The sequence below is a fragment of the Podarcis muralis genome, chromosome 9 (genome assembly GCF_964188315.1).
Source record: "Podarcis muralis chromosome 9, rPodMur119.hap1.1, whole genome shotgun sequence".
NCBI lineage: Eukaryota > Metazoa > Chordata > Lepidosauria > Squamata > Lacertidae > Podarcis > Podarcis muralis.
The window spans coordinates 25,911,433-26,033,328 of record NC_135663.1 but is presented as its reverse complement, the minus strand read 5'-3'; the positions used below and the strand labels follow the sequence as shown (position 1 = coordinate 26,033,328).

Below are 121,896 nucleotides of genomic sequence, written 5' to 3'. Positions count from 1 at the left end.
GTTAAATGGGAGCTAAGCCTGTGTTTTCTAGGCGAGCGCCGAAAGCTTATTGGGAAGATTTTGACTCTGTGGCAGGCAGCTCAGGGCAGCTGCACTCAACCACACAATTGGGCAATTGAACAAGAGAAAGGAATTGTGTCCCCTAATCTTATTTTCATAGGTATGAACAATATTGGAGAGAACTAGATGCTCTCTTTTGACCGATCAAAACACCCACCCACCTAAGTAGCAGTTTTGCTTGCAAAATGTAAGAGCCAAAACAAATTTTATTTCTACACTCAAACTAGTAGGGGGGATACACACACACACACACACACACACACACACACACACACATATATATATATATAAAATTCACAAGCAATAAATGAGTGGTAGCACCTCTAAATTCCCCTTGATTTGAAGAAAATGTCTGAATGAAAATGTCCCAAAACCTCATCGTGAATCAAGGATTAATCTGACTTGGCTTTTCCCATGAGCAGATTTAAGCCCTAGTATTTGTTTTTCCTGCCCGGTTGAATATTTTATTTTAAAATGCCCAAGGTGCAATTCAACGCTGGGCTATTACAAATGTTATGTCTGCGCAAGCCAGATGGAATGGAAACCCCTCTCCTCCCCCAGCATGCTGTTCTGTGGGTTCTCCTGACCCCCCACCCAGTCATTGGGGGGCACAGAAGGGAGGAGGTAGGAAGCATCGTTGTACAAGCGGAGGTTCTTGTGCAGGCCCTCTGCTGATGGGGCACGATAGGTGAATCCTGTCTGTCGTGCGCAACTTGGACTTGTGAACTGTTCAAATTTTTGAAATGGCCTCATTAGCTTGGACTACAATCTATGTAAGTAAAAGGAAGCTACAAATATGAGGACTTCAAAATCTGGTACTTTGTTCCAGTTCGGTCTGGCCAATTTAATCAGCTCACAACCAGAGTTCATAATAATGACCCTTCCTGACATTAAAAACAAACACTGTTGCCCTTGCTTCTTGAATTTAGATTCCTTTTAGGATGCACCAAAAATATAATACTCAGCTCATACTCTGGGATAATGGTAATACACACTGTTATGAACGTCTGAAACCTTCAACGCTTAAGACAACCCTGCAAGTGAGGACATTATTATGTTCATATTACAAATGTGAATGTTGAGACTGAGAGATAAAGGGTTTCAGACACCCCTCCTCATGTGTTCAAATAACATGTCCCAGGGCTCTATGGTCTAGCCCCGTCCCTGGCATGCTCAGTAGATACACCCCAGCTCTACTCATTTGTCACCCATGAGAAAGGGCCCTGCATGTGTATCACACCAAGCTGTGGTCTCCTATTCCACTCAGGACCCCCTCTTGTGTGGAGGAACCGTACATGCATGCGTCAGCATGTGGACAGAGCCCCATTCTCCCACACTGCATGTGTGGACAGTGATGTGGCAAGAGCAGGAATTACCTATGCGGTTGCGTGATCCCTTTATGTTTTACCTGATGACACTTATTGCTATTTATGATTGCCGTTATATTCCACCTTTCCTTGAAGGAGCTCAAGGTGTGCATGGTTCTCCCCAGCCCTGGCTCAGGAAGGGGGTACTGAGCACTGGTTACTCAGGTTGCCAGCTTAACTCTCATGCCTGGCCTGCACCCTAGCAGGACCTTTGCTGGCTATGACCTGGAGGGGCTCAGCAGTAGGGCTGGGATGTTGGTGGAGCATCAGATAGCATGCAAGCTCCCCAATGATCACTGATCCTCACTCTATGCCTAACCAGTCTGTAACCTATGAAGTTGTGGCCTGTTTTTACCCATATCTGGTATATATTTTTCCCATAGGTACCACTCCCCAAAGCAAAGCTCCTTTGCTTGTGGTGCACAACTCACACAAGCTCTTGAAATAGGAAGCCTGTAAGCAGCCATGGAGTTCAACGTCTCCGAGCTTTCGCCCATTACAAGCAGCTACAAGCTATAAGAACTTGATCCAGAAAAGATTCCTCAAGCAGTGGATGGGCTTCCCAAGCATGACAGTTGATTTTAGGACACAACCCACAAGGGTGTTCTCTGCCAAAGCCTCATTGATAATTTGTTTTTTTAAATAGTGTTGTTGAATATTATTAAAATCCAAATTCATAACAAAAGAGAATGGTAATACAATTATAGTCCTCTGGGAGGGGATCAACCCATCCAAAATGCAGTCTACTGTCATCAATTTGTGCTACGGGGGGATTTTTAGTTAATCTTTCTGAATTATTTTAATTATGGAGAAGTTCTCGCTTGGATCGTTTCTGTCTTGGCCTCTTGAGAATTGCTCCATATTTTCTGTGCTGGGGACTTGGAAAGAGAAGGAAATCACAGCAACTCACTGAAAATGGTTCTTATTGGCATGGACAATTGATAGTCTTAAAGCTTCTTGGGATCAGAGTGTTCCCCTTACCCCTTTTCCCTTTCTCTCCTGCCTTTATTAAAAAAGAAAAAAAAAAGGAGAGGAGAGCATGGGCCATCACTGATGGAATATTTACCTTCATGAGTATTTTAAAAAGTTAATTACTGCTCGGAGCAAGTTGGTCTGGCTGTCCTGAGCTGTCTTTTATTAGTAGACTCCTTCATTAATTCCCTTCGCTGGATTTGCTGTTAATAGCTGCCTGGTCTCAGGCAGCACAAAGCAGCATCTGTGCCATTGAGCAGAAAAGCGGGAGTCAAGCAAAGGGATTGGGGGTGGGGAGACGCCGTTTACAAATCAACCCTGATTAACATGATGGCCTACTCTAGGGGGGGAACTGCATCCTGCGCCCATCACCAGCTTCGAAAACATCAGTTTGGACTATGCCTCTGCTGAGATCAACTGGTGCCATTGAGCCAAGGAAGGAGAACAAAAAGACCTTACTACCCAACCCCTTGCATGTCAGCGGAGGACGTACAGCGTAACTGAATGGAAATGTCACCAGACTTATTGGATGGGGAAATGATTAAAATGGGCAGTAATGGCCCAAGATGTCTGTTGAAGAAAAATGAAAGGTAATAATACTGATCCTAAAAACATTGCTTGGGAGTCAAAAAGAGCCCTGCCCTACTGAACGGGTCTATCGAGGATCTATCAAGTCTTGACATCCTGTTTTCAACAGGAGACACACCAGATGTCTCCAGGAAGCCCAGAGCTCGGTTGCATTGACTTTTAAGGAACTTATATCCACATAATGACTGTATCCAGGGAGCCATCTGCACATTTGGGTCCCATCGTTGGCTCTGGAAGGCAAAGACCTGCGGGTACAAACTATTCTGTAGCCGATGATGAAAATTAATGCTTACACTTATTTTAATCCTTCATAAGACAATGGCCAGTTGTTCTAGGATCGGAGTAGTAGGAACCAATGTTTTTGAGGGGAGAAAGGCTAGTATTTCTTTGAAGACCAACACTGTCAGCTGTGGCCAGGACCAGAGTCATCATTCCTTAGGCACAGTCACTGAAGTTTTTTGGACTTGTGGGGATTTCTGTAAATAATGTAAATTTGGGCCACAGAGATGAAAGAACTTGTGAGAAGCTCCTAAGCCTATAACTGTCACTTCCTGCTTCTCTCAATGCAGCTGTAGGAGGACGTGTTAGATGCATGTTACACTTGGTAAGTCTTGTGGGCCAAAACTGATCACAGGAACAGAAAACAGGGAGCAGAAGAATGTCCTTGAAGTGGGAAAGGTGATAGTTTTTGTTTTTAGAGAATTCTATTCCTCTCCCCTGAGTATTTCCTGACAAAGTGGTCCCATACACCTGAAATGTACTAGAATCACAATCTGAGAACCACTGCTTCTCATGACACATGGATGATTGATCCCTCAATTTATTCAAACTGGTTTCTGAGGTGGTTATAATTTTTAGGTATTCAAATTACCAGTCAACAATAAATATAAATTATTGCCCAAACCCCATAACAAACCAACAGATAATAGCAGGTAAAGAGAACAAGATAAATAATTCTAAACAGGCTCCCAAACAACACTTGTTAATTTGCTGCCAAAAAGAAAAGAAAAAACATGAATGTGAGCAATTGGGAAATACAGTATACTGTCTACAGAGAAGTAAAATGTCTGGAACCAAGGTAGGGGAACCTGTGGCCCTCCAGATGTTGTTAGACTTTCAGTCTTATCAGACTCAGATGGCATGCTCTGTGGTCAAGGACGATGGGAGTTGTAGTCCAGCAACATCTGAAGGGCTGCAGGTTTGCTACCCCTGGTCTCGAGATAATCCAGGCATTTAAACCACACAACTCCCCTCAAAGAATCCTGAGAGATGTCGTTATCCCCTCACAGTATCCTTAACAAGTTACAGTTATCAGGGTTCTCTGGGGGAAGTCATGTGCTATAAAAGTCATGTGTTGGAGGTACTTGAAAGTTAAGCATTTTCAAGCACTACTGATTTCAGTAGGAGAGTTTAGCAATCTTCATTCTCATTGAAAGAAATGTAATTTCACCCCTTAGTGTTTTAAAAACTCAAAGCTGAACAATTCAAAGAAGCTGGACTATCTATGAGCTTCTGACATGACAACAATCCTATGCGCAAGGCGATGTTATTGTAAAATAGAGAAACTAGACAGAGCGCCATACAGTTATACCCCACAATTCCCTATTCTCTTACTGCTACATGTTGCTGATGCAACATTGCACCGGTGCAGGGAAGAGTTAGGGTCTTTCTCAGGGAAGATGACAGAGAGTCTCGGCAGAGCGTTGCTCATTCGCCTCCCGCCTTGCAGATGGACGAGGAGATGATTTCATCATCATAGCTGATTACACCCAGGCAATGTTTAATCCAAAGGGGAATGCAGGTCACCCTGCCACCTCCTCTCTGCCTGTTCTTCAAAATGAATAATTAACACAGTTTCCCTTTTAATTGTTATCCTGGATTCATGCATGCTGAGAAGCAGCAGCGCTGCAAATATTAGTGCACTTACTATTCAGGTGAAGAATGAAGTGCTGTGTAATTCAGAGGATAAGTGAGATTGACATGGCCTTGATATGTTGGTTCTGAGATGAATACTAGAATCCTGCTAGATCAGGATTGGGCTCTCTCCCTCTGTCTCTTCTGCCCGCCCCCAGTCAAGATGCTGACCTGGTAAAAAGAGGTAATTTCAGCAAACTGGTTTTATGGTGTGCAAATTTGAGCATCTCAACATGATTCAGGTGATGTTTAATGAAAGTTTCGTACTGTTTTGTTACTGCTTTGTAGTTAGGTTTTTGTTCAAATACCCTGTGCTGTGTACGTGACATTATAAACATTGGGCAGCTGAGATTAAATGCCTCCTTAGCACTCTCAGTGAAGTCAGTAGCAGAAATGATCACCTTCAGCTGGGATTTCCCAACTCTGCACTTGCAAAAGTGTATTAGAAATGGAGATTTATTTTAAATATAACATTGGGATTCTAATGTGTCATTTCATAGACCTTGCGTTCCAAATCTAAGCCTTGCCATCCATTGGGGATCATTAATTTTAATCAAAGGAACTAAAAATTAGCTAGGGATTTATTCCAAGTGTTGCACACCCCCCTGAATAAAACCACTGCTAATTCTTTTAGCTTCAGTTGTGAAATCTGTTGCTACACATTGGCCTAGTGCTCTCAGAAATGGATGCGATAGGAATCGTTTGTCCTCCAAATTATGGCACTTCATACTTTAGGCTGAGTCTATTGGGAGGTGATGTTCCTCACTCTCCCCAAACATTCAGACAAGTAGAAAACTATTATGGCACCCAGACTACAAGACTTGAACCTACCTCTCTGACATCTAGTGCAGGAATTCTAATTGCTTGTATAGTGGGACATTTAGTTGCATGGTACCCCATCTGAATTGGTACAGTCAAGAGCCAAGTTTACCACTGGTACAGTCAAGACCCAAGTTTGGCTTTGTAATATTTGCATCTTTTATATTACTTCAGGTTACTGCAGCTATATCTTCTGAAAAAATAACCCCGGAGGGTGGTATTCAAGTAAGTTTTACCCAGAGTAGACCCACTGGAATCAATGGACATGCCTAAAACAGGTGCATTATTTTAAATAGGTCTACTCTAAGTCACATTTAATTGGCTACCACCCATAGTATATTTATTTAGAGGCCCTGTAGTGTTATAGGATCATGCCGGGCAGTCATCACACAGTTCAAAGTCTCCACTAAAAACCTCAAGTGGTAGATGATAAAGGAGTGGGTGGCACTGTGGTCTAAACCACTGGGCCTCTTGGGCTTACCATTCGGAAGGTCGGTGGTTCAAATCCCCACGATGGGGTGAGCTCCTGTTGCTCTGTCCCAGTTCTTGCTAACCTAGCAGTTTGAAAGCACGCCAGTGCAAGCAGATAAATAGGTACCCCTGCGGCAGGAAGGTAAACACCGTTTCTGTGTGCTCTGGTTTCTGTCCTGATGTTCCGTTGCACCAGAAGCGGTTTAGTCATGCTGGCTACATGACCCGGAAAGCTGACAAACACCAGCTCCCTTGGCTTGAAAAGCAAGATGAGCGCCACAACCCCATAGTCGCCTTTGACTGGACTTAACCGTCCAGGAGTCCTTTACCTTTACTTACACGTGCATGTATTTGTTCAAATACCTGGGAGTCCTGCTTGGACCAGGCCCCAACAACATGTCTAAGAATGTTTAAAGTTGTTGTAGAACACACCTACATAATACAAAGCAGTATAAACTCTAGGCAACACACACTAAAACATCAGCTTTTCATCTGTGTCTTGAGACAATTCTGAAAAAAAAGAGCATCACAAGGAGTTTCTTAAACATCCACTGAAGAAAATCAGTTAAGGATGAGTCTGATCAGAGGAGGTTCCTTCTCTTTTCCCTACACAGAGAGCAAAATAGAATGATTTTAGCTTTACAGCTTTGGTTTAGGAAACTTTAGCAGTTTCTTCCTCAGGACAGAGCATCAGCAACTGTGACTACTTGGTTAACACTAGTGTTTCTCAGTGCAGACAGGGAATGGTCTTTCTTGGCTGTGGAACAAGATAATTGACATAATCTTCCCAGGAACATGTGAGCTGTCATGTATCATTTTAATCTGTAAAACCCCGGAGCCGAGTGTACCGTCACATGCTGATTTCACTATTCTATGCGAAAGTGACTCTGGGTTCATTGATGGATTGTTTGCTCTCTTTCTAAAACAGTCAAGATGCTGAATGCCCTCGGGTGATAGACAGTGTGCAATAGGAACGAAAGCAAAGCTGATGGCCCAGTTCAAGTTCACCTGACAAAGCTGGAGCAGTCTGCAAGTGAGACTCTAGAAAAGGATTATTCACACTAGCATTATATTTTGTGAATGCATTTTTCTCCCTTCGCAGCTGCAAAGCTTCCCGACCCTGAAGGTTTTACACACCATAATAAAGAGATTTAGTTTCTCTCTCTCTTTCTCTCCCCAGTTTTCTACTCTTTACACCTAATTTCTTCTCTGGCTCTGGACTGTGACGGGGCATTTGTATATCCAAACAACGCAGCACACAAACATCACCTAGAAAACAATAGCAGCACAAAGCAGCACCACAGAAAATCTCAGCTCCCTGTAAGTTTCAGAAACAAAAGCCAATGGTTTTTGTTCAGCCTAACTTTGTAGTGGGGATCTGTGCATCGATAAAATATCATACGCATTCAACATTACTCAAAATGCCACAAATAATCATATGCCTTTTCAAAACGCACTCTACAATATTATTATTTTTAAATGTCATTGTTTCTTAAACATCTGCTGAAGGAAATCAGTTAAGGGTGAGTCTGATCAGAGAAGGTTCCTTCTCTTTCCCCACCCTTACACAGATATATTGCGGGCCCATGCGCTAAAACTTGTCCCTGGAGCCTACCCCCCCAGGAATGAGACATGACAACAATGTATGGTTTAAAATTAGGCCACAACTTTATTGAATTTCAGGTGTAGGAACCTTGGCTTAGGCCTTGGACGGTATCCCTCTCATACCTGACAGGGGTTGAGGATACGCAGGGCAGTCAGGCGTTGTGGGAGGGACTGTAAAGCATGCCCTCCCACTTCGCCAAAGCCGGGAGTTTGACCTTATGATGCCGCTCCAGGGCCAATCAACCCTTTAAAGGGCCCTGCTAACACCGCCACATAGATTGTCTAGCTCCTGATGGCCCAGCTCCATCACCTTCCATGAGCTTGCGCTAAATGTCTGTAGCGTAGTGACCTCAATTGCACAGTTTAGAACCCTGTTCATGCATAAAAAGCCTCTAATGCGTATCAAGCATCACCAATGGTTTGATCGCAATCTTTAAGACTGATTCATATCATATTGAAATGAGTTGGTCATTAGGCATGGTGGGTTTCTCCATATGGCAAAGCAGTACTTGTGGGGCTGCAACATCTTACGATAGATCTTGCTTTATCGTAATGTATTGTGTCGTGCCAGCCTCAAAAGGTGTAACAGCCGAGTGGCAAAATGGGAGTCTAAACTGAACGAACGAATGACGATAGATGGAGTTGAGCGCATAGTGATGCAATCACACAACCATTTATCTCCACAAATTCAGCCTGCAAACTGCCAACTCACATTTTGGCAGGCATCCAGGGTCATGTGAAATGGCCTTTAGACCTGCTCCAAAGAAATCCAAATGACAGGGGTGGCATAAAACAGATGTCTGGTCTATAGCAGGGATCCCACCATTGTTTTACTTTGGGAAAGCTGCACTGATAGATACTTTTAAAGAGGAGCGGGGGGAAGTCTAATGGCACAATCCGCAGGGAGGTTCTCCTGCACTGGTCCTAGTGAAATGAATGGGTGCTATGCATGAGCACAGCATTGCTTTTGTGTCGTTCCAAATTCATAGCACTGGGTTTTGTGAGGGAGAATGCCCCCTAATGCTGAGCTTTGGGGAGAGGAAGAGCAATCTCTTATATTATAATATTCCTCAGTGAATGCTTGGGAAGTGCAATGGCTGTAATTCTGCTTTTTGCTTCTTTCCATTTCTCCAGGTGGTAGCTGACAAAAAGTCCAAGGAGGTCACATCCATGAATTACAAGCTTTGATCTAAAAACACAAAAGATTGCTTCATAAGTAGCAAAAAAGAAAAACGCGACAGCTGCTTTTACCCAGGGCAAGCGCTGTTGATGCCTGTGGACAGCACACATACCACAAAACATTCAAAGAGGACGAGTGTCAAACCAGCAGCGGTTTATATCCTATAGCTGTGAGCAAGAGAGCAACCCCCCTCCACCCATTTGCAAGAGCAGCGAACGAAATGGAAGTGGTCATTGTAGCAGAACAGCTACTGCATCCATCCCCGCATTGGAGAATAGATCTGTGAGAGTGGGCAGATTTAAAATGCTGTCTGGGAAATTGGAACAAGAAGAGGTGATGAAGGAATTGGCTGAAAAGAGCAGTTTTTGACAATATATTTGTTCCGATAGCTGGAGACTTTTCTGCTCTCTACTCCAAAAGGTGTTTTATTTTTTAAAAAAAGCTAAACCACCATACAGTTCAGTACAAATGATTTATATTTTCCCCTAGCTCTGTTTCAGTCACTTTTCTAGAGAATCTTAATTTCAGCCTGTTTTACATATTTTTAAAAAATAAAATAAAATACAAAGCACATAAGAAGCAGCCAACTCGACTGCTATATCATAGCTAGAACACCCAATGCTACAAATTCTCTAGATGTGTGGTCAAAAGTGACTTGAAATCTCTTTTCTCAAAGTCTCCACTGAAGGTCTAGTCAATGAAAGGCGCCTGCAGATTTCATTGCATTCTGTGTGCTGATTGTTGAAGAAATAGCAAATCCCTTTCTTCCCAAAGTTTGTCAGGCATGATGCCTCTTTCCGAGAGAGAGAATGGATCTGGGGGTCAGTCAGGTAGATGAGGCCTTTCCCATTACCAGTCACCCAACCTGTCAAAAAGAAAAAAAAATACAGTTACAATACTGTTGTTGAACTCACCAGGGCACAAGCCTGGGCAATGTGTATGGAGGTCCTGGGCTGCCCAGATAACAAGACCCATCTCTCAGCGCCTCTGGTGTGGTCCAAAGGAAAGCAGAGCCATATATTGGGCAACAGCTTGGCTGCAGAAGTTGCTGGAAGAAGGCATTCAAGGCGCCATCCCACCGCCTTAGGGACTCCTCGGGGTTTACTCCTTAGCCTTTCCTTCTCCCGAAGATACCCCACAAGGCAGCAGAGGTTTAGGATCAGAGTTTCCTTCTCCTAGATGGGCTACCTTCCCATGTTGAAGAGCCCCACCTGCCCCTCGCTTCCCTCTACACCATGTGCAGAAGCTGCCTTCTTGACCATTGGACCCCCCTATTGGTCTCATCCACTCAATCTGCCAGAGCCTGTCTTCGCATGCAGGGGACATTCCTAACTCACTGAGGGTCTGAAACCCATAGGCAACCCTTGTCGGAATCAAGCCTTGTCAGAGGAATTGGCCACTCTCCAGGCACCCAGCTTGAGTTCCTTGTTGACCTCCCCGTCTGCGACTCCCGGCAAGATCAGGCGAGGGCTCTATCGGCGATCCTCCTCCACGTGAGAAGAACACACCACTCTTTCCCTCTCCTCCCTGCTATCCCCAGGGAGGGGAAAGAGACAGACAGAAATGTATTTACATGCCTTTATTTCTGTCTTTTGCAGCAGTACAGAGAAACATGTCTGCACTCTCTTAACACCAACAGCAGAGAGAGAGAGAGCTCCACCCCTGTACTTCCAGTACAGGTCAGATGACACTGTGAGCTAACATCCGGTGCTCAGTACAGTGAATAGACTGTCCCTTCGCTCCCACGGTACAGTCCCAAACATCAACATCCTGTTTGGCATTCCTGCCAGCTGCAGCTCGCTGCATTGCTCCTTTTTCGTAACAACCCTCACCTGGTTTGGCTGTCCAGTCAAAGCCGTTTCTCAGGGTGTGGCTACAAGGAGTGCCAACTTGGCCCCGCAACCATGGGTGCCTGAGGCCATGGATGCCATGCAGCATGCATGGCCCTGGCACCAAAATTTGTGGGTGCCCGGCCCCTTCATAGGAAATTTTGTGGGTGCTCTGGCACCCAGGGCTCCAGGGAATTGGCATCTATGGTGGCCGCCGTTGCATGCTGACAGCTTTTAGGAGCCACAGGTGAGTGCAGGGTGGGGACCAAATGTGGACAAACTACCCCAGAAGGAGCACGACATGTCCCCCACCAGAGGTACTACCTCTTCCCTAGCACCCTAAGTTATCATACTGATTCTAAAAATACACCGTATATGCATTCCATTTCATTTTCTGCAAATCTGCTGACTACAGAAATTACTTGTTTCAGCACCATAGGTTTGTACATGTGCATGCAAAATCTTGGTCTCTGTTTTGCTTTTGGTGGGGGGAATCTAGTGGTTTAAAAAAAATATAAAGTACCTGTTTATGCCTGCATAATGTATCTGAACAATTTCTATACCACTTTTACATTTCCAAAGAAATCTCTAAGTGGTTTACAACTTTAAAGCATTAAAAAAATCACAAAATATCAAAAGAAAATGTTATGAATGAAAAGCAAATGGAAAAAGATCCACATTTAAAGCAGCACCTATATCTATAGTCCCTAGACAGAATGAGATGGCTATGTCTATGATACCTGAGAAAACTGATTAGGCTTTAAGCCAATACAGTGAGCTGCTGAAGTAATTTGCTCTTTTTTCCCCCAAGTGACATTTAACATTTTCTTTCTTTTAAAAACTTCAGCTCTGAATATTCATATCCAAATAATTTTTTTATAAGACTTATTTTTGAAAGGGGGGTGGTAGGAGCAGCTCAAGACAATCCAATAAAATACTGTATTCCATCATTTGACATCTGGCAGTACAAACCTTGTAAATCAACCACCACATCTCTGCCTTGGGAAAACTCATAGCAGAAATGGCCATAAGCGAGTCCATATTCTGTGGCTTTGTATTCCAGCTTTACCACTTTGGTGTTGTTGGATAACTTCACAAACTCTCCTAGAATATAAGGCTCCACACTCACACATCCTTGTATAGACTTGCCTTCTAGTACCTGGGGAACAAAAAGGGGATTGTGATGTGAGCAGCATTTCAGCCCACTGCTTTTGCCTGCTCCTTTCAGTAGCTGAATCCTTTGCAACCTTCTGCTTTCTCCTTACCAAGAGGACCGCCGATGGGATGTAGAAGATTTGTGTTGGGATTTTTTGCTCATACAGCCTCTTGTTGAATTCTGTCACGTAGTACTGGGCAGTCATTTGTCTTTCCACATCGCTGAAATGGTGAAGAAGCTCCTTTTCATCTTTGTACTCTTTGCCAACGTATCTATGAAAAATGTAACACACACTGACAAGAGTCGTAGCGGCAGCAGCAACATTATACTGTATCCTGCCTTCCCTCCAAGGAGCACAAGGTTGTGTGCATCAACCTCCCATTCTCCATTTTATTCTCACAACCATCCTGTCAAGCAGGTGAGGCTGAGAGACAGTGACTGGTGCCAGTGGGGATCTGAACCTTGGTCTCACAGGTCCTAGCGGTAGGACACGCGTACAGTCATACCTCATGTTATGTTTGCTTCATGTTACGTTCTTTCAGGTTACATCCCGCAGTGACCCGGAAGTACCGGAAAGGGTTACTTCTGGGTTTCACCGCTCGTGCATGCGCACAAGCGGCAAATCACGCCACGCACCTGCACAGATACGACGCTTCAGGTTGTGCTCTTTTCATGTTGCGAACGGGCCTCCAGAACGGATCCTGTTCACAACCAGAGGTACCACTGTATTTAAATGTCTTCCACTGAACATAATGAGATAAGGTGACCACTCCTAACAATGGTTATTCCATAGTCAGTTCCACTAAGTTTGATGCAGTTTACTATCCGTAGTTAGGACTGCAACTGAAAAAAGTGGTAAGAGCAGTTTGATAGCAGAATGGACTCCCCCAGAAGATGAGGGACTCTCCTTCCTTGGAGGTTTTAAAGCGGAGATTGGATGGCCATCTGTCATGGATGCTTTAAATTCCTGCATTGCAGGGGGTGGACTAGAGGCCCCCAGGGTCCCTTCCAACTCTACAGTTATGGGCTGTGGAAAGCTTTGCCTGTTACTATCAAGCAAACACCATTCATACTTTGTTTCAAAGGCCTGCTTAAGTTTCTTATATGGTGGACGCTCGGGATGCGAACGTGATCCGTGCGGGATGCAAGTTTGCAACCCGCAGCATTCACAACCTGCATCTGTGCACGCACAGATTGTGATTTGGTGCTTCTGCGCATGCGCAAAGTGCGGTTTAGCACTTCTGCGCATGTGCGACTGCCAAAACCCGGAAGTAACCCGTTCCGGTACTTTCAGGTTTCGGCAGTCCATAACCTGAAAAAACGCAACCTGAAGTAGCTGTAACCTGAGGTATGACTGTATTAACACAAGCTTTTTCTGATGCATAGCTCAATCCATCCGTTATTTCCTATCCCTGTGCAGAATCTGGCTAGGTATTCTCATGCTGTTTTGTAGATGCATTATGTTCACTGCCTAGACTCCTTATTTATCATGTGGTATCTAAGCCTACAAACTAAGCACATAACTGCCTGGACTGATCAAACTGTCACGCTGGTTTGAGCGATACCTTCCCAGAGTTTCTTCTTGGTGCAGAAAGTGTATCCAAAAAGCATTCCTTTGTCTGCCTTTCTTTGCTACGCTCAGGTAGTCCCCAATATATACAGCAGTTTCCTGTGCAGTCCACAGCCCAGATTTCTTGGAGAATTTCAAAAGGAGGGCGGCTGGAAAAGAAGACAAATGAACTGACAACTTCTTCAGCAAAGGGTTGTTCCGTACCAGTAGCCAGGAATGAAACAGCAGAGTTAAAACTGTTCTCTTGCTAGGATCAATGTCCTTTTCCCAGACTGAGTCACAGAGAAATGACATTTCGCTCACACCCATAGGAAGTTGCATTCATGGCTGCAGTGTTTACTATTACAGTCAGCTTCATCTATAAACAGAAGGTGGGGAAGGCAAGGCAGGTTGAATTGCTTTTGGAAGGGCTGCAAAGTGGGAAGGCATTCCTCACAAATATGTCACCCAGTAACAGAACCAACCGTTAGAACAAAAAGGGAATGTGAAATTACAAAAGCATTCAAATGATCCAGAACGATCAAGGAAATGGAGTGACTCCTCTGTGAGGAAATATTACAGTTTTGGACTTTTTAGTTTAGAGAAAAGACTTTTAAAGGCGACATGATTAGAAGTTTATAAAGTTATACTTGGCACAGACAAAGTGGATAGAGAGCAGCCTTTCTCCCTCCTAATACTAGAACTTGTGGACGCCTACCAAAGCTGAATGTTGGAAGATTCAGGAGAGATAAAAGAAAGTCACACAGTGCATGGCCACCAAACCGGATGGCTTAAAAAGAGGACTGGGAAAATTCACGGAGGAGAAGGCTCTGAATGGCTGCTAGCCATGATGGCTGTGTTCCATCTCCACAGTTGGGGGCAGTAATGGCTTTGAAGACCAGTTGCTGGAGAATGCATTTGTGCTTGAATCCTACTTATGAATTTCCCCACAGTCATCTGGTTGGCCACTGTGAGAACAGGATGCTGGACTAGATGGGCTATTGGCCTGACCCACCAGACTCTCCTTATGTTCTTAATCGGTATAAAATAAAAAGACTTTCCCCCACATATAGCATAGCAGATAGAACAGAATAACAGAATCACAGAGTTGGAAAAGGGACCCAAGGGTCATCTAGTCCAACCCCCTGCAATGCAGGAATCTCATTGCTTTGAGAATTTGGAGGCCAGCATTCAAATCCCATCTCATTCATTAGCTCACTGACAATCACTTCACCCCATATACAGGTACACAATACCGGGATCTGTCCTTGGCATAAAGCTTGCCAAAGGCTGATCAGAAACAAATAATTTTTTTCTTGGTCTTGGGTACTTCGCACAGGCAGTATCAGTCAGGCTAACCCAGGGGTGGATAACTGCAGCCCTCGAGATACTCAAACTCCCTGACCATTTCCATGCTGGTGGGAGCTGGAGTCCATCGGCATCTTAGCATATTGACATAGCAAGGCTAAATGCGACTTTCACCCGGGTATGTGCAAATGATTTGAATCCTGTCTTTCTGTTGTGACACGTGAAGTGGGGGACACCTGCACAGATTACCCCTGGGGGAGGCAAGTGTGCTCTTGTGCAGCTCACGCATGAATCAATACACCTGAGTGCTTGGGGCTTGTAAACTACAGTGGTACCTTGGGTTAAGTACTTAATTTGTTCCGGAGGTCTGTTCTTAACCTGAAACTGTTCTTCACCTGAAGCACCACTTTAGCTAATGGGGCCTCCTGCTGCTGCCGCACCACCGGAGCACGATTTCTGTTCTCATCCTGAAGCAAAGTTCTTAACCCGAGGTACTATTTCTGGGTTAGCGGAGTCTGTAACCTGAAGCGTATGTAACCCGAGGTACCACTGTAGAACGAAAATCTTTCCCTCCCTGAAAGCAGCACAAAGTGCTTGGGATTAAATAATTATAAGGGTGCGTTTCGGAAAACTCTACTTACTACTTACAGTGCGCTTTACCGAAGAGGTTTGGCTTGAAGAGCCCTGTATTCTTCATTCTTTCCATTAGCCAGGCATGGTCTACACCAGACAAAAGCCTGCCATAGTCATCGTCACTGAGAACGCGAGCCTGTAGGGTTTCTTCTTTGGCCCTCTCCAAAAAGACAAAAGAGCTGCTGCTAGAGTTCAAAAATGAAGGACTCCCCGATTCAGAAAAACTGCTAGAAAAGTGGGCTGCTTTGTACCATGATTTCAGAGGGGAGCTTGAACTGTGACTACTGCTCAACATGTTCCTTAGCTTTTCACCGTCATCTTCTTCCGTTGTAGCACAGTCACTGGACTGGTTGACTAATGGCTGGTTCTTTGCCCCCAAAGGAGAATTTGTGGCCCCAGAGCTATGATGTGGTTGATCTCTTGCTATGCAGACGTCACTAAGATGACCTGCTGACTTTTTTCCACATTCACTAGCAAATTCACAGTCTTCTGTTGTCTCTGCTTGCGGGTCAATTTCAGATACTCCAGTGGAGCTTTCTGGAGGCACTGCAGAGTTCGATTTATTAATCCAATTTTGAACAAAGCGGTCACGTTCCGGTTTGGGCATGCTACTATTGATGGAGGCAGGTGTCCTCCTGGCATCAGGCAGGTGTGAATTCATCTGTGCATCTTCAGTAGTGTCCACAGTTTCTCCTTCTGGGTCAACAAATGGCCAACCATGTCTAGATATTGATTCTATTATATTTTCTGTGCTTCCTTTCCCAATGCTGCACAGATTATGGTTAGAAATGGCACTGGAGTCCTTGCTCCTGGAATCCATTAATGAAGATGGAATAATGGGATCTTGTTCAGAAGTGGGACTCAAAAGATCATTACTATTTTGGGGGTTAGTGCTACTGGTTTCTTGGAGTGGCTGCTTCAAAGCATTCTCTGCTTCCTCTACGTGCTCCTCTCTGAGATTTGGGTATGATTCTGTTACTCTGTGAATCCTGACTATATTATTCTGATTGGGATGTGTTAAAGAGCCACAACAGTCATTCTGAGGCTCTTGAAGAGAGAGCTGATTAGTTCTGGAAAACAGTACACATGGATCTGGCTTTTGGCAGTTCTTTTCAGCATCTTCGGTCAAAGCTGCAGAACATTCTTGCTCCTTACCTCCAGTAGCCTTTTGTTTCTGTACCTTATCTTGGGGCAGTTCATTTTCATTGCAGTCAATCTCCTCCCAACTAGTAAAGGAACTCGATTTGGAGAATTTGCTCCAAGATCTCAATGAACTGGAACTTTCACTCCTGTTATGAGAATTACTTGAAATACCACCAGTGTGTCTTTCTGAAGGAATGCACTCTACCTCTTCATCAAGGGCAGTGGCATGGAATAATTTCTGTCGCATCTGCTCCTTAAAACCCTCACGATTTTTCCTTCCTTTTTGTGAAAGCGAGATCTTTGCAGAGTCTTTCTCATGATGTGATCTTTCTTCAGTGGTACACATGGTGTCCATATTTTTGGTTTCCGTTTTCAAAGCTGTTATACAGGCTCCTGTTTGGCTTCCTGATTTCATCTTGTAGCTGTGGCAAACACTTCCATAAACTTCACAGACTGCTGCATGATGCTGGGAATACATTTCAAGGACTTTCTTGAAGCTCAATTCACCGTTCACAATTGACTTTTCAACACCAGTTTTGTAGCTATCTGGAATGTAGGACTTGGCATCTGAGTTACAGAAATCCTGCACATTTAAGTGCTCTTTAACTAACATGACAAGGCACATGATATCCTTGGCAAGCTGCTCTTTGTCCTGCTCTTCAGTATGCGGTAAATGGCTATAAGCATACAGCTTCTGTAAGGCTTCCTGGCACAACTTATTCACTTGACTAAGTCTCTCGCTCTCACCGTAGAGCCTCTGGTGCACTTTTGTAAGGCAGAAAGCTGCCTTGATAAAACTGTAGAGCTCCTGTTTGCTGGTGACTGGTTCTTTGTCCTTCTTACTAAGGAGACCAATTTCAAAGGACTCCTTTGCTTCGGACAAATAAAACTTCTGCTTTGCGGAAGGGCATTCGCTTGAATGGCTGTAAGACAGCAAGCACATTCCACGGATATTCTGTAAAAATAAGTACAGCTGAAATGAACAGGATCTTACAGGTTCGTGCATCAAATTTGAAACTCAGATCCTATAAAGAATCCTCAAATTTGAATTCACACCACTACAAAGGTTTTGAGAATATAGCTTTTGCCAAATGATTTTCAAGTACTTGTTTTTTCTGTGTTTGATCAATTATGCTTGAGTTAAACTTGTTACACACCGAAGGAACACTGAACAGGTTTGTTCTGAGATATCTAGCAAAAAAATCCATGCTAGAATTGTGCATTTGCTAATGGGATTTTCAGTATAAAACTCTGCAAAGCCTATTAATCTGAGGGACTGATTTGTCTATGGTGTTCAGTGGGATTGAGGTGGGTTGGGGAGCAGGAAGAAGCTATATTCTCAAAACCTTTGGAACTTAATCCACAGATAAGTGGGGCATGAAGTACACTTCTTCTGCCAAATGCTTTCCTGAAGATACCCCCCTCCTTCCCAAAGAACCAAAAGATAGATTGTATAACTAGCAGCCTTTACCTTCCAGTTCCACTTTCTTAATTATCCAATACGTTTTAAGTCAAATCAATGGGACATTAAAGGGGTATGAATGATAGGCAACAGTAAATGGTTTGTAGTAAGCAACTGCTCCAAATGAACAGGTTTAACAGCATAAAAAAAGCCAGATGGCATTTCACTTGCACCACAACTTTTCATCTGCATTGCATCTGAATTTGGAATGCACATCCTGATTTTACATGCACACAGCAACATATTGCAGTAGTAGACGGCAGTGAATAATCTTCAGCACAGGGAAGAAATAAGTATATTGGGTATCACACTTACGACTGCTGTGAGCACAAACAGTGGTGTGAACTGGCTGAAGGCCGCTGCTAACTTGCACGCTTCAGCAGCTGAAAGTAAACGGTGGTCAAACTCTTTCAGAAGATTCTGTTGAAACAGCAGGAAGGAAATGTAAGTTTAGGCAGACTGCTGTCCGTTCATCTCTGTGTAGATAGGTGAGTCTATGTAAGGTAAAAAGGTAAAGGACCCCTGGATGGTTCACTCTAGTCAAAGGCAACTATGGGGTTACGGTGCTTATCTTGATTTCAGGCTGAGGGAGCTGGTGTTTGTCCACAGACAGCTTTCCGGGTCATGTGGCCAGCATGACTAAACTGCTTCTGGCACAACGGAACACCGTGATGGAAACCAGAGCACATGGAAACGCCATTTACATTCCTGCCTACTTGCACTGGCATGCTTTTGAACTGCTAGATTGGAAGAAGCTGGGACAGAGTAACAGGAGCTCACCTTGTCATGGGGATTCAAACCGTTGATTGGCAAGCCCAAGAGGCTCAGTGGTTTAGAACGCAGTGTAGACAGATGCCAAGGTTTAGCAACATCTAATTATGGCCTTATGTTTCAGGGCTGGAGTACATGACACATTCTGTGCTTCCTCTCTCCATAATTTTATGAGAGAACAAACAACAAATGGCTCAGCACTTGGCAATTACTTTTGCCAGGGAGAGGCAATGAGGAGTAACTGTAGCTTAGTGCAGAAGGGCAAAACTTCAATCTCCAGTTTTAAAAAAGAGGATCACATAGGAGATGGGAAAGACTCTCCCTGAGATCCTAGACAGCTGATGCCAATCAGAGTATACAGTACTGGTATGGATGGACAAATAATATTTTCCAGAGTAATCTTTTTCTGTTGTGGAAAAGTGAGCTTCAGGTATCACACAGAATCTCCCTAGTCAGGGATGCTGAACAAAGCACACACAATTTTCAGCAAGCTAAACAATCTCAAATACAGGAGTAGTTACCAGGTGAAACTGATAGTTGTCTTTAAACCGGTTGTAATCGTTTTCACTCATCGATACAAAGATGTCAGCCAAGATACCCAACGATGTAGCAATTCCCTGCAGGAGACACACACAAAGACAAATTGGCGTTTCACTGTTTCCATTGCAGATTACTTCTCTAAAACACAAGAATCCATTCCATAAAGGACTAGAAGCTAAAACACACAGGGTGTTTCCAAATGGGATTAGGACTCCTCATGCATGCAGCACCAACACATCCCTATCCTTTTAATCCAGATTCGCTCTTTCCATAGAAAATCTGGTAAATTCAAAACAACAACAACAGACTTGTTGCCAACAACCCACTTGCAATAACGAATCCCTGTCTGGAAGCACCCAAAATCTCAGGCTGTTTTTACATCATTCAGTGTCTTAATGGAAAAAAGGACAGTCTACTTTTCCACTGCTTGTGAAAGACTTGGGTCTGTTTGAAACAGCAAGGACCGCTCTTCTTCACCAGCAGATCCCTCTGTGAAGGACTACCCTTTCTGTTGTTCCTCAGTTCCTGCTAAAAGGTTTGGAGGAAGCTGCTTCTCTAGATTGTCTAGAGGAGCAGAACAAATACTGTCAATAGCAGAAAATACTCATTTTAAAAAAGAAAATAGTACATACATTACCTTTTTATCTGGCTGGGGAAGTGTGAAATAACCTAAAATTGAGGCCCAAATCAGCTCTGCTGCTTCATACCACATCCCTGAAACATACACATTATTGTTGCAGGTTTTTTTTTTTAAAAAAAGAAGTAATATTTTATAAACTTATTTAATGCACTTGTGCTTAGTAGGGGTGGGGGAGAGGTTTGCCAAACATGAACTGAACCATAGCTATCATTCAAAAGTTACACTTGTCCAAATTTTGGTTTGCAGTTTTCCAACCCCAATATGTGTACATTTGGGGAAAGTGTACATAAGCATTTACTGGTGAAAATAATAAACAAAGTACATTAGAAAAAATGGTTTGCAAAATTGTGTATGATACAAATTTTCAAAAGGGCTTTTTTAATAATAATAATAATAAAAACCAAACAACTGCAGAAATGTGAATTTAAGATTGGAAAAATTGGAAACTGAAATTGACAAAAGCATCCATTCCTTACAACTTAATGGAAATAGGATACAGTGGTGCCTCGCAAGACGAAATTAATTCGTTCCGCGAGTTTTGTCGTCTTGCGATTTTTTTCGTCTTGCGAAGCACGGTGTCAGGAAAGCTTTGGAAAAGCTTCAAAAATCACTGAAGTCTTCAAAAACCTCAAAAAAGGCTACCACACTGTGTGCTATGAGTTACTCCTCGAAGTCAAGTCACAACTGTATTAACGGTGTTAAGAAAAAGGAAACAAACTTGCAAGACATTTCCGTCTTGCGAAGCAAGCCCATAGGGAAAATCGTCTTGCGAAGCAGCTCAAAAAACAAAAAACCCTTTCGTCTTGCGAGTTTTCCGTCTTGCGAGGCATTCGTCTTGCGAGGTACCACTGTACTGGACTAGGTGGGCCAGTAGCTTAATCCAGCAGGCTGTTATGAGCCTGATCATCACATAATTTCACCACCCCATGCCCTTATTTTTTATCCTCTGCAACCCAACATCTTGCAAAGGAGGAGGAGGAGGAGAAATTTTTAAGTCTTAATTTGGGAAGCAAAATAAATATGCAAAGTAAGCAATTTGAAGCAATTATAGGCATAGAATTTGGGTCACATTAGGTTTTTCTTTTTTGCCAATACATTTTGCTAGGCATACAGCTGGTTTTTTTGTTTTTTTTTAAGGAAATGAGGAATATTTCGCAGCTAGAAAGAACACAATTATGAGAAATGACTCCTGCACTATATTCAGAGAACTGAACGGGAACTGAAAAATATCAGCTGAAACCATAGAATGTGAGATTGCTGCATGAATCCTACCCAGCTTTTGCAGAATCTGTCCTCTAATCTGTACACAGACAGACTGAACAAGGATCCTGTCACTTTCTTTTGAGTACTTCCACACACCTGAGAAACAGAATAAATAGAGCAGTTGAACACACTACAGTGTTTGGGGACATGAAGATGCAGAAAGGTGAGGTAAATATATATCCAAGACCTTTACAAATTAAGAAAAACAAAGAAAGAAGCTGTCTGGGTCAGGAACACATTCGTCTGGCCGTGGCTCTGCTAGCAAGGTGGCAATTTTGGAGGGGGGGGGACATTTATAAATAATAACTCAAAGTGTAGAAGCCACAAATTATAGATACCTGTTGCTCCATTGTCATTAATAAGACTGCTAAGGATATATTCGGCCTTTAACAGTTTACCTAGAAAGAAGAGGAAAAACAAAAATATTGAGGCAAATATTTCAATCTTGGAGTTGTGATAGGATAGGGTCAATCTGGTCTTTTAGCAATTTTTTTTTATTTTAAAAAAGTCATTTCTCTTCCTCAGTTTATCCCTTTAGTTTAGAACAAAGGTAGGACCAGCCTCACAGGACAAATCTGACAGGTGGGTGGGGGCTATCCATTTGCCAGGCACTTGACATCATAATGAGACAAGGATGCTGCTAAAACGAAGGCCTCTTCCTCTGTTTTAGCAGGGGATTCCATCCAATTGTGACCCAGTCATAGACCCTGACCCACTGCTTGAAGATGAATTATATAAGGGCCTTTCACATGTTACATTCAGCAAGTGCACAATCTCTGTAAACAACAGTTGATGCACACTATCTACACTCTTATCATTATTCACGTCACGTTCGACAAGCGTAGTGTCTGTGTTTCTGTGTGCACAATAGCTGAGCTGTATGAATCAACATGTGTAAACCCTTTCACAAAAACACTTGTACATGTGTAGTGGTAGCTTGTACCTGCGTTTAGTGTAAAGTGAACAGGCCTACAGATGCTCAAAGCTACCCCAAGATGAGAGCTCACCGAGGTAGTTTAGATATTTATATCTACCTAGACTCACCCACATTTGGGTGGCTTATACCTCACTTTGGCTCATTTGAAGCTTTGTGGTCCCTGATTCACCTTGGACTTTAGGAATAAACAACACACCAATCTCCTGTTTACTTCTTTAAGACATGTATTTGCAAGACTTGGCATCAGACTCAGCCTTTCTCCCAGATGTTTTTGGACTACAACCGCCAACATCTCTCATCATTGGCCGTGCTGGCTAAGGTTGAGTGGGGTTGTAGTAAAGAAAACGTATGGGAACCCAATGCTGGGGGAAGTGGCATCAGATAGCAGAGCTCAGAAATAAGGACAATTATATTTGACGCACATACTATTCCTAAGATATAGTGATTGAAATCAGATGATCATTTCATTTTATGTAAGCTATTTCCTTCTAAAACTGTATTCATCATCAGCTTAGCTTTGGCTTTTCCTTCCTAAAAAAACTAGGAATATGTATTTTAAAATGGGCCAATGCCATTCATGATCTTTCTGTACAACCAAAAGAGGAACGAAGAAAAAACAACAACCCTCAATTTTACATGAGTAGGTTAACTGCATTATTTGCACCAAGCGGCCATAGTGCATGTATATGTGTACACACACACACACACACACACACACACAGAGAGAGAGAGAGAGAGAGAGAGAGAGAGAGAGAAAATACCAGATCTTTAATCATCTTTTTGAAGGCCTTTGCTCAGAAGTACAGCAATTCACAGACCCCCGTTTGAAACAGCAGGGCAGATTTGTTAGGAGACAAAAGCTCCAATTAGTATTTTCCACACCCTTTCACAATTTTCTCTGCTGCTTCTTTCTCTCAGAGACCCCTTTATGCCAGACACTTTGTGCAGGCCAGAAGAGGTGGGAGGGAGATGGAGCGGGGGTGGGGTAGATGGAGAGTAGATGGCAGGCAGGAGCAGGGTGTCAGTTTAAAATGATGGCTCAGGATCATAGGAATGTCATCTCCAGAATGGGACAAAGTATCCTCTTGAAAGTCAAGCAGCTCCTAATTGGGACTCGGCCGAGAAACGGAGATGGTGGTTGGAGGGGGGGGGTAGCGCAATGAGTGTTTCATTACCTGAATTTACAGAGACGCGAGCTTGGCGAATCACCAGCTGAGGGGCAATTGGTGTTGTAGGTTGGAGCTCGTGCAGCCTTTTGGCAATCCGAAGGAGCTGGCTGGAGCCATCAACCCAATATAAGAACCGGTCAATCAGGAACACAATAGCAGCTGCTGTCACATAGTCCCTGCTGGTAATGGAGGCTTTCAGACAAACCTGAAAAGAACACCAAACGCATGTGATGGTGAGGAGCAACCAGCTCTCAAATTGGAACCGTTTCTAGGGGACTACCCATAAAGTATGTAATTCATCAGGGAGAGGGATGGGGTAGAAATGTTTGCTGACTTGCTTAGCTGAGAAATGTGTATACCCACTTTCAGCTACGGAAAACTGCAGGGCAAAGGAGGGATTGGGGGTGGGATATTGCTTTAAATGTAGAAAACTGTCAGAGGTATGGAAGGGAAGTTCAAAAAAGCTTTAAAAAGTGTGGCATACTTTACAATGCTCTACCCTGTGATAAACCCAACAACATTTTATTGTACTCTCTCTCTCTCTCTCTTTCTCCTCCTGCCTGCCACAGCCCAGTTGGCATTCATCAAACGATGGCACTGAAAGACCGAGTCATGGAACCCACACAAAGGTCGGATTCAGGCTAACACTATACTTAATTACCAGTGAAATCACTGTGTGTGTGTGTGCAATGCTCCCAGTCTTAGATAGGATATTCTGATTATCAACAAATTTTACTTTAATTTTAACCACCGCCATCGATTCATTTTCATCCCAACCTTCTTCCAAGGATTTCAGAGTGTTTCATCTCATTTTAACCTCACAACCAACAGCTTAGACCCATCAAGCTCACCCAAGGATTAGACCCTGGGCTTTCCTGATTTGTGTCCAACATGCTACCCACTATATGGCACTGTATCTTGCAACCTTATTTAAAAAAGGAAGAGGAAGGTAAGACACTCCTAAAAAGTAGACCTGTGATCTGTTTTCAAGAAATGACCTACATATAGCATTAAAATTAGCTTAAATGGGAATTGGGGGGGGGGTGTGCTACTAAAAGCCATTGCCTTCTGATTCTCAAGGGAAATGAAGACTTTTGTGGTGTCAATCAAGTTCTAAACATCAACAAGTTGCATTAATATAGCAGTAAAGGCTACCAGATCAAACGCTCCTTTGTACATCATAAAGGAGCAACTAGGTCAGCAGTCCAACGTTTTCTCTTTGCAGGCGACCTTTAATGATTTTTTAAAAAATAGCATTAACTCCCTTGGTATCCCCCTCAGAGGCTGATCCTTCGCCCTGGCATGGAGAATCAGCCGCACTTATGAAGGAACGTGCTGTTAGGAGAGAAGAAAGGCCAGCAGGCTAACTCTGCGGCAGTATACAGAGTCTTCATGGGTGCTCAAGGATCCCTGCAGGCATTGTGACATCTGCCCAAATGCCCAACTTGCACCTTGGGAGAATGGCGCGTGAGCGAAAGTGCATCCCAGCCTTCCTCTCCTCAGCTGGGGAAAGATGAGAAGAAAACTCCTGCCTGCTGGAGCCTCAAGTTTGATTTGGTAACACCTTCCTTGGGATCAAATAGGAAAGGTTAATCTGATGAAGGGAAATTTTACTTGGACTAAAATATACCAGTACTGTGGCTGCAGTATGAGAATATTACCTTGACATGGAGTTCAGTGGCCCCTCTGATAGACACATGAAGCCAGACCCCCTATCCAAATATTTATTTTCTGTGCATACTCCTTGTGTCCAGTACAAAACACTGCTGGAGAAGGCATTTGTTTCTTAGTGACTTAGTGGCTCATTGAGTGACTCAAATTCTCTAGTGCTTTTGCTGCTTAATTGGTAAAAAGAGAGTGATGCAGCTATAATTTAAGCCTGCCAGGAAGCCAGTGTAGCAGTAAGGAATGTACTCCATCGCAAGGAATAATGCTTGCACAACTGAAGTTCCCTTTCTCCTCCCCTGTGCTCTGCCAAACTTTTCTGGGGGGTTTCCCTATGAAAAGCTCCCTCAGTGAAGATAGGGTCTTCCATGCATGGGTAGGTACCCCTGCCCGTACGGGCTAGTCTTGCCAGACTCTGGGGTTGTGCGCCCATCTCACTCAAGAGGCTGGGGGCCGGCGCTGTCCGGAGACACTTCCGGGTCACGTGGCCAGCGTGACATCGCTGCTCTGGCTAGCCAGAGCCGCACACGGAACACCATTTACCTTCCCGCTAGAAAGCTGTCCCTATTTATCTACTTGCACCCGGGGGTGCTTTCGAACTGCTAGGTTGGCAGGCGCTGGGACCGAGCAACGGGAGCACACCCTGCCGCGGGGATTCGAACCGCCGACCTTTCGATCGGCAAGCCCTAGGCGCTGAGGCTTTTACCCACAGCGCCACCCGCGTCCCGTATCTTCCATGCATAGGGACTAGTAAATTAAAACACTACTACTATTACTACTAAATAAATAGAATCTTCACCTCACAAGACAGAAAACTCACATTTACCCCCGTTTGCTTCCATGTATAAAGCCAAATTTACATGTGTCCATGCAGCAACCATAAATACACAATATCCCTGTATTCTGTTTCATTTGCAATTATGCATCCATGTGGATAGTGTCATAATACAGTTTAGTCACTAGGTAGCGCTGGACTTAGTTGTTATCTGTATGGAATCAGTATCTTCTTGTGCCTGTTCTTGCTTGGGAGAGACAACTTCCTCACCTGTTTACAGTAGCAACTGGTGTTCCCCTGGCTTCTTGACACTGTCAAGTGTCACTGTCAGTTACTGAGAGGGAGATGGTGAAGGACAAGGCTCAGCACAGTATGACAATATGGGTGCAATGATGGAGCCAATTTGACATTATCTTCGCTGCCTTTCTGCTCCCCATCTTGGTAACTGGCAGTGACATGCAGCATTGGGAAGACAGGTAAGCAATGCTGATGACTACTGCAAACAAGACAGGTGAACAGTGCTGTGCTGCCCTATCAGATGCTCCTGCCCATTTGTCTTCTAACTATCCATGGCAGCATTCATTCTTGCCATGTAAAGTGTGAATCAGTCTTCAGACCAGCAATGATCTGGCATAACCGGGCAGAGCAAGGAGCTGTCCATTGGGAACTTTCAACCAACAGTGCTGAAGGCTAGGCAGCACTTCTAAAGACGTTGCAGGATTAAATACTGAATTCTTGTATTAAAAAACTGGGAGAATCTAAAGTATTCAATTCCCAATTCCTGGCTTTGAGACCCAAGCAACACCTATTTTGGCCAGTAATGTCTACCACTAACCTATCATTTTTACAAATGGGTTGTGCATTTGTAAAAACAACGTAACATGAAATACATAATGTGAAATCAGCTTCATCTGGTCTTGATTTTTGACAGTGTGTATTTTGTTTTGTAATAAATGGAAGAACTTTCAAATCTTACTCTGCCTTAAATTGCATAACCAGGGGAAACTCCTCTCAGCACCAAAGATGATAAAAACAAACAAGCTAATACAAAAGAGAAAGAATTGGGAAGCAATACTCATTGTCAATTTGTAATTTACACCTTAAACTACAGTTAGAACTGGATATGGAACAACTGATTGATTCAAAATTGGGAAAGGAGTACGACAAGTCTGTATTTTGTCTACCTGCTTATTTAACTTATATGCAGAATTCATCACGCGAAAGGCTGGACTGGATGAATCCCAAGCCGGAATTAAGATTGCCGGAAGAAACATCAACAACCTCGGATATGCAGATGACACAACCTTGATGGCAGAAAGTGAGGAGGAATTAAAGAACCTTTTATTGAGGGTGAAAGAGGAGAGCGCAAAATATGGTCTGAAGCTCAACATCAATAAAACGAAGATCATGGCCACTGGTCCCATCACCTCCTGGCAAATAGAAGGGGAAGAAATGGAGGCAGTAAGAGATTTTACTTTCTTGGGCTCCATGATCACTGCAGATGGTGACAGCAGTCACGAAATTAAAAGACACCTGCTTCTTGGGAGAAAAGCAATGACAAACCTAGACAGCATCTTAAAAAGTAGAGACATCACCTTGCCAACAAAGGTCCATATAGTAAAAGCTATGGTTTTCCCAGTAGTGATGCATGGAAGTGAGAGCTGGACCATAAAGAAGGCTGATCGCCAAAGAATTGATGCTTTTGAATTATGGTGCTGGAGGAGACTCTTGAGAGTCCCATGGACTGCAAGAAGATCAAACGTATCCATTCTTAAGGAAATCAGCCCTTAGTGCTCACTGGAAGGACAGATCGTGAAGCTGAGGCTCCAATACTTTGGTCACCTCATGAGAAGAGAAGACTCCCTGGAAAAGACCCTGATGTTGGGAAAGATGGAGGGCACAAGGAGAAGGGGACAACAGAGGATGAGATGGTTGGATGGTGTTCTTGAAGCTACCAGCATGAGTTTGATCAAACTGCGGGAGGCAGTGGAGGACAGAAGTGCCTGGCGTGCTCTGGTCCATGGGGTCACAAAGAGTCGGACACGACTAAACGACTAAACAACAACTACAAATTTACACCTGGTACTATGAGCATCAAAAGGGTACTTTGCCTTCAGGCCCATCAATACAAGGGCCTCCAATGGCAACTTTCTATAAAGTCCCTGGGGAAACCAGCATTACACACTGGGAGATGTTGTTCAAAGAATTAGGAGGTAGCTCCAGCCATGTGATGAACTAATCAGATGTAAAAATCAACTTCTGGCAACTAATTGCTTGATCTTTACTTTGGGTAAGCAGGTAGGAGATCGCATACAAGCCATACAGGTATCTGAATCATTGCTTAATATGCCGGGTTCCTGTGTATGAGCATGGTTTTGGCTAAGGACTATAGTACTATTTGGAAGTTACAGGAAGAGTCAGGTAAAACTTGATAATGGTATAAGCTGCCTTTTATATTGTCAGATAAATAGAATATGTTGCCCACTAGTGTGCTGACACTGACTTGGTTCGCCCAGCATGAAGTTTTGCTACCGGAAAACCTTTAAACTGAAGATTTCAGGGACTGAATGTAGCACCCTCTCCATCCAAATCACGTGGCAGAGCAGCAGCTCCCATTCCCTCCCGCCCCCCCAGAAGAGAGACTCTCATGAATGACTCAATAAATGTGTGAAAACATTTGTGGTGACAATCAGCTCCAAGATTAGGGATAGGTCGGTGATGCTAGCCTGTCAGAGAAAAAGATTTACACCCTATGGCTTGTTTCAAATCATAGACTATGCATCTTGAAGAAACTGAAATAGCCATAGTGTGAACAACTTGAACAGGAATGCCTGATATTTGTTTACCTCACAAGACCAGTTGTGAACAAGTATTCACGGGCTGACTTACGCTTCAAAAACTGGTGCAAATATATTTATTTATTTGCAAGGAGGCATGCTTTTGCAAAGAATGACACTTGAAAGGGATTCCCATTTCTTTGTGTGCATGTGCCTCTTGACAATGGAGGGATCCCTGTCTTTAAGCACCTGAAAACGAACACTGCCAGCGACACATTTTCCTCAATGCTCCGGAGTCTACCGTATATTTAAGCACTGAGCCATTGCCTAATGCATTTTTTTCTTTCTGCTTCTTCTCCTCCTTCCCTTAAGAGATTGGAACACAAAAGCATGAGAGAGGGTGACCTACCAAACAAAAGAGCCTTTGAGTTCCTCGGAAAAGTAGACTTGGAGGAGGATGGAAGGAATCCAAGTGGCCCTATTATTTCCACTTGCACTAATTAGACATTTTTCTGTCAGCTATTGAGCACCGCTGAGAGGCCAAACTCACTGAATTCATTTCTAAAGTGTTTACAGAAGTTTGCATCTGTTTGTGTCTCTTCAGGAGGAAAATAAGCACTTCAATAGCATTGTGAAAAATCTAAACCAAGTATCCTATTCTGGAGGGCCGGGCAGCTGCATAATTTAACTCTCTGCTCAATGCCGAAACCTCTTGCGTCCCTCTCCAAAACCAAATGGACACAAAATGAGGAAAAGTCAAGACAGGGTGAGAATATCAGCTGCTTTTTCTTTCCCCGAAGATGGCGTGCTGTGTTAACACACCAATACATTTTGCTCGGTGTCAATTGTTTGAAGTGATAACCCTGTTCTTGTCCCCTCTGAGAAATCATACCTGACTTTTTCCTTGGCTCCCAAGTCACACAACAGTTCCTAGTCCACAAAAATGCTGCCATGTTAATGGAAAATGTAGACCAAAACCTCCTTCCCATAAAAGCATAAAATGAAAGTAGGTCAAGTTCTGTGACAGCAATTCCAGGGTAAAAAGATAGACTTCACACATAAAGCCTAGAAGAGGCAACAGACATTCCCTTCCTAATATACACATATGATGGATACAGAGCAGGAGCAGACAGTATGGTAGGATGTCATGTACACCTTACCTCTGGTTTGTTGCTGCTTACTAGAAGGGAAGTGAGGAAAGAGGAAAGACAGTGGTGTGGTTGGTGTGGTGCAAACACACTGTCAGGAGCACTGGAGAGGCTTGGCCAGTGTGTTTGCACTGCATCCACCTTGCCCCTCCCAGTAAGCAGCAGTGAAGCAACCAACTGGAGGTCAGATGTGTAGTGGCGTCCCATCATGCCATCCACTACTGGTACAGATAGCAATTTTTCAGAAGTCTGAAGCAGAATGGGAGAGCTGTTACTGCCTATGGGTCCAGACATTTATGTCTTCTGTCTTATTATAGTCTCTGGTCAATCAGTTTTGCAGGTCTAAGACCCTGCAAAACGTGTCTGAAGTGTTGTTAAGATGCCAACATTTCTGAGAGGGCTTGTATATCAGAAGCATGCTGCCAGAATCGCCTCCCTTCAGCAGAACAATGAAAAGCTTTCCTCTCTTCTTTTTCTGGCAATGTCCTGTAGAAGCATGATGGGACTGAAAGTGTGTTATCCTGGTTCGTCAGAAGTATACTTTCTCTGTCTTCATATGTGAGTCAAACAAGACAGAATGGCTGCCATGCCTGAGGTGGACATGCAAAGCTATACTGAGGAAAGAGCACTTATTTAATTACCTCCAAGTGGCAGATGAGACACAGTGGAAGTTTCTGCGTAATTTGTATTTTGAATTTCCACGAATGGCTCACATAATTCATAATGCGCTGACTGATTCACTTCCAGATTTCTCCCATCACAGGTTAACATCTGCAATATCCCTTGCCTCTCTGGATAACAGACATCACCTTGGCCACAGGTCCATCCCACCTATTACAGTTGTTTTCCTTTAGATTTGATATAATGTTTATCCAACCATATACCACAGAAGCTCACAATTCTTTTGCTAATTTATGTTTCTGAGGGACAGGAAAAAGTCTATTTCTGACCTTGCCCAACCTCAGTTTCTTTGCAGTCCCACTGAAATGTCACCCTGTCTTTCTGCACCTTACATAAAAGCTTTTGATCAGATGTGCACTGTTGCATCTGCAGCTCCTGAACATAATTTTATTTTTTAAAACAGCAACAACCCATCAAGCCTACAACCCCAGGAGGAAGACACTTCATGGACAAAACAAAACAAAATTATGGCGACACAGAGATATAACCAAAATATAAAAGAAAGAAAAGGGTTCTAATTTGGAAATTGTGATTAAGGGATTTCTGTATCCATGCCAAGACAGAGAAATAAAAGTGCACTTTGCCTGAACATCTGTTTCTACAATGTCAACCTAGGAAGTGTAATTGAGTTTAGGGGCACAAAAGGAACTTCATGGCTGGGAAGCTGAGTCAGGTGGAGATGGAATTAGATTTGCAGAAGATTTCTATACACCAATTATAGGGGTTCAGGGTGGAAATGCAAAACAGCCTTTACTGAAGGGCCTTTGCAAAAATGCCCTGAGTGGACGGGTGTGCTGTTTTCATGGTTTCTCGCATTAGTGGCCTGGTTCCTCCCAGCAAAACACCTTAATGTTTGGGTCTCAGCCTTAGGTTCAATGCCAGGATACCTTGTTTTTGCCGGCAACTGCAGCTGCTCCCAGGAAGGGAGAAAACACTCTCTCCCAGAGCCATCTGGCACTGAGGTACGGGACAAAATGTGAATATACGAAATTGCTTGTGCAGAATAAATTAGGAAGATAGAAGCAGATGAGGGTGGAGGAATTTTCAATGAGCAAGAATTAAATCATCAATAATTGAGCCTAGAGGTTTTTTGGTTTGCTAAGACTAGGAAGGAATGGCATTGCTAACTCATCCAGGTACAGGGCACTTGGGATGTATTAAATGGATGCAGCAAATGGGGTAGAAACCTCTGCAATATTTCTGAGTCCACCTACATAGGAAAAGAGAGAATGTAATGCAAGTAATACAGGCCGCCACTGAGCATGTAGTCTAGAGATAAGTGTGCCTTGCTTGCTTCATAGTTTGTGAAAACTAGGAGAATAATGAGAAGCACTGCATTATAGAATTGGCAGGGTATGCCATTATTATGTTTTTATCCTGCTCTTCCTCCAGAGTTCAGGGTGGTGCGTGTGCATCCTCTTTTATCATCACAGCAACTTTATAGGGTAGGCTAGGCTGAAAGGGACGCGGGTGGCGCTGTGGGTAAAAGCCTCAGCGCCTAGGGCTTGCTGATCGAAAGGTCGGCGGTTCGAATCTCCGCGGCGGGGTGCGCTCCCGCTGCTCGGTCCCTGCACCTGCCAACCTAGCAGTTCGAAAGCACCCCTGGGTGCAAGTAGATAAATAGGGACCGCTTACTGGCGGGAAGGTAAACGGCGTTTCCGTGTGTAGCTCTGGCTCGCCAGAGCAGCGATGTCACGCTGGCCACGTGACCCGGAAGTGTCTCCGGACAGCGCTGGCCCCCGGCCTCTTGAGTGAGATGGGCGCACAACCCTAGAGTCTGTCAAGACTGGCCCGTACAGGCAGGGGTACCTTTACCTTTAGGCTGAAAAAATGAGTAATTGGCCATGGTCATCTATTAAGTTTTCACTGTGCACAAATTTGAACCAAGGACTCACTGATCATAGTCCGACACTCCAGCCACTACATTTCTCCTGGGGCATTTTCCAGCTAAGTCATAGAAGTGAATTTTTATTCAGTGCTCTTATCTGCTGCCATTTCAGGTATAGGCAACTCGAGGCTGCTTGAGCTAACCATCACTTTAAAAGCATTTAAACCAATTAAAATAAATAATTCAGAATTGTTAGCATTACCTGTTAACAACCAGCAAAGCTATGCTAACACAACTCTCTGAAAACAGCCATATTAAAAAAGGTGGTTAGAAAAAGTGGGTTTTTAAAAACCCACAACACAAAAGCAGCAGACACCTCCCTGGGAAATTTGTTGCCAGAAAGATGGGTGACTGTATCTTCCGTTTGCAAACAGGGAGAGGAAAGGGTCCAGTTTAGGGCCCTTAAGGTTACATTTAAAGATACAGTACAGCGCTTCTGGGAAATGATATATAACGAATTGAAAAAAATGTTGAAATATACATTTGTTAAGAAACCAGAGGCATTTTTGTTAGGAATGGTAGGAAATGAAATAAACAGAAAAGATTATAAGCTTTTTCTATACGCAGTAACAGCGGCAAGAATACTGCTAGCCCAAAAATGGAAACAAGAAGAATTACCGTCGATGGAAGAATGGAGGATGAAGTTAATGGAATACGCAGAACTTGATAAACTAACAGGAAGGATCCGAGGCCTACGAGACCACAGATTCACTGAAGACTGGAGTAAATTTGTAGACTATTTGAAAAGTATTTGCGATGAACAATTAACGTTTGTAGGTTTGCAAGAGGCTCTGTGAAAATAATATCAGAAATATTCTAAAAAAGGGAATAAGAGGGAGGAGGTTTTTAATAAAAGGCAATATTAGATTAAGAAATGTGGAAGGACTAAAACGGAGGATTTGCAGAAGAGTTGAGGGAACTCCAAAAAATGTATTTGTGAAAAATTGTATTATGTGTTTTTATATTTTTGTATTGTAAAAGGAATAAAAAATAATTCAAAAAAGGAAAATAAAAATACAGTACAGCTATCGCTATTATCACAGAATCATAGAATTGTAGAGTTGGAAGGGACCCCAAGAGTCATCTAGTTAAATCTAGTCCAATGCCGGTGCAGGAATCTCAACTGAGACATCCATGACATATCACAGGGCTAGGAAACAAATTAAAATCATGCTCATTGAATATGACTTGAGCAAATAGACAGTTATGGGGGGGGGGGGGAAATCTCAGGTTTTACTATCAAAGATGCCCTGGGGGTCACAAAGATACACCACAGTAGATCACTTTGCAGGATATGATCTGCTCAAGCAAAAGAGTGCTACTACATACAGTAACTTACAAGGTTGCTTCTTGGGTTGAGACACCTAGTGATATTAAATTCTCGAGAATATTCTCAGTTAATGAGAATATTAGAGAATTTTCATTTAAAATAGGAGAATATTCATTTTAATGCATTGAAAATGATATAATTAGTTAATATACATGTTTATTCATGGGTAAACTTGTTCAGATGGCAACCAAAAACTGTACAGATACTTTTATTCAATGGGGCAATGCAGTGAATTCACATTCTTTGATACAAGTAAATTCAGTAATAGGCTATCTTGTGCTTCTAATAGCTCTAACGGTAATATATTTCAGTATGTCAATCTCTGGTAAATGGCATGTTGTACCATTGAATGGCACTGCCAAAACCAGTTATTGGCACTAAATAAAAATATAGAAACATTAACTGGTCAACTGTTTAAATCAAGGCCACCTCACATGCTGTTACACATAATTGTATAGGCCTGGTACTTTAAGTGTATAAAGCATTGAAGCTACTTTCTGTAAAAAAAGTAATCACACTATATGGCCAATAGTATAGAATTGCTATGAATAAGGTCACACCAAAATAGAAAAAAAAAGGCTATTACATATTGTTGAAATACATACAAATTCAAATGTTCATCAAATTAAATGAATAGCATATATGTGTGTGTGTGTGTGTGTGTGTGTGTGTGTGTGTGTGTTTTCTGTAGCTCACATTTCAGAACTGCCAATGGTGAATGACACAATGCCCAGTAATGTAACTGGATAAAAAAAAATTATTCATTACTGACACTGGCAATATCACAGCTTAACTTACTATTTACTAGATTTTTTAAATGTGGGTTGTAAAACTGGTTCTTACATTATAATTTACAGTTTGTGGAGAATATTCTCTGGATAATTTTCTAGCAGAGAATATTCTCACCTCACATCACTAGAGACACCACACACACTCTTGCGAAACAGATAGTCGACACCGACAGTGTCAACAGCCAGAGTCCTCCACAGAGGTGTGTGTATGTGTGTGTGGAAATAGGTGATGAGGGGAAGGGGAAAAGCCTAGCAGCAGAGCTCTGCATGCAGAAGGTTCCAAGTTCAATCCCTGGCACTTCCAGGTAGGGCTGCAAAGATCAACTCTCTGAAGAACTGCTGCCAATCAGTGTAGACTATACAGAGGTAGATGGACCAATAGGCAGACTTGGCATAAGGCAGAATCCTGTGCTCCAATGAGCACCAAGGACAGTGCCAACCATTTGTTCAAAAACCAGATGCTCACATGGGCTGGAGTCAGAATGTTTTTTTACAGTCTGTAGATGTATGAGAAGGTCAGGCACCTAGGGAAAACCATAATAGACACTCGTACGGGCAAGAGCACATTTATTAAAAGCAGCTGTTCATTTCAAATCAACATATAATTATTTATCACCTCTGCTGCTTTCCCGCTTGCCCATTCTGTCTCCCAGTTTTCTTATGCTTACTTTGAGCACAGCTCGTGCTGGGAAATAGCTGGAAACGTCCTGTTTGGAATCCCAGTGGAAGCTGAAGTGTTTTCGACCCTCATTTTCCTTGGCTCAGCCAGGAAGGAAAAAGAGACCTGGGTTTTTGTTTTTAAACGTCCACTGTTTGTTGGAAGAAGAGCTGAGATGATTTGCAATTGGAAGGGTAACTGCTTATTCCCTGATTTTAAAAAATGGGGACAGAACAAGGACCAGATGCCTTTTGGAAACCCACAAGTGAAAAAAGCAGCAATCTTCTATTGTTGTTCCTCAGCAACTGGTATTCAGAGGCATGTTGCTTCTGATACTGGGGGTAATATTTAGTCATCATGCCTAGTAGTCACTGGTAGCCTTATCTTCCATGTGCTTGTTGGAAGGGAGTTATTGGTTTGTTTTAGTTCTTGCACTTGTTTTTATTATGTATTTTGTGTTCATATTTTGTATTTTTACGTTCAGGACTGCCCTGTGATCTTCAGGTGAAGGGCAGCATACAAATCAAAACAATCAAAACAATCAAATCAATCAATCAATCAATCAATCAATCGTCAAATCCTCTTTTTAAAGCCACCCAAGCTGGCATCAATCCCTACCTCCCGCCTTAGCAAATCCAATCCTATGCAGATGTAGTTTTCCCACCTCACATGAAAAGTTTCAATTTGTTTTTAGTCTATTGTTATTTTAACTTTTTGAAAGTTTTATTACTGCTAATTTTTCTTATTGTTTTTTTTTAAAAAAATGCAAACCATTTGGAGAGATTTTCTTTTAAAAAAATTATCAAGTGGTGTATAATTTTTATGAAACAACAGTTTTGGTTTAGCAAGACTTTGGCAAATCACCTCTGTGTGATATCTGCTGCCCTAGAATGCGTTTTTTTACAACACACACACAAAATCTGTTGCTGCTTTCAGTTTTGTCACAGTTCTTAATTGTTTGCACTATTTTTAATTTAGACCTAAGAAGTGAAACAGCAGGACAAAAGCAAAAAATAAGAATAAAAACTCAAAAAACCCACCTAAAATTGATATCCCCAAAAATGTAACACCTGAAAGAACCCTAAGGTAGTCCTTTGAATAGACAGGTGACAAATCACCAGAATTGCTTTCTTATAGTCCCACAGAAATAATTCATGAAGATCCATGAATAACATTAACAGTCAAGATCTTTCTTCTATCAAACTCCTATTCTGGAATTCCACAATGAAGATCACTATCAAGAGGGAAAACATTTTAGGATGCACGTTTTACACTGATGTGTTAATTACTGAGGGTGGTTGTCAACTAAGCTGCTCAGAGAAATCCCACTGAAATGAATGACTTTGCCTAAGTTGGGCCAATTAAATTCAATGGGTCTACTCTGAGTAAAACAGTTGACTACCACCCTGAGTTTCTCATTAAATTTAGCAGATATGGGATTTCCTCCATGCCCCTCTCCACCCACCCCCCATTGCCCCCATGTCTTTTATGAGCATTCCTCTCTTCTGGTTGTTTTGTACAATAGGATTCTGCAGCCCATGCAAAGCTGAACTGTTTAAAAGGATGATGTAAGCAGCAATGGTTGTTTTGCATACTCAACAGAGCAATGGTCTGCAAACAAAGCATCGCTACTAACAATGCAAGGCTAAGTCAAACTTTCAGACCGGAGACCCAAGTGCTCTCATAGAGACACTTTGAGATCAGTGGAGCTACTCGAGAAGCAAGATACTGCACACTGTGAATATGGCCCCCAAAATCTGACCTTCCAGAATAATAAACACTTCATTCAAGGATCCCAAATCACTTTACAAACACTGGTTCATTCCAGTGGAGAGCTTATTCTAAACTCGCCACTTTAGAATAAACTCAGATGAAACGTGTCAAAGTTTTCGCCAAACAGTATCAACAAAGGCTGATTTCTCTTTCGGAGGGATTTAAATTAATTCCCTCCTGCAAATCATATCAAAAGAGGAAGCTCAGAACTTTATTCTTTGCAATCAAACTGTAAATTTAATACTTCCCCCCCTCCCCAGCCTCGCTCAACATCTTAATCAAACTTCAAAAGAAACTTTTTCTGTGTCTTGAATTTTTTAAATTTCGTTTTGAATAAATAAATGGGAAAGAGAGCAATGGAAAGGGGGTGGGGGAAAGAACCTTTCTTGACTAATACTAATAATATGGGTCAAAGTGTCAGTCATTCTACAATTAAATTGGGGAGTAAAATAGTATCCCTTTTCTCCCACAGTACAATAGTGCTAGAATATAAATTACCAGTGAAAATGAAATAATAGTTCAAAGCACATGGGGAAGCGAGCTCAGCGTTTAGAAAGTATTTTTTACGGCACGATGAAACATTGAAGACGACGGTAACCCATGTACTTTGGGGTGTGTTGGTGAATAGTCTCCAAAGAGCATCAGGCAGGATTGTAGGGCCCTATAGTCTGTGACCCCATGATATGCTTTGTTTCGCCGGGGCAGCTGCAGTTATCAACAGATGTTTCGGCAATAAATAATTGGTATCATCTCAGAGAAGGCCCATCTACCTGGGGTGAGGGGATAATGTGGGCAAACACGGTTCCACTATTACAGTCACATTAATCTCCCATCTATCCAGGTTTCTCAGGGAGTTGGCTGCAGGTGTTTATCCTGGGAGAGAGCAGACAAATGCTCTTGAGTCCGAGGGCTTTGTGAGCATTGTAAAAGGGGGTCAGCCACCGCCATAAATTTCCATCTGAGGCCACACACCAAAAAGGGAAAGGGAAAGGAGGGGACGGGGAGGAAGAAAACACAGCAAAACAAACTCGGAATCACAATAAAACTCCACTTAGCACTAGGGATTTGTAAAGCAAGGGCAACAACAAAACCCTCCCACTTTTACCAAGGGGCATGTAAGGTGCTCCACGCAACTTAAACCATTCACTTACAGAAGGAGAGGGAAACAGTGATTTAAGGAGGCAACTCCCTATCCTATCTTGCACCCAGATACAAATAGCACCTGGTTGCAACCAACAGGTCCCTCCCTCACTTAACCCTCTGCAGCAATTGTGCTGCAGCAAATTTCCAGCGGTTGTTGGAGCTCTGGCCTACGCAGGTTTAGGAATAGCTTGCTGGATCAGGCCAATAGCTCATCTAGTCCAGCATCCTGTTCTCACAGAGGCCAACCAGATGCCTGTGGGAAACCCATAAACAGGATTCGAGCCCTCTCTCCTCTTGTGCTTTCCTGCAACTGGTATTTATGCTGGTGGCTGTCACTGCCTCCTATAATAAATAATAATAAATAAATTTTTAATTATTCCCCACCCTTCCTGGTTCAGAAAACCGGGCTCAGAGAGGCTAACAACAAATTTAAAACACTTAATTGATGCAACAAAAAACAGCATAAAATACAGTATAAACCGTGAACAACAATAATTTCAGAATTCAAAATCAATTTGGGGGGAAATCCATCCAATAAACATTAGATGATCACCAGGGCTAGCTGGTTAAATTAGTCCTCTTTGGGCCAGCAAGGAGACCAGGGGAGAATTAGCTGTGGGATCCCAGAGCGGGTAATCTTCATAAAAAGGGGAGGGGGAGGGAAGGAAGGAACGGGAATAAAAGATCAGGCTAAGTTCAAATTGAAAGCCAGGCGGAGTGAGTTCCATAGTTTAGCTATGTGTTGTGTTAACAAGAGGAAAGTTTTTTTCTCTCATTGTACCAGAACTCAGGGCAATACAAAGAAGCTTAATGTTGGAAGATTCAGGAAAGACAGAATAAACTATGGATTTTATTCCCACTAGAGGCAATGATGGCCCCCAACTTGGATGGCTTTAATAGAGGATTCATGGCGGGTAAGGCTATCACTGGCTGTTAACCCTGATGCATATATACTCCCTACATGGCTGAAGGTGGTAATGCTGCTGAATGCGTTGCTGGAAACCACAGGAGGGGAAGGTGTTCTTATGCTCAAGTCCTGCATCTGGTTGGCCGCTGTGAGAAGAGGATGCTGGAACAAATGGACCACTGGCCTGATCCAAGAGACTTTCCTTATGCTCCAATGTACGTAAGAAATGTGTGTGCAGTCAGGAATGGGGGGCGGGGAGAGGACAGAATAAATAGGGAGAAGTTACTCTCTGTTCCTCAAAACACTGGAATCATAGGGTAGTCCAATACAATTGATTCAGGATAAACAAAATTAAATACAACTTTAGGTAAAAGTAAAGGGACCCCTGACCATTAGGTCCAGTCATGGCCGACTCTGGGGTTGCGGTACTCATCTCACTTTATTGGCCGAGGGAGCCAGCGTACAGCTTCCGGGTCATGTGGCCAGCATGACTAAGCCGCTTCTGGTGAACCAGAGCAGTGCATGGAAACGCTGTTTACCTTACCTATTTATCTACTTGCACTTTGATGTGCTTTCGAACTGCTAGGTTGGCAGGAGCAGGGACCGAACAATGGGAGCTCACCCCATCACGGGGATTCAAACTGCCGACCTTCTGATCGGCAAGTCCTAGGCTCTGTGGTTTAACCCACAGCACCACCTGTATGCCTAAAATACTACTTTACTCAGCCCATAATTTACAGTGAAAATCACTGCCTCAAGATGTTGCCAAAAACCCAACCAAAACCCAACACAGACGGCTCTAAAAGTGGTATAGTCAAATTCTTGGAGGATATATCTATCCACTTGCTATTTGCTAAGATAACTAAAATTGGACCCACCGCCTTCAAGGCTTACACCTCAGATGACATATGTAACAACAAGTGAAACTTGTCTGCATCATGCCTGACAAGTGACCTTCAAAGGGGCATTTAGCTGCAACTCTTGCAGATAGAGTGCTGGACTTGGACCTTTTAGACCATTGGTAAGCTTTTATATCTGTAATTGCACACATCTGTATTTGTTCCAAAGAACACATGAAGCTCCTGAATGAGTGGGATTCTTCGGTCACTGGGGGGAAGCCTCCTTGTGCAGGATCTCCATGTCTACATCAGAGAATACACTGCCTTCTGGTCCATATGTAAACAAAATCAAGGCATTAACCCCAACACAACTGATAAGAGTAAGAATGCGGCCACTGAATTAAATGGAATCAGGATGACAACTGTCACCTAGCAGAAACAGCAGTGAAGGATGGGGGTCACCTATATAAAAGGAAGGCTACCATCTGTTAGGCCACTGTACATCTAAGTGCTGTGAATGCAGGTTTCAAAGGCAGGTGTCATATACTTCATACCAGTAACTCATGCAGCCTTGCATTGATCACGTCTTTCAGGTTTGTTTTGTCTTCCAGGTCTACGGCTTGTTTGTATTGCCACTTTTCTGGCACGAAGGGCCACTTCATTTCCTTTGCCTCTTCGATGAGGGTCCTCAGATCATCAGGGAGCAAAGCTGAAAAGGTCAAAGTGCAGGTAAGTGATTCAGCCGCGAAGGTTAGGAGGTGGTACCTGACCTGCTGAAAGCATTCCCTCCACCGTTTTTGCCTCTCAGCGGCTGCAAGCTGTCACTTCTCCCAGCCACAGAGTAATAATGAGAGGTTGCCTGTCACCAGGTGACCTCCTGTGCTCTGCCCTGCAGGTAAACTAGAGCTGTCTGTCATTAAGAGAAGGGATTTTATCAAGGAAGTGAAAGACTGTTGTTGCTTTGTAGGTGTGAGTGGAGAAAAGGAGGCAGAAAGGAGCAGAGGAAATGGATTCCTCCACAGTGCGAAAATGAGAGTTTGGAGCCCTTAATGTGCAACTTGATAGCTAACTCAGTCTTCTGAGTCCAGAGGCAATATACCTTTAAATACCAGATGCTGGAGACATATAACAGGGGAAAGCCATTGCTGTCACGTCTGACTTGCTGGAAACAGAATACTGAATGGAATTTTAGTCCAACCCAGAATGAAGGGTCTTTGAATAAAGCCTTTGGCTTAGGTCTGAGAAGTGTAGTTTCTTAATATTCCCGATCAATGAGTTAGGAGAAGTTTAAGAAACAGCATTCTTCCTCAGAATTTGTCTTTTACAGAAACTTAGGAAAAGGATACAAGGAGAAGGGGACGACAGAGGACGAGATGGCTGGACAGTGTTCTCAAAGCTACGAACATGAGTTTGACCAAACTGCGGGAGGCAGTGGAAGACAGGAGTGCCTGGCGTGCTCTGGTCCATGGGGTCACGAAGAGTTGGACACGATTAAATGACTAAGCAACAACAAGGAAAAGGATGGTGAATGAGATTTAGCAGATGGAAGGATTGGTGCAAAGTCAGCCAGTCTGGAAATCCCTGAGACATGAAGAGCTAAGGCCAAACCAAGCTGGATGAGTTCATTTCTAAATCCCTGCCCCCATTTCCACTATTCATCTCCATCCTGGATAGAAAGAAGTAGCATCTAGGGAAGCAGTAGTAATACTAATAAATGAAATGACATTGTTATTGTTTGTGTTTGTTACTATGGTGTGTATTTTTGTATTTTTATTGTAAACCGCTCTGTGATCTTCAGGTGAAGGGCAGTATAGACATTTAATAAATAATAATAATGATAACAAGCTTCAGGCTTTGAGTTCAGGTAATTAGTTCAAATCTGCCATAAATGATGCCACACTTCTTATAAGCAACATGTGATCATTGCAGGATTATTATTATTTTTTAAAAAAAACACCTGTTAGGGAAGAAGACATCTGCAATTGGAGCATTTAACTAACCTGCAGGGATATAATCCAATGGAACAATCATACACACATTATTCATATTATTGCCTCTCGGACTCAAAGCGGATAGCTAATACAAAAACCAAAATCTAAGGGAAGTAGGTCCTAGGGAATCTCTGAGCCTTGGTTCCTTTGCTGCTTGAAGTAGTTTACCTGAAGGGCCATGTCTAATGTAGTGATTAAAAGGGCACTGATGTACCTTATCTGTAACTAAGCCGATTATTTATCATACTCTCCAGCATTTAATAAGGGAAACCGAAGAAGAAAGAACTACCTGATTAGAAGTTCAATAGCCCATTCTAAAGAGTGATAATAAAGCTGAAAGGAATTTGTGACAAGGAAACAAAAGTGCCTTTTGTGGGATGAAGTGAAAGGAAACCTTACAAGAAAAAAATACACCAGCCCTTTACACATAGCCTATATTCCCAAATGCCAAAGAGCTACAGACAACTATCATCACAGCCAAAGGAAGCAGAAAACTGTACACAAACAGAACAGGCCCTGCATGAGGTGGATTTAAATTTCCCCAAATGTCACCATGATTGATTCACTCGGGCAAAGTAGCTGATACTATTGAAACAGAAGAACTAGGTGGAGAGTCACATGATTCGTCTGTCAAAAAGGAAACTCCTGTGTGTGTGTGTGTGTGTGTGTGTGTGTGTTAACAAACAAGCAAACAAAATTCAGATTTATCTATTTAAAAAATAGTCTGCTTAACAGAGGGCCACTTCTCGCAGCAGTTTATTCTGCACTCGGTGCTGCTTGTGTTAGTCTGTTTTGCACAATGTCCCCACTATGCTGTCCTTATCAAAATGCAATCCCATATTCCCCCCCTCTATTTAGTTCAGATGGACTGTTTCGAGGAAAATAATATAAATTTAAAAAAAAACCCCAAAGCTTCTGCAGAAATTATAGATCCAGATTAAATGAAGGCCGTAGGCAAATGGGTTGCCATTTTGATGAGGACTAGGTTATTTGAATGCTGCAAAATGTGTTTGCTAGAGCAGCACCGAGTCCACACTAAGTATCTGTGTGGAAGCACCCAAGACCCTACTATGGCAGTAAAGGGATGGAAGGAGGAAGTATGGTCAAAAGGATTGCAACAGTGACAACTTAATCGTTAGGTAATGTACAAAGTCAGAATTTATGGAAGTGCAAGCTTAGGCTCAGAACTGGCAAAGCTTTTTGCAAAAGTACTGCAACTATTTAGTATTTCTAAGCAGACTTCCTAGAGAGCAAGCCCCATTGAACAAAATGGGTGTTATTTCAGAATAAAGTACATTTCCCAGTACGCTTCCGAGCACAATTCAAAGTGTTGGTGCTGACCTTTAAAGCCCTAAACGGCCTCGGCCCTGTATACCTGAAGGAGTGTCTCCACCCCCACCGTTCTACCCGGACACTGAGGTCCAGCACTGAGGGCCTTCTGGCGGTTCCCTCACTGCGAGAAGCCAAGTTACAGGGAACCAGGCAGAGGGCCTTCTCGGTAGTGGCGCCCTCCCACCAGATGTCAAAGAGAACAACAACTACCAGACTTTTAGAAGACATCTGAAGGCAGCCCTGTTTAGGGAAGCTTTTAATGTTTGATGTATTACAGTATTTTAATATTTTTTGGGAAGCCGCCCAGAGTGGCTGGGGAAGCCCAGCCAGATGGGCGGGGTATAAATAATAAATTATTATTATTATTATTATTATTATTATTATTATTATTATTATGGCACATCTTGTGGTAGCTTTATCTGGAGTATTTTGGAAGAGCTAGCCATGGTAATCTGCTGCAGGAAAAACCCCATAAAGAGGCTTCTGGACACAATAACAAGTCTTGTGGCACCTTAAGGAGCATCTCCATCCCCACCGTTCAGCCTGGACACTGAAGCCCAGCACTGAGGGCCTTCTGAGGTTCCTTCGCTGAGAAAGGTGAGGTTACAGGGAACCGGGCAGGGGGCCTTCTCAGTAGTGGCACCCTCCCTGTGGAACGCCCTCCCATCAGATGTCAAAGAGATGAACAACTATATAACCTTTAGAAGACATCTGAAGGCAGCCTTGTATAAGGAAGTTCTTAATGTTTGATGTCTTACTGTGCTTAATGTTTTCAATTTGTTGGAAGCCACCCAGTGTGGCTGGGGCAACCTAGTCAAATGGGAATAATAATAATAATAATAATAATAATAATAATAGACTAACAAATGGATCATGGAACGACTATGCACAGGCAAGAGTTTGCTTCATCAGATGACCTAACAGATCGTCTTCCTATTTCAACAAATGGTTTCTTCAATAAATTGTTTCTTTTTCATATCATATTCAATAAAACAAAAACTCTTTCAATGTTTCCCTGGTATTTACGTACCGCTCTTCAAAGTATCCGTTGCCTGCAAATGTTCCTCTAACACCCAGAACCATTTTTATTTTCAAAACACTTTTGTAGATGATGAACTTTTATACAGAGAGAAAAATATCTGGGAATTCAAATGTTGGGAGTTGCATTAGGGGAAACGGTCAAATGCTTTAATGAAGGGGATATACTCTCAGTGAAAGGACAGCAAACAGCCGCCATTCAGAAGTTGCATTATTTCCCCTCCCCCTTTTTTATAATTGAAATTTATGTGCATCGCCAAACTTTGGAAGCATTGTTTTTCTTAAACGAAAACCGCTCCTTATAGCCTCATGTTTACTGAAGCTTTAAATGAGAACTGACAGCAATTCACTGGTACAAAGTGGGCTTCCTTCCCTGCCTGCCTCCTAGCTCACATCCCATTCATGTCCTAGAAATCCAGTAATCTTTTGACACTTATCTGCTAGGAGATTTGGGGGGGGGGGGGAAATAGGGCAGGCCGGAGATGGGGTGGAAGTTTAGGGCAGTCGGCTGTTTTGCACCCAGTACTTGTCACTGGGATCTCACCTCTGTACTGCTGATGCCTGCTTTCGTCTCTCTTAGACTGGTCCTGCACCTCTGGTGAGATCTGATCCAGCATCTGTTTGCATTCCTGCAACAGAGCGGCCATCGTTCTTTGATTATCCATGCTGCTCGCTTGAAAATTGGGTGGGGTGTGCACGTCTTTGGGTGTATGGCGATCAATTACCGAGGAGAAGACACAAATTCTAAATGAAAAGGATCCTTTCTAGGCCGGGATACCTGATGAACAAAAGAAGGGGAAGGATGATTAACTAAAGCATCATCAATTATCGGCAAGGCTCAAGCAGGGAGGGATAATAGGGGAAGTACATGACAGTCTCCGAGGACTTTATTAGGGAAGGGTGTGAAATTACTCTGGGGTCCGTGTACCACAGCATGGAGAGAGGAGGTTGCTTTTCAATACCCCTGTAAAAAGCCCCAAACAGTGAAGTGGCCAGCCACATGCGCACACATAGAATTCATTTGCACACATGTTGGTTCCATGCAGTCAAGTGTTTTATGCTGGAACCCTCATGTTTTCAAGACCTTTTAACCTTGCTCTACAGCGAATCACCGTGATTTCTAGAAATGCTAGCTGAGTTACATCACATACTCTTTCTGGAGACGGTAGGAAGCACTTTGGGAACAAGTGCTTGGATAATTGTACGCACAACATGGTGGATGGGGAGAGGCAATCCCCTGCTAACTTCCCAGTCAACAAAAAGACACCATTCAGTTTCCCCTCCTATGCTGCTGTATCGGGGCAAGACAAAAGAATTATGAAAAACAGAAAGCAGGGGAAACAGCAACCCAATGTCTAGTTCTCCCCCCAATTCTCTGGAAAGTTCTGGTGAACCTCAGGCTGCATTCACATGGCACTTTTCATGACTTTCCCCTGTTAATTTCCACATGATGCTTGAGCTTTCACAGGATGTAAAAGCCTCACTTGGAACTTTAGTAGACTAGAGTGCAAGTTTAGTGCTCAATTCCATGTTAGTTGCTTCCAGAAAGAAAATGGCTGTTTTCAAATACAGTGGTACCTCGGGTTACATACGCTTCAGGTTACATACGCTTCAGGTTACAGACTCCGCTAACCCAGAAATAGTACCTCGGGTTAAGAACTTTGCTTCAGGATGAGAACAGAAATTGTGTGGCGGCGGCATGGCAGCAGCAGGAGGCCCCAGTAGCTAAAGTGGTGCTTCAGGTTAAGAACAGTTTCAGGTTAAGAACAGACCTCTGGAACAAATTAAGTACTTAACTCGAGGCACCACTGTAAGGTGGTTTCTGTGGGTGCCTGGTGATGTAATTGGATGGTTCCCTTGTCAGAGATTCAGTACCCACCACTCACTGTGTTAAAAGGTTTGCGTGACTCAGGCCTGTCATATGTAAACTGTGCCAGCTAACATGAAAGATGCAAACTGAACTGTAGCCACTTGCCGATCAATGTGAAAGATGTATGCTATCCTGCAAAAGAATCCGAGTTTGAACAATGAAGGATCCATAAGGAAAAAAGACTCCAAAGTTGTAATGAAGGAGACATGGCGTGCATTCAGATATGGGGGGAGGACGACGACAACTCTTCCTAATTCTATTGTTAGTGCTTCTGTTTTGTAATGTTCCTTTCACATTGTGGTACCAGTTGTGTCATGGAACTGTGTGTGTGTGTGTGTGTGTTTTACCAATGTACCGGCAAGTCACGCTGAATTTCACACCGGTGGATGTGGTGTGACAAAACAACAAATATAACTGGACGATGCCACTACTGCCCCAAGCCTTTCGCACCTGATGCATCACCCATGAAAATGGCAGGAAGCAACTATACTCTGGTATACTGCCCCAAATTTTGTCACTTTACTGCCACAATTTTCTGGTTTAATGGGGTTGCAAATGGATTGTTTCTGGAAGAAATCAGCACAGAAATGAGCGCTAAACTTCTGCTAGATTTCTGGAAGTGGATTTGATGCCAAAATATAATGCAGAAATTAACATTGGAATATTGGAAACAGAATAAACTGCTGTGTGAATGCAGCCTCAGGCTGTAACATTGTAGAGCTTCTGCATTCTGTTTTAGAGAAGTGCTTCCGGCATCAGTTAATCGTTGCAAACCAGTGAGAATCCCTATTTACATAGGTGATCTTCACAATTTTATCAAACAACAAGGAGTGGCACCTTGAAGGATAACAAGTTTATCGTGTCATAAGCTTTTGTGAACAAGGGCCCACTTCATCAGATGCAGGAAGTGTTTTCCTCTGGTACGTTTCATGCACCTGACGAAGTGGATTCTGACCTGCAAAAGACAGTGTTAGCCTATAAGTTGCCCATGAGACTCTTTGTTGTTCTTGCTGCAAAAAAAAATCACGCAGCATTACTCATCTGGCAACTCTTAACGTTACTTTCTTTAAAAACTGGGTGCAATATTGGAGCCATATTCACAGTATAAAATTCTGAAAAACCAATTAAAACCCCTAAGCCCCTTTCGCTCTCAAGGCAAAAATAAATAAATAAATCTCATCCTCATTTTGATCTTTAGGCTATGCTACAATTCCAGAGAGACCAATGAGGAGGAAGAAACAAAGACCCAAGGAGCTCCACGTGGAGACTGCATTTATGGATTAATCCCAACAGGGAACAAATAAAGATCGTCCCAGGAGTGTCCGGTGGGGACTTAGCGCAGTCAATTGAGAAAAGCAAATCATTATTTAGGGCCAGGGCTGTTTTGACTTTCAAATAAACATTTTTAATTATTTTAAGTGCTACACTGAAACTTCCCATTTCTCTGGGTGTAAAATTATGGTGGCCCATTAATGGAGGCGCTGGTGATTATACAAATCTTTTAGTTGTGTAAGGAACCTTTTGCAAAGCTGAGAGGGGAGGGAGTGATGTTTAAATTACATCTGGAAGCACAAGGCTCATTACTAACATTAAAGGTTTTCTTATTTCCCTTTTTGGGGGTTGTGTGCGTATTCCCTTCTTCTCTAAAGTCTCCAAACAAGTAAAAGATTGGGGTCAGTGGAGAAGAATCACTTTCACAAACACCACTATATGTAAGTAATTCAAACTGATGGGATAGCTCAGTCAGTAGAGCATGAGACTCTTAATCTCAGGGCCGTGGGTTTGAGCCCCACATTGGGCAAAATATTCCTGCATTGGACTAGATGGCCATTGGGATCTCTTCCAACTCTATGATACAATGAGGCATACAGAATTTCCCCATTCTAATCTGTCCATACTCTGGCCCTGGCTTCAATCAGGAGTAACTTCAAGAGTGATACAAGCTTGGATTCAAGAACTCTGCTTGCGGAACAAAGCTTTACTGACCCACCTGTGTAAGCACTTCAGTCCCCACCGCCTGTCATTCAGGAAGAGTTGGCGGAAACTTCTGGAATGACAGAGAATGTGGCTTTGCAGAAGCTGCCCCCACCTAACTTTTGCTGGTTTCCTCGTCTCACTTGCAGCTCCTTGTGGCAAATTCTAGGTCATTCTGGAGAGTTCCCTGACTTTCATGAGAAATTCCCTTCCGCTGGTGGCACGGAATGCTCTAGCTCTGGTGAGATTTTGGTGCCAGGTTAAAACAGATCTTGTTCTCCTAGGCATTCGGTGATACAAATCTAGGCAAGGCTGTGCTGAACCGTAGCTATTATCTGGGATAGTTTCCTCACCAGTGGCTAATTTTACTGATTTAATCCTTGTTTTCCTTTCAACATGGTTTGTATGCAGCCTTTTTGCTCTCCGCTGCAGGTCATCTAAAAAGCAAATTTAGGCTGCAATGCTATATGCCTGCTTACGTTGCTAAGCTCAGCCGGACTTACTTCTGAGTAGAAAAGTATAGGACTGCAATATTAGAGCCACATTTTAAAATGAAATACCAAATGTACAGCCAAGTACAAATTCTCCCCCTGCCCCTTCAGCACTTTGAAGTATGTGCTTGTCAAAGCCACTTTGAACCCATGTCATTACGCTACACTGCACTTTGCATCTAGCCATTCTAAAGGGCCAGATTTTGCTCCCTTTGGAATTCAATAGCATGAGTCCCATGGCCCTGTAGAGGGAGAGCAGGGCTGAGCACCAAACGCCTGGCCTTTGAAAAGGTCAGATTTAAATTTTAACTTTCAAGTTAATGAGGTTTCTCTCCTTATCAAAACGAGCAGCGCTGCATTTCTTTTTTCTGTACTTTCCTACAACTGTAGTTTGAAGTTAAATGTAAAGAATATGGTATCATAAATGATATTGCATAATATTACAGCAATATATGATTTGAAATGTTGGAACACACCACACAACACATACAGTTTGTGGGGAAGCTGCAAGTTTTTAAAACAGATTTATTGTGATGTGTACTGCGGGTTGTAGATGAGCCAGGGAGGTCTAGATGATATTAACTGGATTATCAGCATTCACTTTTCTACACATTTATACCTGATGAGCTTATCTCTTTGTTTGTTTGTTACTTGGTTGCAGGATTTCCTTAAATAAAACACAAGCTCTTTGAACACACTGGTGTAAATACCACCCCAAGCAGAAAACTAAATATTTTCTTTTCTTTCACAAATAGGCCAGCACTTCTCCCTACTGACATATGTTGAAACCACAGCAAGAAATTGGTAGGATATTTCATTTGTAATGTGCTGAATGAGAGATGAAGCATGGCTATTTGCTTGAGGCTCTGCTGCTATCTTACTCGTTTGCTGGTTTCAAGTTTAAACGCTTTTTCTTTTTGTAAAGCCTCGTATACCGAACGGCACCGGCTGTATTAAAATAAGGAAAACCCTGACTCAGGGACAGCCTTTCCTAAGGCAAGCTCTCTTGTTAATATGCACCCACATGAAAGGGTTTCTTTTCTCCTATAGAACTACAGTGTGCGTGTGTGTAAATTGCAAGGGGCTCATTGGCATAAATCTCGGCTGCGACCTCTGAGGTAAACGGGATTTACATTACTTTCTGACAAGAATTAAATGAAGGCCTTGTGGATGTATGAACAGCCTTCTAGACTGCAACAGATGGGCATGAATGTGCTCCCTAGGCAAACTATCAGTGACATCTGTGTCCTCCAAATTCTGGTGGTCTCAGCCAATTAACAGGCAAAATGGGAAAAACGGGGAGGGGGCGAGGAGGGCTGGTTCCTGCACAGTCTACCCTACCCCCTCTTCCCTCAGCAGAAGTGCTTGTGTTTAGAAATGAGATCAAGAGTAGCCTGGAGCAGAGAGGAGATTGTATTTTTTCTTTTTAAAGAAACTATAGAGATTAAGCTTTATGAGATGGACTTGGGTTATATTAGATATTAGGGAAGCACTGTATACCTGATAGACCTTTATAAAGCAGGCTACCCCTTTTTCTGTTGCTGTCATTTATGCACCTCCCCCCAAAAAACTCGTTATCACTGAGGTTAATTAGAATCACAGGATTTTAGAGTTGAAAGGGACCCCAGTGGTCATCTAGCCCAACCCCTGCAAGGCAGGAATCACAGCTAAAGAATCTCTGGCAGATGGATAGCCAACCTGTTTAAAACTTGCCAATGAGAGAGAGTCCACCACCTTCTGAGGTAGTCCATTCCACTTCCAAACACTGCCATTATTATTATTATTATTATTATTATTATTATTATCCCACCCTTTTCCCTTACAGGGACTCAGTTCTTATTGTCACCAAGTTCTTCCTAATGTTTAGCCGAAATCTCCTTTTTTGTGATTTGAATCCATTTGTTTGGGTCCTACCCTCTGTAGCAGCAGAAAACAAGCTGGCTCCATCTTCTATGTGACACACACACACACACAGACACAAATACTGTGTCTAAAGCTGTTCCTACTATTCTCTATGACAGGGGTGGAAAACCCTCAGGCCTGAGGGATTAAGTGGATTATGCAGTTAATTATATGATGGTCTGTTTGGGACTATGCACAATAACATTGTTTTTAAAGCATGCACACACAAAAGACAGCTGAGTACCATTTTATCCATATCAGCAGACCGCTGGTGTGGGACACTGATTGGTATAAGGCCACCTATAGAGTAAGTTGTTGTTGTTGTTTATTAAATTTGCATACTGCCCTGCATCCGTATATCTCAGGGCTGTTCCCTACATAAAAGTTCAAGATAAAAACACACAAAATACATAATAAAAAGAAAAACCCTCTCCCCACACATTTAATAGGGTATCAGATGTAATCAGCCAAAGGCCTGGTTGAAGAGGAACGTTTTTGCCTGGTACCTAAAGGTGTATAATGAAGGCGAGTTCATGGCAGAGGAGAGACTCAAAGCCCTTCTAGATTAAAAACTCACAGCACAATCCCATGCATTTTAAACTTGGATTTAAGTACGGCTGTATTCGGTGGGGCTTACTCCCAGAAAAATGTTCATAGGATTGTAGCTCCAGTCTCCTAGCAACTAGGTTGCGAAAAACATAATGTTCAAAGCAGCCTATAACCATTGGGTCATAATGCTTCCCTCTACAGGACCGCATCAGACCCATTGGTCCATGCAGCATTGTCAGTTCTGACCAGCAGTGGCTTTCTATGGTTTCAGATGGAAGTCTTTCCCATCTTACCTGGAAATGCCAGGAACAGAACCTGGGACCTTTTTGCATTAAAAACATGTGCTCTGCCACTGAGCTACATCTTTTCCTTGAAACAATATTTCCTTACAATATGATTTGCTCACATTTGCTATTCATTTGGGATACTAGTACACTAAAATGCAAAACTTAATTATAGTTTGTTTCTTAAGAACGTAAGAAGAGCTTGCTAGTGGATCTGAGTAGCACCAGTTTTCAGCAACTGGTATTCAGAGGCATGTTTCCTCTGACTTCTTTATAGCTGGGAGTTTGAATATGTTACAGGACATTCAGTTTACTCCAGCTGGAATAAGGACTGGTCTTTTATCTTTTCCCTTCCTGTGAGTTAGCTGTTATAACAGAAAGCAAATTAAGGCTGAGAGCTACCGGTAATTCATACCCCACTTTGACTAAATACAGCACTCTGTCCACCGGGCTATACAGTATTAGTCATCAAAGTTTTATCTCAGTGAGTTTGGCCTCACTGAGGGGCAGTATTTCAATATGGGTAGGAAAATGAGAGTACCCCTAAACATTTTTTTAGAAAAAGCACCATGTGTGAGGATTCATGCGAGAAGCCCTATTCGTATCAGACTGACTATTTAAAGTGAGGAACTTTGTGAGCGTTATGTGGTTTACAGCTCAGAAGTTGAGATGCAGCTAGTTTTGCAAAACAACTGAAAACACGCTACCGGTACAGTGTGCAGTGAAACATTTGCTATTCATGCTTGAGGCCAGAACACTAAAATGCAAAAGTGTTTCTTTCCCCCTGAGAGGTCATGGCAAGTTTTGCCCATTTGCCCATGAAGAATGAAAGTGTTCTATAGGCTTCGACGAGTCCTAAGAAAGGTTTAGAGCAGAAAGTTCCTCTAGTTCATTTCGAAAGCGTGAGCTCACATTACTTGCTAGCATTTCAGCTCCCTCAGCCCAATAGCTTAGGATTTGGGCGGCTGGTTGGTTGGTGAGGGGGCGGGGGGAAGGCGGTGGTTATTGCAGTTTTGAAGGGTTTGTCTCTGTAGACATGGAGAGCTGATGATACATATTCATGAATCAGAAGTCTTCCCAGACCCTGTTAACGTTGACAAAGACTACGCTGTTTCACACAGCAAGTGGACGGTAGTTGCGGGTGACGACGGCTGCAGGAAAAGATTAACTCAAAAAACAACCTTATTCCTTGCGTCACTTGGCCTTGCCTTCCTAATGATTTCCACAATTGTTGCTTTGGGACAAGACTGTCATTCAGAGATGGCTCCTTCTAGCCATATTCAGATAACAACAATTTCCTTAACTTCTGTTTTATTGGACACCACCAAGTAAGATCAGAACAGAAAGGAAGCAGTTTCACTGATTCACAGGCTGGAGTTTGGTCACTTCAAAGGTAACTTTGATCTAGAAATATGTGGTGTACCAAATTCATTATGTCTTTTTAATGAGCTTTTCAAATTTATTGCTCTTAATGTCGATTCCCTTTTCCACATGCAGCCATGTCTTGTGAGATGGTCGTATTTAGAGAGAAACAGTCCAAACTTGTACTTTTAAGGTCATTACTAGGGGAAACAACAGGTGCTTTTGTTCTCTAAGTTATGACTCCCTCAAAATTCTGCCTTTGGCCACGTATTTCTTTTACTTTGTAAAATCCCCCTGCCCTAATGGAAGTGCATATGGAGGGTAGGCAGAATGTGGGACTAATGAATAGAAGAATTCATTGATAGAAACCTAACGAGAAAAGTGGGCGCTTTCAGATATGCCACCCAAGCCTACATTTGTCCCAGGCAACAACCAGGTTTCAGCATGGCTTCAGAGCACTGGCATATGTAGAGTGGGGATAGAAACATAGGCCACGTTTGCATTTAGAATGCAACATCTAGAATAATCTGGACATTTCTTTGGTGGCCCACACAACCCTGTCTTGCCACCAAGGGCCATTCTCCTGGAAGGTGATCACTTGGGGATGAGGGAACAAGCCATGCTAGGTTTGGCCTGGGACCCAAATGCTGCTCAGAACTGACCGTGGGTTGTGCATGGGTTACAGTTAAGAAGAAATCATGGTAACAGTAATTAAGAACAGTAAAAAAACAGAGTGGTGGAAAAAAAACGCTTTAAATAGTTCTAAGCTCATTATTATTATTGGATTTTAACATGGTGCTATGGCAATGGTTCAATCAGTGTAAGCATTCCAGCAAGCCAGACAGAACCACCAACCCTCTCCTCTCCTGCATTCTGTTCTAGAATGCCCCCAATCTAGAACAGGGGCACCCTAGGCATGCAGGAGAGGAGGGGAGCCCTGCTATGCTAGGAGAAGCTCTTCTGCAGTTTTCTGCTAGCCAGATTTGTTGCTTTTAGTTGTGTAAATAATTATATTTTATTCTGGGTTCTCTTGATGAAAGATGGTATATAAATAACAATAGCAATAGTTGAATCCCACCCATTATGAGCATTAGATCACCATCAATACCATTATAATTTTAGCACTGCATTTAGTCCTGTCCATTCATCTGAAGAACCCTTGTTTCTCCATTTCTTTGTCATGTTGCACCAGGGGTGGAAAACTGGTGGTCCTCCAGATATTGCTGGACTACAACTCCCATCATCCTTGACCATTGTCCATGCTGGTTGGGGCTGATGGGAGCTCGAGTCCATCAACCTCTGGAAGGCCACAGGTTCTCCAGCCAATTTAAATTATAGCATGCTTTCCAGGAATGTAAAAATAAAAGCAAAAATAGCTTTTCATGGTGAATCAATTTGTCTTAGGGTGTCTGTTAGTTACTTTAACTAAACCATATACAAAATGGGGGGGGGGGGAGCAAAGCATCACTGAATTTAGCTTGACTTAATATGCTGGTGGTGGTGGAGAAACTATAAATTACCTCAGAGGGCTTACTGTGGTAAAATCATGCTCTCCCTCCCACCCACCCCTGCCCATCTGATTAACATGAAGATAAAGAAATTTGTCTCTCAGAGTGGACTATCAAGGCGCTAAGCTCAGTTTCGAGGGTTTATGTTATCATGCAATGTTTGCTGTAGACATTTCCATTTCATTAGCATATTCTGCTTTACATGAAACCCAGCGATGAATACTCCTCCTGATCTGAAGCTAATCCTCTTTAAAGAGCTACAGGCTATATTACATGTGGCCCAGCCACAGCTATGCCATAGCTGAATTGCTTTGAAGCCTATTGAACAGTGTTCTCTTGTGAGACCATGCGCAGGCCTATAAACCAATGCCCCTTCTGTGTTGTGAAAGCCCACTGTTTTTTCATGAGGAAGGGTTTTTATAAGAGGACAGAAACTACCCCACCCCTCCAAGCAAGGTCACACCACTCATGAGAGAAAGATGATGCTACACTTCCTATATTGTTTCTAACCACCAACTCATAAATTGCACCAAACAAGATTCAAGTAAATGTTGCGTATTGCATTTAGCATTTACATTTTTTGGAAAGCAATAATTGAAAGGGAATAGATTGTTTAACATCACACTGGTTGAAAATTCGTAACATGCAAAAATAAAAGTCATCTTCTGCTGTATACAGAATACAGCTTTTGATGGGTAGCATCCTCTATACTAGCAGTGACCTTAATTCATGGAGTACCAATCCTTATATAGACAAAATAGCTTTGGAAGACTCAAAAAGGCTTGCAAAAATATAATAAAAGTTAGTGGGGAGGGGAAACAAAAAGGTTAGGGGACCACTCCCCACAAAAAAACTGAATGAGGACTGAGGTTAAATAATCACAGAATAGAAAATAAGATGAAGAGAAAATGGAATGGAGGCTTCCCCAAAAGGCAATAACTGGCTGGCTGGCATCCTGAAGAGCCAATAACTGGCTGGCTGGCATCCATTCCACAGTGTAACCTTTTCGTTGGTGGACACACTTGTACACTAATACTTCACAGATTAAAGTGGGTACAAAATAAAAGGTTGTAATTAAACTGAGTGAATATTAAGGAATCCAAGACTTATAAACGATGCTTTTGTTGAAACAAACACAAACAAACAAACAAACAAACAAACAAATAAAATGGTAGCTTTTCAAGCTGTGCAATGTGAAAATCCTCTTTGGGCTGAATCATGTGGCATTTTTAGCTACTCATGTCCATAAAGACAGTCTTTTGTTTTTTTAAAAAACACCTTATAATAAACAAGACTTAGGAATACTTCAAGCCACATAAATACACTTTTCAAAGATTTCCCAGAATCAGCTTTGTAAATAAGTTCACAAAAGTTACTAGCCTGCAAACAACCAAACAACCCCTCCTCCCCACTGTGGGTCTGATATAAGATTAGTAGCCTGGGTTTCCATGCTGACTGCAGAGGAAATGAAGCCCTGTGCTTCACAACTAGCACAGAAATGCAGGATGCTAGGCTCTAAGCAGGTTAGTTAAAAATGGGCTGGTGGAGGGATGGACCAACCCAAGGTTTCCCAAACTTGGGTCGCCAGCTGTTTTTGGACTACAATTCCCATCATCCCTGTCCACTGGCCTTGCTAGCTAGGGATGATGGGAGTTGTAGTTCAAAAACAGCTAGAGACCCAAGTTTGGGGAACCATGGACGAACCTAACCCTTTCCCATCTGCTCAGTGAGCTAAGTGGACTAAAGGACTGACTCTTTAAAATGCTGATGCCAATGTCCTGTAAGAAGGTACAGTGCAATCAGGAATGTGGGGACACCTATTCTGAATTTCAGTCTGCCTCTATTAAAACAGCATATTGGCTATTATTAAAGTCCTTTACAAACCAACCAACAAACCCACATGCACTCAACACGAAATCGTGTAACGTGGTATTGGTAATTAGATGTGTGAGTGTGCCAAACCATTGCACTGGGGTATAAAGGGAATCAATCTACCGGAGGTCTCTCCAGATGAGATGCGCTGCTGAAGGACATGACTGTGACAACCACCGTGTGTTGTTTATGACTCATCTCATGATACGGTTATTAGCCTTTGTAGTCCTCATGAGCAGCTGTGGCCATTAAAGAGCTCCTGGCACTCTGCTGGGAAAAGGATGTTCGGGTGAAGAGCCCTCTTGAATTCTCCCTAGACTTTTCAGTTGGCTCTGGCTTTTACTCTTTCTGAACCCTTTTTCTACAGTAGAGTGGAGTGCTGTTGCTATGCGTTCACCACTACTTTAGGGCTGCGCTTGCCAACATTTTTGGCACAAAAATACCATTTGGAAAGGGCCTGCAATATTCCCTCACCCGAAAACTCAATAATGTTTGCTTTAGTTCTTTCCAGCCTTTGGGTTCTTCTTCTCGGCTGCTCCTTCTGCAGAACTTTTTGAAGGCTTTGCCTCTCTCACTACGTGAATCCACCTGGTCAAGGGAAAAAAGTGTCTTTTTGAGGAGCAAGGGCTTTCATACAAAGCACCACCCAATTCCTCCTCCCCCCAGCTGCTATTTATTGCTAAAGGAGGCCTAACTCCCAATGCAGAGAGCCACTTCTGCGCAATGACCAACCAGACACTTTTGGGAAATCCATGCAGGGCATGTAGGCAAAAGCTCTCGAACCAATGTTGAGGAGCGACAACAGCTTGATGGATTCATTCCTGAGAGCTTCTGAAGGCAAATCTCTTGCGTTGAAGCCCTGCTCTGTCTTCACGACCACTCTGATTCTCTTATTTCTGTTCCTTCACTCTCATTGCAAAAGGAACTGCATCTCTCAACAAGATACAATTCCCAAGGATGGTTATACTGATTTCATAGAACAAACAATGCAGCCAGCTACAAAACTGGGGAAGCTCAGTTGGGAGAGACTCTTAATCTCAGGGCCATGGATTGAAGCCCCATGTTTGGCAAAAGATTCCTGCATTGTAGAGTTGGACTAGATCACCCTTGCAGTACTTTCCAACTCTACAATTCTACAAAAACTGATGGCCTATGGGGATTTGTTGACAAGTAGAGCTAGCAGAGGGACCTCTTGGGGTGTCCATCACAGCTTTCTTCCTAGCCATATGGCAGCAAATATCCAGCAAAACCAGCACTGAATGGTTGTAAGTCTGTGATGGAGCAGAGCATTTATGCAAAGAAGATTCCAGCTTTAATCTCTGGCATCTCCACACAGGGCTGAAGAAGACCCCTGTCAAAAACCCTGGAGAGCCGCTGGCCACTACCAGTTAATGAATACAATACTGAGCTAGATGGACCAATAGTTTAACTTGATATAAGGCAGCTCCTTATGTTCCTATGAGGTTCTGGACCCTGTTGTTTTTTACAGTTTTACTGTTTATATGTTGCGTTTTTGTTTTAATGATACAGTGGTGCCTCACAAGACGAAATTAATTCGTTCCGCGAGTTTTTTCGTCTTGCAATTTTTTTCGTCTTGCGAAGCACGGTTTCGGAAAAGTTTTGGAAAAGCTTCAAAAATCACCAAATTCTTCAAAAACCTCAAAAAAGGCTACCACACCGCGTGCTATGAGTTGCTCCTCGAAGTCAAGTCGCAACTGTATTAACGGTGTTAAGAAAAAGGAAACAAACTTGCAAGACGTTTCCGTCTTGCGAAGCAAGCCCATAGGGAAAATCGTCTTGCGAAGCAACTCAAAAAACCAAAAACCCTTTCGTCTTGCGAGTTTTTTGTGTTGCGAGGCATTCGTCTTGCGAGGTACCACTGTGTACTGTTTACATAGCCCACCACTTGAAGATGTTTCAAATATTAAGCGATTTATAAAGATTTTTAGCAAGCAAGCAAGCAAACAAACAAATAAACAAATGCTTCTAGGTTACTTTTCAATTATTCGAGGCAACAGTGTGCTAAAAGTGGCAGACGCAGGTCTGAACTTAATCCGAGAAATGAAATAAAATAACACTTTGGGTACAGGATTCATGGCATCACATTCACCAAGGTTTGGTCTTGGCTATAGACCGTGGTTAAAGAGAAAGCAATGACTATGATGACTTTTGCTTAGCTGATGTGCTGTACTGACTTGAAACTACTGGGGAAGAGTTAAGTGGGTGTGAGCTCCTTTCCAGCAGGTGCCTAAACTTTTCACACAAAGCTTGCACTCCTATGCACACTCCTATAAGCCCAACTGAACTTATTTCAAACACAGCGACCTAGGCTTCAGTAAATCACTTTTTAAAACAACATGCAACTAAAATGCTTTTCAATACAGTGGTACCTCAGGTTAAGTACTTAATTCATTCCGGAGGTCCATTCTTATCCTGAAACTGTTCTTAACCTGAAGCACCACTTTAGCTAATGGGGCCTCCCGCTGCTGCTGCGCCACCGCCGCACGATTTGTGTTCTCATCCTGAAGCAAAGTTCTTAACCTGAAACACTATTTCTGGGTTAGTGGAGTCAGTAACCTGAAGCGTATGTAACCCGAGGTACCACTGTACATATAATTAATATGGAACTGTTGACTAGTTCTCCAGCTCAGCTCACAATAAGATAAAAAAAACCCTCACAAAATTTAATATAAATACAGTGGTACCTCGGGTTAAGTACTTAATTCGTCCCAGAGGTCTGTTCTTAACCTGAAACTGTTCTTAACCTGAAGCACCACTTTAGCTAATGGGGCCTCCCGCTGTCGATGCACCGCCGCTGCGCGATTTCTGTTCTCAACCTGAAGCAAAGTTCTTAACCCGAGATAATATTTCTGAGTTAGCAGAGTCTGTAACCTGAAGCATATGTAACCTGAAGCATCTGTAACCCAAGGTACCACTGTATTTCTGTTTCATGAGATCTGCTGACCTGGAATCAGAATTTCACTCTTTCCTATATAATTTCTTTTCTATTTCTCATTGATTTTTAATAGCTGATGTGATGATTTTAGATTATTATCCTTGATCCCTTGCTAAAGCTTTCCTTCCACATCTCACATAATTCTGCATTGTTTCCAACAGAACACCTCGCTTGTCACTCATTCTTCACTTTTTCTCTCTCCTGGGTATAATTCCTCAATTGTCGTACTTTCTGATTCTCAAAAACAATTACAGCCACAATCTCACTGTTGGGTTTGCTGGAGAATGAAGAAGAGGAAGCTTGTGTTGCATCTGCCGTTGCTGCCTCTGCACCTGCTCTCTGGGTGAACAGAGGATTTAGTCTCCATGGTTGTCAGTCCAGAACTTTCAACCCTGATCTTGTCAAAACAGATGCACGCGATGACTTGTGTCGAGCTTGGTGAGATTACTCTTGTGTACAAAAGCAGTCACGTGCAGAAATCCTGGCAGGATCAGTTTCTTATTAAGGAAGGACTGAGTCCTTCAGAAGAACAAGCAAACAAAGCATGGATGGACAAAGCATCAATGGTGAGTATGTCTGATGCAACATTGCCATCTAGAGACTGGGAAGCAAATACACTGGAATAGACTTTCTTGAAGACCTATGGAGAGTTTGTCTAAACTAAAGAGTGATAGGATGGATCTTTGAAAAGAAAATAGTGTCTTTTTATTATTTGGAGGTGGATATATATCTGCCCGTTAGAGAAAACAAGACTTCCCAGATCACATTTTTATATGCTTCTTTCAGTTTAACTATAGTTTCCATTCTTGGTAAATTGAAACATGTGATCAGCTTCCACTCTTCAGATTCCCCCATTTCCTCTCAAATCTTGTTCTTCCTTTCACTTCCAATATTTTGCTTGTTAACAGAACTTCATGTGCATTTCAAACATATACAGATTTAAAACTGATTTTCTGGAGATCAGTGGGGAACATTTCAGACAAAATTAATCATTTTTCAAGCACATTAAATGTAACAGGACACATTTATACGTATTGATTTCATGCCAAAGAATCAAACTGCTGTAAAAGTGATTAATTTTGGCTGTATTGTGCCAAATATTTATTTTAAACACTGTATAATAAAAACATATTTCCAGTATATTTATTGCTTTAACCTTTCCATTCACCTATTCCTTTTTCCAAAAATTCAGGAGCGCTGGATTACTGTAAACCACACAGTGCTGAGCGCTGGGCATGTGGCAATTTCTTCCTTCTAATCCTGGTTTCAGACAAACTAATGTTTGCTGCTTTGTCCGAACTGGTAAACTATGGTTTGCACCTGATGAATCCAGTTTGTAGAGCAAGTGCAAAAATCGTTTGGTGTCTGGAACATAACTACTACTACTACTACTACTTAAACAACAACAATACCTTTATTATTTATACCCCACCCATCTGGCCGGGTTTTCCCAGCCACTCTGGAGAGCTTCCAGCACACATAAAAACATAATAAGACATCAAACATCTTTTTTCTTCTTCTGGTTGCTGTAGTTGCGGAAATTATATGATGGATGTTTGATTGTTGTTACTTAATGATTGCAATAGTTTTATGTGTATATACTGAAAGGTTTATGCAAAATTTATAAATGAAAAGTGATATATAAGTTTTAAAAATAATTGAATAGGTTTCATCCCAAACTCCCTGGCTCCACGTTTCTCCATTCCAGAAAATGGGAGGGCAAATTCCAGCCAGGCAAAGGCACCTGAGAAGTGGGAGGAACAGGACCAAAGAGGACTGTGGCCTGGAGAGAGGGAGTAGGCTGGGGAGAGTCCTGAGGACCAGGTAGAGAGAACTGGAGGGCTGCAGGTGGCCCTCAGGGCTGAGGTTTCCAGTTCCTGGTCTACACTGCACAGCAAAGACTCACACAGGAGTCTTCTCTGCCCTACCTGGAGATGCCAGAAGTTGAAGTGTGGATGGTTTTCTACAAACATGTGATTAATGAATTTATTATGGCCCTTCCTGTTAAGCAAATGTAACTGCAAATCATCAGTGTTGTTAACTTCCAAGAAAGTCTGTTAGGACTGAGGTACAAGAATTCCCACACATCAGGTTCTTTGTGTGTGTATCGGGTAATAAACCCAAGGTTCTCTGAGTAATAAAGCAATGTCGCCTTGAAAGATACACATTGACAGCGGCTTTCTTAGCTCTATAGAAACCAACAATAAAGTAATAAAGACAACATCCTTCAGAAAGAGTACGTTTCCGCCTTACCTGAAAAAGCATTAATTTCTTGTAAGTCTGATGCTTTAATGAGGAAGTAAGGTGGAGGAAGATGTGAAATTCAGTTTGCAGGAAGTTCACGGGAAGACTGACAAAGATTACTCAAGAATGGAATGTCCAGAGGCCTCTGCAACATTTTGTAACACAGCTTAGTTATACGGTGGACACTCGGGTTGTGAATGTGATCCATGTGGTTCAGCACTTCTGCACATGCGCAAAGCGCGATTTAGTGCTTCTGCAGATGCGCGACCGCTGAAACCCGGAAGTAACCCGTTCCGGTACTTCTGGGTTTCGGCAGTCTGTAACCTGAAAAAACACAACCTGAAGTGTCTGTAACCCGAGGTATGACTGTACATAGCTAGTCTCATGGCTGGTGCAAGGCATTATGGGAGAGGGAGTGGCCTGGAGAGAGGGAGTAGGCTGGGGAGAGTCTTGAGGACCAGGCAGAGAGAACTTAGCTATTTAGCATCTTTTCCAGAATTCCAGAAGCTACTTAGCATCTTTTGCAGAATCATGGATTTAAAACTCTGGAAAAAAGCCTACAAGCTACTTCTATTTTATATATATATATATGGAAATGTAGAAAGGAAATCCTGCAGATGAAGGAACATATAACAGTACACATTGGAAGTGCTTGATATATAATAAATGACAATAATAGTAACAGCCTTAACAAGCGTGGTGAATAAAACTCTGATGTCCCTAATGAGAGATAGAGATGTAGAAGGTGAGTAGCTATTTTTCATTGAATGATAAATCTCCAAAATGTGTTTAATTGGAATGATTTTGTGAATGCAAGAGTGAACCAAAGTAGTCATAAACAGGGGCACTTTGTCAGTCAGCAGGGATTCCCAAAATGGTCACCAGTTTGCTAGTGGTAACAATCAATGTCATTTTACAGCAGGGAAAGTCCCTACACTACTTTATTGTAGGAATAATAATTAAAAAAAAACCAGTCAGAAATACAGAAAAGTCTTTCTACATGATGTCAGGTGATAGAACTGCTGTACGTACGCGCCCAACACCCACTGCTCCTCTGTAAAATCTTCCCTCCTGCATGTGACAAAGGTGAGCTTCACTGGCTATTCAAAATAATGATTGACTAGCATGGCAATGAGGAAACTATGGCCCTCCATATGTTGTTGGACTACAACTGCCGTCATCCCAGACCGTGTTAGCTGAGACTGAGGGGAACTGAGAGCCCAACAACATCAGGAGGCCAGAGTTTTCCCATCCCTGGACTAGCAATTCCTTCAATAAACTATAGACTCCTGTTACTTCTGCTAAAGCAAGGCAGGTAAGGAAGGCTGTGCCTATTTTTCTTCCATGTTACACTATGATGGGTGAAGCTTTTCTAAGTGTCAAATGTCCTAATATGGATGTAATGCAGACCTTGTTTAAGAAAAGGCAGTTCCAAATACAGTGGTACCTCGGGTTAAGTACTTAATTTGTTCCGGAGGTCTGTTCTTAACCTGAAATTGTTCTTAACCTGAAGCACCACTTTAGCTAATGGGGCCTCCCACTGCCGCCGCGCCGCCAGAGCACGATTTCTGTTCTTATCCTGAAGCAAAGTTCTTAACCTGAAGCACTACAGTGATGCCTCGCAAGACGAAATTAATCCATTCCGCGAGTCTCTTCGTCTTGCGGTTTTTTCATCTTGCGAAGCACGGCTATTAACGGCTTAGTGGCTTTAAGAAAAAGGAAATAAACTCGCAAGAACTCGTAAGACGTTTCGTCTTGCGAAGCCAGCCCATAGGGAAATTCGTCTTGCGGAATGACTCAAAAAACGGAAAACCCTTTCGTCTAGCGAGTTTTTCGTCTTGCGAGGCGTTCGTCTTGCGGGGCACCACTGTATTTCTGGGTTAGCGGAGTCTGTAACCTGAAGCATATGTAACCTGAAGTGTATGTAACCCGAGCTACCACTGTAAATGGGTTTTAAAAACACACTTGAAAACTTGTATGCTGGAGCTATGCCAACATTAGTGGGGGTTTTGTTTGCAAAGACCTGCAGCTCCTCACCCTTTAACAGGCAAAAACGTTTACTGGAATCCCCACTTCTTAAATACTCTTATCTATCTGTGGAGGATATTCTGAATAATGCATCTTAGAGGGGTTGCTGGGGAGCCAGTGTGGGGGTGTAGCAGCCTGGAAAAGTCTGGGAACCACCACTGCTCTTGGCAGTTATCTTTAACGTTACCAACTGTCACGGACTTCAAGAGAGGAGCCTGCACACCAGATGGCAGCCAAAACTGTTTCTAATCATCCCTGCACACACACATTTTTGACTCGGGCGTCTAACGTCCCGCTCTCTACCCCCTCCTCGCAGGGAAAGGAGGAAATCCCCTGGCAGAGCAGAGCTGCTGCGTCGAGATAGCAACTCAGCTGGTGCTCGTCATCTCCCTTCCCTCGCGCCCCCTCCCCTTTTTCGGGGCCGGAAGGACGGGAGGAAGGGGCATGTTCTCCAAAGGAGATGTGAAAGCTATCTGATCACATGGGGACTCCCTTTTCTCGGCTCCTCTACTCCAGGCTCGCCCAATCTTGCTGCCTTCTGAAATTGCTTGGCGCAGGTAAACGTATCAGTGTGTGTGTGTGTGTGTGTGTGTGTGTGTGTGTGAGAGAGAGAGAGAGAGAGAGAGAGAGAGAGAGCGAGCGAGCGCAGGAATCGTAAGATTTTAATCTGAGCTTGTTTTTCAACTGCAGCAAAAAAGCAAGAAAAAGGGGGTTGGGAAGCAATCGGATGTGGAAGGGCGTAGGGCGAGGTTATGCTTTTAATTAGAATAACAATACGGGGGACAACGGTAGCTCACCTTGCTCTCTGGCTACTGGCGTTTTCTAGGCAAAGGAGGCCGGGGAAATCCCAACGCTCGGTTTGCGCCAAGACGTGGCGCCCGCTGCCTGGGCTCGGACCTCTCGCTTGCTTTGCGCTTTCGTGCCCAGCCGGAAGCGCAAGTGAAAGTGAAAGTGTGATTCCAGCCAGGGGCTTGGCTTACTAATCGGCGAGGCCCTGTGGGACGGGCCTCCCGTTCAATTACACAAGCGATCGGGCTGGTTGGTGCAACTGCTTTCGGCGAGGATGGCACCGTCTGCAAGCCAGACCTAGACCAAAGCAGGGAGATACTAGGAGATACAGCCACTTCTTCTTCCTGGGGCGTTATTTTCTAGTTTATTTGGTTCCACTTGCCAGATCAACAAGCACCCCTTTCTCGGAGGGTAAGCTGAGGAAGAGGGAGGTTGTACCGTATTAGCATATTTTGGGGGGTAAGGTTTAAAGTGGCCTTTTTATTTTGAACAGTTCCAGCACCACCTCGATTATGACCAAGCAGCTTGCTGCAAAATAAACAGGACTTTGAGGTCACCAGAAGCCTTCATCAGGCTGGAATGGCACAACAAGGTTTAGCAAAGGGCAGGGGTATGCGTGTATATGTTTGATAAAAAAAGCTGGCTTGGTATTCAGGACAAAACAAAACGTCACAAAAATACAAGCAAGCCTTTGAGTCCACCAGAACTCTTCATCAGGTTGGGTAATGTAGCAAAGTTTAGCAGGGTAAGAGAAAAGCTGATGTTGAAACTACTGTGGTCAAAAAGTTTGCTTTTGTATGAGCTTAGAAGGGGTGTAGCTATGGGGGGAGGCTGTTAAGAGCTCTTCGGGTGGAGGAACAGACTTGTGGGCTTTGTCTAAGTATGGAGTGTATAGAAACAACTGTTATTTCTGGAGTGTCTTCCAGTGAGAAGCCAGAGAGAACCATGAACAATGTGGGTGCTATCAAGGATGTAGCTAGATGTTTGGGTAAAGTGAACAGCTACAGGCCAGTGTGGTTTTAAGTGGAGTAAGTTGAATTCAGTAGGGCTTCATTTCTGTCACCAACCCAAATTTTGAATTGTCCCTCCTCTTGTAGCTAGCTTTACTAGGGTTTCTAGGAGCCTAAGCAGAGCGCAACAGCATAAGGCCAAAAACCCATCTATTACAGCATTCTGTTCCTACAGTGGTCAACTAGATGCCTATGGGAAGCTCACAAGCAGGACACAAATGCAACAACTCCTGTTGTTGTACCCTAGAAAATGGTATTCAGAAATATACTACTAAGATATTGAAGGTAACAGAACTATCCCTGGTGGTCTAGTGGTTAGGATTTGGTGCTCTCACTGCCAGGGCCCAGGTTTGATTTCTGGTCAAGGAACACGTCTTTAACAAGGCCTGGATAGCCCAGTTGGTTAGAGCATGGTGCTGATAACACCAAGGTTGCAGATGTGATCCCTGTATGGGGCAGCTGCATTTTCCAGCATTGCAGGGGGTTTGACTAGATAATCCTCAGGGGCCCTTCCAACTCTTCACTTCTGTGATTCCATTATTATCTTTGATAGCCATTGGCAGCTTCATCCTCCATGAATTTTTCTAATCCCCTTTGAAAGCAGTCCAAGTAGGTGGCTATGGTCACATTTTGTAGAAGTAAATGCCATAGTTTTAGCTACATGCTGTGTGAGGTTTTTTCTTTCATCTGTCCTGAATGTGCCATCACAAGCAAAAGTCCTATCCTGTCATTGTACCCTAGAAACTGGCATTCGGAAGTATACTGATTGGATACAGGAGGTAACAGAACTATCCCTGGTGATCTAGTGGTTAGGATTCGGCGCTCTAACTCCCACAGCCTGGGTTCGATTGCCGATCAGTAGATGCTGTATCCTAGAAACTGGCATTTGGAAGTATACTGATTGGATACTGGAGGTAACAGAACTATCCCTGGTGATCTAGTGGTTAGGATTCGGCGCTCTAACTGCCACAGCCTGGGTTCGATTGCCGATCAGTAGATGCTGTATCCTAGAAACTGGCATTCGGAAGTATACTGATTGGATACAGGAGGTAACAGAACTATCCCTGGTGGTCTAGTGGTTAGGATTCAGCGCTCTCACTGCCACGGCCTGGGTTTGATTGCCGGTCAGTAGATGCTCAGTTCTAGCATTGTGAAAGAAAATTGGATGGGGGGAGCATCTGCAGGTAAGATGGTGCTAGGCAGATCCATGAGAGGGAAGGTGGCTGGCTCATCTGCCTGTTGCCCTGGGAGAGGAGCTGACACACATTTTTCTGACTGTAGCTTGCTTTTACATTTTTTCTTTCTGGTTGTTTTTTTTTATAAAAAAAATAGTGTGAAGTTGTGGTTGATGTTTTCTTCTAGGGTTTTTCTGAGAACTAGTACTGCCATGGCCAGCTTTGAAACTGAAGATACAGAAGAGACTGTGACCTGTCTCCATATCAAAGTCTATCATCCAAGTCAAATGGAAAAGAATGTGTTCCAAGCCTTCCACTTTTGCCAGCCACATCACGTGAAAGTAGATGACCTAGTGAAGTTTGGAAGAGATGGTCAGGTCTGCCGCTTTAACTTTGTAGATGGACGGGCCTCACGTATTCAGTTTGCTCTGCAGTGTTTCAGACACTTCAACAGCTCAAAGCTGGGTTTCGAGATTAAGAATTTGAGCAAGAAGACAAAGCTGTTTGTGGATCTCGCTGAACTGGCTTACCTGAATAAGGTTGAGTTGCAAGAGACATGCATGGTTTGCTTTGGAGAGTACCAAATGCTATTGGAAAAAGAAGAAGGACAGTCAGATAAGTATTTTGACATCCGCTTTGAATTATCAAAAACACCCATGTTGCAGCCAAAAAACTTGTCTTGGCGGGAACCTATACCTGAATGTGGCTTTTCATGTGCTGAATCTCCAGTTGAGATAGATGAGACGGAAGAAATGGGAAACGCCCTCCATGAGAAATGGACTTACTAGTTTCAATGTTACAAATTCAATGTTGTTGGTTTTTTGCCCTATGTACTATTGCAGTTGAATGGTATCCTTCATATATGTCCAATATATGCCTACACTATGAATAGGTTAGCATTGTTCTTTGTAAGCTGCCACTTTACAGATATTTTGGCATCATTGCTTAAAATACTGGTGAGGAGCCACCAGTCTGTGAGCCTAATTAGCTGGTCAGTGGCACTTACAAAACACAATGCCTTTGCCTGCATGGTTTGACTTCAAACTGCATGGGCAAAGGGAAAAAGGTTACCTGCTATCATTGTGATTGACACGGCATCCTCTATCAAAATTGGCTCCTGGGGGTGGGGAAGGTAAAGATCTGGCCCACCATTGGGATCCAGTTTCCCACCTCTGGCTTAAAACAGGTAAATGATAATCTATCATACAGCCAGAGGACTTGGCAGTAACAATGCAGGCTTTCAATACTTTTCAGCAGTGGATGACCTGTAGCCTTCCAGATATTGCAGGACTCCCAGCAATTCCAGCTGTCAGTTCCAGCCAGCATGCCCAATGATCATGGGATAATGGGAGTTTTAGTCCAAAAGCTGCCACAGGCCACAGGTTAGCCACCTCTGCTCTAAGGACTACCTGAAGTCAAAAAGAAAATTCTGACCCTGTAATACCACTGTCATCTTGGATGGATGGCTAACTATCACCCAACAATATAAAACTGGAACCAATTGCTTTCCTTTTTAAACTGGTAATGTTTTGTTTAAATACAACACTGCAAGCCTGCCCAAAAGCAAAAGAAACTTGGAGAACATAATGGGGTATGCAATATCTAAAGGCCTCTTTTATATTTCATAGCCTGACCTGTACATGCTTCCTGCTCTGTTTCTGAACAGCTGTTGATTTGAAATTGCTGCAAGTTGTGAAAGTACATAAACACATGCATGCTAGCATTACTACTGCTGTGCAACTATTTTGATTCCATTTGGACACCATGCTGTGTTCTCTTGTGCTAGTAGCTGTTAGTTTGTGAGATTAGGATTGGGGCAGAGGAGGTGACTTCAAATTTGCATTTAACCAAGAGGAACACTGGGGTAGACCTGGTCTAATCAGGTTTGGTTCCCCTTATTAATGAGGTCCACTTGGTGCCTTTGCTGACCTTGACGAAAAAATACATATTTTCCAGGCTTTTGCGACGGTGACTGCTATTAGCATGCTGCTAGAGCTTTATAATGGGACGCGGGTGGCACTGTGGGTAAAAGCCTCAGCGCCTAGGACTTGCCGATCGAAAGGTCGGCGGTTCGAATCCCCGCAGCGGGGTGCGCTCCTGTCGCTCGGTCCCAGCGCCTGCCAACCTAGCAGTTCGAAAGCACCCTCGGGTGCAAGTAGATAAATAGGGACCGCTTACTAGCGGGAAGGTAAACGGCGTTCCGTGTGCTGCGCTGGCTCGCCAGATGCAGCTTGTTACGCTGGCCACGTGACCCGGAAGTGTCTGCAGACAGCGCTGGCTCCCGGCCTCTTGAGTGAGATGAGCGCACAACCCTAGAGTCTGTCAAGACTGGCCCGTACGGGCAGGGGTACCTTTACCTTTTAGAGCTTTATACTGCTGTTATGAGTGGAACAGGGGGTTGTTTTGTGTATTGCTCATGATCTGCACGTATTTCTGTGCGACTGTGCTTGTAAAATATTTTTTAAACTTATGCTTAAAGTATGTTACAAGTCTCCTGGAGGCCTTCTGTGTAACAAGCAACTAAGAAGTTTACTAAATAAACACAATATAATCACAATCTCTCAGCCTAACTCATCACAGGGTGTTGCAAGGATAAGAGGTGGTTAAGCAGAGAACTGCCTACATTACCCATAGCTACTTAAGGGTAGGATAAAATGCAATTAATAGTATTATTAAAGATTCAGGCTGCAGTCATCCAAAGTTAGGCTGCTTAAATGGGATTTATGTTGCCAAGCTTTATGCAGGATTGCAGCCAAATTGAAAATCAAGTTCAGCCCTCAGGGAAAAAACTGGTTACAGCGTTAAAAATGAAGAAACATGTACACCATGCATTTAAAGCACTCTTCTGTCACTTTAACAGTCATGGCTTCCCCCAAGAATTCTGGGAACTGTAGTTTTAAGGGTGCAGAGCATTTATTTAATAAAGTTTATACACTGCTTGATCGCAAAAAACAACCATCTCAAAGCGGTTTACAAAAAGGGTAGGACAATAAAATTGTAGATAAAAACAAATATTTAAAACATTCAGAATTTTAAAATCATCAATAAACTAAAGATACTCATCAACATTCTACAAATCTGGGTAGGCCTGTGTAAACAAAAATGTTTTTAGTGGGTGCTGGGGGAAAATAAAGGTGCCTGTCTGATGTCAGCAGGTAGGGATTTCCAAAGTTAGGGTCTGCCACAAGGATCGATTTCTTACAAATATTGAACAGGTATTATGTGACATATGTAAAAGTGTCGATTCTGTAGTTAGATCTCCCACAGAGCTACAATTCCCAGCACCCTTGACAAACTGGTCCTTACAATTATTTTGGGAAGGGGAACCATGACTGTTAAAGTGCTGCAAGCATGTTTTAAATATACAGTATGGTGTTAATGTGATCACAGGTTTTCACAATGGGTCACTGTATGCTTAAGAATATCGGAAAGGCAAGGGGTGGTGTCTTTGAGCTAAATATACCAACATATTTGACCAAACTGCGGGAGGCAGTGGAAGACAGGAGTGCCTGGCATGCTCTGGTCCATGGGGCCACGAAGAATCGGACACGACTAAACGACAACAACAATACCGACATAACGTGACAAGGCCAGTGGGGCCAATATGTGATAGATAGCAAAGCCACAAGTCTTTTCAGTAGTAACAGAACAAAGATTGGAATGAGGGACAGTAGGCATTAGCTATGTAATAAGACAGCTAAGTGCAAAGTTTTTGAATTTTAGACTGAATTCTATCAAAAGTTATTTTACCAAGTTCTGTTTCTTCAGAGGTGGAGAACTGATGTGAAAGTTGCAAAGAACCACCCTGCTGAATCAGACCCAAGCCTCATGTAGTCCAGCATCCTATTTTCCACTTTGTCAATCAGAAGTCTATAGAAAGTGCAGGAGCAAGAGAGGGCAACAGCTGCCTCTTGATACTGGAAGAAGTATAAAATAATTGTGATTGATTAGTAGCCATTGATAAGACAAATTCCAGAAGTATAAGACTGATTGCCATCCAAATTGGAGTCTCCCACTGCAGTCCATAGCAGGAAGAGATTAATTTGCACCACCTTTGCTCTTCAGAATTCTACCAGTCCAATTCCACCACCAACCCCAAACCCGCTGGTAGTGGTGGGGAAGCCACCAACTCATATATACCATGCAGGAGTCCCCATTTGGTCTGCAAGTCTGTTTTCCCCAAGCCATGCCCACTAGCCCTATGCCTGATGAGGCGAGATACGGGGCAGGTAAAGATGCAACTCCTGCCAAAAGTAGGGTTTGCAGGTGCCAGTCAGCTGCATGTGCTAATGCGTGCCTTTGCCCTTGCAGTACTAAAATCAACTGATTGGGTGGCTCTGCTGACCTGTCAGGGAACTGGGAGAAGCAAGGAACATGTCCATCAGCTAGGCAAGCCTCCTAACCCCATGACCTCTGGGAATGGCACATCCCTCAGTTATGGTAGAAAGCAAGCTTTTTGCCTGTGTTCATTTTTCAGCAGAGCAGGCAATTCTTGCATTTCAACTCACTTCACTTTCAGGTACCAGTTTGAACAGGTAGTATCAGGCTAGTTCTGAAGTGTGTAAAAATTTATTCACAGCTTGAGAAATTTAAAACTTTAAGGACTGATAACATGAAAAAGTCAGGAAGAGACAGTAGCGCATGTCAAAACCAAAAATATACATCTGAAGTGTAGAAATCTTATAATAAAGCATATTACAGGCATTGCAAAATGCAACACTTAAAATGAAAATATATTATGCAACAAAGCTCCCAATTACGAAATGCAATACATTAAGAAAGGATAAGCTGTTTAATGTCATATGTACATGTGGCCAATATCTTTGTTAAACATAAAAGGCACAGGGAGAGACAAACCAATCTATAGTGATCCTGGCATACTATATGGGTTAAAATAACTATATAAACATTTGATAATTATTTATTGCCACTGACCACTTTACATCCATATTATTGGGGCAGTGAATAAAATGTATAAAAGGCAAACATTTGGAGTCTCTAATGAAGTATTATAAATTAATCAAAGATAGTGAGAGCAAGAAGAGGTAAAAGGAGCAGGAGCCAAAAGAGAGAGATTACTGATAATAACATAATAGCAATGAAGGCCTCTTACAGGGCAATAGAGATAGAGATGTTGAGTCTGAGAGTAAGGAAAGTAAATGCTGTCATTTCCCCCTCAGTTTATGGCCATAACAAAGAGTGATGCCATTGGTGGCAAAGCTTCAGCAGGAGACAGAGCTGCTACTAAAGTTTATCAATTATTTTCTGTGCTGCTGCTTTGTGTTTCCTTGCCCTTGAGGCAGCTGCTTGTAAATTACATCTGCAAAAGCAACCTCTCCATTTAGGAATATAGCAAGCAGAAATCCCTACAAGAAGAAGGAAGTATTAAGAAATCATGTAAAGCAAGTACTCTTGCTCTCTGATTGACTGTACTGCTGAACTCTGCAATATTCAGATTTTCCATGAACCTAAAATCCGCATGGCAGACATGTACTGTGGTGGTTTAGTAAAGAGCAAGTACCATTTCAAAGCAGCATTCTTTTCTGGGGGGAAAGAGGATATAGGAGGATAGAGGATTTTCTGCAGTGCAGTCATGGGTGCCAGAACAATTCTAACTGGCACTGAGGATCTTCTCTTTAGAATTAAAATCCACAGGACAATTTTTAAGAGAAATAAAATATTAGGCAATATCATCATCATCATCATCATTATCATTCTCCAACATATTTCCAGCAATAATTAAACTTGATTAAGTTACAGATTTTGTCACTAATCTTAATTAGTTAAATGAATGGAACTTTCACATACCAGGTAAGCTTGGACTGGAATACTAATTTGCATTAATACAGCCACATAAATTAGTCATGCTTTCCATCTTCCATATCAAAAGAACACTATGTTCGAGTTTCCGATATTAATATCAGTGTTCATTAAGTTAGCAACAGTGAAACAAAATTATTTGTGCACAACTTAAAAATATATGCATCTTTTGGCATTTCAAGTTGGTAGGGAATCTGAACCTTTGGTTCTGTAGAATCTAAAGTTTTACTTCCAAAAACCAGCCTTTTCATTTCCAGTGTTTAAAACAGAGATTCTTTCAAAGTTTTCTAACAATATTCACTAGCTCATTACTGCACAAGAACAATAATGTCTTAAACGATACTTTTAAAAACCTTTTTAAGTGTGAGAGGCATTGTGCTTGGGAGGGATCTGGTCAGTTTCATGAAGTCAATAAATAAAAGGGTTGAAGATCAATTTCACATGTAAAATTTCATTTCTTCTTATCAGAACAAGTTGAACAGAAAAAAATAATACCTGTAAAATTGTTCTAACATTCAAGTATTAAGGTTTTAAGTACTTCCTATATAAATTATTGTGCCAATGTCAATACTTAAAGCAAGGATGCATAAGTGAGCTGAATGTGGCTCTTCAGACTTCTCTATCTCGCTCTTGGGACTCTCTCAAAGGCCACGTTTCTCAACAGCCCTATTCCAGTGCTTTCGCCTGGCAACCAATATATCCTTGAACTGTGATAATGCCTCTTGCTTACCTGGATGGACAGACTGTGTGCGTCTGAGCACACATAAATTCTGGTTTTTGCATGGCTGGAATGTAGACTGCCGAACAAGGTATGTTAAGCCCTGCCCATTTTTGCTTCTGGCTCAACCACTACTGCCATGTGGCCCCTGAAATGTTTCCCATGAGAGATAGCCCTCAGGCTGAAACAGGTTGCTCATCCTAGATTCAAAGAAATTAGAAATACAGCTCTAGAACAAGATCGTTGATTAAAACATCAAGCTGCGAAGTGTCATTTAGTGCAGACAATTGTGTACTAAAACCCAACAATAGACACAACAGAATCACTCAAGTATTTTCAAAGAATTTCAAAGGTAGATGATAAAATTGCACTTAAAATTCTGAATTCAGATAGCAAACCATACTCTTCATTCTTTTAACTGACATAGTCTCCTTTTTCTATAGGAAATCTGGAGCTCAGTTCACCAAGTACTGTCACTGTGCAACTTCCTTATTTTAAAGGAGGCTGTGCAGCAGCAATGATTGGAAGATTGTGCACAATACAGATTTGTAGGTTTTTCCCCAACTTCAACCATTTGGTCAGATAGCCAAGGGCCACACAATTTCATTATCTGTCCTGTTGGTCAGTATCAGATTTTTTTTGGTCTGATGCAGACAGTTCTAAGACTGGGTTTACAAAGCCAGCATACTCAGAGTTGCCATTATCATCCATTTCAGCACTAACAAAATCATTCTCCCATTCCAAACCATTAGAATCATCAGATGCAGAAGTTGGGTTACTTCCAGTTTTCTTGCTGCTAAATTTCAGTGCTGCTCGAAGAATGTCTTCTTCAGTTTTTGAGCGTTCTCGCAATGGGACCATTCTGTTCATGCCTGCAATTTTTTTTAAAAAAACTGTTTTAAAAGCAGTATACTATATTTGGGAAAAACCATGCATTTGACTTTCAACAAGAGATGCATCCTGAATTAAATAGCAGTCAAAGAAATATATGATTGATGAGGTGAACTGGCTCTCTTTCTTAAAGGTATGCCCAGCTTGTTTCTCTATGCTGTATTTTAAATCTTAAGTAGCCCCTGTAAAACATTTAAACGCTTTTCTGTGAACTATAAATCACAGGCATCTTTGAAAAACACACTGCCTTCTGAGTTTGCAGAATACAAGTTTCTGTTTAGGCACAGTGGAAGTGAAAAAACAGTCACTACATTATTGCACCTGAATAGGAAAGAATGAAGTAGTAGCAGGCCATTAGCACTTCCCTTCAAAGACATTGCAGCAGCAGCAGCTGATTACTACTACTACTACTACTAATACAACAAAAACCATCGGTTCATTCAATAGCAAAACCATTATTATGCTAGTTTTGCAAAGTTATATCTGACATAAATGTAAAAAACAGTAATTCCATAATGCAAAAAAGCAAGTAGTTAAGGCTGTCAAGGTCTCATAAATTTGCTGTTTAAATCTAAAAAGAACCCATCCTGCAACAGAAGTAACCACAATTGCAAGAATAAATGGAAACAGGGGAGTAACTAATTTCATATGACTGTATTTGTGTTTTATTCAGGTTTTTACGTTAACATTGGCTTATTCTGGCAATTCTACTTCACTTAACCAAACCAACAAATACAGTACTTAAAAGTTATATTCATCTCCCAATTAGCAGTTTCCACACTATGGAAGCAAGATACGCAACTCTGAGAGGAATATTGAAATGGGATTTCACCCCACTCTGTGTTTTTTAAATATCCCAACAGTATCTATTTGCTTAGATGTTCAAACAGACCTTTGCTATTATTTATATGCTTAGGTCAGCAAAATCAATATAGCACAGAACAAATACCTTCTTCATCTTCCCATTCTAAATCTAAGGAATTACTGTCATCATTTCCACTTGTCGATTTGGTTTTTGTCATCAAGTCACAACTGCTCTCTGTATTTGGTGTCAGAACAGTGGCATCTGAGGACAGCCCTGTGAGCAAAACACGTATTTATACTTCAAATATACCAGCACCATTAAACAATACACCAGCCCAACAGCTTTTAGCTTTAGTAATATTAAAATCTGCAAAATGCCACACAACTATAATCTAAAATATATATTGTGGCATTTTGATTGCACACATGCCAAGCAACATTCTCTTTAATAAAGACATCTACAGCAGTAACCCTAGGATATATATATATACCAAAATGTCTTGACACTTTAAAATAAAGCCTGCATATGAAAATAATGGGTTCTTATTGCAGATCAGTAGATGTTCCTCTAGGACGTTGAATAAATTTTTAAGAAAGGGAAGTGAATTTTGAATTGCTGTAATTGACATATGTATAGTGTGCACCTACATGTGTAAGGGTTTTCAATACCCTTTGTAGTATTTGAGCTACTTGGTAGCAGCAATAAAAGCTGTGGCTGAAGAACATCCACACACACAAAATACTTACTGCTGCTCCGAAAAGCTTCATATTGTAGTTTTACATTCCTCAGGTAGGAATCAAAGTCTTCTTCTGTCACTGAGCTGTGAAAGAACAAACAAGTTACATCAAGGAGGACCAAGTTCAGAACCAAAGATTGGCTTACAACACTAACATATAGTTTCCTACATTTTGAATGTGATGGGTTGGAGCCAGTAATAATATTCCTACTAGAGGAATGGGATGTGGGAGAATATTTCTTCCCATTTCATTCTGTGAATTTGCAACCTACAAATTTACAAAGGGAACAAGGGTACATCCACCTGCTGCTTCAAATGAATTAAAAATTGAAGTTGTTTCTGCATTAAAATTATACAGCGATTTCAAATTCCCTGTCAAGCTAAATATTAAAGGCTCCTGACTGAATATCTTACCTTAAACCGTCTCCATTGCTTGCCACTTGGGCTCTTTGAAGTCTTTGTCGCTGAAATTTAAAAAAATGAACATACGTTTCAAGAAATAAACTCAAAAGAATACAGCTTAGCTTAAAATCTTTAGTTCAAGCCAGGTATATGAACACACCTACTCAACAGGACAGTTTATATGCTCAACAATTATGCCTGTCTGCACAGTGCCTGATTGTTTCTCATTAACAGCAGAATGAGGCTTTATTCTCTATGACATTTCTATATTGCCTTTCCATAAAAATATAAACAAACTGGAGGGTGCTCAAGTATCAGACTGAGCAAATCCCATGACCTTCCAATAAAGTTGAAAATGTCTCACAATTTTATCCTGTTTCCTAACTTACAGAAACAAATTTCATTCTGTTCTTGGTTCTTCTAAACTTTTTATTGGCACTTGTGACTATTTTGCAGCAGCTAAAGAATGAAGGAGGACTGGATAAATAATGCCTACACGGCTAAGCCGCTTATCAGCTGATCCGCTAAGCCGCTTAACAGCTGATCCGCTAAGCCGCTTATCAGCTGATCCGCTAAGCCGCTTATCAGCTGATCCGCTAAGCCGCTTATCAGCTGATCCGCTAAGCCGCTTATCAGCTGATCCGCTAAGCCCACTAATGGGCTTGCTTCGCAAGACGAAAAAACTGCAAGACGAAGAGACTCGCGGAACGGATTCTTTTCGTCTTGTGAGGCACCACTGTACATGGGTTCCGCCCATATTGGGGGGAGGCACATGTGTGAGTCACACGGCACACCTGGCACACACACACTTGGTGCGCCATGTGATGTCACGTGTGTGACACCTTGGGTCTCCCAGCTGGGCAACCACAGTGATAGTGCCTATGGTACATGTTCTGCCATCAAGCTACAGCCCTTCTCAGATTTGTTTGTTGCAGCAAATCCATTCCTAGTCATTCTAGAAAGGACAGTACCATAAGGATAATAAAATAAAATAAAATGCATAATTTAACAAATGTAGAAAAAAAGAAATCAAAGACATTTCATCAGCTAAAATACAGATGTTGGATAACATTTAGAAGCAGTCCAGTACGTGAGGCTGCTTTTAACTATGTCATTTCTGATGCAACCAACACCAGTGACAGAAACATCAGTGTGCTGTTTAAAACGTATTTTAATAAAAGTGTGACACAATTGCTGGAAGAAATAAAATGCTAGAATACACTTTGCCTCCCATAAACATAACAACACTTTTTCTTAAGGCATGTAGACCGAGCTATTGTCGTTGTCTTAACTACTGGGCTGACCTGACAAAGCCGTCCTTAAGATGTTCTGTGGTCTTTTATGAAATCCTAATTAAGTGCTTACATTTGGATGCAGTTGGCTATTAAATTACACAGTCCAAAAACCTTTTCAGTGGCTGCCAGAAACCCTGGGATGCAACACAAATTATTATTTATTATTATTCCAAAATACTAATCCTTTATACACCATAAGGATCTGGTATTCCACTCACCTTTGCTTTAGAGTTCCTAATTGCATTGAAACCACTTCCTCACACAGATCATGTGGCAAGAAGTTAAAAGACTTAGTATTATATATGGCCTTGTTCAGACTTAGCTCTGCTGCTCCAACAAACTGGTTTGCTGAAATATGAATGACCAAGAAACTTGAATGCTCCATCTTGCCCTTGTTTATCTGGCTTTGTTGGAGACAGCTTTTGTTAAAGCAGTTTCCTGCAATGTCTCATTTAGGAAATTGTGATTCTGGAGGCAGAGCTTAAACCACAAATTTCCAGTTTGATGTTATGGGACACTGTTACTTAATAAGACTTCTCCCTCTTAAGCTGGAGGTACAAGGAGAAAGGGAAGCCACATGCACTCCTTACTTAACACTGTTAACATTGTTAATATATTTCTGAACACTAAATAGAATGTTCGACTTATTGCCATAAGTTCATTTTATGCAGGGGATCCCTGCCCAGTGGAGTGAGTGGGAGGAACCATCCCTCTATGACTCCTCTCTCCTTCCACTACAGGACATTGTGACAAGCATTTGCTGCACAGTGAAGAAAGCAGAAACCAACAGATTTCTGATGCATTCCAGAAATCCATCATTAACATCTTTGCACAAAATTTCAATAAGGCTTCTCTAGGAAGAATGATGACTGCTAGGTATGGAGTAAAAAGCATACAAAACAAAGGAGAACAGAAACCCCAAAAGCATCCCCACCCCGCAAAAGGAGAAAGTGGTAAAGTTATATATTTTTAAAGTTATTTAAAAATTATCAATGTGAATCCTCGTCATTGATATCTACTTATGTGTTCTTATTCTACCCTCCTCCAAGGACACTAGGGGGGTGTACATGGCTCTTCCCCCACCTCCTGCTCAGTGAGGCAAGCTGCTCTAAGAGATAGTGACTTTCAAGGCTGAGTAACTGAACTCAAGTCTCTCTGGTGTTCTAACCCGGGATGGGCAACCTACAGCCCTTGACCTGCATGTGACCCTCAGCCCTCTGCAAGTGATCAGTTCAGACCTCTGGCAAGAGTGGGATCTCCCTGCTAGGTAGTGGAGGAGAGTAAAGAGAGAAAGAAGAGGATGACACCCACTTTTACTCTGTCCCGGTACCATAACTGATTTTGACCCCGTACACACATTTGGCACGTTGTACTGTTTTATTGTTGTTAGCCGCCCTGAGCCCGGCTTCGACTGGGGAGGGCGGGATATAAATAGAAAAATAATTATTATTATTATTATTATTATTATTATTATTATTTGCCACAAACAAATACCCCAGAAAAAAGGGCACCTATCCCTCCCCTAATGATTTATCATATGGGTTCACTTCCTTTCAAAGCAAGCTTAGTATTGCAGGACAAGATCTTTATCCTAGTCAGGGGTCAGCAAACTTTTTCAGTAGGGGGCCAGGCTACTGTCACTCAGACCTTGTGGGGGGCTGGACTATATTCTGAAGGGGGGGGGGAGAACAAATTCCTGTGCCCCACAAATAACCCAGAGATGCATTTTAAATAAAAGGATACATTCTACTCATGTAAAAACACGCTGATTCCCAGGCTGTCCATAGGCCGGATTTCGAAGGCGATTGGGCTGGATCCAGCCCCCGGGTCTTAGTTTGCCTACCCATGTCCTAGATTTTGCCAAGCTTTCTCCAACCACCATCTACAGTTTGTAGTGTGCTCAGACACAGTAAGTTCATACTGACAGTTATGATCCAGAATAATTTTAAAATTTCACTTACTTCCATAAAATTGACAGATTGTCAATATAATGAAAGGATTAATGATCCTACAATCTTCTGCAAGATTGACTAGCCTGCAGTTAGTATCCTCAGAATGTTTTAAGTAACTGGCCAACTGTTACCTACTCACTACAGGTTCAATAGTAGAAACATATTAAATATATGTATACTAATGTCCTATATAAAATATTTGATACTCTGCTCAAGAGATTAAAGGAATTAGAAACTACTACAAAGAAACTTGGAATGTTCTGTTTAAGAAAGCATGTGAAACTAAGAGCAAGATACACAACAGGGGCTCTGATACATATATTTTGGGGTCTTCTCCCCTCACCTCCAAGAGCTTTCTCTGCTTTGCTGCCCTGGCTGCTTCACGCTGCGCAGCATATAAAGTCTCCTCTTCTATTCTTAACTTCTCCTCTTGTTTGGCTAACTGTATATGAACAAAATAGTAAGGATTAACAAAAGAGAACCTAGCTATCTTTCCTATGAAAATAAGTGCACTAAATTTAAAGGAAAAGTTATTCATGAAAAATACAAAACACAAAATTTACTGGTGTGATTAAAAAAAGAAACTATTTTCATACTATCTTCCATACTATCTTCCAATATCAGTTGTTATTTGAATTAAGCATATTAACTAGATAAATTAAAATCTTCTTTAAAAGCAATTTTAGCTCTAGGTATTCCACTGATCATAAACAGAAGTCAGACATATACATAATTTAAACCCAACATTTACATATGATCATTCAAAGAGCCCTGCTAGATTGGAAGTACAAAAATAGGGTGTACAAGTAATTTGTGCATGATCTGTTAGCATTTCCTTTTAACATTCAAAACTACCCACAAGTGGAAGCTTCTCTACTAGCTTTGTTCTCCACAGCACTTTTCTGTTTCCACAGAGAGAACTCTAACTATTGTACTGCAGCTTTATTTTTTCTTCCATCGCATCCTGTTAACGGTGTTGTTAGACCTAGCTTGCTCTATTCACCATATCAAGCTTCCACTTTTGTCAGCCAGTTATTGGTATATAGACAACTGTGCATACATGAATGGTTACTATGCCTACCTCTGACAGAAGTCTATCATCTAATGTTCTTTGTTTTTCAGCAATGGAATTGTAGTGCCTTCCCCTTAGATCAGCAATTTCTTCTTCAGTCAAAGGTCTGGAGAAAAAGGAAGAAAGAGGCTGCCCACTTGGCACTCTGCTCCACCAGCTTCCTCAGCAAGCTGTCATGGAGACTGTCTCCAAAGGCCAGATCTATCCTTCGCTAGATGTTTCTGCTGTCCTACATGATTAACTAAAATATTCCAATATTTATAAAACATACAGTACATTATTTATTTTCCTTTTTGTCTGCATATTTTTATTTAGATTGTGAAAAGGGACACATACATTACAGTAGCAATTCTTACTTCATAAAAAATAAATGATAAATTACGGCGATTTTAGAATTTATATAATTTATTAGCTTTATATACTGCCCTTTATCACAAGATCTCACAAGATAAAAATATAGGGTGAAAGCACATATAAATAGTTAAAACAAAACCAACAAAACAATAGCCTCTCTCCTCCCACAAACACATTTAAAAGGCTGTAGAATATTAATCAGCCAAAGGCCTGGTTGAAAAGGAATGTTTTTGCCTGGCACCTAAATATATATAATGAAGGTGCTAGGGAAACCTCCCTGGGGAGAGCATTCCACAAATGGGAAGCCACTGCAGAAAAGGCCTGTTGTCATATTGCCACCCTCTGGACTTCATGATTAAGCTAATACATATTAGAAAATAGATATTAATATATTGATAATTGTTCAGACTAGAGAAATTGGGACTACAATTGACTTATCCCAAATTTTTTTTTAAGAAGACATCAAAAAGACACTGATTTGGATTTTAAGGATAGACCACTCTTGCAAACAAAGACAAATTAAAAACTTTGCTTGGAATTTATTTCATTGGAATATGTGTAGCTATTTTAAGCCACAGTAAAGGCATTATACACTGTTAACATACACATTTTAACACACCCAAAAAGCGACAAACATTTGTATTTACTTTATATGGATGCATGGTTCTTAGGGGTAGTGATTTAAAAAAAATAATTACAATTTTGAAACTGCCTAATTTAGCTGATATTATACCTATTCAATATGTTACTATTTATAATTTTAAGAAACAATGCACTTTTAGAGATGGAAAATTACCCACCCACCAATCTGTCCATTCAAAATGCCAAAAGGCACTCTGATAAAGAACCTAATATTTCAGGCAAAATCACCCTGCTAATAGGAAAAGTAGATGATCAGAATGATGAAACAAGGTGAAAATAATAGTGGGTGGGAGAGAGAGAAAATATGTTATAAATACCCACCTCTGGTTGCTTCCTGGACTCTCACCCTATTAAAAATTATCAAGAGATACCCAATATTAAAGGCTATAACAATTGTATTATCATGCTATCTTTGAAACGGAACTGATAGATTTGTTTTAACAAGCAACCCCACCATCCTTTTAAAAATTAGAAATTAAATATATGGATCCATCTGTGATAAAAAACCCTGTCTTTATACGTTTTGATTCAATGATCTGTAACTCCATCTATAACATATTGGCAACATAAGAGCTAGGCAAAGCTGTGCTTGTTTGTATATAGCCCTTGCTCATAGACAGTCTTGGGGAACATGGTTTTCAAAATAATTATCAACTCATTATATAAAGAGGCTGTTTAAAAAACTGTTTCTTTCCATGTTTTCCCAATTTACAGCCTTTTAGGTTACCCTTGGTTCAAACATGCTTTAGAAGGCTAATGATCCACTTTACACATAAAATTGTTCTAATGACCTTTCTTTATCAGAAAGCTACTTACCTCATCGCTTTCCACTAGATTCTCAAACTGTAAGTAGACAGAACAATATTTCAATTAAACAAGTATTACAGCTAAAAATGAACATATATTTAGACATATATCATCCAATAGGTTCTTGATCTTATTTAAGTACCTATGCATACTCAGTGGGCACTTACAAAGTTTTGGTAAAAACAGAAATCACACAAACATGCCCATCGACTTTGTTATTGTATTTCTTATGCTATTAAAGTAATTCTATGGAGGTCGGGCAGGCACAGGGAATAACTGCCGCTTCCGAAGCCTTGCTGGTCTTGTGCTGGCAAAGGTTTAGGAAAGCTTCCCACTGTGCAATGAACTTTTACCATTTTCCCTCCCATCAATTTTGAAGAGGGAAAATAACCACATCCTTCTTCACCCGTGGAATGAGAAGTCCGCTGGATCTAATTGCCACCCTTCACAGGGACACAGATATTTCTTCTACTCCTAGATGCCATATGTTTAGATACAAAATGCATCCGATACTTGTATCTAAAGGTATTTCCTTTCACATATTTCAATTAGGAAATGTGATTGCTTTTCTCCTATTAGTTCCAAAATGAAAGCAGCATTAAGTTTTGGAATTGAAAGCCTTTACTCACCTCTATAGTGAAGTGTTCTCCTGTGGCACAGGTCCTGAAGTACTTTGATCTAGAAAATAAACCAACATTTACCACAACATTAATTAGTATTATAACTGAAGAATTCTTAGAGTAGTTTTCTCTGTTCTCAGAAACTTTTAACACTACAGTTCTGTATCTTTTAAGAGCTGTGTATAGCAATGTGGGTTTTCTAGAAACGTTTTTCTGATGAGGGATCTAATTTAGAATGTTTACTTTTGCTTGTATTTAGTCAATAAAATTAAAACAAATATTCCATATTTTTTGTCCTCAAACACAGCAAGCATTTGAAATGAAATATTTGGAGGGATATTAAAGTACACACCATGTGGTTCAAATGTTATATTAAATAGACATTTTTATTGGAATGCCCTCCATTTGAAAGAAAAAAGGTCTGATTTTCATATTATCCAGTGCATGAGAAATTCAGCATATACCCTGTAAAAGGGACTGGTGTAAGTGTGGAAACCAATTAGATTTACAGTATGGCATGGGCAATGTAAGCACGGCCTTGTTATCAACAACAGTATGGGCACCTATTATGCTTGTGTATTTTCAAAAGGATTAATCAATATTATGCTGATGATATATTCACTTATCACTTTAGGCAGAGTACTATCAGATACTGTGGAATAACAAACCATACATGGAGTTCCACTACAACTGGAGCATCAGGGGGAGAGAGGTAATTTCCCCCAACTATTCCTTCCATGTGCAGCTCTCTGAAAGGCTGTTCTGGAGGGTTGGGGGACCCATTTGTACAGTAGAAGGTGGAAAATATACTTCTTCCCCTTCCTCCAGCAAGAGCCTCCCCAGGATTGCAGTCTCTTCTGCAATAATTATATAAATAACCTTTACAATAATGTTCTGGATGCTAAGAATATGTACAAATTTAACCCTTTTAAAATAAAAAAGAACTATAATAAAACATATTGCTTTCTGTATGTGGTGGCCTTAGGTACTCTCCAGGTAGGGCAATAACAGTAAGCCCAGAGCTCTAATTATATATATATTCCCAGAAGCATTATAAGAATGATGCTGTGATCCCTCTAGGAATAAAGTGGAAGTTAACAATGAGAGCACAGAAACTAGATCTGACCCACTTTCTAATTATGCCTGCAGCACACAGACAACGAAACTTGAACAACAAACAATTTAAACAGAATTTCTAGAACCACTGGCATTAAACCACTTTCTACATGAATAAACAGAGATTATATTTAAAAAAAAAACATTTTTAGTTAACCCTGTGATGCTTGGATAATTTACATTAGGTTTATAAAAAAATTCAGGAGATATTCAGAACAAGCAGCATGGAAATGTATGTAAGGTGTATTCTATGTAGACTAATTGTTTCACTCAATCCAAATATACATACTAATTAATGGACTGCATGTTATTATCATAGGTGTCAATGTTTCCCTTTTTAAAGGGAAATTCCCTTATTCCAAATAGGATTCCTTGCAAGAAAAGGGAAAAGTTGACAGCTATGTATTATTATTTATTAAATACATATACAACCCTTTATCGAAAGATTACGGAGCAGTATACAGTATAGGGTGGTAGAACAGGGGTTCACAAGATGTGTGGCCCAAAGCACTAACAAGAAACGGGTGGATTTTTAAAAAGGCATTTTTTTGCTTTTTAAAAAGTTCAGACTGTTTCATATTTCAAGTTTTCCAAACCCACCTTTAAACAAATAATAATAATAATAATAATAATAATAATAATAATAATAATAATTCAGGGTAATTAAGAATATTGCAGAATATCCACCACCTGCAGTTTAGTAAGCTGCAGACACTGATGTTATATGAAAAGTACACTGATGCAGATTAGCTGCAGTTCTCTGGCCCACTATAAATTTTCAGAAAAGGCTTGGCTGCTGACAGAAAGGGTAAAAACACTTTTCTCCTTTACTGCTTTTAGAGCTGTGGACAAAGCAATCCAAATCCATGATCTACTGCTATGGATGGGTTTTTGATGGGCTGAAGGTGTTTGCCTTGCCAGGCTTTGCCAGCAAGGAGTCTCTGCTATGATAAAGCTCTCCACTTCTACTGAATGAAAGCACAGGTGGAAGTTTCTGCCAGCATAACCCCCCACATGGGTGTTTTAGGAGCAGAGTTGGCCAAGGATCCACTAGATCCTAAGCCAGTACAATTGACAGCAAGTTGTGCCAAGCAGCCCAGTTTGAGCCTGTCAGCCTTGAGCTGGTCCAGCAAAGATGCATACTTTTCCTGCCCCTACATGTTTGCCATGGCAGGCAGTTCTCTGGATTTGGCAGTGCTCCGCTGCTCCAATAAGCCCTGCTGCTGTCTCAAGAAGTTAGGATTTTGCTCTCAAAAATGCTGTACTTTATGCACCTTTGTTGTAATTGGCAGACCTGGGGAAAAACATGGACATCTTGTTGTCTGAGCAACTAAGTAGCCTGCTATTGACATTGTCTCTTACTCATCCATATGCCTACACAAATTCAAACTATGCAGAGCATATTAAATAAGCTAAGGGGAAAATCTGGGCATAATACTCAGACACCAAACAAATCTAGGAAGTGTAAATTGGTGAGATTATTCCAAATCCCTTTGAGCGACTGACAGTTTGTTGTATTAAAATATTACAGATTTTATGTCTATTTTAATTTCTGAGGAAGGTGGGTTGATAGAACAAGGCAAACTGTTGCAGTTCCTGACATCACACCTTCCCATTGTCAACATTATTTCCTAGAAGATTGATTGCAACACTTAGTTTCTGTGAATTCTTTAATGTCATATCCCCTTCTTGAAGTAGCATCTAGTACACTAAAGCATAATTGCTGCCTGTTTGAATGTCACAATGTCTGCAGTAAAGGCAAACACAGTGGATGAAAGCTTATAATGTACTCACAGGACCACAAAATAGACCTTCAATCTATGCTGAAACAAATGTTTCTCAGCTTAAACCATCTCTTTCCTTCTTAGTTATTGTTTCAATCAAATTCATGTAAACATCAGTCAAATCGTTTTTTTAAGGGAACCTAAGCCAGTAGGCTAGTCAACAGCAACCCTTAATCAGGGATGGGAAACCTATGCACTTCTAGTTGTTGCTGGACCCCTCACCCCTCCCATTCTGTCTGGCTCTGATAAGATTTGCCTTAGATGAAGCCAATATCCAGATTTGCTTTGCACTGCAATCCTATAGATGTCTACTCAGAGATATAAGTTCAATGGAACTTACAGTTGTGTATAAGATTGGATTGCGAAACATGCATAGAACTGTAGTATCAACTTTTCTATTGCTCCATTTTTTACTACATTTTGGAAAACTAATTGTCCTTTATTTATCCTCCTTGCCTTTTACAGTAGGAATTCAAAGAAACCTACCACAAAATACAGTTATTTAATTTTTTTCTGCCCTTGTGCATACAGACCTTTGCACACACTTTTTACATTTATCCTGCAATCCTGTGCCGATCAACGTGAGAGTGGGATCCACTGAACTCACTGGGGCCTGAGTAAATCTGCATAAATTCAAGCTCCATGTGATCAAGCTCACTGGGTGGTTTTGCACCAGTCACTATTTCTCAGCATAACCTACCTCACATGATTGTGAAAATAAAATATGGGGGAAAGGGAGAACCATATATGCCACCTTGAAGCCTTTGGAGGGAAAAAAGAAAATATAAATATCACTAAACAAATGATAAACTGTAGCACAGAAATTCCTATCCTTCCCAGGATTGTTTTATATCTCCTTCTTACTGCTACCTTCTTCTGGATTAGTAGTATCACAGCTTTGAACCGCAACCAACACCATTTTATAGCATTTACAATACATTAAGATGAAAAGTTATTCTGCTTTTCTTTTGTTTACTGCTACAAGTTGTCAGTGTGGGGCTGGGCAATCCGTGTAAAGTTGCAACTGTCCTCCATTTGAGATTGTGACTGCCAAGCTAAGGGCCAGCAGACTCTGAATTCTTCTTGCATTTTTTTTCCTGTTGACAGATGGAGAATATATCTATCTATACAAGTATAAGCTATACTCTTGTCAGGAGAACTGATCTGCTTCTCTTCCCCCAAGTGATGTTCTTTCAGCTATGGATAAATACTAGAGAACCTTGAGTGACAGCAGAAGCAATCAGGAAACACTGATATTTCATTCTTTATTGAACCCTTCCTATGGGCGAGGGGTAAACAGCCCATCAGCCTGGAGGTGAATCTATTCTGGCGCTGCGTTTCCCCGTGACTAACCATATCCTTTTGAAAAACAGCCACACAGCCGACTCCCCACTACCATTCCACCCTCTCCAAGAACTGGGTGAAGCTGCAAAAACGGCACCTATAACTTTTGCGACAGATTCCTGTTGCTATAATCTCGCATTACATTAGACAGGAGAGCATGAGAGGCCTGCTGGATCACACCGAAGGTCCATCTCGTGAGCATCCTGTTTCCTCATAGAGGCCGATCAAATGCTTCCGGGGGGGGGGGAGCCGCACAAACTAAAGAGCCCTCACCCCGCTGTTGCTTCCCCGGCAGCATTCAGAGATACCCTGCCTCTGAACATGGAGGCTCCATCCAGCAATGTGGAGTGATAGCCGTCGCTAGACTCGCATTCCTCCTCCCTCCATTAACACCTGAGGCAGCTGCCACGTCTTGGCAGTGTCAGCCTGAAGGGACGCGAGACTCCGCCGCTGAACCGCGAGGCAACTCGCCCTACAGTCCCACCTGGGCACTACCTAAACACCCCCCCCCACCTCGAAAAGGTGGAGTCACAGCCAGCCAGCCCTGCCCGTCCCGCCTCCTCTTCCACGTCCCGTGCTTACCCTCCTCCTCGCTGGATCCGTCCCGCTTCCCGCCTCGGGAAGAGCCAGCAGCACCACTGCGCCGCCCAGCTGTTCCCCATGGCATGCTGAGGGGGTGAGCGCGTGTGCGCACGCGCGCGAGGGCCACCAGCGTCCGTTAAGTCACCAACCGCCGCAGCAGCGCCAACCGACTATGACGGGCGGTCCCTCGGCAACGGCGCCGCCGCCCAACGGCCGCCGCGAGCTAGGTAAAGAAACGGCACGGCGACGGGACCCCCCCTCTCTTTTGTTTATGTGGAGAAACACCCACAAGCCACACTGTCGCGCGACCACGAATTAAAAACGGAAAGCGCCCCCTCCCCCTTCCGCGCAGAGACTCCGCTCTGCTCCGCCCGCCTTCGCCGGCCCCCTCACACGCTGTGCCTGCCAGGTCGGCCGTCGCAGGCAGCCTCGGGCCCCGCCCCCTGGCCCTCTCAGGCCCCGCCCTCCTCATTCATGACCGGGAGCGAGGAGGCAGATGAGAGCATGCGCAGATGGGGGGCGGGTGCGCCTTCTGACTCGGCTGTCTATCCGTGCGCTTTTACGCGCCGAGCCAAAGGTGGGAGGAATAGTGACTAATGCGAGTCGGGTGGGGATGTTACCGTGGCAATGAGCTCAGCGGGGAGAGCGGTTCCGGGAAACGTTTGAGCAAAGCGGCTGCTCTTCACGGCCGTGCCTAGAAGATGGCTCAGTCAGACCCCGAATATATTTCCAGGGAGGGACAGTGGTCAGCCCAGTGTTTTTATGCATTCAGCACCCCCCACCCCAGTTTAGCAACCCCTTTCTGGATGCGGTAATGGTGATGATGGCGATGGTGGTTTCTCTAGCCCGTGTTGAATTGTGCATTAGCTAATGGCCTCAGAGGTCCAGTAGGCTGCTGTTTGCAAAGTTAGGTCCAAAGCTGGCTTTACCTTTACTTAGGCGCCTCTCGCTGCTTTTGTTTTTGCTGCTTCACTGTCTTCCTTGCCCATTTCTGTAGTTTTGGAATGAGTAACGCAAGGTTTGGAATGAGTAACACCTTAGCGTTGGAATGAGTAACAAAAGATGAAAAAGCAAATACGCTTCTGTTTTGGAACGTTTTGGCTCCTGAACGCTGAAAACCCAGAAGTAAGTGTTCCGGTTTTCAAACGTTTTTTGGAACTCAAAAGTCTTTCGAGGCGCGTTTCTCTTTTTCCCCCATTGAAATTGTTGGCAGCCCTTTGATTTTCAGTTTTCGAAAATAGTCGAGAATAGTCTTCCAGAACGGATTACGTTTGAAAACCAAGGTTCCACTGTACAAGGCATTCAGTTAAATGTAGTTAAGACACCACAAATGCTTCATTACAGTCCTGTACTGGCTTAGCCACAGCTAAACCATAGTTTGAAGTTTCAACTTAATAGTTGGTGGGTTCAGATGAAACAGTAAACTATTTGCCAAGAACCCAGAAGTAAGTTAAGAAATTGTGGGATGTAAAGGGAGAATGAGATAGCTCTTAAGCCCATGGTTTGTGCCAGTACAGTACAGAAAGGGAAACCATGGTTTGACATTTTCTGAATCATACCAGACTGTAGCACATGAAGGCTATAGCGAATGAGTGACAGCAGGGCAGTCTCTTTTCTTTTTTTGCTTATGTTATTCTATTGTTCTGTAAAGGGCAACTCATTTTTTAACTTCTGACTTTTATTGGTAACTTTAAGAGGCAATCCTATGGCAAAATCCATTGGTATGAGTAGCTTAGAAAGCAGTGGACCTCTGACTCAGTTGGCTGATTCCTGATTCAGTTGGGCTCAGCCAGCATGAAGCCATCAGTCCTGGCACAGTGTAAGTGGCTGAGCTGAGGCCAATGTAAGTTTCAAGAAGGGCTGTTCTGCAGGCATAGTACGGGCACGACCAGAGAGGAGGGCCATAACCTGGATCCCAAGACTAGTCATCTTGGTCATGTGACCTGGCAACCAAGCATAGAACACAATTTTCAAGGCTTGTTTTCCCTTCACCAGGCATGAGCAGAGCATGTGTCTTGTCTGTGGAGCAGTCTGTCTGCTTGGTTGTAAATCTTTTTGGTTGCCTGGGCAAGATAAAGTGAAAAACAAATCTAATAATAATGAAAAAGTATAGAAATAAAGTTCAAAGAGAATTACATATTGGAATTTCCTCCCATGATAATTTGCTTTGGAATTTACACTTCAATAACACATGAACACATTTGTTTACAAGGAGGCAGCATAGAAGCAAATCATAACTGACATATGCTATATATTCCAAGGAGTCCCCAAAGAAAATTGAAGGGCAGAATGCCATCATACATTACCCAGCATGTGTCAAAACACTGGTGTTTTCAGAGTTTGCTTTCATGCACTGCTGCCTTTATTTTGTATTATCTTCTGATTCAACATATCCACTGAGCATTTCAACTAAGAACATGGCAGCTTTGTATGGCGGTACAGAAATCTGAACTAACAACACCTTGCTTCAAAAATTAGCTAGTATTAGATAACAAGATATGTTCTCTACTGAACTTGAAATGAGATTGAAAACTACTAAGGCAAAAGGAATAGACTTTTTTTTTAAAGGACCTCACAATGCCAGGTGTTAGATTATAAATTATTTTGAACAGTTTCTAACAATCGCATTGTTATAAATCTTAGTACCCGGCATATTGCAAAAGAAAGCATTTTTTTAAAAAATGTAATGCTCATTTGTGGGCAGAGTGACATCATTTTATTTATCCTAAAATAATGAATTTTGTCTGCAGTTTATGAGTGGGGAACAAAGACTTACAGTATAAAATGCTAGGTCCAGTCTTACTGCTAAGCACACCATGATAGGCTGCTTATGACAGTACCTTGCAAAGGTGGCATTGGATGATACATGTGGGTGCCATAATACCTTATCAGAGCTTAAAGCTGTTTGATATTTTACTGGCAATATAATATATTTGCCTAGAGTGAGGTGAAGTTGAGAGAACATTCTTAATCCAGTTGGTGTCCATTTTGCATGTCTTAACTGCTAAGTCTTGTTTTTGTTGCCATTAGTACTAACATTCCCCTGGCTTCATATTTCGTTGCTGAGATAAGATGCCTGAGTCATTCCTTCAGGATCATAATTGGATTAAGAGAACACATCGTTTCCAGGATTCTCCACAGGCAATAACGGTATAAGACCTTTCTTTATTTACTGTAATCAGCATGCTCTTACTTTGTGTTTGAACCAGGAGCTCACTGGTTGCTGTTTTGTATGTTCAGAATGAAACATGGAGAAAGGAAGAAGTCACACATGTTGGGTTCAGATGCACAAAAGTTCTCCATGCAAAAAAGATCCTAGTGGACATAGAACCAGGTCAGACTATTTGACCGTCTACCCAAGTATCTATAACTGGCAAGAGCTCTCCATGGTGTCATGGAGAAACCACATCAACAGCTATCTAATCCTTTTAACTGTGGACGGCAAGGCTTGCTCAATAGAACCTTCTGCTTACAAAGAATGTGCTCTACCCCTGAGCTTTCATCCCTCTGCATGGAAGAAAGTAATGTCTTCTCTGGTGCAATCATTCCTTGTGCCATTTTCCACTGGATGTTAACCCACAGTTTCCATGCTTTTCGGAGCACACCTGAAATGGTTAGTCCCTTAACTCTCATATTAAAAATGAATTGATCTTACAACAACCAGCTGGAATAGGGACATATCAGGGTGGTGCAGGAAGGAGCCAAATTGCTTGATTAATTTGATGTAATCTGCAAACTTGGCTTCCATTCTTTGACTTGCTCCTGATTCTACACTACAGTCTTTTGTAAGAATTACTGTACACTTCCCCCCATTGTCCATCTAGTCCTTCCCTCTGCTTCCCGTTTTTTTTACCCATTATTTTCCTAGTGTGCCTACTAAATGTTAATTCAGTGCTAGGTCATGTTAGAGTGGTGACTATCTGAAATACCCAATTTTGAAAATGTTTCCCTAATTATAATTTTATTTTGTGTATGCTTAGTACATAGCTTGTATAAATTAAACAAGACACATCTGGCTTCTTTTGCAATTAGTTTGATGTCAACCCAATTTTCAGTAGATAGATTGGACTACAAAGGTTCATGTACGCCATGTTGACTTCCATGGTAGAAGAAAGGTAGGATATTAATATACTAAATAAATAAGTTCTTTTGAAAAAGACACCTGACTAGCAGGACCTAGACTGCCAAACTGATATTTCCACTGAATGCCCTCAACTTTTCTTAACAGTCCATTGTTTCAAAGGAATGTCTTATCTGAGGGAGGTCAAACAGGTAGCTTGTAGCAATGTTGGAGCAAGTAACACTTCATTAATTTAGAGTCATTGCACATAAATCACAAGGAATTCTATTATGCTGATCTAAACTACTTCATTTTGGATTTTAAGTTGGCTTGCCATTCCCCCCATCCCTCAGTCTGTGCTTTAAAATATGTCTCTGGTTTCTGGTTCACTAATGTTTCAAAATGAGCAGAGACTTTGTGAACTAATATTTGCAGTGCCTCAGTGTTCTAGGTAAAATTATTATTTTGTGTAAAGTAAGTGTTCTGAGCCAAATGAATGAGGAAGAAAAAATACACTGAGAAATCTTACGTCCCACACCTCAAATCTTAGATAATAATTAAGTGCATCTGTGTCACCCTCCCTTTATTGTCCTCTACACAATATTGTTGTTGTTTTTTAAAAAAAAAATTTGGGTTCCAAGACGTGTGCACTGTGAAACTTCTGAGTGCGGTCATATTTATCTTTATCTTTATTCTTAATAAAAGAAACATAAAGGCAGCTGGTACCATTTTGTAGGATGCATTTAGTCTAACAGCATGTATGTATTGGTCTTCTTACTGAGTTCAGACAAACCAGTAAGAGCAGAGTTGAACACAAACCTCTTCCTCTTCACTGAATGACTGCCAGATTGCTCCAGGCCAAATTTTCCCAACCTGGTACCCTCAAATATTTTGGACTATAACAACAATCAGCTCCAGCCAGCACAGCCAGATGGGAAATGATGCTCCAGTCTATTTCTTAGGATGCACAGCCTCTAGGGAGCCATTGGCATGCCAGGCAGTGAAGTAAGAGTGAAACACATGACACTAGATTTCACCGTGTCCAGAAAGATAATAATAATAATAGTGATTTTTATTTATACCCTGCCCTCCCCGGCCAAGGCCGGGCTCAGAGTGGCTTACAAGCAATAATAAAAACAAGTTGAATGATTACAACTTAAAAACAAAATAAAATACAACATTAAAATATTGAAACATTAAAATATTAAAATGTAGCCTCATCGCAGGAGAAGGAAAGGAAAAAAGAAATAAAGCCTTCCCTTTAGAGGAAGACTTCCCTTCAGAATGGAAAGACACACTGCAATACTGAAAAGCACTTTGCTCTTAGGTTCATTTTTGAACTTTCTCCTTAAAGAGATAACCCTGAATCTTTTACTTGTAGTTGAGCAAACATATTACAAGAAAGAAGGTTCAGACTGAACATCAGGAAGAACGTTCTGACAGTGGAATGGACTCCCTCAGGAGGTTGTGGGCTCTCCTTCTTTGGAGAAAGCAAACATGCATACTATAAACATTTTTTTCATGAATTTTCCTTGATGGCAAGTCTGCTGAAGTTCTTCACGAAAAGAGGATTAACCAAGCAAGTCATGACTATAAAGTCAAAGCAGTTCAAGGTCAGGGTCCAATTGGTTCATGGGCAAAGCCAAGCCAAGAGGCAAGTCAGGGGCAGTTCTGGCTCAGATTTAGAGTAGGCAGGACATCAAGCTAGCAGGCAGCGCACAGTACTGATACATATACATTGTACCAGCAGCGTTTCCACCCTGGCACTTGTGGTTTTTAGCTGGAGCTGCTGGAACCGGACTACAATCTCCGCTAACTCCCATCCATTCTATCCAGAGAGGTATTCTTAAGTAGAGGGTCTTATTTCTGAGGAAACCTTTACTCCTAAAGAATCCTTGCTTGAAGTCGACACTTCCCTGGTTGGGCTGGGTTTGCTTTTAGTGTTTGAGGCATCACCTCTTTTTGGGGCTTGGGGCACATTCATTCTTGATGTCAGAACTCGCTCTGGGTGCAGATAGACCCTCCTCATGCTTGTCGCAGAATCCTGGCTCCCCATCACTGAATGGAAGGTGACCCAGGGCTTGATTCCAAGGCCTCTTGGTCATCCTCTGTTGAAGATTCCTTTGGCCAAGACAAGACAGGGAGAGAATTATAACTATGTATGATTAACTTACCACATATGTATATAGTTAACATTTCCTTTTATAGGGTATTCCTCTATAACCCTTGCTAGAATAATTGAAATGTAACTTATGCATAAAGGAAATATATAGAAAAAGGAATGTACAATATGCACTTCAGAATATACATTTTACAGCTTCATGTAACATTTTCTGTTTCTAGTGGGGGGTACTGTGAAGATTTGAAAAAGCTGGATTCATCTATGGTGAAAACACATCAATATTTGTTTTGTTTCACAGCAGTAATATAAATATTAAATATCTATAATGTGTCATTTAAGAATTGTTCAGCTAGCCTTAGCTCATAACGAAGTCAGTGAAACAAGAACTGTGCAGAGATAATGATCCTAATTGCTGGTCTTAGATGCTACTAGAAGCATTATAAACCTTATGTCCATAAGAGTTTTGATTTTCCACGGGGACACACTAATGCATTTTACAGGAAAGCTAATGCAAGGAGTAGTTGACCTCATAGCTTCAAAGATCTAAACACAAGCAGCTTTGTTACTGTTTTAAACTGACAAAAATGAGAACTGAGCGTTGGGTCCAGTTCTACAACTTTAATGTGAACTGGATGCAACTAAAATCTGCTTCAAAGTAAAATGCATATAAAATGGTTTCAGTCTGGTGAGTGGTTCTTTAAACTTCTTCATCGTTTGCCCCTCACTTACAGAATAAATACCGGAAGAAGTGTTAAAAAAAAGAAAGAGAGAGTAAGGGAGTTGCCTGCATGAGGGGAAACAGGATTATGTGCTTGCTTACCACAAAGCCACAAAAAACGGTCACAACTGTTCATAATGGGCTTTGATAACACCGACCAGTATTACATACCTGCTAACTTCTAAAAACCCATTGGCATTTCTTCAGATCAACTTGCTTAATGTGTACTAGGAGAATACACACACACTATGCTTCATATGTTCATACTGAGGCTGAATAACTTTCAGCCTAATTTCAATGCCAAGCCTTACTCCATATGATGCAATAAATTAATTAAAAAAACAAAAACAAAGTAATTTTGTCTCAACATTGGCATACTGGATGTGTGTGTGTGTGTGTGTGTGTGTGTGTGTGTGTGTGTTCTGGGTTGTTTCTGGAGGAGAGGGGAATCCAGGTCAGAGGCCATTCCTGGTTTCTCTCAGGAGGACCAGATGGGGATGGGATGGATTTCCTGGCATTCATGAACACCTGGCTCTTCTTACTCTTGAAATTAAGTATTTTATGCCACCCAAGCTATAATCACTCTCCCATTCTTGTACATTAGCCTTCCAGGTGGGCAGTGACCTATAGCAAGTTAATTATGAGCTCAAATGACAGTCTATGCTTGAAGCTTCAGTACCAAAGAGCAGAATTTTCTTCACAGTCAAAGCAGATTTGGAAATACATTTATCACCAAGTCCACAGACACCGCCAGACTTTCATGCACATCAACTGGAGAATTTAAAACTTGGCCAAAGGATACATTCATTATTTTTTTGGCCAGAGCTAGAGAAAATTATTTAATCCCGACATGCTTTCCACTGCTAGAGCCCACATTTTCTTAAATCCTGTAAACCTTTTTCCTGCAAAAAAATTCCTGTAAATGATCACTTCCTTTTGCGTGGGACTAAAAATTATGCCTCAGAGTATTTGGAAAGTAGGTCAAGACCCTGAAGTGGATAAAACACTAGAGCTCATACCTATGAAACTTTAAGCCAGCCTCAGGGACTGAGCACTAGTAAAATACACCTGCTCAAGTGTGCAGAAATGCCATTAAACTATCGGTATTGCTGTTCACAATTCTTGCCTTGAGTCCACAAAAGCCATGAAATGGAGGCAGGAGAGACTTAGCCACCTAACTGCTTCCATGGCTCTTTCTCTCTTATCTCCTGGCACTCACTATAATATTATATAACTACAAGATATAACAGAACTATAAGATATAGTAAATAATACACAAAATTTCACCACCCACCACATATCTGTTAAATAAATATCATCTGGGGAAATTACCATCATGTAAGTTAACATGAATGTTACTCTTTTAATTGTAGTGCAAGGCTGCCAACTTTTTCGGATGTGTGGGCATATCTGGAATTTTGAGAAAGTGCCCTGGGTGCAAGTCACAAAATTGCTCCGGTGAAGGAATCACAAAAAAAAAAAAAGGCTGCTGGGTGGGGTGGGTATAGCACAAAATAACACAAAATGGCTGCCACATATAAAAGAGCAGGCCACAAAAATGAAATCTAAAAGAGCAGGCATTCTCCTCCCAAACAATCAGTTGTTCCATCAATGGGGAAAAGGCACCTGAAGTTCTTTGCACCTCTCATCTGTTCAGAGTGGATGGGAGGGTGTGTGTCCAATCTTGCTATCAAATTATATGTGTGTATATTTAAGGGGTATGTTGAACATAGCTGAACCAGTGCAAACAGGAACTGAGCAGGAAAAGCAAACTTTCTCTCTTGTATCATGGATATTTTGAAGGGATATTTACTCTCACAGTCACCATAGGTAATACTGGCAGAACATTGCCATAACACATTATAGTACATGACGTGCTCTGGTAAATAATATTCTCACCTATGGTACAATGTTTGACTTGGACTGAGAAGATGTAGATTCAAATCCTCTCTTAGCCATGGCGTTCACTATCTGGCCTTTGTAGCATCACTTTCTCAGCCCCACCCGCCTGATGGGATCACTGAGAGTAGGCTTGTCAACTGGTCAGGAAAAACAGAATGCTGACCCTGTGCCTTTAATATAAGTGTAATATGAAACACGGTCACCACAGATAAAACTGCCTTTTTCTCCATCTGCTGCTTAAGAGTGTTTGCACAGTAGGAACAAGGGTACTTGGGAGGGAAAGGCAGTGTAGATGGAATTCAAGGACTTGACCAGGCTGCAGAACGGAATGTAAAAGTGGCAATGGTGTATAAAGGAATATGAAATCCTTACACAGAGGTTTATCAGTGCAAACTACATCAAAAGTGCAGACTGCATCAATTTGCAAGCATTCCCAGCCCAGTACGTTCATTGTTCCTTTTAATAGTTGAGTGAGCACTTTATTGAGAACACAAGAAAATTATTTTTTAAAACACATTTCTTCCTACATAAATTGGGAACCAAACTGAACAGTATACATGTCAACAGCAATATATCAGGAAGATGCTGCACAAGCAGTTCTTGTTAACACAAGGAATCAGAATGTTAAGCACCCAGCTGATAAAAAATTGCCAGAGAGGTGGAAGAAAAAACCCCAGTATCTGTTCAGGCCAGCAACAGAATGTAATGGCTGCATAATATGCTGACTCTTCAGCAGAGCCTAGTTTGTGGAGCTCAGCTGCTTGTGAAAGATAGCGTGATCCCAACAGTCTAAGGTTTTCAGAATGAAATGCCTGAGGAAAGCAGGTGCTTGGCTGATGTCAGCTCTAGTTAAGCATTTTACAGCATATTGCATCCACAAGGTGATGAGAAAAATAAACACTGGGAAATCAATTTTTAACATGTAACAAGATAGCACACTAGACAAACCACTGCTTCACTGTAGCTAGGATAAGGTAAAGGTAAAGGTACCCCTGCCCGTATGGGCCAGTCTTGCCAGACTCTAGGGTTGTGCGCCCATCTCACTTAAGAGGCCGGGGGCCAGCGCTGTCCGGAGACACTTTCCGGGTCACGTGGCCAGCGTGACAAAGCTGCATCTGGCGAGCCAGCGCAGCACACGGAAACGCCGTTTACCTTCCCGCCGGTAAGCGGTCCCTATTTATCTACTTGCACCCGGGGGTGCTTTCGAACTGCTAGGTTGGCAGGCGCTGGGACCGAGCAACGGGAGCGCACCCCGCCGCGGGGATTCGAACCGCCGACCTTTCGATCGGCAAGTCCTAGGCGCTGAGGCTCTTACCCACAGCGCCACCCGCGTCCCGTAGCTAGGATAGGCATCTCCAAATAGGTGGTTTTAATAGTATCAGAGATTCTTGCTTTTTGTGGGTGTAAAGTTAGCTTCCGTATTACCAAAACACTCATAGACACACGGTATCGATGAAAAGACATCCCATACAAAGCAAGGAGCCTGAGGATCAACTTACAACCAAGGAAAATTAAGCTATTTGCTCCCATCTGTACACACACCACCACTCTGGTCTCGCTTCCATTCATCAAAAACAGCAGCATGCCTGTTCCAAACCCTTGGATGTGTTAGGAAAATGAAAGAGCTGCTCACATGCTAGTTTCTTATCATCTCTTGATCACATATCTTGGAGATTTCCATTGTCAAAACTCTTTCCCAGTCTAGTTCATTTCAGCTCTTCCTCCTTCCAGGGCCAAATCACTCTATTTCTTTGCAAGTTAGCTGATGCTGCCTTGAATCGGAGGGCTTCTCACACAGCTGGGCTGTCACAGAAATGTTCAGCTAAGGGGAAATGACTGGATTAGCCATTTGGCATCTGGAATTATTGACCAATTAATATTTTTTTTAGGGTAGGAGGGTAGCTCACATATGGAAAGCCCACCACACAGTAAGAACAGTATTCTGAAAGCTTCAAATGGGCAGGCTTCTGAGTTCCCTTCCATGCCCCAAACTACTTCTACTTAAATTGCTTCCCAAATTCCCTTGTGTTTGGGGAGCAACTGACTGGGCATAGGCGACTAGTTTTCAATGAGGAATGCTTAGAAGGTCCCACCAAACAGAAACTCCCCACTGGCCCCTTGAATCCATGCTTAAATCTAGTATTGCAGTGGATGTCATCTGCAAATAATAGCACTTTACCAACATGCCAGTTTCTCTTATATCCTAAACTACCAGTTACTAAAGTGATTTTTTCGCTCTTCACGGTTGCAGCTTTGTTTAGTATTGTACAATGATTTCTTGGTTTATTGCAGGTCCCACTGAATCACAAGCTCAACAGAATACAGCTGCGCTTTTTGATGTTCCCATGGATTCCTCATGAAAAATGATCAGACAGGGACAATGAGTAATGAGAAAGCATTTTATTAGAAAACGTAACGAAGTGTTCTCAAAGTACACTTTTATAGAAACGTATCTCAGTAAATAATTTAACCTTGTCAGTTTGTGTGTGGCAGCTTTTCAGTGCAAGTGAGAGTCCAACAGTCTATTAATAGTCTTGTGTTCCCAAAGCCCCTGTGCTTGACCATAAAGCTTTTCCACACGTGGATGGGAGGCCTTCAGTTTCTACGCCGGAGTACATTCACCTGCATCGTGTTATGTGCAGCTCTGAAGGGTTTAACCAACCCTTGGATATGGTATTTTGGCGCAAACGAGTTGGAGCAAGAAGAGGTGTCTGTAAATGAAACATCATGCATGGTCCTTTGGATCCTGCCAAGTTTCTTGTACAGCTGGATAATTCAAACAACATATATACACACACATATACACACATACAACTCTGAGTCATTAAATCAATTAAGGTGGAAATCTCCCCACACATGGATTTATATACTATGCTCCCCAAACAATTTTAATACCAAGAGCCCAAGTGGTAATTTACCTTAAATATCTTCACATAAATAAATATACATATATACAAAGTAAAGAGTTGGGTTACTGTTCTTCACAATGGACATTTATATGGCAACCTAACACTGTCTTCCTTGCTACACACCTTCCAATTGTTTCAATAGTGCTTGCACCAGAATAGCACTGAACTTTGTAGCCAACAGACAAGAGTAATACATTTTATAAACAAAACCTGTGAGACTATTCCTCATTTTTCAAACATTTCTGCCAATTCATTCTTTAAATTCTAATTGGATATTTTTCTTCTGATAATATGTAGCTATAAACATGTGCCCTAGTCATGCAAACCTTGATCCCAAGCCCAAGTTGGGCTGCGCTGGCTCACATGGAGGCCCTGTATGCATTGGCCTTCCTCATTCATTTCAATGGATGAAATCACTTTGTACAGATTTGTCTTCCTCTCATGAAATGAATAGGAAATATGCTGCAAGTGAAGGAGATTCAGCTGTACATAGAGCCATAGTACTCATAAGAGATCACTTATAGTTGCTACAAGTCAACAGAAACAAAAGGCAGCAAGGTCAAATGCTTCTCCATTTAAAATGTTTGCATGAAGCAAACTGTACAGGAGAAAAAGGTTGGTTCAGTTATTTTAATGTTATGGACACTTAACATATTTGGCAAAGGAAATGGAGATCAGAAATTCATTTAAAGGTGAAAAAATATGCTACTATGTTGAGCATATAATAAATTGCACCCAAAGTCAACCAACTTTTTCTGAATAGTTGTAACCCCTATGTTGCAAGAAAAAAAATATTTATGTGACCATTAGGACCATAGAGTATGAACAGAATGAAAGCTGCAGAAATAATTCTGTTTGTATTCAAAAATAAACTTTTGTTTGCAAAAGAGCTTTTGATTCAGCAGAGGCAACCACCAATGGGGTAGGTGCATGAAGTTATCAATGATTCCTTCTTCCTCTCTGCACCCCACAAAAAATAGCTTGAGAAGGTTGGGAGACTATCTAGAACAGCATTAAAGGGAGTGTTAGAGCTCCACAGAAAAGGAGGTATTAGTGAAATGTCCTTCCCTTCCACTAGAGGTCTCCACTTTGGGGCAGCCCATCCTGTTTCACCATCTGAGGCAAAACAGGAATCGCCACCTTCGGTCCCCCTACACTTCCCCACTTCTGCCACCACTGCAATCTGGCTTTTGTTGAGCTTGGCGGGAGCTGGGGTGCTGCTCGTCAAAGCATTCCCAATTAAGCTGATTTGCAATGTGGCCCAAGAATGCCCTGGCTCTTGCTGAACTCAGTGAGAGCCCAGGCACTCCTCAAAGTGTTGCCATTTGGCTTCTTTGCCCATGGGCCTCCCTCCCAGTGGTGGAAGCGGTGGGGTGGGCTGAGCTTCTGCCACCTGAAGCGGGTGCTTCACCTCATCTCATGGGCAGGCCGGCTCTGCCTCCATTGATCAAAGGCCTCTCTGTGAAGGTAAGGACTCTTTGTAAAAAAGGGTCACTGGCTACAACAGATTGCCCAGGCAATATGCTTATATGGCTGTCATTCAATATGGTTTTCTCTAACATTTCTCTAGTTTCTCATTCAAAGAATCTTTCACTTTGCAAATCAACCTCATAAGAACCACAATACTTTCAGCAATATACTAGGGCCTAATGATGGCTTTGTACTGAGCTCTTACACTCCTGAGTACATTTGGTACAGAATGGCAAAAAGAACAGTTGGCATTATTACAAATCAGGTTCAGACTCTGAAGGAATCTGACCTAATTCAGGATGGGTTTTATACATCCAAACCTAGGGAATTTGTTTTTGGAATCCCCCCAAAATGAACAATGCCCCTATAACTAGAAAGGAACACATGAAAGATTGTAGCCACCATCTTCAGTGTGGCTTGTCTTGCATCAAAGTCTACTGTGCTTGTGCATAGAAAAGTTTCAGATACAGGATGTAAGATGTTAGAAAGCCATTACAAAAAGAGAGGAATATTTTGTCACAATGAGAATGTGACATGGACGAAAAACTGCAAGAGTATTAGTCTCTTATCTAGTAAATATGTTGGGCTGGATTCAACTATCCTGGCACGCTAGTGGAAGCCAGTGCAAGGGCTCCCCTCTCCCTGCCCCATGGAAACCTTGCGCCTTCTTCAAATTTGCTCTGGAGGGTTGGAAGAAACAGGCAGGCAGAGGAGAGGGGGAACTGTTCTGTCTGGCAAGCAGAAAACGCTTGCAGTGACAGAACAATCAGAAGAGTGTGACGTTGAATTCCTCCCTTAATTTTTCTTATATACATATAAAGCATTAAATGGCACCAGTCGTACAGAAGCATACTTGCTTAAGACTGAATATGTATACACACAAGGCTAAAGAAGTTTGCAGAGATTTACAGGATGATACAAAATAATGAAGCATAAAAGCTCATACAAACCAGCATTTTAAAAAGTTTAGTTTGCAGTACAAAAAGGACTGTTGGAAAGTTGTCATAGAACAAATATAAAACCACTGCTAACCTAATTTTTGGGCAAGTTTCTTTTCATACCAAAAAGACCTTCCAGGACTGGAACCCACAGGAACTAAAATGATTCAGTATCTTCTATTAATTAGCTTCCATTGTCCTGTATTAAGGTCTTCCTTAACCCATCAGTTCATAACACATTTAGAATTTTTTGCTTTGTTTTAAATTGCAAAGTTAAGGACAGTTCAAAAAGAAAGAGTGCATAACTTTAGTGGCAATATAATATTCAGCACACCAGCTATTAATATACTATTCTTGCTTGGTTTAATATGTAAATCCACCAAGAGATTACATAGTGTTCAACCACCATCTATAGCGCTTTACTGCTGAACATAAATAATGACAAGGCATAGGACTGCAACAAGTCCAAGAGCTTGTAAACCGAGGAACCAGAGCATAACCCAGAAGAATATGACTATTACAGGTTCCACAATCCGTTCTCCAAAATACATCCGTGTGAAGCCAATACTAATGAGGCTTTTGTTGAGCTCTCCAAAGAGAGTTCCCATCTTTTTGTAGTCATCTGTAATAGGTTCAATACTGTAGTCTCTGTCTTCTTCTTGGACCTGCAGTAAGAAAAAAAAACAAACCATTGGATTATTAAAATCTGGATAAATAAATTTGCAGCATGTTACTGCTGCCATTAAAAAAAACACCCACCCACCCTCCTGTGCAGAAATGTTGGTGTTTTTCATCTTTCTGCACTGTAATGCTTTATAGTGGCCCCTACCACAACTAACAATAGCTTGCATTATTGGCTTTTGTCATCCAAAAGCAATGTATTTTATTAATGCCTACAATGTACAAGGTGCTGTTTACTAGAAACACCCCTTTCCCAAACCTGTCATTACCTGAAATCTTCATAAAGGGCTTTGCGTAAATATACTCAGGAGGTTTCCCTTTTCCCCAACACCCTGCTACTTGCACCTTTTTAATTTTAGAAAGTGGTAATTTCTTCCATCACACTACTTTTCCGACCCCAAAGGACCAGAGCTCAGGGGTAGACCATCTGCTTTGAATGAAGAAGGTCCTAAACTCTATCCTTGGTATTTCTGGGGGTGGGGTGGGGGGGCTAGGAAGAGCCCCTGCCTGAAACCCTGGAGAACTGCTGCCAGCCAGTGTAGGTAATACTGGTCTTGACTCAGTATAAGGCAGATTCTGGTTGTCTGCAATTGTGCCTCATGGGCCATGGGAAGAGAGAATGGGGGAGAGATCATTTTTCCTCATTCACTGCTCCATCTTGTCACCTCTCCCCCTTAATAACAGGAGTGTACTACTGAATAATAGCGGCAGAGCCAAGTATTGAATTCCTTATCATCTTTATAAAAAGATATTGTACAAAGCTTCTGTGGACAGGCTTTTGATGGAGATGGGTAATGTAAAGCAAGCTTTTAAGATGATGAAGTACACAATGCACGACACTGCTAATGCTTCCATTAAAGACGAGCAAAGCTCAGCAAGAAGCTACTCATAAATATTTTACTCAACAAGTCAATACTGTTAGCAACACAAGGCTTGCCTTGTAAACTGTAATTATCGTGATTAAATATCCATCATAAAAAAAAATTCTGGAGAAGAGGTTTGTTTTAAGTCTAGTTCTATAGCCAAAACAATTCCTACACTGATGCTTTAATTAGATATCTAACAGCAAGAATAATACAGCTTGCATTTTTTCCCTAGTGAGTAGCAAAACAGGCCAAAAAACCCAATAACAAGCAGTGTAATCTTAAGTACCCTTACTATGGAGTACCCCCCCCCCTTAAGCTCCATGAGACTTACATTACATTACACATGAATAAGTGCAGGAAGTATGTGCCATTAGAAATTAAAATTCTAGTTTAGTAGAATTCATAAGGGTTAAAGTGCTGCCTTACTCATTATAATAAAATGCTGAAAGCTATTTCCAGATAAAGAGCAATATTCATACATCGTTCACCTTGAGGCATATTTTAGCCCCGATCTCCTTTGATGCTGTACACTATTGTTTGCCAACCTTTTTGGGTTCACGGACACATTTATGAAATAGAGGAACTGTTGTGGGCACCACACACATGCCGCAACTCTTTCCTCCCAGCTGAAACCCCTTTGCAATTGCCCACACAGAGTTGGGGGGAGGAGGAGCCTTTGAATAGCTAAATAAGGCTTTGTTCAAGCCCTAATTTCAACAGGGGATGATGCCCTATGGGCACCAGGAAGGCCTCTGTGGGCACTTGTGAGCCCACAAACACTATGTTGGTGACCCATGCCATACATAATCATTTAGCAGAGTATGTTTGTGTCCATGGTTGTGCACAAAAGTCCCCCATTTCATAAACATCAACTAGTTTTATGTGGTTCAATATTTTAACTAACACTTATTAAATACATTTTGCAAAATTACTGTGTAACCTCCTTAAAGTAGATGGATAGTTAGAAAGGAAAAGCTGCAAGTATCTCTTTTTTATATTCAAGTGGTTTCTTCAGACAAAAACAAAACAAAAGTGCACACATCCCCCAAACTAATCAGCAATTTGCACCCAACTTTGAGTTTAGTAATTTCTCCCCCCTCCCAACTTCTGCAGTAATAAAGGTGGAAGGTTTGAACATTCCTCTGTATCTGCACTGTCATTTTTGTGATACAAGGTTTGAAAGATCAGCCTCATGCTAATAATGTAACTGCCCTCTCGAGATCTGCACTATGCAGCACTTCAGTTGCATGCCAAATGTGCAACAAGGTATGGGATTCAGTTGGCAGATCACCCAAAGCGTATACTCCAAAACTGTCCCTTTAATATTCACTCTTTTCCTGCTTTTGCCTTTTATAGAAATGTTGGGTCTCTGGAAGTTGAATCTCTAGGTGAGGAAGCAGATGCATCATGACTTTGGTGCATGCACATGGACACACAATGACTTATGCATGGCTTAAATTCCCTTCTCTTCCCACCCCCACAATAAAAGTATAAATATAGCCAAACGTTGCTGAATGTGTCTGGAATCACATTTGTTCTATAACCAGATCCATTTTGATTAAAGTTATTAAAATATTCTTATTATCTCTCTCTCTTTTAAAAAGGAGACTGTTATAATCAATATAACATACAAGAAATAGTGAAGAAATTTAACCACATGTATTGTGGGAAGGTGACAGCCATGCTTATAACTATTGTGGAATTTCCCTGCTAGCTACTGTTGGGAAAGCCTTTGTCTGCGTAATTCTCAACAAATTACACTCACTGATAGGATCTATCCTGAGTCACAATGTGGCTTTAGAGCTCAGATCAGTGGTCAACATGATTTCCTCACTCGCCAGCTGCAGGAGGAATGCTGAGAGCAGAGAAGCTCCTTGTACATTGCCTTCGTAGACTCGACAAAGGCTTTTGACCTGGTCAGCTGAAAAGGACTCTTCAACAAGATAGGATGCTCACCTAAGATAGGATGCCCACAATATGGTTGTGCCTTCCGCGAGAACATACATGGCACTGTCCAGTATGACTGTTCATCCATGGACACTTTCCTGTAAAGAACGGTGTGAAATAGGGCTGTGCCTTCAGCTTGACTGATGACGGTATGTACTTCCATTCAAGGAGTGGTGGGGATCTGTACAACCTGGCACATCTTCACACCAAGACAAAAGTGTGGTGGGTTCTTATCTGAGATATGTTGGTTTCAGATGACACAGCCTTAAGAGTGCACTCCAAATTAGCTCTACAGAGACTCATCAACCATTTTGCCCAAGCCTTCAGCACTCCATGCAACACATGGTTAGGGTGGTAGACGATTTTGTTTACCTGGGATCCACCATAACCAGCAACCTTTCCATCGATGCTGAGCTGGACAGGTGTATTGGCAAGGCAACTACAGCAATGACTTGCCTTTCCGAGAGCGTTTGGGAGAATGTGATGCTAATGACCAAATACCAAGTTGAAGGTCTACCAGGATTTGTGTTGAGTATGCTGCTTTATGGAAGCGAGTTGTGGAAGCGAGTTGTGCACTTGGCATGACAGAGTCTTGAACAAGCATGTGTTCTTTCAAGGCCACATTCCCAGCATGTTCACACTTCTGCCTCTATAATGTCTATGTTGGCTTGGTCATGCACACAGAATTTAAAATACCAGGACTCCCACGGATGGGTTTTATGGGGAGCTGGCTTCAGGCCCTAGGCCTTTTGGCAGTCTAACTCTGTGTTACAAAGATGTCTGCAAACATGACATGGAGTCTGGTAACATTAACCCTGCCATATGGGAATACCTTGCAGACAACTGCAGTGCCTGGAGACAAGACACTCAAGTTGTATATCCACAGCACCAACCACTGAAATGTCCACTGAGAGGAGCACAGAGAGAAATGCCAGTCTGCACCTGTAGCAGCAAAACCCGAACCCTTCATCTGCCCCAAATGCAAGAAAACATTTCTCTCTCATATCAATCTCTACAGCCACAGCGGGTGCTGTAGCTCTTCAACCATCTGGCTTCCCCTCTTAAGGTACGCACTTCCGTTGTCTGCTGAGACAGACAGATTCCAGTAACTGGGAAGAGGATTAAGCAGTGATTCTTGCTGTGAGAATAGGGTGTTGTAGCACTAGGCAGAGCCAATGTTCTTCAGACATTGTTGGGACTCCCAGCTTCCATTAGCCCCTGCCAGCATGGTAAATGGTGAGGGACGATGGGAGTCATAATCCCATATCATCTGCTACCCATTTGCTGCCCTCTGGTTAGTATACTAGATGTCAAAGACACAAGTACTGTACAAAACCCCACTTCACCATGAAGCTTGCAGCCTAACTTCTGATCTCACAGCGTAATAACACAGGGTTGTTGTGAGGCTAAATGAGGAGCAAGGAAGGAAATAATATATGCCAATGAGAGGAAATGCAATAAATTATAATTGTACACAAGAGGGTTTTAGAATGTATGCAATCACATGTGCGATAGCGCAACTGCTGTAGAATAGAAGCCAAAAGTGTTCGCACAGGATCTTTCTATACCACATCATAAACATTTTCAGAGGGGATAACTCACTACTTTCTTCCACTACTGTTTCCACTAAAAATTTGGTAGTGTTTCACAAAATATAGAATGTATATTTTTCTGGGGGGAAAAATAAAACATAAATTTTAATTTTGTAATGTGAATGAGGGTTAGCAAAAGGTTTTACTGGTTTCTTAAATTTTAAAATGTAACATACCAGGAACAATGTTACAGCAATGGATTTATATTTATGTTCAGATAAAAATAAAATAAGATAGCAAAGCTTGAACAGTCAGGAATGACATTTAACTGGTAGTAAATGGCTTATTTTATTTCTTTTGGGAAGGAAAAACATGAGCAGGCACAGGATTAAGCTGGTCGTGCTGAACTGAGATAAGGAATAAATGAACAATGAAAAGCAAAGCAACCACTATGCAAAAACCTATTCAGCTGTTATATGATTTTTTTTTAATTACCATATGATGTCAGTCATAGCTCCCCCCCGCTTCCCCAAGGTGGGCTCAAGAATTTGGTTATGGCAACTGAACACTTAAATACTAGCTGAGCAAATACCAATCCAGCCAGAACTTTGTGAAGTGGTTTCCTAAAATAAAACCATGGTGCCAAAACTTTGTAGGAAACAGGAACATATACTCTTGTAAGCTGCATGAGCTCACATTAATTGACATTAGAGGGAAAGCAATTAGGCTTGAACAGGTCTAACGCAATTTAGCACTCATGAAACCAATGCAATCTGTACTATTTGTACTCAACACCCATCCCACATCTGTGCTACAGTCCATGTCAAGAACAAATTGCCACATTTGGAATGGCCATGAGTTGGGACAGGACTGTCCTGAATAATACTGTTTATACCAACCATTCTTCCATGCCAATGCCAACTGTACAAACACTGACCAATAGATTTGGACTTATCCCTCCCCCCCCCAAAAAAAACCCCCAGCACTATATTCATGCTGTGTCATTAGTGTGTAAGAAACCAAAACATCATCATGGATTAAGTAGCAACCTAGCAGCTGTACAATCAGGAGATAAATGCTTAGTAGGGGTAGTACTGGGATGTGGATGGCGCTGTGGTCTAAACCACAGAGCCTAGGGCTTGTCGATCGGCAGTTCGAATCCCCATGATGGGGTGAGCTCCCGTTGTTCGGTCCCTGCTCCTGCCAACCTAGCAGTTCGAAAGCACATCAGAGTGCAAGTAGATAAATAGGTATCACTCTGGCGGGAAGGTAAACGGCGTTTCCGTGCGCTGCTCTGGTTCGCCAGAAGCGGCTTAGTCATGCTGGCCACATGACCCAGAATCCGTCTGCGGACAAACGCCAGCTCCTTGGCCTATAGAGCGAGATGAGCGCCGCAACCCCCGAGTCGTTCGCAACTGGACCTAACGGTCAGGGGTACCTTTACCTTTAGGGGTACTACTAAGTACATTTATTGCCGATATCCACAATTTTTAAATATCTAAATGAATGACCTAAAGCTGAAATAGTATGGGAAGTACAAACACCCAGTCTGTGAACTTGTAATTTTAAAAAATCACATAATAAATACTTTGGAACACAAGCAAGTTTCATTTATTTTGCTTTACAGTTTGCTAAACCTATGGAAGTGCACAATAAAAATGCAATATAAAGAATACAAAACATTTATTAAGTGTACAACAGGTATGAAAATGGTATCCTTTTCTGCTTCCCTCATCAGCCAAAATGTGCAAAACTCTGGGCTTGCAGTATTTACTATAAATATCAACCATAAACTGTAATTCATATTATTCATTCCTCATTGAGAAAACTATAATAATAAGCTTATAAGCATACACTTCCGCTAAGGAAGATAACAAGATTTCTAGTTGTTGTTTTTTTAAAGGAAAGGAAAAAGAGAGGAACAGCTAGGAATATAATCTAAAAATCCTTACTTGAATATATATAGTTAATATGCTTGGAAAGAGCTGAGTAACTATGGCACAGATCCAAAGAATTACAGAGTTCCATTCACCCAATGGAGCTTTCCTGTGTTCTCCTCCTTCTGGCTGTATTCCTTTATACCCCCCCCCCCCAAACCACTCCTTAGGGTCACGGATGTGGTGTGGAGGGCTGCAGCTGAAGGAGAATCAGCAGAAATGTGCATTCCAGTGGTACAAGGCACTTTGTGGAACCCACTTTATATAAATGGCGCTCTCTTTGTCAGCTTTTAAAGCGTTTGAAGAGTAAGCTTATGAAACTCTTATGGCAGGCTTCTTCACACATTAACAAAATTCAATTCAGAGATTTGGAGATTAAGCCTTCATTTGGAGGAAGGGCTGTAGCTCAGAGGTAGACCACTTGCTTGGCACGCCCAAGATCCCAGATTCAATCTCCAGGAAGGACTGAGAATTTCCCTTGTCTGAAACCCTGCAAAGTCACTATCAGGGAGTGTGTAGACAATACTGAGCTAGATGGATTAATGGTTTTATACTAAGGCAGCTTCTTATGTCCTCATTATTTTTAACCACCCTTTATTCTCTTCCCACTTTTTTTTTTGCCCTAAAGTAGCTCAGAACACAGATGTAAAAGAAGCTATGGTTGCCTTGCCCTTGCAAAGCAGCCAGTGGAATTGCAGGTGTTTTCCTAGTTTCTGCTGAGTGTGGGGAAAATCTTCAGCAGAGTAGGAAGCTGAGTCAGATGCTGAAATCCAAGTGGTCACCAGATGTTGTGAGGAGGAAAGGCCGCCCTCTTCACAAAAGCTCAGCAAATTCTCAGTAGGCTCTCATGAACAATGTTCTGAAGATCCACCCTTCCCTTACACACTGAAGTCAACATACTGTATAACTATTTAAGAATACAAGAAGAGCCCTGCTGGATCCGGCCAAAGATCCATTTCGTCCAACATCTTCTCACAGAGTCCAACTACATGCCTATGGGAAGCCCACAAACAGGAACCTAACTATATCACTAAAGCCTACAAGTGATATATAAAAGTATGTGAAAGACTTGGTTTCATGACCAGGGGATAGAGAACTCTATAGTAAAAGTATCCAAAGAACAAGCAGATCTTATAAGAATAGCCTCTTAACTTAAAACTCGCCTGTGAGCCACAATTTTGTCCATTAAATTTATGCAAATCCCAAATAGACTCACAGATGCTGTATTTTTTGTTATGCCTAAATTAACAATTATTACTGGAAAGCATCTGTGAAATTTCAGTTGCATTCTCACAAGGTTGGTGCTGATTCCCAATCTCTACTTTCATGGACAACTGCTGTTCTTGAAATGTTATCACAATTTGAATTTATATCACTACAACTCTGTCCCTAACACTTGCGACTCTGAAGATGATTAGGAGTATTTCATTAGGTATTTAGCACTCCTGAAAATATAACCTTATTCTCAGTTGCTAGAAAACTGCAAACACAGAGAATTTTTGTTTCCCCTTTTAGAACACAATGCGGGTCCCACCATCCTACTAAGACAGGAAGAGAGAACAAAAAGGAAAGCATGTTAACTGTCAACAGTTTGTTCCTGAACAGCAGAAAATCTCACGGTTGATTCCACAGATGAGGCCTTGGTTGCAAGTATTGCAAAAGTTAGCCAACAGTAGACAACTTCTTTTTGTAAAGAAGCAACTTACCAATATTTAGTAAATTTAGAATTTGTAAAGAAGCTACTTTCCAATATTTAGTTGCAGAGTACAAAAAGTGGGTGGGCACTGTGGTCTAAACCACAGAGCCTAGGGCTTGCCAATCAGAAGGTTGGCGGTTCGAATCCCCGTGACGGGGTGAGTTCCCGTCGCTCGGTCCCTGCTCCTGCCAACCTAGCAGTTTGAAAGCACATCAAAGTGCAAGTAAATAAATAGGTACCGCTCTGGCAGGAAGGTAAATGCCGTTTCCATGTGCTGCTCTGGTTTGCCAGAAGCGGCTTAGTCATGCTGGCCACATGACCCGGAAACTGTACGCCTGCTCCCTCGGCCAATAAAGCGAGATGCGCGCTGCAACCCCAGAGTCGTCTGTGACTGGACCTAATGGTCAGATGTCCCTTTACCTTTTACAAAAAGCAAGTCTCAGGGACCTTTACATTTTCACTGAATATAACCCATTAGGAGCAGAAGAGCTTGAGGGTAAGCTCTCTAGCCTTTTGATCAGCATGGCAAGATCTTTTCAGAGCTAAAGTTATAACAAAAGTTATAACAAACATCCTTAATGTTTACATAAACATCCCACATCAGTTGTGACATGAAGGAGGTGCTCCTGAACTAGTTTTATGTTCTGAACCACCAATTTCCTAAGTTTTTAAATTAATGTTTTTCAGCACTGCAAGCTCTTGAGAAGCTTCTTAAAAAACTGGATATTGCATCACATCATTGGGTGACAATAATTTGAAGCCCTTTGGCTCCAGGTTCTCTCTGAGACGTTGCATGTTCTCTTTTCCATTACTGTATTTTGGGAACTGTTCCTGGCACAAAGATCCAAACAAAGCAAAACCTGGAGTGATACTGAGCCACCAGAGCTATATTTCGATCAAAGATCAACTCTCATTATTATTTGCAAGAATCTATACTTCTTTTCCTGCAGCATGGTAAGGGGGCATCCCTTCAAACACTTTAGCAAAAATGTGCTGATGCCACATGCCTCCATATATCAACTATCAAGCCATCTGCTGTGCCATCTCACATGCAAACTGACAAGTAGTGTCCTTCTATGTGGACCAAGATAGCCTTGCTTCATAGATTAGCTCCAGCAGCTCAAATCTGGGGAGCCCAAAAAAAAGCCTAGAAGAAGATTCCCACAGTGACAATAAAGGACAAATTTCCCAAGCCAGAATTTATTCAGATTTTTAAAAAAGTGTATTGGCTCCCCAAGGCCTTGGCATCAAATCAAGATGGGGAGAAGAAATGTGTTCACCACATCTTTTGCATAGCTGCAAGAAGCATCTCCAATTCTCATATGGTTTGAAATGGAGATGGTGTTTCAGAAACAGCCTTGAAGTACTTTCCCAGAGCAAGTCACAATAAATAACAAATTAGTTTACACTAGCTGCACTGGCTAATGAGAATGTATGGGGCTAGCCCTAGCCTTGATACTTATGCGCATGCCAGCCATGTTCCCAGGCCAATGTGTGATCAGTTCAGTCTGAAGCGGTCCGTCTTTTAGGTGTATAGGATTTCCAACATGTGAACAAGAACCAGATGCCTGAATAGGGCTAAAATTCATATGCAATGGCCATTAATTCTTTGCTGCCTTTTGTTAATTTTCATTTATTGGCAGCCACATTGGAGGCAGAAAGGTAGCAAGTAAATATTCAGATAGAATACTGTACATAAATTTAGGTAAAAAGGCTAAGGGCTCTAGTAAAATGGGGCTGACTAATTCTTCAGAAAAGGAAATTTTATGACCAGTACCATGGCACAGTGAACCTGCAAAACTCCAGTTAATTCGTGATTGAGCACACCTCTTTGTAGAATGTTGGCAGGTCTCTATAATGAACAGGTTCTTCCAAGCCAGAGGTGCTCATTTTATCTGTTTAGAAAGAACTGTGAGCTCATGCTTTGGACACAATGGTACACAGAGAAAAGATAATAAAGTGAAAGCTGACAGGTATGATAAAAATAGGATTATAAAAGTACTTAAAAAAATTACTCTTTGTAAAAAGCCACCATTTTTAAACAGGCATCTCCTGTTTTTGCTTACACAGTGATGAAGAATGCCTTTAAGATTATGCCAGCTACAACATACCCATGCATTTAGAAACAAATTTTAAATTTAGTTTGTTTCCAAAACAGTAGTTTGTTTCCAAACGACTGCTTTGACCAGAACTGTAATTTGAATCTCTCGTTCCTCCATAAGAACAGCCCTCTTCATACATTAGGGCTCTTCTCTGCACGTACAATGAAAACAGGGAAGTGGCAGACTCTGTCCACACCCATTATCATGTTGAAATATCTGCTACATGTGCCCATAACTACAACCTTACACATGTAAGAAAGGACTCATCTGATCAGGGCTCCTGATTATGTGGAGTTCATCCTATGCACATACACTTGGACACATATTGCAGATGTGTGCTTCAAGAGACATGCAGAGAAGCTTAACACACAAAGCGGGTTTATGTCAATCAATAAACCCAATTCCTCTGAACAAGACAAACATCATTGTAGACTCTTTCCCTGGAATCTTGTACAGTGGTACCTCGGGTTAAGTACTTAATTCGTTCCAGAGGTCGGTTCTTAACCTGAAACTGTTCTTAACCTGAAGCACCACTTTAGCTAATGGGGCCTCCCGCTGCCGCCGCCTGATTTCTGTTCTCATCCTGAAGCAAAGTTCTTAACCCGAGGTACTATTTCTGGGTTAGTGGAGTCTGTAACCTGAAGCGTATGTAACCTGAAGCGTATGTAACCTGAGGTACCCCTGTACTGCCTTTCTTCCAAGAAATCTGAATGATGCTAAGAGGTGCGTCTGTGACTAGAGTCTCTAAACATAAACAAAGGATAGCATACTGGCCTATAATTATTCCACTGCTATGTGATCCTTCAGGTATTTCCAGACTGGGTAAATTGCAGTGCACTGGGTGCACTATTGCAACTACTATGTCTATGTGTACACCTGTGCAGGCATAAAAGGAGACAGAAAAACTGGACCACACCCTACTATTCCATTTCAATAAATTCAGATTAAACTACCACCCCGTAGTGGTTAAGAGCGGTGGACTCGTAATCTGGTGAGCCGGGTTCGTGTCCCCGCTCCTCCACGTGCAGCTGCTGGGTGACCTTGGGCTAGTCACACTTCTCTGAAGTCTCTCAGCCCCACTCACCTCACAGAGTGTTTGTTGTGGGGGAGGAAGGGAAAGGAGAATGTTAGCCGCTTTGAGACTCCTCCTGGTAGTGATAAAGCGAGATATCAAACCCAAACTCCTCCTCTTCTTCTTCTTAACTCCATTCTTGCAAACTCAATGATTGTTGTAACTCCACACATTCTTTGAAAATATGGAGGATTTAACTATTTAGTGTTCTATAGTCACAAAGATTGTGTTTATAGGAGAGTGATTTGTGCGCATGGGTTTAGATACCTTTGCTAGTTCAGGGAAAGCAACCTGAAAGACCCACAAACTATCCCAAAACATATTAGTATTAAAACCCAGTCAACAAAACCTGCCTCACCACATTCACAGCCACACCATACATCTGAAGTGCATGACTTTCCCTAAAGAATCCTGGAAACTGTGATGTGTTAAGGATGTTGGGAATTGTAGCTCTGTGAGCCACAAACTACAGTTCCCAAGATTCTTTGGGGGAAACTATGTGCTTTAAATGTATGGGGATGTGGCATAGGAAAATTAATATAGGGTTCTTATCCTCTCCCCCCCCCCAAAGTAATTGGGAGGGAATCACACTCGTGTGGAAAGTTTGCATAACCACATAAACATAGCTGTGGGATGTATTTTCCCAATACATCATCAGGAAAACTTGCAAGGGGGTTAGCAGAACTCCACCCCCCCCCCCACTTCCAGGAAGTTCAGTGTCTTTTCCCCCCTAACGATCACCATCCTCCAAACTTATCTGATGGGGGGAAGCAAAGATATCCTAGCATGGATTCCTTCCTTTCACAACAGCAGCCACGCTTTTCAAATTTTATTTTCAGAGCGCAAGCGCCACAGGCACGATATTATAGACAGTGAAAGGAGGGAGGGAAGGGGGGCTCCCCCCCCCCCCACCGCTTATTCTCGTGCGCGCGTTTTGCGCGTGCACTGCCCGGCTTTTGCCAGCGCTGCACAGGTGCGGCGCCCCACCCCTTACAAAACCACGTCCCGGTCCCACCACCAAGGCTTGGCTCCCAGGACCCAAGAAGAGCCACGGGCTGCATCGGACCCAAAAGGTGTGTGTGTGGTTTCTTGCACGATCCTGCAAACGACAATCGGCTAAACCAGACGCTTCTGCAAGAAGCCCCCGGAAGGCAACGGCCACAACCGTTCTCCCGGGCAACTGGTGGGGCGGATCCTGCCTGGTCGAGGTTCAAAAAAGAGGGAACTCGCGTTTTACAACCCGCACCTGTCCGCCCGGAGATGCAGCCGCTCACCTGCAGTTGTTCCTCCTCGCCCTCGCCCTCCTCCTCTTCTTCCCTAGGCGGCGGCTGCTGCTGCTGCTGCTCCCGGTGCTGCCTCCTCCGCCTGTGCCGGGCGACTGCCCTCCCGCCCGGAGACGCCAACGATGGCGCCGGCTCCCAGTCCCTCTCGAAGGCGTATTCGGGCGGCGGGAGCAGCAGCTCCTCGGTCGAGCCCATCCCTCCCCTTCGTCGCGGGGTGCGGGAGCGCCTTCCTCCAGGCTGGGGAGAGGGCAGCTCCCGCCAACGGGCGCTGGGCGGGCACGACTAGCGACCCGGCGGCGGTCTGTCACGCTGCCGCTTCTTCTGTTGCCTCGGCGGCCGCCTCTGCCGCCTCGCAGGGCGGGTCTCGAGAGGCGTCACGGGGTTTGCAGGAGGAGGAGGAAGGGGGCGAGGGTTGTGCCGGCGCTAGAAGGAAAAGGGGCGGGGTGTGTGTGTGTGTGTGTGTGTGTTGCGCGAGTGTCGGTGAGCGCGTGTGACAGAAACGGTGCGTGTCTATAGCCCGCCTTTGCTCGTGAGGCAGAGCTGGAAATGCGTTTCCACGCACATGCACGCTTCATATTTGTGTGCTCACCCTCCCACGGTGCATGCGGTATGCACAGGGCCGGATTTAGGTTTGATGAGGCCCTAAGCTGCTGAAGGTAATGGGGTCCTTTATATGTCCAGCTGTCCTTTGTCAACAACAAATTGTCGCTGGTTTTTTGTGTTGAATATATGCTATATGGTAATTTATGGGCCTAACAGGTATCTAAAGCCATTTGCACATAACAAAACACGTATTTTATCAAAGTAATTGTTGAACTGAAATACAGGTAGGAAGAAGTATATTACTGTAATAGTGAAAAATGGGGGGGGGGGGGCCAAGAGAGTGGGGCCCTAAGCTATAGCTTGTTTAGCTTATACGTAAATCCAGCACTGGGTATGTAGCTGCACATATAGATACATGCAGTGCTTCCCCCACCTTAAAAATGTTTAGGGGCACTCTCATTTTGACTCAAGAAAATCACCATTTTATAGTTAAAATTGGGGAAAATAAATACAGTAAATGGACAAAAGTTCAAAGGTTCACAAAATGCGCCCCCCCCCCCAGAAAAAAAAAGCACTGGGTGTATGCGCACACACACACACACACACACACACACACACGGACACACCCAATCAAACACATAATACAACAGCTCCTGCTTGCCACTGGCAGTTCCCCTTTTTTGTCACCTGGCCCTGCTAAACCACACACTCCTCTCCCCCACCTTGCTTCCTAGGAGTTGTTTGGTAGGATAGGGTGCCTTGTTAAAAAGGTAAACGGGTGTTAGCAAAAAATAAAATAAAGCAGTAGTCTGGGGGACACTGAAATGTTAAGAAATGCATTATGGCAATGGTTCCCAATTAGTTAAGTACTGTGTGGACCGTCTGCTTTTCAAAAGCCAAGCAATGAACCCCCTACTTTTGAAAATGTTGACGTCTCTGTGGTTTTTGTTATTGTTGCATGAATGTTGCCACCATACCCTCCAACATGTCCCGGTGCCTTTTGGGGCGCTACAGTCTTGTGCGATACGCACGCCCGGTTGCAATTTCGTGCATTTTTAGACACCGTTCTCTTTGGATGTCCCAGACAGATGACAAGGATGTGCCATGGGCCCCCTGGGTAGGTTACCCTGGGGTCTGTGGACCACCAATTGGGAACCACTATATTATGACACATTCTGCTCCATGTGATTATACCCTCCATTTCTAGAAGAGGAGCCCTGTTAAGTATTTAATGAGCTACATGTTACACTGGTATGAATGAGAATTGCTAGCAGTACAACACCCTTCTTCAGAGTTTAGCTCCCTCCTCATAGTCTGCAAATTATATTTCTAAGCAGGCAAGGGGATAGTCAGGATCAGGCCTGTGAGTTGCTTTAAAGTGTTTCTAATGTTAAGGGACGCGGGTGGCACTGTGGGTTAAACCACAGAGCCTAGGGCTTGCCGATCAGAAGGTCGGCGGTTCAAATCCCCACGATGGAGTGAGCTCCCGTTGCTCAGTCCCTGCTCCTCCCAACCTAGCAGTCTGAAAGCACATCAAATTGCAAGTAGATAAATAGGTACCGCTCCGGCGGGAAGGTAAATGGTGTTTCCGTGCGCTGCTCTGGTTCGCCAGAAGCGGCTTAGTCATGTTGGCCACATGGCCCGGAAGCTGTACACCGGCTCCCTCGGCCAATAAAGCGAGATGAGTGCCACAACCCCAGAGTCAGACACAACTGGACCTAATGGTCAGGGGTCCCTTTACCTTTACCTAATGTTGTGTTTTAATGGGACCTTAGGATGAAGGGCAAGTAATAATATACTAATAATACAAGTCAGGTGAGTTTTGTTTTTTTAATGCACTCTTGTCACACAAATATGTCCAGCTGCTATTTAAAGCAAATGTCCCAAAAGGCTTGGGATTCTGAAAGCTAGCAAGAATTTTATTGTCTCATTCCGATAAGAAAAGGGAAGTCTGATAAGAAAAGAGAAGCATCCAGGTAGCAATTGAATCCAGGAAAAAGCTAGGTGATAACGCTTGAATACAGATCATGTAATGAGACTATCTACGTATCTCATACAGCAACCACATCAGGTGTTGTAACCTTCCAACAATTTGACTTCACCCTGAAAGGTGCTCTCCGTTGTTTCTTGATGCAGATGGATGCCAACCAACAGATTTCTTAAACCAGCACTTGTTGAAACATTTAGTTGCCCGCAAATTATTATTTGAGATTCGTTGAGCCTTCAGCTACCCAAGTAGAAGAAATGCTGTCATTCTCACAAGATGGCTCTAGTGAGTCTCAGTGGATGGGTTTTCAGGTTACTAAGTGCACATTTACTACTGTACTTAATAGTTTCTCAGGAATAGGAAGAAGATTCTGGCTGCAAGTACCCGGTATTCCATCTCCTGTGTCAACAGAATACAAACTAGGCATTTATTTTCCTCATTCCCAGTGTACAGATGCCTGGAGTTCACTATGCCTTTCCTCACACTGAATTGCACAGCTTATGTTCATAACCTTACTAAGCAATAGGGAATAGACAGGGTGAAGCAGAACAATCGAGTGCCTTGTGACCCTCGACAGCCTCACTCCTGTCCCTTTTAAATTTATCCAACGGATTATCTGAAATGTCTTAACTTGTAATGCCAATAAAGGTATTTGTATTGTATTGTTGTAATAATAATAATTGGTGCAGTCTAGAGTAGCATTAGCTTTTTTTGCAGCTGCATCACACTGTTGACACATATTAAGCTTGGGGTCAACTAAGACCCCAAGATCCTGTTCACATGTACTACTGGCAATCCAGGTGTTCCCCATCTTATATTTGTGCCTGTGGTTATTCCTACCTAGGTGTAGAACCTTACATTTGCCCCTATTGAAATGCATTTTGTTTAGTTTTTGCCCAGTTCTCCAATCTGTTAAGGTCATCTTGAATCCCGATGATTCTATGACTGAAATGTCGAAAAGCTACACACAGAAGGGCCTATACATTGTTGCTGAAAAGACAGGTCAAGTGATCAAGCTGGCTTAAGAAGTGTACGGGTGTGTGAACCAGCGAGTCAAAGGAGCAAGAAAACCAAGGGAAGAGATGGAACTGAATGACACATATTGACTTGAAAGAACTGGGAGAACATCTGGTATCAGGTTCTCTAGTAATGTTCTAAATCAAATCATCTGACTGAGCAAAACAGGATAATGGGGCTGTGGGGAGGGTGGGAAGGAGCCATTTGGATCCAGTCAAAACATTTGTGATCATAAACAGGCTGCTTTCTTTCTGCTTCCAAGGTCAGCAATATACACATACATTTGCTACATGTCTACCTCAATAACATTATTACATTTATAGTGTCTGGTGCTTTTCAGTGTAGTTTTGTGTTGGATTGGGAAAGCTGTTACTTGCTTGTTCTAAAAATATTTTCGTTTTTCTAATAAAAATAGTCTGAAAGTCCTCTGTGTGCAAGGTTTAAACTGCTGAGACATCCTTGTTTCCCTCTTTAACAAATATGAAAAAATAAATGCAGTAACCTGTGGGTTTTTTAAAAAAAACAAAAACAAAAAACCCCTTATGATTTCAGATTTTCTTGAAACAAAACAATTTAGTGGGATATTTGATACATTTTAAAATTGTCAGAGCTGAGTCAAAATGAATCATATACTTGATTAATATTTTATTTTGCAAATTTACTGTTAAGGACAAATGATTTTCCAAATGCATAAATTATTTAACAGTATTAGGTAACAGATTTGTCAGCCAAAATGCTTTTGCATTAATATTGCCAAAATATGAGACTCTTATCATTGGGACTGGGGGGCGAGAAAGGGTAGCTTATTTTTACTTTGGTGCAACAGTGGCTTCTCAGCATTGCCTTTTAAAGCTTTCCCCACACTGGTTCAGAAATCTTTTAAAGAGAACATTTCTGGTTGCAAGTGTTGTGTGATGCAATCTTTCCTTATAATTCTTTAATTCCCGAGAACAGTGAAATTTGAAATAAGAACTATGATCTTAACACCTGTGAGGGTCTGTAGGGAGGGAGGTGGACTTTCAGACATTTTGGGTTTTAAGTCATTTAGGGTTTTAAACACTAACCTTAGCACCTTGAATTGAGCCCAGAACCTGCGCAGCTGCTTAAAAAAAAGATGATACAGTCATACCTTGGTTGTTGAACAGAACCCGTTCTGGAAGTCCGTTCGACTTCTGAAAATGTTTGACAACCAAGGCGTGGCTTCCAATTGGCTGCAGGAACTTCCTGCACTCAATTGGAAGCCTCGGAAGCTACAGAAGCCGCGCCAGACATTCGGCTTCCAAATAGCGTTCACAAACCGGAACACTCCCGGGTTTGTGGCATTCAGGAGCCAAAACGTCTGGGTCACAAGGCGTTCAGGATCCAAGGTATGACTGTATATTGGTTCTAAATGTAACCCTAGCCAGTAATCTAGGAGGAAACAGTGATGCCTCTGACCCCCTTCTGACTTTGCTCTCATCTATCACATGCATGGAATATCTGACATATTACCCTCCCCCCCCCCCGACAGAAAAATGTTCCCCAACCCTGGTCTCTCAAAGCTGCATTGTTTCAGTGTAATTCATCTTTCATTGACAATGCAATCCCCCCCAATAGCATTACCACCACCACTACACAAATGGGACACCACACACATCCTTCACCACTGAAATTTGAGACCCTAGGGTCTGCTGTTGCAGGTCCCCACCCTGATTTAGGAGCTATGGTTTACATGGCCACCTTTGGTGTATTTCAAATAGTCTCTCTCTCTCTCTCTCTCTCTCTCTCTCTCTCTCTCTCTCTCTCTGTGTGTGTGTGTGTGTGTGTAAACTACACTGAGTTAGTGCACAAGGAGTAGAATTCAATAGAATTCAAATAATACAATGAAATACAATATATGAAATAAAGGAAGCAATAAAAATACAATTAAAAATCAATAAGAACGTTCTGTGTGATGGATGTGCCATCTCCTGCCTTTGACAACAAAGCCACAATCACACTGCTGACCACAGGGAACGCCTGCCCTAGTGGATGCAGGGCTGTGGTTGTTTTGTCTTTGTGAGGTTTCTATGAGTGATGTGTTCTTCTTTCCATTAAACATTTCTCAAGTGCTCCACAGCCTCCCTGGCTGCCTTCGCTTAGTGATCTGAGAAAGCCCTGTGGAATGAGTTACTGCCTGATGGCTTTCCCTAAATGTGGGAAGCAGAGAAAGTAGCAATCAAGCACATGAAATAGGTGCACTCACTGATTTTGTTTTTAAGAGGTTCTTCTACCTTAAAAAACAACAACACACTTTCTGCACTATTTATTTTAAAAGTAAAAACAACACTTTGCCTAAAAAAAGAAAAAAGAACAGGTGTTAGGCATATAGCATGTGGTCTCTTTGCTTTCCTGTAAAGCTTAGCAGAGGAACATTATGTGAGTTTTCAAGAAACATGGGTACTTGGGAAGAATGCAGACCACTAGAAAGCTGATTTACAGAATGGAAGACTGTCAAGCACCCGGTAACCACTTTGAATATAAGGTAAGTGTGACAAAAACCTTGCACCCAATGCATGACCAGAGGCATACCTAGGCTGCCTTACGCCCTTGGCAAGAGCTATATCTGTGCCCTGCCATCCACAGGGATGGGGCAGAATGTGGGGTGCAACGGGTGTGGGGTGGAGTGGAATGGGGGCACGGTATGCTTATATGTGCTCTGCTGACGTGTGTGGGGTCCAGGGGCTGAACCCCTGTGCGAATGGTCACAGCCTGTACCGCCCTTCATCCCAAAATTATAGGGCAGTTCACGGCATAACAAAACAAAATGGAAACACAAAATACATAATAAAAACAAAACTAATAACTCCTCCCTCAAAAACGCATTTAAAATGACATAGAATGTTAGTCAAAGGCCTGGTTAAAGAGAAATGTTTTCACCTGGTGAATCTCCCTGGGGAGAGCATTCCACAAGCGAGGAGCCTCCACAGAAAAGGCATGTTCTTATGTTGCCACCCTCAGGACCTCTCTTGGAGGAGGCACATGAAAAAAACCCTCAGGTGATGATTGCAGGGTTTGGGTCGGTAGACAAGAATTTTATCAACTCTTGGGGAAAAAACAGCAGCAGAAAACTCCCGACTCCAATCAGACAGCTCAGTTCAGTGCCCTCCAGTGGCTTGTAATAACAGTCCAGCTATGTACACATTACTGCAGAGCTTTCCAAACTGTGTGTTGCGACACGTAAGTGTGTCAGCTGCAGTGTGTAAGTGTGTCACATTAACGCTCCCCGTGCTCCTTGTGGGGCTGGAAAGGGGTTAGTTTAACCTCCCTTTTTTTTTTAGTAAAACTGAATTACTGCGTTGTGAAATGATGCATGTCTAAAAAGTGTGTCACCAACATGAGAAGTTTGGAAAGCTCTGCATTACTGGCTTAAAAAGCAGCTAACTTGTTCTCCCCCCCCCCCTAGTCAGATCGAAACTGTTTTGGGGAGAAATGCACCAAAATGCATTATTTCGTAAGAAACAAGAAGATAGATACACGATAGATATCTATCGTAAGACAGTAAGAGCTGTTCGACAGTGGAATTTGCTGCCAAGGAGTGTGGTGGAGTCTCCTTCTTTGGAGGTCTTGACAACCATATGTTGACAACCATATGTCAGGAGTGCTCTGATGGTGTTTCCTGCTTGGCAGGGGGTTGGACTCGATGGCCCTTGTGGTCTATTCCAACTCTATGATTCTAGATATGGATTGTGACCGATGTCGTATTTAGTGCACTGAATTCAGAGGCAGCGGCAGTGTAAATATAGGCTCAGTGGTGCTGAACTCAGTGGTTATATTTCTCATAAGAATGTGGGGCTGAATTATGCCTTGTTTGCTTGGCTTTTCCAAGAAAGTTAAAACAATTTCTTTATACCTTGAGTTAAACATATGACATTTTTAAAAAAGTAACCTTGTGATAGATTGTTCTATCTGCAACCCTTTCCCTCTTTTCCTAACCCCATTCTTTCTTCCTCTGTGTGCTCTGGTATGTAAATTAAGACACATGCCAGGTTAAAATTAAATGAGAATTCATAGATTGTCTCCTCCTTTA

At 42.2% G+C, this 121,896-nt stretch overlaps 4 protein-coding genes and 1 long non-coding RNA gene across 11 annotated transcripts; 2 read left to right on the top strand and 3 right to left on the bottom strand.

Annotated features, from left to right (window-relative positions):
- Positions 1 to 9,526: 9,526 nt before the first annotated feature.
- Positions 9,527 to 64,079, bottom strand: ALPK1 (alpha kinase 1). 2 transcript variants are annotated; one of them, XM_028744014.2, is made up of 14 exons: positions 63,950 to 64,079; positions 44,657 to 44,890; positions 40,306 to 40,460; positions 23,383 to 23,581; positions 21,609 to 21,668; positions 21,280 to 21,366; positions 20,005 to 20,081; positions 19,349 to 19,444; positions 18,372 to 18,476; positions 15,467 to 17,549; positions 13,527 to 13,680; positions 12,071 to 12,233; positions 11,778 to 11,964; positions 9,527 to 9,841 (listed from the first exon to the last, which is right to left on the bottom strand). In XM_028744014.2, exons 2-14 carry the CDS (start codon positions 44,775 to 44,777, stop codon positions 9,621 to 9,623), a joined length of 3,708 nt encoding a protein of 1,235 aa, XP_028599847.2. In that variant the 5' UTR covers positions 44,778 to 44,890; positions 63,950 to 64,079; the 3' UTR covers positions 9,527 to 9,620. The 2 variants fall into 2 exon arrangements, 1 of the variants encoding a protein (XP_028599847.2); XR_003708230.2 differs by lacking the exons at positions 9,527 to 9,841; positions 13,527 to 13,680 and having other exon boundaries at positions 11,826 to 11,964.
- On the top strand, positions 62,282 to 68,683 carry TIFA (TRAF interacting protein with forkhead associated domain). Of its 3 annotated transcripts, XM_077933926.1 has the most exons (3): positions 62,288 to 62,439; positions 63,469 to 63,709; positions 66,314 to 68,683. In XM_077933926.1, the coding sequence occupies exon 3, from the start codon at positions 66,339 to 66,341 to the stop codon at positions 66,912 to 66,914; it is 576 nt and encodes a 191-aa protein (XP_077790052.1). In that variant the 5' UTR covers positions 62,288 to 62,439; positions 63,469 to 63,709; positions 66,314 to 66,338; the 3' UTR covers positions 66,915 to 68,683. The 3 variants fall into 3 exon arrangements, with proteins under 3 accessions (XP_028599848.1, XP_077790052.1, XP_077790054.1); XM_028744015.2 differs by lacking the exon at positions 63,469 to 63,709 and having other exon boundaries at positions 62,282 to 62,439; XM_077933928.1 differs by lacking the exons at positions 62,288 to 62,439; positions 63,469 to 63,709 and adding an exon at positions 64,219 to 64,352.
- A 2,216-nt stretch (positions 68,684 to 70,899) lies between these two features.
- AP1AR (adaptor related protein complex 1 associated regulatory protein) lies at positions 70,900 to 87,199 on the bottom strand. 3 transcript variants are annotated; one of them, XM_028742975.2, is made up of 10 exons: positions 87,067 to 87,199; positions 82,250 to 82,298; positions 81,630 to 81,656; positions 81,135 to 81,160; positions 79,827 to 79,923; positions 79,089 to 79,187; positions 75,511 to 75,560; positions 75,107 to 75,180; positions 74,505 to 74,633; positions 70,900 to 73,536 (listed from the first exon to the last, which is right to left on the bottom strand). In XM_028742975.2, exons 1-10 carry the CDS (start codon positions 87,144 to 87,146, stop codon positions 73,271 to 73,273), a joined length of 897 nt encoding a protein of 298 aa, XP_028598808.2. In that variant the 5' UTR covers positions 87,147 to 87,199; the 3' UTR covers positions 70,900 to 73,270. The 3 variants fall into 3 exon arrangements, with proteins under 3 accessions (XP_028598808.2, XP_077790051.1, XP_028598809.2); XM_077933925.1 differs by lacking the exon at positions 87,067 to 87,199 and adding an exon at positions 86,758 to 86,955; XM_028742976.2 differs by lacking the exon at positions 79,089 to 79,187.
- Positions 87,187 to 93,923, top strand: LOC114603789 (uncharacterized). Of its 2 annotated transcripts, XR_013394157.1 has the most exons (3): positions 87,187 to 87,293; positions 90,097 to 90,216; positions 90,307 to 93,923. It is a non-coding gene; the product is annotated as an uncharacterized LOC114603789 (long non-coding RNA). The 2 variants fall into 2 exon arrangements; XR_013394156.1 differs by having other exon boundaries at positions 90,097 to 93,923.
- Positions 93,924 to 98,253: 4,330 nt separating this feature from the next.
- Positions 98,254 to 114,676, bottom strand: FAM241A (family with sequence similarity 241 member A). Its single transcript, XM_028742977.2, has 2 exons — positions 114,293 to 114,676; positions 98,254 to 101,850 (listed from the first exon to the last, which is right to left on the bottom strand). Exons 1-2 carry the CDS (start codon positions 114,494 to 114,496, stop codon positions 101,605 to 101,607), a joined length of 450 nt encoding a protein of 149 aa, XP_028598810.2. The 5' UTR covers positions 114,497 to 114,676; the 3' UTR covers positions 98,254 to 101,604.
- Between the last annotated feature and the right edge of the window lie 7,220 nt (positions 114,677 to 121,896).

Excerpts from the sequence above, each read along its gene's own strand:
- ALPK1 (XM_028744014.2), bottom strand. The coding sequence starts at position 44,777 with ATGGATAATCAAAGAACGATGGCCGCTCTGTTGCAGGAATGCAAACAG. Across the intron at positions 20,082-21,279 it reads ACAGATTCTGCAAAAGCTGG|GGATGTGGTATGAAGCAGCA; the intron begins GTAGGATTCATG and ends TGTATGTTTCAG. Across the intron at positions 13,681-15,466 it reads CCTCTTCGGTAAAGCGCACT|CCGCCCTCCTTTTGAAATTC; the intron begins GTAAGTAGTAAG and ends CTTCTTTTCCAG.
- TIFA (XM_028744015.2), top strand. The coding sequence starts at position 66,339 with ATGGCCAGCTTTGAAACTGAAGATACAGAAGAGACTGTGACCTGTCTC.
- AP1AR (XM_028742975.2), bottom strand. The coding sequence starts at position 87,146 with ATGGGGAACAGCTGGGCGGCGCAGTGGTGCTGCTGGCTCTTCCCGAGG. Across the intron at positions 75,561-79,088 it reads AGCAGAGAAAGCTCTTGGAG|CGACAAAGACTTCAAAGAGC; the intron begins GTGAGGGGAGAA and ends TTTAAATTTCAG. Across the intron at positions 73,537-74,504 it reads AGAATGGGAAGATGAAGAAG|GCATGAACAGAATGGTCCCA; the intron begins GTATTTGTTCTG and ends AAAAAATTGCAG.
- FAM241A (XM_028742977.2), bottom strand. The coding sequence starts at position 114,496 with ATGGGCTCGACCGAGGAGCTGCTGCTCCCGCCGCCCGAATACGCCTTC. Across the intron at positions 101,851-114,292 it reads GCGAGGAGGAACAACTGCAG|GTCCAAGAAGAAGACAGAGA; the intron begins GTGAGCGGCTGC and ends TTCTTACTGCAG.